The 144,179-nt window shown below is 40.4% G+C and overlaps 10 protein-coding genes across 16 annotated transcripts; 5 read left to right on the top strand and 5 right to left on the bottom strand.

The window, feature by feature from the left end:
* The first annotated feature begins 2,735 nt into the window (after positions 1-2,735).
* Positions 2,736-3,870, top strand: LOC102709616. The gene has a single exon (XM_040529316.1). It carries the CDS (start codon positions 2,852-2,854, stop codon positions 3,362-3,364), a length of 513 nt encoding a protein of 170 aa, XP_040385250.1. The 5' UTR covers positions 2,736-2,851; the 3' UTR covers positions 3,365-3,870.
* A 6,043-nt stretch (positions 3,871-9,913) lies between these two features.
* Positions 9,914-22,047, top strand: LOC102713697. 5 transcript variants are annotated; one of them, XM_015843253.2, is made up of 6 exons: positions 9,914-10,306; positions 10,397-10,759; positions 10,917-11,039; positions 11,130-11,189; positions 11,657-11,727; positions 21,964-22,047. In XM_015843253.2, exons 2-6 carry the CDS (start codon positions 10,591-10,593, stop codon positions 21,988-21,990), a joined length of 450 nt encoding a protein of 149 aa, XP_015698739.1. In that variant the 5' UTR covers positions 9,914-10,306; positions 10,397-10,590; the 3' UTR covers positions 21,991-22,047. The 5 variants fall into 5 exon arrangements, with proteins under 5 accessions (XP_015698739.1, XP_015698740.1, XP_015698741.1 ...); XM_015843254.2 differs by lacking the exon at positions 21,964-22,047 and adding an exon at positions 11,930-12,576; XM_015843255.2 differs by lacking the exon at positions 21,964-22,047 and adding an exon at positions 12,590-13,346 and having other exon boundaries at positions 9,920-10,306.
* Positions 13,478-15,812, bottom strand: LOC102713426 (subtilisin-like protease 3). Its single transcript, XM_006663937.3, has one exon. The coding sequence runs from the start codon at positions 15,766-15,768 to the stop codon at positions 13,558-13,560; it is 2,211 nt and encodes a 736-aa protein (XP_006664000.1). The 5' UTR covers positions 15,769-15,812; the 3' UTR covers positions 13,478-13,557.
* A 2,006-nt stretch (positions 22,048-24,053) lies between the features above and the next one.
* Positions 24,054-28,548, top strand: LOC102709894 (thiosulfate sulfurtransferase 18-like). Its single transcript, XM_006664460.3, has 3 exons — positions 24,054-24,381; positions 24,508-24,561; positions 24,764-28,548. Exons 1-3 carry the CDS (start codon positions 24,106-24,108, stop codon positions 24,842-24,844), a joined length of 411 nt encoding a protein of 136 aa, XP_006664523.1. The 5' UTR covers positions 24,054-24,105; the 3' UTR covers positions 24,845-28,548.
* Positions 28,549-36,621: 8,073 nt separating this feature from the next.
* Positions 36,622-42,617, top strand: LOC102712951 (autophagy-related protein 101-like). 2 transcript variants are annotated; one of them, XM_006663936.3, is made up of 7 exons: positions 36,622-36,829; positions 36,945-36,981; positions 37,697-37,782; positions 41,586-41,681; positions 41,757-41,916; positions 42,004-42,157; positions 42,244-42,617. In XM_006663936.3, the coding sequence occupies exons 1-7, from the start codon at positions 36,797-36,799 to the stop codon at positions 42,245-42,247; spliced, it is 570 nt and encodes a 189-aa protein (XP_006663999.1). In that variant the 5' UTR covers positions 36,622-36,796; the 3' UTR covers positions 42,248-42,617. The 2 variants fall into 2 exon arrangements, with proteins under 2 accessions (XP_006663999.1, XP_006663998.1); XM_006663935.3 differs by having other exon boundaries at positions 42,274-42,617.
* Positions 42,618-50,553: 7,936 nt separating this feature from the next.
* Positions 50,554-65,618, top strand: LOC102712681 (E3 ubiquitin-protein ligase UPL2-like). Its single transcript, XM_006663934.3, has 17 exons — positions 50,554-50,702; positions 50,844-50,985; positions 52,495-52,590; positions 52,681-52,884; positions 52,988-59,465; positions 59,584-60,668; positions 60,749-61,048; positions 61,140-61,347; positions 61,442-61,698; positions 61,787-62,061; positions 62,449-63,556; positions 63,637-63,783; positions 63,893-63,973; positions 64,056-64,281; positions 64,370-64,509; positions 64,746-64,852; positions 65,063-65,618. Exons 2-17 carry the CDS (start codon positions 50,875-50,877, stop codon positions 65,163-65,165), a joined length of 10,926 nt encoding a protein of 3,641 aa, XP_006663997.3. The 5' UTR covers positions 50,554-50,702; positions 50,844-50,874; the 3' UTR covers positions 65,166-65,618.
* Positions 65,619-75,572: 9,954 nt separating this feature from the next.
* Positions 75,573-76,547, bottom strand: LOC102710171 (putative cyclin-dependent kinase F-2). Its single transcript, XM_040529848.1, has one exon. It carries the CDS (start codon positions 76,545-76,547, stop codon positions 75,573-75,575), a length of 975 nt encoding a protein of 324 aa, XP_040385782.1.
* Positions 76,548-91,234: 14,687 nt separating this feature from the next.
* On the bottom strand, positions 91,235-101,289 carry LOC107305365. Its single transcript, XM_040529849.1, has 5 exons — positions 101,140-101,289; positions 93,740-93,834; positions 93,571-93,664; positions 92,667-92,732; positions 91,235-91,458 (listed from the first exon to the last, which is right to left on the bottom strand). The coding sequence occupies exons 1-5, from the start codon at positions 101,287-101,289 to the stop codon at positions 91,300-91,302; spliced, it is 564 nt and encodes a 187-aa protein (XP_040385783.1). The 3' UTR covers positions 91,235-91,299.
* A 1,780-nt stretch (positions 101,290-103,069) lies between these two features.
* On the bottom strand, positions 103,070-110,821 carry LOC102711311 (putative cyclin-dependent kinase F-2). Its single transcript, XM_040529850.1, has 2 exons — positions 110,118-110,821; positions 103,070-103,997 (listed from the first exon to the last, which is right to left on the bottom strand). The coding sequence occupies exons 1-2, from the start codon at positions 110,819-110,821 to the stop codon at positions 103,070-103,072; spliced, it is 1,632 nt and encodes a 543-aa protein (XP_040385784.1).
* An 826-nt stretch (positions 110,822-111,647) lies between these two features.
* Positions 111,648-129,565, bottom strand: LOC102712407 (beta-galactosidase 15). 2 transcript variants are annotated; one of them, XM_006663933.3, is made up of 19 exons: positions 129,235-129,565; positions 128,390-128,485; positions 128,190-128,302; positions 127,402-127,468; positions 127,113-127,205; positions 125,814-125,957; positions 125,636-125,724; positions 124,377-124,482; positions 123,384-123,471; positions 123,119-123,243; positions 120,870-121,067; positions 119,688-119,920; positions 118,728-118,843; positions 117,074-117,171; positions 116,190-116,300; positions 114,813-114,920; positions 113,523-113,731; positions 112,827-113,169; positions 111,648-112,051 (listed from the first exon to the last, which is right to left on the bottom strand). In XM_006663933.3, exons 1-19 carry the CDS (start codon positions 129,511-129,513, stop codon positions 111,908-111,910), a joined length of 2,760 nt encoding a protein of 919 aa, XP_006663996.2. In that variant the 5' UTR covers positions 129,514-129,565; the 3' UTR covers positions 111,648-111,907. The 2 variants fall into 2 exon arrangements, with proteins under 2 accessions (XP_006663996.2, XP_015698667.2); XM_015843181.2 differs by lacking the exon at positions 129,235-129,565 and adding an exon at positions 128,965-129,038.
* Positions 129,566-144,179: the final 14,614 nt, after the last annotated feature.

Here is a 144,179-nt window from a genome sequence, read left to right on the forward strand (position 1 = left end):
CGAAAACCTCTTCCGACATCCGGTCAAACGTTTCATGTGATGTTTTTGCCAAAAAATTTTAGCAACTGAACACCACCTCCGTCCCCGTATGTGCAAAAGATTCTTTAGAGGGGGATTTCAGGTGATTCGTGTCGGACCAGCGCGACTCTTGAAAAATATAAATTCACAACGGTGGTGACTAATCACTCTCATATGCATGAAACACTTTAAAGGTGTCTAGACCATTTTGTGGAGGGGCACGTTAGCTCACGAAAAATACAAGTCCGTAACAAATGGTATCAATTGGTGCATATATGGGCGAATTGATACCATTTTTGTTCGATCTCCAGTAGTGCCTGAACATTTAAGTTCACTTTCATTTGAAAACAGAAGGTTTTGATATCAAATACTAAATATTACATTTTTCTTTCTCATAATATTTTTACAATAATGGGATTTTTTATTTAGTAGGGCAGGTTAACAAAACCTCAATTTACATTCTCAAAATAACCACATGAAAATTGCACGCATGAGCTTTTGAAGTGGCTCTTGCATGTGCGTGCACAACTAATATCTATTACATGTTACAGTGCTTGTGGACTCTTCATACAAGTGAATGCACGCGCACTAGGCCCACCCATCTTTTCTCCATTGTATCTATATGCCTAACTGCTGCATGCGTGAGCTGATCCACCAACACTGGAGATGAAAACGGAACAGAAATGGACGGAAACACCTCTATCGTTTGTATTTTCATATTTTTTTCGGAACCGGAACCGGAAACCCCGATAAAAAAACAGAATCGATACTATCGAAAACGATTACGGAGCGAATACGGATCCAACCGAATACGGTATCGAAAATTTACCGGAATATAAAAATATCTCAAAATGAGTATACAAATATTTTCTAAAACAACATATCAAATTCTCAAATTAACAACATATCATAAATTCTTAAATAACACGGTCACAAAAGATTCATGACCGGAGGTGTCCGGCGATGTCGGCTGGAGGCGGGGCTGGCTGCTGGTGGCGTACGTTGGGGGCGTCGGCTCGAGGCGTTGGGAGCTGGAAGCCTGGAAGCGGGCGGTGAGCCGGCGACGCACGAGCGGCACCGCGGCAGCCGCCTCCGCCTGCACGCACGGACGCACTCCTGCTTGCTGCTGCTGGCCTGCTGCCTGTTCAGAATATTGGGTTGGGCCACTCTGGACCGGCCTAGCAGATTGGGTTGAGCCTATAACCTATTTCATTATTTCATATGACGTTACTGTTTAGAATTCCAAAAATTTTTCCGGAAAGTTTCCGACCGATTCCGGGTTCTGTCGGACAGTATTCTTACCGTATCCGCTTCCATTTCCAAAAAAATTTCCGATTTTGATACCGTTTCCAAAAATTTCCGAAAAAATTCGGACCTTTCCGATTTTGATACCGTCTCCGAAAAAATTCTGACATATTGGTTCCGTTTCCGAAAATAAATCCGGATTCCAGAAAAAGTCGATCCGTTTTCAACCCTAACTGACATGACGCACAAGAAAAATAGGATCATTTCAGTGGAAATGTAATTTACGTTTAATTTTTTAAAAAATACAAGTAGAAATACAATTAACAATAAAAGTGGAATCACATTAGTGCTATATTCTATTTCTACTTTTTGTTTAAGAAACTAAGCAGAAGTTTCGCATGAATAGGACGTGAAATTCACGTCCAAATCAGACTTCAGTTCACCATTCTTGTATTGCACGATGTATATGGCTTGATGTATATGGCTTGCATGGATGGACAAGAAGGGATTGCATGGTAAAAGAAAAGAAAAAATAAAATAAAAATAATGAGAAAGGTAAAAAATTAAAATTAAAAGGTTTTGGTAACCACCATTGTACACTATTTAAAACTGAATATTTGCGTCAAACTAAAAAAATCAAAAAAAGTCCTCTGTCATTCTTCGTTGTCGAAAAACCATCCATCTTATTTAATATGTATACAATGTATAAGCTTCCCTGTGCAACACAAGACCGTAATTTACTATTTCCGACTCGACGCACAATCTATTTTGAAAACTTATTTTCAACTTTACTTTAATTTGCGCAATTAAAATTAACTTAACCATTGCAACGCACGGACATCTTTTTCAATTAATAATAAAACTAAAATCCACCAAAAATTTATTTACAAATATGTACCTTTCCCTACACCACCATGTCAAACATGACAAAAATATTGTAACTTGTTCGGCCATGCCTATCGGTAAAGGTTACATGAGGCCAATTTAACCGGCGTGCATAAATAAAGATGTCCTACTTACTCCTCTCGTGACTACATTATTTTATTTGACCACGCCAAGTCAGGTGGTGTTGCCCATAGGTTTATATATAATAACCTTTGGTGTAGTTTAATTTTAAAAACTAAAAATTAAAAAGTTCCTAAAATTAAAAAAAATCAGGAGCACATTCGGAATTTTCTCTCGTAATGAAAATATCTCTATCTTCTTTCGCTTCTGTCCGTACTTATAAGTCAAATTTAAATTTTTAATTTAATTTTTAAAGTTTTTTCATCAAAGTTTATTTTCAGTAATAACATTTAAATTTTTTAAAATACATATATATATATATAAGTTTTATTTACAAATTATTTTCATTTACGAATATTTCATTTGTTTTTTTTTCCAAACGAATCACGGCCGATGTGTCTCGAAGAGGGAGAAGGGAAAAACAGACTAGCAGTCCACCACAGCCATTCAGACAGACGACTCCTCCTTTCCCCGTTGCTCCGCTCCATTGCTACCCAGAGACACGACAAACCCAATCGAACACGCAAAAACCACAGGAATTACTACCTCCTAGCAAGCAAATCAAGCAGCCCGTGGCCAATCCATGGCGGATCCGGACGCGGCCGAGGAGTGGGGCCTCTCCGCGTGGCCCCCCTGGAGCTCCCTCCTCCTCCGCGTCATGAGCAGGCGCCGCACCTGGGTGGCCCTCTTCCTCGCCGTGTACGCGGGCCTCCTCTGCTCGTCGTGGCGCCTGCTCGAGTCCGTCCGCGCCTGGTACCACTCGGCGGCGGCCGGAGGGGCGGGGGCGGGGGCGGCCGCGGGGGCGCGCGCGTGGCCGGCGGCGCTCTACGCGTCCCTGATGTACGGCGCCGTGTTCGGGCTCCTCTCGATGGGGGCCGCGCTGGCCGTGGCGGCGCCGGCCATGCTCGTGACGTGGATCACCGTCCTCGTCCTCCTCGCGTTCGCCGGGAAGCCGCGGAGGTCCCTGGTCGCGGAGGGGAGGCGCGCCACGGCCGACATCGCGCGGGTCGCGCTCCGCGTCCTGCTGCGCGAGGGCAACGCGGTCGCCGCGCTCTGCGCCGCGGCCAGCTTCGCCGCCCTCCTGGCCGGCCGCTGACGACGACGACCAGCGAAATTGGCCGGTTCCCCCTCCTTTTTTTTCTCCTCCTCCTTCTTCAGTTAATTTTTTCGTTTCAATTCCGTTCCGAAGCAGTAACTCGGTTGGGGTTTCGGTGTTTCTCCCCCCTTTTTTGGGTTAATTTGGTTTATTAGGGGTACATTAGGGAGCACAAACTGTTTAATTACTGTGTAAATTTACTAATTGCAATCCAAGATGAGGTCCTCTTTCCCTTTCGCTTTGCTTTACGAGTAGGCATGGCATCTGTTGTATTGTATGGTTTTACCATTTTTTTTTGTAAAGGATGACCGTCCCATTTCGGACAGCTAGAAAGCTGACGGCGGACGGGGACAGTCGTGAAGAGGAAGGTACTGGGCTTATCCGCGTGTGCGAAACACTGGTCGAGTCCGTATCTCTAATCAGATAATTTGGTGTAGAAGGGCACATATAAATGTACTTAAATTTGGTGACTTATAGAAAATGGAGAGAAAGAGAAAGAAAAAAGTCATGGCTTATATTCAACTCTTAGCATTTATTAAAGAAAATTTTCTTGCTTGCACGAGAGTATATAAAAAGGAAACTAGAATAATAAAAAATATTTTATACAAGCCACATCTGACTCTATCTTTTTACGTATCATTATAAAATAGACTTTTGTTACTGATGTGGCTTGAAATATAGTCTACAATGGGTTCTGCCATTAAACATGCCCTAAATGATGTAACTGTTTAGATGTAGTGACTTTTTTAAGTTCCCAGTTGAACGTTAGTTAGGAATATTAAATATAGACTGATACCAAAACTAATTGCATAAATAAAGACTATTTCATTAGATAATTTTTTAAGCTTAATTAATCCATAATTAGCAAATGTTTACTGTAGCATCATATTCGCTAATCATGGACTAATTAGGATCAATAGATTCGTCTCGCGAAATAGTCTAGAGTATGAGATAAATTTTATTAATAGTCTATATTTAATAATTCTAATTAGTCTCACGGAGACTTAAAAAAGTTAAAATTATAGGAAAACAAACAGGCCAGGTCTATATGGAATAATGTCACCGTAGTAACGAGTAATTACTGTAATCATATAAGCTGAAGCCGCACGTGCTAGGTTAGGTGGACAAGAAACCACATTTAGGCCCCGTTTGGCATGTGGGCATAAGTTAACTTATGTGTAACACGAAAAAACATAGTGATAGATTAGTACATGATCAATTAATTATTAGTTATTAAAAATATAAAATAAATTAATATGATTTTTAGAACAATATTTTTATAGAAAATTTTTATAAAAAATATATTATTTAGCAGTTTGGGGAGCATGCGTACGGAAACGAGAGGGCTTAGTTAACTAAAGGGGCTGCTGAACATGGTCTTAGCCACGCCTCGAACCTTCGCCTCAGACTTGCATTTAGACGGTAGGGTAGAGAGACCGTGGCAGGGGCATGTATTTGTTGGGAGCAATTTTACGATCTTCAAGAAGATATTAGGAGTTATCACTTTATTATATGTAAAATTTAGTACCTTATGGTATTTTAGATACCAAATTTTATATAAAAAAACAGTGATACCTCAAAAAAAATGCTCATTTGTTAGTGCTACACTACGATGATAAGTGGCTCTAACCCTTCACGGCAGCAACTACGCGCCACCTTGGATGGAACCATACCTCTGCAAAGCCACTAATGGGGCACTTGTTCCTCGACATGGTGAGGGCAGAGTCATCGCTAGAGGCGGGGAGATAAGGGAACTTACCAGCGCTGCTCAATTCGCTAGCGGGGTGACGGGCTGTAGGGGATGATGGCGGAGGCAGACGATTCGCCATCGATGTCTGACATCGATCCACCGCCGCCTGGCCTTGATCCATCGCTGCCCGGCATTGATTCACCGCCGCACGGGCTCTGTTGTTACTTGGGCTCAACTGGAAGGGAGGAAAAGGGCATTGCCGGTGCATCGAAGGGAGTGGAACGGGCGTCTCTTCTTCACTACTGTGTTGAGCTCGTCCTGTTGTTGCTGATGTTGCATAATATGTGGGACATGGATTAATATGTAAGTTCTTATATGATTTGAGGAATTCAATGCATATGTTTAGCAATATGATAGAATTTTATGAGCTAAAATATAAACAGTGAATGGCTAACTTAGAATATTTAGGTGGGACCTATTTCAAACCATATGTATTGAAGGAAGAAGGGTCTTATTTTTTACCTACGTGGCATATTAAAGCTATGTCCTCCAAATAGCTTGCATTGTGCATCTCCTTAGTGCCTTATGCGGAAGCTTCCCATGGCTCACTATTTAGGTTTGCTTTGTTAGGTCATGTTTGATTTAGCTTAGGATTATTATAATATAGCTTATTAGAGTAAGCTGAAACAAACAGACAAATTATTATAACAGATTATTATAATTTGATAAGTTCATCCAAAAGTGTTTTTTATATTATTGGGAAACTTTAGGCCCACTACCTTCTATACTTTAAAATAATTACCCACCTGTCATTCGTTTCTACTTTAGATTATAATAATCCAGCTTATTACCGAGTCTCCAGATTATAATAATCTCTAATTAAAACAAACTAGGCCTTAGATGCCTCAGCTATGCAGCACATTCCCTTGATTGAGTTTCACAGTTTGTGCTTATTCTGTGGGATCATTATGCTTTGGTCCCACGTGTTATTATATGGTGGGTTTATTAGTTTATCGAGGGCCCCATTATTTCGTAGTTATAACTACTGAGCCATTAAATTATAAATCTTAATTTTGGACACGATTTAATGCTTTTTTTATTGTGGTTTGTTTTATAACTTTTGCTTTTGAGTCGATATGAACATATATATATAAAAGTTTTATCAATAAATTATTTTTCGTTTGCAAAAATATGTTTTGGTTTTCTTTAAAAAGTGAAAAGATGAGAGCCTAGAATGCGGGCGCATTCGCACATGCAGCTTGGCTGAATTAGCGTGTAAAGATTAATTAAATATTGGCTATTTTATATAAAAAATAGATTAATATGATTATTTAAAGTAATTTTCACATATATTTTTAAGAAAATACATTACTGAGCCATTGGAAGAGCGTGTACACGGAGAAGGGAATGTTTAGCCCCATCGATCTGTTGTGAATGCACCCCGCGTTCCTTTTGGGTTCTACAGTGCTGATTATTTATTGATTATTACGTCATACTTTCTAAATTGCTAAACGTAGTATTTTTTATAAAATGTTTATATAAAAGTTTGTTATTTTGACATCATTTGTAAAGTACTTTGCAGCAGTTTACTCTATTAGTTATAAAAATCTGATAATCTTTCGTGCATAAAAAAGCACAGCCCTGGAATGCTCATCCGAATCATTGTCGGTATATGTATATAGGTTGTGTTCTTTTTCAACTCAAGATGATTGATGAAATATTATCTAATTTTTTATAGTTATTTAAGGATGTAAACGATAAAATTATTTGCTAAAAACTAAAAATATATTTTAGAATGAACTTGTACGTAGAAACACTTTACAAAATATTACCGTTTAATCATTCAAACAACGTGCGCGCATAAACATAAGAAAAATCTCAAAGTAATTAGGGAGAAGAAACCTGCCCAAATGCTCGTTAGAGTATTCTCAACAGCTCATCTAAATTTAACCATCCATATCTTCATTTGAATGATCATCTAAACTAGTTCCATCTTTCATATCTATATGTACTCCACTAGATCATCCATATATGACATCCTCTATATCTATTTGGAGAATGGAGAGATCATCTAAATACGAAGGTTCTCTCCTAATATGGATGACATCTAAAAATAGATGATAAGATAGCCGTTCCTTCTAATCAACCGTGTGCCTCCTCTTTTGCTTATACTCAAAGGCTAAAATTTAAATTTTTAACCTTAAATTTAGTGTTGATTTTGATGTTTTTTCATCTTACTTTATTTTTTAGCTTTGCTTTTAGATCACTAAGAACATACATATAAAATTTTATTCATAAATTATTTTTCATATACAAATATGTAGTGTTTTTTCTTTTAAAATGCCAAAATATGACCCTGCATATGTTTTCTTATGGACCCTGTCCCCTGGGTAAAAATCTTGCTGTACGGATCATGGAGGTTGAGTGTTTTTGCTTATGCTTATCAACTAAAATTTGAACTTTCAATCTTAAAATTATATGATTTTAGATTTTTTATTGTAATTTGTTTTTAGTCTTGGCTAGTAGATCGCTACGAACACGTACATAAAAATTTATTCATAAATTATTTTAAGTTTTGAATATGTCGTTTGTATTTTTATGAAAAAAGCAAATGATTAACCAGTGATTTAATTCATTTTACTCCATGGTTATTATGTACTGCCTCAGTCATATAATTAGTACATCTATGAAATTTGAATTTGTCATACAAAGAGTGTAGAGTGTGCTTGTAGAGTATTAGTTGTAGCATCGATCACCTCATATTCAAATCTCTATCCATTTTACCCGTATCCGTCTCTTAGTACATACCATGTCCTTATTCAACGAGTCATTTAAGTCATTTTTTTCTTATACTATCATATTACACATGTGTTGTAGTGAGATTTTTATTAAAAAAATATCATTTGCAAGTTATTAAAATAGAATTAATAAAAGTAGCTTAATATGTAGGCGAAAGTTATTTTCATACAAGGGAGTTGGTGGTCGGGTTGGTGGCAGATTTATTGTCGCCATCGCTACTCTCTTTTTATAGGTATATAGATAACTAATTTGTCTTATTATACTACAAATATACTTCCCCGTCTCAAAATAAATTCATTTTCAGTTTTTGGATATAATGTTTGACTCTTCGTCTTATCCAAAAACGGTTGCGGGGATGGCTCGGGCCCTCCTTGAGCAGAGAGGGATGTCGGCTGTCTTCTAGGAAGAGGCGGGTGGTGATAGATGTCTACATCTTCAACCGCTCACCTACCAAGGCCCTCGACGGCACGATGTCGTATGAAGCTTGGCATGGGCCCAAGCCAGTGGTCTCCCACCTACGGGTCTTGCGCTGCCTCGCATTCACCAAGGAGCTTGGCCACATCAGTAAGCTCGATGACATGAACCCCCAAGGGTTTTTATCAGCTACACGCAGGGCTCGAAGGCCTACCGCATCCTCGATCTGGGGACAATGTGTGCGCACGACGCGCGGCATAGTGTCCAACGAAGGGTGAGGATGGGATGGGACAAGCCGGTGGATGATGGTTTGACTTCGACATACGACGACATCACTGTCGAGTACGTCCACTTCGAGCGAGCTAGGGGAGTAGGAAACTCTTCTGCATCGAGCATGCCTACCCCAGTCTCTGAGCCTCCATCGACACCGGCACCCGCCAATACAACAGCGCCACACTCTCGAGCCACGGCTTTAGCTATGACGAGTCCTTCACCGACACCACCATAGTCGGAAACACCACGCACTCCAGCACCAACAACGGCCCCTTTGGGCACGTCCACTCCAACGCCAGCTCGTGTCGAGCATAGCCCGGTGGAGTTCACAACTCTGCTCTCCCACGATGAGGAGCACATCGACGCGTACCACGACAGCGAGCCACTGTGGTACCATACGATGGAGGACCTTCTCGTGACCAGTCGGTGTCGGCCCTGGTGCCTCGTGACCTGGAAGCGCAGTTGAACCTTGCGTGCGACGACAATGAGCCTTAGTCTTTCGCAGAGGCCGAGAGACACGTGGCATAGCGTGCCACGATGCAGTCGGAAATGGATGTTGTTGAGGGGAACCGCACCTGGGAGCATGCTGACCTTCCTCGTGGTCACCACACGATCACTCTTAAGTGGATGTTCAAGCTGAAGATGAATGAAGCTGGAGCCATCGTCAAGCACAAAGCTCGCTTGGTGGCACGCGGTTTCGTATAGCAGGAGGGGATCGACTACGACGATGCCTTCGTCCTCGTGGCACGGATGGAATCCGTGCGACTCCTCTTGCGTTGGCTGCTCAAGAAGGTTGGTGCGTTCATCACATGGACGTCAAATCAGCATTCTTGAACGGCGACTTGAAGGAGGAGGTATACATGCACCAACTATCGGGATTTGCGATCCCCGGCAAGGAGGGCAAGGTGCTACGCATGCACAAGGCCCTCTAGTGCTTGCGGCAGGCACCGAGGGCGTGGAATGCCAAGTTGGATTCCACGCTCAAGGGGATGGGCTTCGAGCAAAGCTCGCACGAGGCAGACATTTACCGACGGGGCCATGGAGGAAATGCCTTGTAGGTGGGTATTTACATCGATGACTTGGTGATCGCCGGCACCAAGGATGCGGAGGTATATAGACATGAAGAGGAAGACATGAAGACTACTTTCTAGATAAGTGACTGGGGCCTCTCTCCTTCTACCTGGGGATCGAGGTGCACCCAGACAACTCCAGGATCATGCTTCACCAGACCATGGCGTGATGGGGGGACGGGCTAAGGCGGTGGCGCGGTTGGAGGTTGTCTGCGGCGGTATGTGGCTCTGGCGAGACCGGTGGAGCCCCACGGAGTCGCTGGCGTCCCGACTGCTAGGGGGAGGAAGGGCGGCATGAGACGGAAGGCGTGCGGATACTGTCGGCTGGTCGACGCCACGCCACGAACACAAAGACAGATCTGCGTGCGTGTAATAGGAAAAAAAACGAAGAGAACGGTTAGGGCAGATTTGGAGAAGAAATTTATAAAAAACAAAAAATAATTTTTCAGCCCCCTTAAACAATGAAAATGATAAACTCAGCGAATTATAAAACCAATTGAATGGAATTCCAGCGAAACGAATCCATTTTAGTAATGGTAATATATGCAATTTTCTCGGTTACGGCGGTGGCGAAAGGTGCGAAAAAACGTGGTACGACGACAGGAGGATCACATTCGCTTCGCTCCTTCCGGGGTCGAAGATGGGCGAATCATCGGATTTCACTGCGGCAGCTTGCTCAACGGGCAAATCCAGCAGGTAGTCTCCATTAGACTGTGGCATACCTTCCAATCTTTTCTCCAAGTTTATCATCATCATCATCATCATCATCATATATCTTATTTGCAGTTCATAGGAGCTCTCCGCCTGTATCTGCCATAGGAAGACGATGAACATGAGCTAGATCTGTATGGTGGAGAAGGCTAAGCGGCGCGCGCTTGGCCGAATCGGCCGATTCCTCATCGCATAGTCTAGATCCACATGCCCACTTGGCATCGCCCTACCTACCCCCATTCGTCCTTTCGGAGCCTAGGGTTGGGGACATGGAATGCGCAGGCGCGCCGCCGGGGCACAGCAGCACAGGGTCGCCGGCGGGGCCACACGGAAGGCGGCGTCGATGTACCGCGCGTGGGGGTGCACGGCGGCGTCCTGGTAGGTTGCTCTGCTCAAGTGGTCGCTTGTTCTTCCTAAATCAGCTGATGGCGATGATTAGTGAGTATTCTCTATTTCTCTCCATCCTCTAGGTGGACTCTTGACTCTAATTTATGCTCATTTCTTTTGAACGCGAAATAGGGCCTTGCATTTAATAGTTTATTGATTGATAGATTTGGAATGAAGAAGATAACAATATTGCTTAATTATACTACAGATAATTTATCTGACAGTCGCCAGTCCCCAACAAATGAGAGCACAGATCAACCAAAGAGATTTCGAGTGAAGTTGGATCCTATCATCCTAATGGTTTTTTATGCCATTAGAGAATTTATTGGTGGTATGTACTAACTTAACGGTATGTTGTTTCTTTTGGTTCATCAATGTTTGACATTGATTTGTCACTAATTTTGCTACTTTGTACATATAGGTGGATGTGCACTTGACTTTTGTCTAAGTTCTAAAAGATATGTTTCTGCAGTGAACACAGGTTAGCTACATTTTTCTTTGCTGAATGGTTCAATAATACATAATACATATAATCTTACAACTAGGATTAATAGTCGTGCCCTGTCCTTGGATATTGATTAAAGATTGTTTTTTTTAATTTATTTATGATAAGATCCAAGTTTATGTTTCTATCTGTTGAATGCAGTACTTATTTAAATGCTATGGTGATTCCATGTTTGAATTTTATGGATTTATATATTCATGCAAACTTCTGTTTGCACAGATTTTATATGCACAAAAAATGTGGATAGAGGATTTTTTATTTATTTCCCTACTTTTTATGCATATTTATATTTTTAGTACCAAAAAAAGTTGCTTCTCTTCTTCTGACAGTTAACTAATTTGTTTATGTGTAAATGTTACAGACGGAAGGAACAATCCTTCATTCATGTGTATTGGACTTGCTGTGCTAATTCCTTGATTAAATATGCTACTTTTCGTTTTCAGAATTAAAGAGCTACGTACAGTTGCTGGCAGACGATGTTTCTTGCAAGAAACTTATCATGTTTTTCAGCAAGGTATGGTATCCAAAAGTCTCAAAGCACACTTACATTCTGATGATCATTTTCTAATTACGCCTGCATTTTATTACTAGAAGTTCTTTGCTTCACATTGCTTTATATGAGTTGAGCCATCAAAAAAAACTTCCACTTTTGTTGTTACTTCTTTTGGTACATTACATGCCTGCTGGTGCCCTTAACCCAACTTTTAATTTTTCAGAGGATGATATTAGTCATGATATGAGTCAATTAGCCTGCCTCCTACACTCCCACATTCCTTGTTTTGCAGCTTAACTAGCTTTTCAGTCACTAACAACCAGTCATTTCACAAAAGTATTCCTATAAGATGCAGTGTTCCTTGTTTTCCATATAATGATGCATATCCCAATAAGAATCAAATTATTCTCGTTTTCAACAAGTTATAGATCCAAAGAGTGAGCAAGTGCTTCACATTTCTTTGGTGTCTCAGTAAACCCAAAAGCATATTTAATTATATTCCATACAGAGCAAGCTAGAGGAAACGGACCAAGAGAGGCTTAGTAGTTTTTACATCACCATAAAATTGCCAATTTGTAAAACTTTGTACTACCTCTTTTAATCAAACTAGCAGAGTGCCCTTCTCCAATGCAATGTACTTTTCCTAACAGGACAAAAGAAAAAGAATAATCATGGTGAATATGTGTATTAATTTTTTTAACTATTTTCGACAAAAACCGCACAATGTTGGTACGGGGCCATCCCCTTTACCCATTTGCCCAAACGTGCCTCGTGAGCATGTTGTGACATTTTGCCTCGTAGGCATGTTGTGAAATTTTGCCTCGTGAGCATGTTGTGACATTTTGCCTCGTGAACATGTTGTGACATTCTGTCTTGAAGCCAGAAGGGTTAGGCATGTATGTGCGCATGCATCTCAGAAGTATCTTCGGGCTAGAAGGGTGAGGCATGTATGTGCGCATGCATCTCAGAAGTATCTTCGGGCCAAGGCAGTCAAACCTCTCAAAGGAAGGATTCGAACAAAGATGGAGGAGGCTTTCCGAACAAGGCATGAAGAAGCTTGTCCGAGGGGACTCCCGAGAATATCCTTGCTAGATGCTTGGGGACCACTACTCAAGTGCACTCGAGTACCCGGAACAGCTGGCAGGGTGGTCCCATGAAGCTGGCAGGATAGTCAGACAAGCCACTGAATATTGTGTTAAACTCATTCTAGTTGTCTCTGCGCTCTTTTTCCACACTTCCGTACATTCTCTTCCCACAACATAATTTTATAATAGGTGCTGCTCTAGGCCTCTAGCCACCATCAGTTCTGTCAACAATGGACTAAAACAAAGAGATGGATTTTTCAGGTCAAAGGTATAATGTTGTGTTAATGAATTAAGGTTATTTAAGAAAGTTGGAACATAGTAACCAATTGTAAAGTTTCTTGACCTTGTATCAATGGCCAGCACATGCTTGAATCTCTAGTATTTTTTTTGTTTGCTGGAATTGTTTCATATTCCTTTTGAACCTCCTACATGTCTCTAAAAACACATTTGTTGCCTCTTGGAAACCAAATAATTTCTGTAACAAAAGGAACTATCCACAATGATCTTCTATGAAATAAGACTCCCCATATCTACATAACACGAAAACAGAGTAAGATAAGGTTCTCGTGCTAAACTGCTACTATAAATTCTTAATAAGGCAATTATGTTAGGTTGTGGTTCTTGAATCATGCTTGCAAGGCCCATAGTTATGTCGTGAATCTTTGCAATACCTGCACACAAGAATATAATGGTATTGTCTGCAACTTTCTTATTTCAGACAAACAGTGGCAAACTCATAGGAACACCTTATTTTTATGTAGTTACATTAAAAAATTGCAATTGGACTCCTCACAACATGCTTCTCAGATACCCACTTGAAGCTTCCCTCGGCATGATTAGTTTTTTCAATATCCCAACTTAAGCTTAATGAAAAGATTTTCTTCTCATTCATCTTGGTGAATTCTAGCTTTGTTGGTGACACGCTTGCCTTCACCTCTCTGGGCATATCAATTTCCACAGTGTAGCTTGAATTTGCTTCTCCCACATTAGTGACAGTCCGGTTCACAACAAGCTTGCCGGCACTTGCCCTTACTGCTACTGATGGGTAATTAAGTTCAGCTTCAGTTATTTTGGTTCCATTTTGGCAGGAATCTTTCTGATGTGTAATTATCTCAACTTGAGCATCTGTATAACCCAGGCCACAGAGATATGAGATGTATTGTGCCTCATCAGTGTCATAGATCAGACCTGGGTCAATAGCTTCAAAAGGATTAACATGTCCAGCACCAATTGCAAAATGCCCAGCAGTATTGAATTTTTCATCAAGGATTGGCTTGTTCTGATTATCTACAACATAAGCTGTTGTCATGATCGCAGATTTGATTGCTGCAGGTGACCAGTCTGGGTGTGTTGCCCTGATGAGAGCAGCAATGCCACTGAGGTGAGGAGTTGACATTGATGTTCCAGATAAGCAGTTGAAGGTCCTGTGTTTAGCATCATCAGCTTCCTTCCCTTCCATGAATGGCCAGGCTGCAATGACATTCACTCCAGGACCGATGATGTCAGGTTTTAGAATACCTGGGCTCACAGTGCTTGGACCACGAGATGAGAAAAATGCAACTACAGGAGCTTGAGTATTCCCCAATGAGGTACCATTGTAGATGATCGAGGCAGTCGGATTGTTACTTGAATTAAAGTACTCTCTGATTGCTACTGCATCTGGGGAATCCACATAGGACACTGGTAAGACACTTAGCTCAGCAAATGTTGTGTGGCCACTACCTTCTTGACCAAGTAAAATCAACCCTGATCCACCAGCGTCCTTGACGATGCGTCCAATCAGGGACGCAGAGTGTGTGTGCTCACAGGCAACAATCTTGCCTGCAACATCTTTCACAAAGAGGCAATTTATATGAAAAGGTTCAAATGGTGGGTACACTAGTTGTAAGGAACCAATGTTATAAGGTTGGTACGCAGACTCGCCGACAAACAAGTGACCATCACCAAGCTTGACAATGGCTTCCATTTGCCTATCCATCGTGCTAGCACCAACACTCAGAACCCATGGCTCCTCGTTGCTCAGTGTGCTGGAGAATGGACCAGAATTCCCTGCAGCAAGACTCACAAATATGCCTTTCCTCGTGGCAGAAAAAGATGCAATGGCTATTACATCACTGTAAAATGGTTTTGGGGGACCACCAAGAGACAGGGACATGATGTCAACGCCATCAGCAATGGCTGCCTCCATGCCAGCAAGTATGTCAGATTCAGCACAGCTTTTTCGGCTACACACCTTGTAGATAGCGAGGTGCGCACGAGGAGCCATGCCAGCTGCGGTGCCATTCCCATTGCCGAACACACTTGCACCATCTACAAAACTACCAGCTGCTGTGCTTGCTGTATGTGTTCCATGGCCACTGTCATCCATAGGAGGCAATGATTTATGGCCACCCTTGAATGAGCTAGCCCCAATGAGTTTCTTATTGCATTTCATCTGAGATGACTCGCAGGAGCCGCGCCATTTAGCGGGTGGCTCCTGCATGCCATCATCATCAAATGAGATGTGCCTGGAATCTATCCCTGTGTCAAGGATTCCTATGATGACACCCTCACCCATGCCAGTTTTTTTCCAGGATCCTTCACTGAGACGCAGCCCTAGGAAATCTGGGGTGTGAGTAGTCAAGAGAGGGAGGAGGTTGTCTTTGTATACCTCAAGGACGCCGTTTTTCTTCATAACAAATTCCTTTTCAGCTTCGGTGAGTTTCACCGTGAAGCCGAAAATGGCCGTCTTGTAGGTGTAGATGAATGCCTGCTGAGAATTTGATGAAGCCATCCTTGGTGGCAGAAATGATCTGTACCAACTCTCAAGCTGGATGTTGCTCATGTCAATTGAAAAGTTTGGTGGTGGACGCACACGCACTACATATGTATCTAGCCTAGATGCATCAACATTTCCAGTGGTGGAGCAAATAGTTGTGTGAGCATGAAGGATGGAAACAGAGAGAAAACTCAAGAGAATTCTGGTATGCACACCCATGAGTAAGCTTCAAAGGTTGTACGCAAGGGGAAGCTTTGTGTCTGATGAGCTAGGTTCTCTCTATTTATAGCTGTTTAGATACAGTCATAATTGTCCTCGATAATCAATGGCTATGGTTCTTTGGAATTTATTTCTGAATATTTATGAGTAGAGAGATACACTGATTGTAAGTTGGTTCCTTGTACATAATGGCTTTAAATGTTATGCCTATAGATGTTCTTTGAATCACTTGGGGGAGATGTGAATATTTATGACTATAAATAGATTCATTAAATGGCTTTGAAGCTATTAATGTAAATAGGTTGGATTCTTTCATTAGTTATTCATTTAATTTGAATATCTGGAGATATAAAATAAATTTGGTTCAGTCTGATTATTTATGGCTTTAACAATAATTTGTCTGGACATATATCCAGTTTGGGTATTGCTAAAAAATGCTGTAATTTGTGGGGAACTTTTTTTGACTGGGATAAATTTGGAAACTCATCATTGTAGACGATGTTTTTAATCAAAAGGGTAAGGTTCTGCTTCCTACAAATGGAACAAATATACTCCAATGAAAAAAAAAACTAAAATCAGCTCTTAGGCACTTTGGGTTTGGAATTATTATAATCCAGATTATTGGGAGTAAGTGGAAGAAACAAATAATTTATTGAAGTAGCTTATTATAATCTGGAGTCTAGCTTATTATAATATGATAAACTCATCTAGGTGAGCTTTTGCTGGATTATTGGACGAAAAATTACCCACCGTGCCACCCCATTCCTCTTTAGACTTGCAAATCCAATAATCTGGGCTCTAATAATCTAGGAAAGAAACAACTCATAGATTTGTCACACCTAGAAATTCACACCAATTTCTAAACAATAGCATGTATTCAATCTCGGTCCAAGAATCAGCTCGAGTACACACTATAACAAATTAATACACAATTAATACACAGTTTCACGACTTAAAAACATAAAATAACAATTGTCTATTAAAATGCAGCGGAAAATAAACAAACAAAAACTCCAACTAATTTTTAGCTTGAGCTGACAAACACGGCTCCACACCACTGACATTCTCGATGCTGAACTGAACCTCACTTCAACCTTGGGAACTAGCTCCTTCTGACTCTGGCTCTGGCACTTGCTCTAGTGGGGAAAAATTAAGCAAGGCTGAGTATAAACCACCGTACTCAACAAGTAACACTCAAGAGAGGAGATAAATGAATGCAATAGGGTATCAAGGATAGGCTAAGGTTAATTTGCCGCGGCAGTAATTTAGCAAAACAATAAATAAAATATACTGAATAAAAGTAAAGTAAACATTTAAAATAATCATCCACTGTTCAACGTTACACCACGTTGCAATAGGCCCAAACCACTGTCTAGCGTTACACTACACTACAACAGGGTCAACCCTATGTCCAATATTACACCATGTTGCGGACCCAAACCACTGCTAACGTTACACCACGTTGCGCAGGGTCAAACCAGTTTCAAGATTAATCAGGTTATCAAAGGTTCGACTAATCCCAGCGAATCTGTCAGTTCGCCTCATAATCGCAGGCACGGCTATTCGAATAGTTTTACTCTGATCAGAGGTATATAACTTTACCCACAAGACATGGCTCCCCAGAATGTTATCAGACCATAACGTATCACCACGATACCTCAGTACAAAAACCATGATAAGACCTTTCACCTAACCCTCACTAGACAATCGTACCACACTTCAGGTTTCGCCTCCTTTACACCAAGTCGGGTAGCATAGGCCCTCTTCTACAACGATGCCCATCCATACTCTATCGCACCCACTCTTGTCTAGGTGTGTCAAATTGTTCAAAGCTACACTTCAAATCCCACCTTGCCCATACCGGCTTGTGGTTAGCACTAATTTATTTTCAGGGTTTTCTGGCAACCGGTCTTTAATTGTCATGTGTGTGACTCTCAAAACCGTGCATCCACATCCCACCATTCGCGGTATTTTAGTTGGCATTAACCCTGACCGGGTATTAAGTCATGATCAACAGCTATTCAAGTCTAGCAATTTATTAAAGTGATCCCATGTGCTACTTGTTCTAAGCAAAGCTAAGCATGACCTAGGCCTAACTCTACTTCAATTACCCCTGGTATAACATGAATAAAGTCGGGTAAACAACAACATAAGAATAGGTTGAACCCAGAAAATAAATAGCATAATACTTTAAATAAAACGAAGCAAGTTTGAATAAATAAAGCGGGAATTTAATAACACATAGGAGCAAAATGATCAAGATAAGTGCCACTTGCCTTGCTCTGTCCCTTGGGGCACTTCCGTGATGATCTCTAAATAAATTGGCGCGTCGACGGGCTCCGAATCTAAGCGACAAAGCACAAAAATAAATAAAATAGGCAAAAACTCTACTGATACAGCATAAAGAAACTATTTTTAGTGAATTCTTGTTATTTTCTGGATTTAATGAAATTTGAATGGACTAAAACGAAGACTAGATGACTTAGTTATAAATTTTAAAAGTTTAACTGTGTTTTTAAACTAAATAGGAAAAACTTTAAATGAATTATTGCGCAATTAATGAGGTTGACGACGTCATCCTGGGAGGAGATCGGTGCCAACAGGTGGGTTCGCTTGTCTGAGAGGTGGGCCCTGACCCAAGGAGGGAGAGGGAGGGGTAGTGAGGGACTGCCACGTGGGGCCCATGGGGAGAGAGGGGTGAGGCGCGTGCAGTTGACACGTGGGCCCACCGGGTGAGAGAGGGGATAGCCGGCGGCTGACCGGTGGGTCCATCAGGAGGAAGAGAGAGGAGAGAAAGTGCAGGCCCCGCTAGTTACAGAGAGAACAGAGAGGGGGGAATGGCGACAGCGCTCGATCGGCAGACCGGGCGGCGCCGCGTGGGACGGCCAACAGGCAGTGACGACCAACGACGACGGACGGTGGCGGCGCGGGGAAGACAGATTGTGGCGGCGCCGCAACCGGGAGGAGGCGGTGGCGTCCGTACCTAGGACGACGATGGCGCGCGACGACCGTAGGATGAGGTAGGCATCAGCGGCGATGACGCAACGACGGCAAGGTGATGACGATGGCGCCGGGAGGGAGCGGCGGCCGCGACGGACAGCGTGCACGCGCGGCGACAACTCACGGGCCGGCGACATCGAACAAAGAGGAAAAGGGGGAAGGGACAGGGGTGGAGGTGCTCAGCGACGATGTAGAGGACGGCGAGTCAGCATGGAGGGGGAACGGATGTGACGGCCGGCAGCAAGGGAGATTGGTGGCGGGCGGCGAGATCGGTGGCGAGCGTCAGGGCAGCGACACTCAGGGGTGGTGGAGGAAAACAGTGACAGCGGGCGGAGGAGAGGTTTAAATAGGGGAAAGAGGAGGGCACCAATTAGGAAAGGGCGGGGATAGAGGGTAAGTCCAAGCCGACCGGGAGTCGGCGACCGCGGTCGTGCGGAGCCGACGGCGATGAGGGCAGTGAGGTCGGAGAGGGAGAAGGAGAGCGGCTTGACAGGTGGGCCCTGCTTGTCAGCGGCTCGCGGGAGAAGGGGAGGCGGGGTGGACTTCGTGTGTGGGTGCGGGTAAGTTGGGCCAGCGACCTAGCGGAGGGGATGGGGAGGCGAGCGCGCGGGAGAGGAGGAGGTGGGCCGCGGGCATCGGCTGGGCCAGCCCAAGGGGAGAGGAATGAGAGGGAGAGAGGAAAAAGAGAGGGAGAGGTAACATTTGGGCTGCGGCCCAAACCCGGAAAAAAGGAGAAAGAATAAAGAAAATGAAAAGGGGAGAAAAACCTCATCTAGCCAATTTTTAATTTATTTTTTTGGAGCAAGATTTTATTCTCTGCAATTCAAATTTAAATCTAGTTAATGATTTCTCTGTTCCCGAGCTATTTTAGAATATTCCGGCAAACCTAAATTTAATTGAATTAATTATTTTGATGAATTTTCCTGAGTTAATTAAACCAATTATTATTTAATAATTTCTTTAATGATTTAGGCTTAGGATAGAAACTTGAGGTGTGACAGACAGTCAACAATAGTAATACTCAAATAGTGATCAATTTGACGATTGGTGAATAAGTATCAAATAAATCTTCACCTTGTTTTTGGTATAACTAATAGTACCATCAGGTCTAAACTTTTTCTTGAACATCACTTACATCCAATAGGTTTAGACCCATAAGAACAATAAGTGATCTCCGAAGTTACATTAAAAATACTTTCTATTTTACCGTGGACAACTTCCTTCCTGTTGTCAGTGTCTGAAGATGAAAATGCCTCATTGATAGTACTCGGAATATCATCAAGTATACAATAAAATTATCACCCAAAGACTTTGCAGTCCTTTGTCACTTGCTATTTTAAGCTTTTTTATTGTCTTTCTCCTCGAGAATGTTCTCAAGTGGTTGCTCGGAATGTTTCACAAGAATGATGGATTCATGAGTTACAATAGACCATTGGCTAGAAGTACTAAGCATATCTCTCATCATGGAGTCTCCTTGCCAGTAAATATGTGCATGTATACATCAACTAGGATCTCACCAAAAGCGCTAATCGTAGCTCCTTGAAAGAGGTGCAACCTCGAACGTATTCTCTTCTAGGAGTCATTGTTACTTTAGGTCTACCCATTGCCATGTGAAAAACTTTCATGGCTGTGAACCATAGCAAAACCTTGGTACACCATCTCTTGTAACTCGAACCATCGAATACAGTGGGTTTGAGAGCAGTAGCAAAACTGGTGATAGAAAATTGCATATTATCAGCTTTTTTTATTTTTGGAAATACTAGCAGTTTTCCATAATATTTAATCTAGACCATATAAAATAAATTACTCTTAGATAAACTAAATAAGATAGACTTGCTCTTTCCTTCTATTTTCCAATGGTGCATGTCTATTTAGTTCTTCTCTTTGAGAAAGTTGTTTTATATGCTCTATATCATCATCGTGGTCTATATTGTTTATTTATGGATTAAATCTCAATAAAAACTGCTAATATTTCCAATAAAAATTTGTTTCGTAATAACTTTTTTATGTATCAGCCTGTGGGCTTTTTCAACTTTTTATGCTCTATATCAGCTTTTTTATATATCATTGTCGTGATTTATTTATTTATTTATAGTTTTTTAATTCGTCATTAAAATCAGCCCATGCTAAACTTCATGACATTTTCTAGAAAAATACATCATAAAAATCAGTGATGATTTTTATGGTTGTCATTTAGTTCTCATCACACGATGTCATATTCATCGTAGTTCTGGAATGGATTTCATAGATGTAATATCATTATTTTTAAATGAGAATGAAATGTTTTTGTATGGTTCTTTTTTTTTTTTGCACAAAGTTTTTGTATGGACAAGCATTTACGCTACTCCATCCATTCTAAAATATAGGATTTAACTCTTATTTTAGAATATAAGCATTTAAATCACTGAATATCATTCAATTTTTTTTCTAACTTACATCACGTACCTTTTCAACTATATTTATTCATATATATTTATTGAGAGACACCAAAATATTTTCTTTAAAACCTTAATATCTAGTAAATAACATAGAATTATTTATATTTTAAAACGGGGCATGCATTTTGGTCCAGACTTTGTGGGCATCACTGTACAATTCAGACAAGTGGAAAACGGGGGATGCATTCTGAGATGCATGCGTAGTGTGTCCTTTCTTGTACCTGTGTACACATATCCATCCGGGAAATTAAGAAAAAGAAATGACATATTGTGGATAAGTTGTACTCCTCACTTGCAGCTCAACAGCTTATCTAAATTTAGTTATCTATATGTTCATTTGGATGATCATCTAAAATAGTTTCATCCTTCATATCTCTTTGTACTCCACTAGATCATCTATATATGACATCCTCTATATCTATTTAGAGGACGGAGAGAGATCATCTAAATATGAACATTCTCTCCTAATATGGATGATATCTAAAAATAGATGATAGGATAACCGTTCTGTTAGAGCTTAAGTTGTAGTCTTCATTGGTCGATGCAACCTCTTTTGTTTTTTTATCTCTTCTGTTCCGAAGAAATAAGCAATCCTTTTCACAGCCTCCATGATTGCATACACCAAAATCGATCCTTGGTCGCATTCCATCCACGCGTCCCCAGCTCTAACCTACTACTAGCTAGGAGCTCACACATTGGACAGATCAAATTCTCACGTATCTCTATCACCTTTTCTTGCTTTTTTTTTTCTTTGCAGGAAGAAGAAGAGCATCCTATCAGCTAATCTTGTCATGGTCTCAGGCTCGCATTCATAGGACAATACTCATTCCTACTACCGGTGGTGATATTTATAATAGGAGAGGCATGTTTGATGTTTTTCCTAACACTATAGTAAAATTAAGTTTTACTGAAAAATCTTACTGATTGAAACAAGACCGCAAAATGTGTTATACTGTGTTTAAAAATGCAAAAAGAAATATCTTTCATTTGAAAAAAACATCATACTTAGAAAATTAAGTTACATAGCCACACAAATCTACGTACATCAACTGGTATGACTCATGACTCATAGGACAAATCTAATGATCCAAAATTATCTTCATCAATCAAATAGCCTAGATCAAACTCTACATCCTCCACTGCCATGCACACATAAATTCTTTCTATATATTAGAATCTTCCTATAAAATATAAATATATAATTTTTCATGTATATAGCTCATATAATTATGCTATATATTGTGTGTTTCTATAATTACAAAATGTGATAAAATTGTAGCTTGTTGAGTTTTATAAATTTATAAGATTAATTATTATATAGACAATTAGATTTCTGAATTTTATATGATTAAGATTTATCATTATTTTTTTCTTTTACCTGGCTCGTGATTTGTAGTGGATTTTTTTGTTAAATTGTGATAAAATAACATTGTTCAATGGGATTGTATGAATTTGTTTAAATACTTTATTTTACATGAATTAGAAGAAATGTCTCAATTGCATTATATTAAAGAGTCATACGTATGCATTCATAGCATGGTGGATGATACGCATATGACCATGAAATTCGTTTGGTTGAATATAGCTATGATAGATAAAATTATGCAATGTCCAAAACATAAACTTTATTCTAGTTAATTGATTTTTATTATTAAATTTCACCATTCATTGGCACATGTATGTTTGATATATGACTTGTATCAAATTAAAGTGCAATTAAAAAAATAATTTGACTAACATGAGATTAAATAGTGTATATAATATTATGATACCGTAGCGTTAGCACGGATATATTACTAATATAAATAATCCATTTAACATCGATGGTGATGGTTACATACTCACCGATTATAACTTACAAGTTTATATACTTGTAGAAGATACTAGAAATAAAACGGTCAAATATATATTAAAAATTGATAAAAATAAAGGGAGCATCGATATTCTAAGTGTGATGGGATGTGTCGCCGCGTCATCGTGCCTATCTGATCCATCGATGTTAAGTGGACAGAGGGAGGGGCTATCTGAAACTGGCGTGGCACCAACTGTGTTCAGGTAAACATATTGCTGATAAGCAGTAAAAAAAGGATCTAGGTAGGGCCATGGTGCATATGTCCTGATCAGAAAACGATGGCAGACAGCATCGCGTTCGCTTGGCCCTACCTCGCTCGATCGCCGGATGTCTGGATGCGGCTAATCGGTGAGTGCCAACAACTCCTCCATCTAATCAATTAGTCCCAAAAGGAAAAATCTTACCTTGCCTACTAAAGAATAAAATTAAGCAATGTGTACACCTTCCGAATTATGGTTTTATGGTGAGCATGTTTTCGAAATTGTTATATAATTTTCCTATACATGTCTTTCATGAGTATTTCTTGAAATGTTTTTAAATCAACCTACCGATGTACTCTCTCTGATTTTTTTAATTTTTTAATTGACGCCGTTGACTTGGATTTACGTTTGACCCTCCATCCTATACAAAATTATAATAAATCAAATTATAATAAAATAATCAATAATTATATAATTTTTTTATAAGATGAAGAGTTAAGCGTAGATATAACAGTTAACTGGGAGGAAGTACACTCTAATTATTATTTGGTGAGCAATTTAATCTTGCTTGAGAAGATACCAGGAGGCACATCTTGATATCTTAGGTACTAGCAGATATTAAATTTTATACTAAAAATTTTAGTACCTCTCAGTATCTATTTAAGTACGATAAAATTGCTGATATTTAGTTTATTCGTACCGATGAATTATTGTCAAATAAACTCAGTTTTATCCTTTACTTATCGAGAGAGCGGTACCGATACATGCACTTGGCTTGCCTATAAAAAAGACGTGCCTCGCGGCCGGCGGTCCGTGGAGCGAGTATACTGCAGCTAGCTTAGCATCGATGGGCTCGCTGAGAGGCGGCGGCAGCGGTGTGCAGGAGGCGGCGGCGGAGAGAGAGGCGAGGAGCGTGGATGCGGAGGAGGCGTGCGCGCTGCTGAGCGCGGGGCGGCACCGGTACCTGGACGTGAGGATGTGGGAGGACTTCGACAAGGGGCACGTCGCCGGCGCCCGGAACGTGCCCTACTACCTCTCCGTCACGCCGCGCGCCAGGGAGAAGAACCCCCACTTCGTCGACCAGGTCGCCGCCCTCTACGCCACCCACGACCCCATCATCGTCGTGAGTTGACATTGCTATCCTGTACTGATCGATTGACATCGAATTTCGACTAGAACGATTAGTTAGTGATAGAAATTGAATCAAGATGGTGGTGATAAATATGACAATGAATTGATCATGGTGCAGGGTTGCCGGTCCGGTGTCCGGTCCAAGCTCGCCACGGCGGATCTTGTGGCCGCGGTATGTAGGCAAATTTTACAGTGTTTGACTAAGTTATATATATGTCAAGATACCAAAATTTGTAGTGTAAAATATCGTCACCGGAGATGTCCTTTTAAGGACGATAAAACTCTGCTCATTTATGTATATATGTACCGTCGATTGATCGAGTTTAATTTTCAGCTGGGCAGTGAAGTAATCTCTGTAGCATATTCGAACGCAGGGATTCAAGAACGTGAGGAACCTGGAAGGCGGTTACCTCTCCTTGCTCCGCGCTGCAAATCAGGAACCACCCGAGACTTGATTGTTCTTTAGGTACTACTGCTCGGGCGCTGCAGATTATTCATATGTAGCAGCAGCTTGATTGCTCTTGCTCCGGAGGAAGACGAAGATCGAAGGGGAATTAATATAAGATTGTTTATATGCGAATATGTACATGTTCGACGATCGATATATGTAAATAAGACAACCTTAATTGATTCACAGAATTGATGGAGCACTACGTATGGATTGTTAGTATTTTCAACGATCCATACTAGCTGATTGGTTATAAGTTTTTGCCAGCTGCACTTCATCTTCGATCTTGAACTGGGAGATGACTGTCATGAGCAGACGCTACCACAAAAAAAAGGCTGGGACTGCGGGGCATAGCGCGGTTCCCAAATTTAGAGCATCTCCAACATTTTTGCAAATTCGGTTTCCAAAGTCCTATGTTTTAGCAAGTTTGTAAACAATATGATAAAGGAAGATACGTTGATGTTCATGTGTTAACTGTTCCTTCTGCTGCTCTTGGAGGTCTGCATGCTTCCCTGCACGACAATTCAGATGAGGTAACCAACGTTGCCCAATTTTTCCTTTCGATTTCTCCATTCACCACGCAGTTGATATTTTGCAATCATACGACCACCTCTACAAGTATCAAACAAAGTGTATGTACTGTGTAATAATCTGTTTTGTTACGGATGCTAAATCAAATCGCTTTCTACATACAAATAACTTCGCTTCGACTAAAAACAAAATTGTGCGCCGTTTTTTTATTTCCATTATCTTACTCCGTTTATATTATTACAGTTTATTAAAGAGTTATTCATATATGATGAACACCAAGTATTGGAATTCCCTGACATGCTACTTAGTGCTTTAAGTGTTAAATCCTTTTGCTAATCATAGAAGCCCTTTTAAACTGATGAAGTTTACCTTCAGGCCTCCAAAATCACAGCAAAGAAACTATGTTTGGGCCCTTCAGGAGGCTCGCCCCAATATCAAGTGTTATTCATCCGCTTTTCTGTGTTACACCGCAGTTGTCTGATTGTCAGCGTCCCGCCAGGGTCTCAATCTTTATTGCGTTCACTATATTATCTTCTGCCTTCATGGAGCACATGTTGTTTCTTACATCTCGTGATCGGTAGGAGAACAGAATGGAATATCTGTTGATTTTGCATACAAAGATTAACAAAATGAAATATATACTAATTTGTGTTACTCCGTAACATTGTGCAGCTCCTATTGAGCACAAGTGCTGTTTTCCTGTTTACAATGCAAACTATTACTTCTGTTTTTTGATGCACTGAATGTTGGCAGTAAAAAGAAAGGGTTAGTTTCTGCTGTCTAACTCATGTAGATGACATTGTTTGACCAGACGTATTATATCACTTATTTGAACTTATCTATGTTATCAGTCCATTTAAATATTTCCATTAACCGTACAGTTATGCTGGAAAGTCCGTTGTCAGTTCTGCTACAAGCACAGGGAAAATCCGTTGTCAGTTCTACTACAAGCACATGGAAGAAAGAAAGATAAGAACCACCCCCTGCTGCTGCTCCAAAAAAGATCTATATAGAGTGTTGTTGTATTGGTAGTAATTACAAAGCCACATGCATAAAATGATATCACAACTTGTATATGCAAAAACCATCTAATTTCTTATGTGCTTTACATATTTTGGTACAGATGTAGCAATGATGTTGTAAGACTTATGTTTTTATGACACATCCGCAGCATAAGAAATTAAACGTTCAGTTAGTTTCTAACATTTTTATTTAATACAAAACAAGAAACAAGGCAAAAAATATAGTAGTAAATGTAAATTGATTTAATATGGAAAGTGGCATGATTTAATGTAAATTTGATTTGAAAATGAAATATAACATATAAATTGGTCCAAATATACATATACCAAATATAAGTATTTAAAGAATAAATATCATAGTCACAGCTCTCAATTTCAAATGAGATCAAAATAGGTGTGGTCAATTGTAATTGTACTTTAGGGAAGAAATTTTGACCCTGGGAATTATCCTAGTCTTGCAGGTGAGCAGTAGAAGACACTATAGAGTCACCGACCGGCATCTTGGTGAGGAAAGCAGACAGGCAGGCACTAACAAGCTTCGGAATAAGGCCTGAAGAGTAACAGTACGGTAATTTTGAAATTGAAAGCCCCACTCTGAACCAGGGTGCTTAATTGTATATTCGGCTTGTTTCTTGTAGAATCATTGAGTTGCAACAAACCCGAGTAATGAATTGTTTGTCAAGACAAATCATCATTAGCCTTATAAACAATCCATGAATTGGTTGTCAGCCAATCTGCACCAACACAATTAAACCAGTCACAACCCAAACAATTGTTGTGGTTTCATCGAGTTTGAAGCTCCACAGCAAACGAAGCAACAAATGAAACATGTGCATGAATTATGAATAGTACAGCTAAGCAAATTCAGATCAAGTGAACCTACCAAAAGAGAATTAAAAGAGTTGTTAGGTAAAGTACAATTGAAGTGGGTATTTAACTGATTGTAATCCTTCCAACATTTTGATTCATACTACATAGTATTTTTGTATGACAGATGTTTATTAACCTAAAGTTGGCTCAATGATGAATAGCTAGAATCTATGTTTATTTATTTATACCCTCTAGTTGGGTAAGTACGTAATAGACAATATAAGATGTATATGTGAATCAGAGAGTCAGAAGTATGTTGTTAGTTTATTTTAAAATTCCCTAAAAAAATAAATCTTTCCTTGATGATACCACTGACATGATTTAAACACATAGGTTTTCCCCCATACTTATATATGCTTCATCAACACATACTTCAAATATTAGAATCACATGCTTTTCTAACATCAGCTTCTAATATGAGTTCCAAGCCACAAAAAAGGTAAGCAAGTATAGGTTGGGAAAAAACAATGAAATCATATTCTGAATTTGGAGTTGACTTTTTACTAAATTTTGAATCAAATGCAGTACATTGGCTATGTTGTACATAGGTGCGCATAATTTTTTTTAGAACAACTCAAATAAACTACATATATTATTTACTAATATATTACTAAATAACCCCTGCTAGTGTGATTTTTTTAGGCTCTTCAGTGCTCAGCTTTAGATAAAAAGGTGTTCCCAAGTTTTAAATTTTACAAAGAAAGTGGCATCATTGTGATGATCGTGTTTGTAGGTCTTCCTGAACATCACGTGCTCTATTTTCTAATTTATCAAGAAAAAGGGTTTAATCCATATATCTTTGGCATTATAGAAGTATTGATATCAACTTGTATTTGATTTGGCACTATAATCGAGTATTTAATTATTGAGCCTAAACGGATGGCTACCTAAAAGAACCAATTGCTTGAGTAGGCCAAAAAAAAGAAGCAACTAAATTTGATAACATTAGAAACAAGGTTATGGTTTGATGTGGTAACTAATTTACCGGCTTTTAGCAACAGATCCTACTAAATCAAACCATTTTAATTAAATTAAGTATAAACCATTTTAATTAAACTAAGTATCATCTTGCAATAAAAGCCTAGCCAACATAGAGTAATATGCAAATGAGATTCATGTAGATGTCGAGTGCAAAAGTTATCAGAAATGATTTAGCAGATCATCATCCATTGTTTACTATAAGAGCATGGACAATATAAAGAAGAGCCAAAAAAATGTAGAAACACCGCAAAAATAATATGTCTAATGAAGGGAATAGTTTGATTCACCAGGTAACCATTTAAAAAGCTAGAACAGACAATAGCTACAACTTATAAATTATCTAGGCTGGTCATGTTCTTCCTCTTCTTCTGACAAAGTTTTGATTTACCATGCTATTAAGATTGAAAAAGAAAATAGTATTAAATAGACTATTCATAAAATGGGGTAAGGATACATTCAATTTAGATAATAAGTTTTCGTCAAAATAACTTTTTTTCTAAATGAAAGGAGGTGCAATGACAAAGTTTGACTATCTCTAAATGCAAACTTTAGAATCAAATCATTACTTTATCTTTAAAAACAATTTCTATTTGCACATTCCTATAAACTGCTCAGTAGAATGCTCTACAAGGCCAAAATTTATCTATTTTAGTGTTATTAGAAACAACTAATTCATTTTTGTTAAATGAATAACAAGTTGTTGTCTTTGCAGTTTTCTTGTTCTCTCGACATAGGGTCCTTGTTTTTCTTTATCTCATTTCTTATAAAATGATCAAACATTCCAAATTTTAGTTGCTCACAAAGCATCATTGTTGCTGCTAAAACCTTTAATCTTACTTTTTCCTAGGTTTATTTTGTTTTCTGAATTTTTCTAAGATTCTTTTTGTTGTCTGAATTTTATTTTTCTAGAACTATTGGGCAAGGAGGCAATATTACTGATTACTAAGCTAATTGCATTGTTGCATGATAATATAGGGTTTTAGTTCTTTCTTTTAGGGGAAAATGGAAGTTGAATCTTGCAGTTGTACGAGGGGAGAAAAGGAAGTTTATTCTTTCAAACAAATAGAGAGACGGCGGTGGCTAACTAGGGTGTGGAAGAAGAGGCGGCAGACCTTGCATAGAGGAGGAGGCAGCGATGCACATGGCATATGGCGGCGGCGACTGACCAGGGGAAAATGCAGCTATACCTCCTTATGTTGTTTCACTATGCAAATGTGATGTTCTCCAGCCAAAATGTTTGCCAATCTGCAACCAAATTATCCTAGAGCTGAACTGATTGACATGCGGAATTAGATTGACAACTTGTGGTTTCAGAACTTCAAACATATTACAAAATTGCTTTTATTCGCAGTTATTATTATTTCACATTTCTATATATGTACTAATATCTTTATTTATGAAGTGAAAAGCTCTCTAGCCTTGAGTACAAGTTGTGGCTTCCCAGGACATAGAGGAGGTGGCAAACAGGGAATGGAGGCATCTGATCCGGTGGTGAAGAGAGGGCGGCGCAGAGGGTGGCGGGGCGTGGTAGGGCGGCGGCAAACCGTGAACCTGGTGAAGTAGGTGGCGACAAGTCCGAGCCGCAGATGTGTGATGGCGACGACGATGGCAGTTAGGGTTCAGGGATGGGCATCAGACATGTGATGGCGACGACAGCGTCTTGGGTTTGTGGATGGGCAAATGAGGTGGGGAGGCAACCATAGAGAGGGGAGTCAGATCGACCGTTTAATCCGGTATATATTGATTTAGGCCGTTGGATACGTCACATCATGATGATGATGATAAGTAAATCATGTTTGTGCACTATGGGGTAGATTGACCTTTCAATCCAACCATTGAGCACCATCTTCGTAGTTTACTCAGAGGCGTGAATCTTGCTGAACAAAAGAGGAAGGGGCTATTACATAACTGACCCTATTTTAAAAGCTAACTACGCATTTTACTCTGCTTTTTTACTTTGCATTTTTGACCCTTTTTTAAAAAATGAATCGGCCGTTTGACCCTACTGCTAGGGTACCATGAGTTAGAAGTGAAAAAATAAAAAACAGACACGTGAAAAGACCAATATGCCCTCCCTAACCCTATCTCTCCCTCACTCCCTCACAGTACACAGGTGAGAGGAAAAGGGGGCGGCGGCGGCTCGCGGCGGTGGTGGCAGTGGGAGGCAGCAGCAGCGACAACAGTTCGCATTTCTATCGTTGTTATTGTTCTCCTAATTTTCTAAGTTCAAATTGAAGAATATGAAGAATTAGAGCCAAGCCATTGACTGTGGATTGGTGCTCTGTCTACGCAAAGTTTCCCTGACGTTGATTTTGGTTGATTCATAAGTTCATTTAATTCGAATTTTATATTTCAGTTTGTGGAGACAATTTTATAAGTAACAAATAAACTGCATGATTTAAAGTTACTTTCTTTTTTTCAAACCAAATATATCATTCACAAACCACAATAGATAGAAAGTTTTCCATGACAAACTTGTTTGCGTGCAAAGAAGTTGTTTAAATTAATTCAGATTTGAGTTGAATTTAGTTCAAATTTTATTACATTTGTCAATTTAATCAAACTTCACTGAAATATCAAACAAATTTGTCTCAAATATTAAACATAAATAAATCAAATATTATAATTAAATTATTTGTTATAGTGGATAGATGTACAAAATTGGACCAAATGTGCAATAAGCATTTACAAAGTAGGATCAAATATGCAATGTAAAAACTTTTTGGGGGGCGCTACCGTACGGTAGCCCATTGTATTAACGGGATTGACACCCGAGTCTGCCATATACTGTTGACGTCAAAATGTGAACGTTAACGTGTCACACACGAAGGCCTAGGAATCGATCTTAGACAGCTCCAGTGTAGGACCTAATTCTTAGAAAATGCGCGAGCGTGCCAGTCAGTTTGATCCTGCAACTGACAAGATGAACAGTAAAACAAGTCGATCGGCTATCAAGCCGATAGGTGAATAAATATCTAGTCGATCAGATGTTGATGCTGCAATAGTTAGTCGATAGCATAAACGATCGGTTGTAAAAAGCTTGGATCGGCTAGAAACTCGATAGAAATAGAGTTAAATTAAATATTAGACCAATGTAATCCGTCAAGTTACTTATTAATCCTAGTCGATCAGACGAGCTCCTATAACCAGATCGAACTAGACGTACAGAGATTGGACTTAACCAAGACAGTATGCAGTCGAGCACAATATGATTATAGGAAACATAAAGATCGATAAGACTAATAAATAAACCGATAAATTACTTGGAATAAACAATGAATCATGTGTTGCGATCGGCTCAAACCAATTTGCATGTAATTTATAAGCCGATGCAACGTAAATAACTGCCGATCTAACTAAATCAAGCCGATTGGTATAGAAATAATGTAGGGAAGCAATCGGCTATTCTATTGATGTAAATATGATGAGTATGTAGATCGGCAAAAATCATCGGCTATAGACGGTGGACAAACAACTAAGATCTATAAAATACCTAGCCTAGATTGTTAAGAATAATCATAGAAGATCAGACCCAACCGAGACAGTTTAAGATTAAAACTACAGATCTAGATTTCTATCAAGCCAATGAGCCGATAACTGGTAACTTATCGGCTAGTACTTCGATAAAACAATGAACAAAATACATCGATCTGCTATAAACTATCTGACAAACGCAACCTACTAGATCGGATCTAACCGAGACAATACAAGATTGAATATGTCAAACAGCAAATATCAAACCCACGTAGATCGCCTAAAGTGGTCGACCAGATCAACTCAAAACACGAGAGTGATCTAAAATGAAATTGATACGATAACTAGCAATCACACAACTAGATTAGAAGATCAGACCGAACCGAGACAGTTCTAATCTAGCTGAACGATTACCATGGCCTGGTGGAATGATAGACTTACCTCTTCGCCGGAGATCGAAGCAATGCAGCCCCGCATCAGGTGCCAAGTTCCACCATAGTTGAAACCTCGGAAAAAGGTGGCGATGCATCGAAAGTAGTTGATCTAAATTATGATGTAGATGATTTACAAGAACCCTGGTATACATATTTATACCCTCGGGTAGATGCTAGGTCGTGTTGGACACGACATACAACTCCTAGTAGATAAAAAGAAATAACAAACTCTTATTTAGATTCTATCTCTAACAAACAAGTCCTGATTGGACTCTAACTCTCTTAGAGATAAAGAAAAATTCAAACTAACTCTAGCTAATGGATAAAATTAAATTACACGGACTCTGATTATTCCCGAATCTATCTGTAACATTCTAGGCCCAATCAAACTCTATTTCTTATCTGATCCAGACTTCATCGGCTGAATCCGAGTCGTATTCCTCCTGGTCTTCTACCCGATTGCTTTGTTTCCTGTTCGATTCGGTCTTTAATCACGGCTTAATTTCTAGCAGCAATAATCCAAATTCTGGCGTTAATACATGCCCCCCAGTTTTGAAGCATGAGAACTCATGCTTCAAAATTATCTTCTCTGCTCCAGCTTTGATAACTCGAAAACTTTTCTTCCTCTGCCTCCTGCCGCAATCGGCTTTCATGAACCAATACTGCTTCAATGAGATGGGTCAAACTTGCAAACTCATGGCAAAGGAATTTGTCTTTGATTGGTTCTAGTAGCCCTAGGAATGTAAGCTCCGCCAATTGTTTATCATTTAAGCTCAAAATATAGCATCGGCTGCAAACATTACGAAACCTTTGTATGTATCCCATAGCCGATTCTCCTTCCTGCTGCTTAACTAGAATTAAATCTATAAATCTCATCTCATCCGTCCCAGCAAAGAAGTATCTGTGAAACTATTTCTCCAGATCGGCCTAGCTTCTAATAGAATTTGGAGGTAACGATGCAAACCATGTGAATGCCGATCCAGAAAGTGACAACGGGAACAACCTAACTTTCAGAGCGTCATGAGCCGATGCTTCTCCACATTGTGCCAGGAATCGGCTAACATGTTCAATCGTGGAAGTATCACCTTGCCCTAAAAATGAGAATTCTGGGATCCTATATCGGCGTGGCAATGGAACCCTATTGAACCACTCAGGATACGGTCGTCAATACAGATCTATTTACTTTTTTGGTCTAATTCCAAATTGTTCCCTCATTACCTCAACAACTTTATCGGCCAACTCATCTTCCCTTGCATTGTATTCATTGTGCCAATACCAATGAGTTTCCTCTGGCCGATACTGCCCCCAGAGTCGAATTCCTTGAGCAGTGTGTTCATTGTGTGTTGTCTTGATCAAATCTTGCAACGTGCTCATCACAACTCCAGATTGATCAAACAAGGCACGACAAACTGATTCATCAACTGTATCTTGAAGTGTCTTGACCATCGGCTTGGGGAGTTGAATCTTCTGAATTGACCCTTCTGGTGTCATGACGAAAGATTGAACGCAACGTTTCTCAAAATCTGCCACATGTTGCTTCACCTGTTCCCTTTGTTCTTCCGTTAAGTCCTCCATCGTGATTGAGTTCTTGACATCTATTTCTTCGGAAGACATATCCGACTTGTGACCAGACAATCGTTTGCGAGTAAAAATAGCACACGGGTCCCACTGGGCGTGCTAAAAATGTGTAGACGTCAAAATGTGAACGTTGACGTGTCACACACAAAGGCCTGGGAGTCAATCTTAGACAGCTCCAGTGCAGGACCTAAATTCATAGAATGATGCGTGCGTATGCCAGTCAGTTTGATCCTGCAATTGACAAGATAAACAGTAAAACAGACCGATTGGCTATCAAGTCGATAGGTGAATAAATATCCAGCTGCTCAGATGTTGATGCTGCAACAGTTAGCCGATAGAGTAAATGATCAGCTGTAAAAAAACTTGGATCGGCTAGAAACTCGATAGAAATAGAGTTAAATTAAATATTAGACCAACGTAATCCGCCAAGTTACTTATTAATCCTAGTCAATCAGACGAGCTCTTATAACCAGATCGAACTAGACGCACAGAGATTAGACTTAACCAAGACAACATGCAGTTGAGCACGATATGATTATAGGAAACATGAAGATTGATAAAGGTAATAAATAAACCGACGAATTACTTGGAATAAACAATGAATCATGTGTTGCGATCGGCTCAAACCAATTTGCATGCAATTCATAAGCCGATGCAACATAAATAACTGTCGATCTGACTAAATCAAGCCGATTGATATAAAAATAATGCATGAAAGAAATCGACTTTTCTATTGATGTAAATATGATGAGTATGTAGATCGGTAAAAATCATCGGCTATAGATGGCAGACAAACAAGCAAGATCTATAAAATACCTAGCCCAGATTGCTAGAAATAATAATAGAAGATTGGACTCAACCGAAATAGTTCAAGATTAAACCTAGCAATGTTAGGATAGATACTAAATAGATCTAGATTGCCATCAAGCCAATGAGCCGATGACTAGTAACTTATCGGCTGGTACTCCGATAAAACAATGAACAAAATACATCGATCTGATATAAACCATCTAACAAACGTAATCTACTAGATCGGACCTAACCGAGACAGTACTAGATTGAATATGTCAAATAGCAAATATCAAACCATGTAGATCGCCAAAGTGGTCGACCAGATCAACTCAAAACACGAAAGTGACCTAAGTTGAAACTGATACGATAACTAGCAATCGCACAACTAGATTAGAAGATCAGACCGAACCGAGACAGTTCTAATCTAGCCGAACGATTACCGTGGTCCGGCGGAACGATGGACTTACCCCTTCGCTGGAGATCTAAGCGATCCAGCCCCGTGTTAGGTGTCAAGTTCCGCCGGAGTTGAAACCTCGGAAGAGGATGGCGATACGCCGAAAGTAGTTGATCTAAATTATGATGTAGATGATTTACAAGGACCCTGGGCATACATATTTATACCCTCGGGTAGATTTTAGGCCGTGTTGGACACGACATACAACTCCTAGTAGATAAAAAGAAATAACAAACTCCTATTTAGATTCTATCTCTAACACACAAGTCCCGATCGGACTCTAACTCTCTTAGAGATAAAGGAAAATCCAAACTAACTCTAGCTAATAGAAAATTAAATTACACGGACTCTGATTATTGCCGAATCTATCTGTAACATTCTAGGCATCAGACTCTATTTCTTATCCAACCCAGACTCCATCAGCTAAATCTGGGTCGTATTCCGCTTGGTCTTCTACTCGATTGCTCTGTTTCCTGTTTGATTCGGTCTTTAATCACAGCTTAATTTACTGCAGCAATAATCCAAATTCTGGCGTTAACATGTACACATGGCTAATTAAGTTTTCGTATGCAAGACAATTTGTGGATGCAGCAACGCATGCAAGATCATTCGTACGTGATCATGCAAATTAATTTCACGTGCATATCTAGGTAAAAATTAAGACAACGGGATGGTTAACTTGTCTAAGTAATATGGTACTTTCTAGGTAACATAGTACCTCAAATGTATCAGGCATGACACCATGTTCAAGTAACATGGTACCTCACATATATCATGTATGATACTTCAAGATAGCATGCTCAGATAACATGGTACCTTCAAATAACATGATATCTCACATGTACCATGTACGATACTTGGATAGTATCATATCTGGTACTAGTGGTATCGTGAACAATATCATATCACAGATAATGAATCCTCGTTGGCGTCGCCACCGTCATCATCGTCGTCATCACCGTCGCCGTCGCAGCCACCGTAGTCGTTGCCGACGCTGCAGCTGCTGTCGACTGTAGCTAGCTGTTCCCGGCCACCGCCACCGTCGTTGTTGTCGCAGTCATCGTCGTCGTCGTCGCTGTTGTTGCTGCAGTCGTCGCCATCGCCTTCGCCACAGTCGTCGTCGTCGCCCGCGCCAGGGTGTTCGACGGAGAGGCTGCGGAGATAGCGAAGCCTCGGTTGCCCAAGGTATCCTGCCTCAGCGGTGTCCGGTCGCAGGTGTAGCAGCAGCCATCGTGTCGTCCCACCGACGCAGCAGCAACAGGAGGGAGGCGTCACTGGTGGCCACGGCGCGCGCGCTGAAGCTCAAGGGGAGGGAGCAATCACTAGTTGGATCCCGTTTCAACGGGATCCCGTAGTATAGTTTTTCCCAAACTTTTATTCACGTCTCATTTAACATCGTTATGCTAACTTAACAGACTAGGGTTAGGCGGCCGCTTTAATTTTAAAAACCGAGGTCAAATTTGTAAAGTGAAAAAGAATAGAATCAAATTTACAATTAGCTTTCAAATAGGCTCATAACGCAATAGTCTCAAAGAGGAAACGCCTACTGGGCTTATCTGCTAACTTCAGCAAGTGGGCTGGGCCTGCCATTAGGAATTAGTTATCCATTTCATCCACCGTCTTCTTCCCGAAATCGCTTCCGTTTGCAAGCAACCCACCTCTCCTCTCCGTCTTCTCCCACGAGCTAGGGTTCAATTCATCTCCGTCCTTCTCGAGTCTCGAGCTCGACACATCCATCCATCCATCCAGTCCGAGCTGGCCCAGACACGTCCACCTCGCCGTCCTCGTTAAGCCCCTCGAGTCCAGTCCGCGGGGCCGCGGAGATGAACTGCGAGACCTGTCAGCTGAAGGAGCTGGTCAGATCCAATTTCCAGCCCCCCTTCTTTAGGGTTCCTTTCGGTTTCTTTCTCTCGTTACTTCTGTCTTACTGTTTTTTTTTCCTTTTTATTTGCTACTTTCTTTGGATTGCAGGAGCTGGAGCCTCGGGAGATCAAGGATGTGCTGCGATGTGAGCCTTAAATATCTTCCTTTCTCTCTCCTTACTTTTTTTTTGGGGGGGGGGGGGTGCAAAAGGAATGAACCTTTGATTGAATATGCGGTCCCATGAAACCTTTGTTTTGTGTTGAATTGTTTTGTGGACTCAAGTTATTTCTGTAAAGTTGGAAATTTTGGATCATGAATGGCATGTAGAGTAAGTGGTCTCAGAACACTTTTTCATGAATGATGCCCGAGCTAACTGAAGAAAGAATTGGATATATGCTACTGGCATGCTTAGTTTTGAAAGAAATTTGTTGTTTATTGTTGTATGACAGTACCGAATTCTTTACAGTCTTTTTGCTCTTATAATTATGGATTCTTGGAACTCTGAGATAATGTTTGGTCCAGCTATTCTACGGTGAAATTAACACTGTGATCTGATTTCATTCGATAGTGTTTGGTGGGTTGTAATCAGTTACACTGTAAAACAGATCAGAGCTTAGTAAAATATCTTTATGTCCCAATTTGAGTGGCATGGAATCCTGTTATGTTGCTACCAGCCGTGGAATGACCAGATGATCTCAGTGATACCCTGCCCATTTCGATTATGTTTCATTATCATTATTTGAATCAGACACCACCTTAGTTTATGTTTGTTAAGTAGACTGAGAAGTTGAGAGATGTTTATCCTTCCTAGCATCATGAAATCTTTGCTGATAAATATGCTGCTTTTGGCTGTGCTGCAGGCATTTTACACACCATATTCTTCCACAGAACCTTGAGTCTTGTTCGGCCCAAAGATGTTGATTGTGATTTCTTTGAGATCACCTATGTGAGTATATGCCCTGTATAAAGGTCTTGAACTGTTTAATTTAGTGAATCTATTTGTGCTCTCTATCTAATGCTTGCTGGCACCGGCAAATAAAGTATGAAATTATTAGGGAAAATTAGTTCTATGACATTGAAAGAACACAAGTTTAGAAGTATACCACTGAACATCACCGGTTCTCTTTAATACCACTGAAAGTTTACTCTGTTCTCCTTTATACTACTGCTGTGAACCTACATTGTATCCTATTCAAAAATCTGAGGGAGCTGTTCGTGCAAGTCGACAAAGCTAACCGAGCAGCTGTAGGATCAAGATGTCGACTAGAGAGGGGGTGAATAGGCGATTTAAAATAAAACGCACCTAATCAAAACTAATCGATGTTGCTAGGCTTGGTAAGGGATAAACTTAACTAAGCAACTAATTTCTGTTTTGCAATCGTAGGGTTATATGGGCTCAATTATGTCTCTATAAAAGTAAATTGCACAAAAGAAAATGCAATAAATAATAAGACAGGGGACAAGGAAATTTTCACCTGAGGTTTGAAAACTCGCCGGTTTCCTAATCCCTATTGAGGCGAGCCCCACTTCACCGCTCAAAATCACGAAGCCACCGCAAGTCCCCTTCGCCAAGGGACGGGCAAGGTGGGAGTCGGCCCACGAAGTGGACTGCCCAAGCCTTGATTAGTAGGGGTAGTTCTTCCTTCACTTCGAGGTGGTAAACTTCAAACCACTCACAACCGACGCCGGGCCTTCTCCACAACCTCCTTGGAGAGGTCACCGGGCAACACCTCCACGAGCCGTCTAGGAGGCGGCAACCTCCAAGAGTAACAAGTTGTGACCCGGCTTGGAGATGATCAAGTGCTACTCTAGTTCTATAATGAAGCAATGCACTTGACTCTTGGCTAATCAACCCTCACTCGCATTTAATGGATGAACACAAGCACTAGAGAGTGTGAGAGTTGTTGCAAGGAGTGAATGCAAGTGAAGTAAATGTCAAGAGAGCTTCCTTGCTGCTAGTGGGGGAGTATTTATACCCCCAACCACAAAAAATATCCATTGGGGGTTGAAATCCCCAACTCAGTGCACTGTAGTGCACTGTCGGTTAGACAGCCAAAGGGTGGCTGGTCAGGCCGGCCTGCATTGCAACAGCTAGGAGACTAGTCGTTGCAGTGCATTAACTGCACTGACACACGGGGGCCGGTCAGACTGTCGTGGTGTGGCCGGTCAGATCAACCAGGGCTCGGTCAGATCGCTATCAACTCGGTTTGATCACTTGCGGCTCAGGTTTTCAATCCCAGAGACCGACCACATGCACTTGGCTAGCCGGTCAGAGAGGAGTAGACTCAGCAGTCAGACCAACCGCACAAGCCGGTCAGAATGACTTGGGTCCTCGGTCAGACCGCCCTTGGTTAGAGAAGCAAATCAATTTTGAAGAGGAAACCAAGTCTCAATGCAAATGACCTAATGTGGCATCTCAATCATCTCTTTCTTTAGGTCATCACCCCTCTAAATAGTACATCAAAGTTATAAGAAGAACCAGCAAATTTTGATCACCCAACTCCTCGATTAATTAAAAGGAAAAACATCTAGTTTTACCATCTTCGTTCCTTTGCTTTGCGCCATCGAATTTTATCCCTGGTAATCATCCATGCATACACATCACGTGGTCCTAACTCAAAAACATAACTCGATAGAATAGTTAGTCCACAATTAGCGTTTGTCATTAATTACCAAAATCAACGATGGGGTCCTAGATGCTTCAGCGCCGTAAGTCTTCTTCCCCTCGTCGCCGATCCAACACCGCTGCCGAAGACTGTCGTGGCAAGACTTTGACCACTTCTTCCTCTTCGCCAATCGAGTCCGACTGCTGAAGTCCATCGCCGTACAGTCATGCGAGCCTTGATGAGTTGCCATCTCCAAATTATTATCTTGCAATTGTCTCATATTTGTAGGAGTGACATATAGCTTAGCAATTCGGATGTTTTATATACTCTATGCTTGCTGGTGTTTTCGCCTTAATTATTGCCGGTTGTCCACCCTGAACTGTGTTAGTCTTACTGTTGTTAACAGTGCAGAATTATCAGAATAGGTCCAACTGATATGTCTCTGATGCGTTAGCAGAGCAAAAGGGCCATAGAAAAGGTCCAACAAAGATAATACAATACTAATCCTAACCAGTATAATGGTTCATCCTAAATATATTTGACATAGTCATGTCCTTTTTATGGGTTTAATGCCTTTTATTCCCAATTCTTTATACAAGATGAGCTTCAGATGAGTGGCATGGCACTTGTCTATGAGTTGAGGCATGAGGATAGCTTGTGACAAGCTGTATCACTGCATGACCATTATAAACTTACCATGTGTATTGACAAATCACTTTTCAGTTAACTCACTGAAGAACTCTGCGGAATCTTTAGAAACATTTTTTTCTATTGTTAGATTCATTAATGAAATTTTGCCAGATACACAAATGAAACCTAACCGTATATGTCTCCCAATTACATCTTCTAAATCTTTGTGGTTTGATTAAAATATGCCAAATTTCATCAAATATACAAATGAAACCTAACCATACATGTCTCCCAAATATATCTTCTAAATCATCCACACTGACAATCCAACGTCTTGTATTCCTGGCCAATCATATCATGCAGGTTACTCTATTAACTGATCCACACATGTTATTGTGCAGTGAGCTTATTCTGCTACTATTTAATAAAATAAAACATGTGACATGGCTTATGCGTGCTGTGCAACTCCAAATTTTAAATGTAGTTAAATGCCATTTGTTCCAAAATCTTAAAACTCACCGTTCCCATCTCAACAGCTCAATTTCCATTGTGTGTTTTATCTTAGACAGAAAATCATTCAAGCAACCTCAACAGCCCATCAATACAGCAGCCGGTACCAGTGCATGGATTTGAATTCTGAATTCATAACGGTAACCTACTAGGAATCTGGCCAGCAGCATGCTTCTTGGTCAACTTGAGAACTCATAAAAACTGACTGAGTCATTGTATTTTGTATGGTGTTAAATCATTGTCCCTTGTATAAAACCATTTCGAGTGTCACTAATAATGAAGTTTTTATCCAAAGCCTAACTATCTATGTAAAAGATAGGTGCTGCTTTCTGCATTTCGGTTTCACTTACACTCACAGAAATTGATGCAAGGTTTTTTCTGTTTCTATGTTTCAGCATATTGTGAACAGTGTTGCATGGTGCATCGTCAAAGGTTTATGTTTATATGCTACTACCTTATGTGTGTCTTCTGTGGCGTACCAACTGTAAAAGTTGCAAGTAAAGTGATTACAATTCATTAAAGAATCATAATCTTATTTCATGTTGAAGGTATCTAACAGATACTATTGGTCTCACGGATAGATTAGCAGCCTTCCATTTTCTTTTTACCGTGGTTTTATAAGTCTCTGGCAGTGAACGTATGGGATATGTGCGTGAGATAGCTGAGCGAGGCTTGGGGGGATTAGATCCAGAACTTGCTTGCTTTATTCATCTGAAACAATGCCATTTATATGGCTTACATGTCTGAACTGAATGCTAAACAAAAGGAACCCAAATGCTAACTCAAAGGGATAAGAACTGCGATACTAACAACATAAGCATTGTAACTCAGCATCAACCAATCACGCTGCTTCTGTGATCTGCACAGCGTCTGTTCCTGCGGTACACAAGTCCGAACATGACATGTCGATAGACTGTTTTGCACTGAACCCTCCTGGGTTCACATAATTATGTGCTTCACTATGCTATGGAGTTACATAGATTTGTTTCTATATTTTTTGTAGGTACAATGTGGACTCCCTGAATTAGAAAAGGAAGTTGATGAAAAGATTGACCAGTTTGTCGCTTGGATAGAGAAACATCCAAATCGAAGCAGTCAGGTTGCAATTGTCATCTCTTTGCTCTGCAATTACTACGTCTGGAGTGCTAAATTTGTATCATCCGCTATATGACAGGTTTGCCTCTCCTTTTTCGATGAGAAAAGCAAACATCCTAGTTGGTTTAGCAACAAGACAGAGCGTATTTATTGGGAACAGTGGTTCATCAATTTGCATGTAATAAGCCCAAAAAGGCATGGCAAATCACATAGCTCTAAAGCATTAACAAATATTGGAGGTAATTTTATTAAATACATTTTCACCATCTTCACAATTATATCCAGTGTCTCACACTATAGTCATATGTGATGCACAATTACCTCAGGGCAGGCATTGGAAGAGAGTAGCTCAAGGCGCGCTGCCTTGGAATCATCAATTCATGAAGTACTATTCCAGATCATAAACTTTGCCAATGAGAAAAAGGACCACATTCCTGCAATCCCTGATAGAATATTCAATCATGAGATCTCCATCCCAAGGTGTGCCCTATACCCTCTCATTATAAGAGCTATTCATATTGGTCCTTTTTTTTGTTGAGATTCTTTACATATATCTGGATCCCCAGGTGACACGTTTTCCTTGGACGTGTTGACAGCTCGCCGGATTCTATGTTTGGATGGAACACAGATGTTCTTAGGAGGGTATTGAATAGTGGGCACCCATACTCACTCTAGCTCAAGATGGCTAATGCTGCCATAAGGTGCAGTAGATGGTTTATTGCCAGTCACCGTCACCATTGTGCTCTCAAGGGACAAAAGTTGTGTACAGAATCAATGCATGCTGCCCTAACAGCGTGCTCATCTGACTTTGTAAATATTTGGGCTAATTTGATTTTTAGTTTGACCAATATCACACATCGGATGGCTCACTTTAGGGGTGTTACCTGTTACTGTCAATGGAATTTTTATCCTTGTAGTGGACTACCAATTAATCTTTCCATATTTCTATTGCCTCCTAATCTATCATCTCAGTTGGAAACAGGCTTGTAAATGTTATGCTGCAGTTACTCTACACACATATACACGCCTTTGGACCTAGAAACAAAAGCCAGGATTGCTTGTTGTTGACTATTGCTGTGGTTTTAGTTACTCTATCGCATATCCCAATTCTGCTTTTCTTCCCCTTTTTCTCCCTCAAAAAATGGTTATGTAACCTGTTATTCGCTTGAGAAAAAAAAAAGGATGTAGATCTTTATTTTCTAGTTTCCATGTTGTCACTTGCTGCATACTTTTTTCGCTTATGCTTATAAGCCAAATTTTGAATTTTAAAACTTAAATTTGGAATTGATTTTGAGGTTTTTCATGGTAGTTTATTTTTAGCCTTTACTTTAAGATCACTAAGAACCTGTGCATAAAAGTTTTACCCACTAATTATTTTTTTAATTATTAATAAACCGTTTTGTTTAAGCTTAATATAAGCTAAAATATGTGAGGCTCTTGGCTTCAGGGCAAAAGGCAAAGGCATATGCTTATCACAGTTTCTATGAAGGTAGAATATTCCAGTGTTACTGACGAGGATGTACTAACAACTACTACGTGGGTGTTGACACTTGGCAGCCAAAACGTATAAGGGCCTCTAGAATTGGTCCCGGTAGAAGAACTCCATTCATTTTTTATTTTAGTCCTATTTAGGTTTATATACCGATTAATGAATATGTTATATTATATATATATGTATATATATATATTAACATATGGATATAGGATACTATTTTATAACGTGAAATGAAGATAATAGCTTGGATTGATCAGCCAGCGGAGAATGGTTAATTATACCCCTACCGATTTTCGCCTTCGGATCAATCCTCTATCATGTGAAGACGCAAGTTTATGCTACCAAATTTCAAATTTGGATCGATCCTCTACCATGTTAACAGCTTGACACAAGTAGTATCCTTATCTAGAATTGGTTGAGACTTACAACTACATCTTTTCGCTTTTATTTATATTTATAAGTCAAAATTTAATTTTTAACCTTAAATGTAGAGTTGGAGTCTTCTATCGTATTTTATTTTTTAGTATTTGCTTTTGGATTACTAGGAACATGTATAAAAAGTTTTATTTGTAAACTATTTTTTATTTATAAATATGTCATTTGGTTTTTTCCTAAAAAGTCCAAACAATCACCTCCTTAGACTGTATTGGGGGAAAGGTTAGAAACTTCACCCCTAGCATGGAAAACGAAATGGTGGGTTAACACATGATTAACTAGTTACAAAAAGCTTGAAAATATATTAACATGTTTTCTAAAGTAACTTTCCATGATTTTTTTTTTGCAAAAGGTGAACTGCAGAAAATGGAGAAGTTGAAGTTGGAAAATGGGAGGGAAGAACAGACTTGGAAAGTGTCTGAACTGGGTTAGTTCATAACTCTCTGTTATTCGGCATCACCCATGTGGCAACAGGTGCAAACTAAAGTAGGGGTGTTCGACTACGGGTTTGAAAAAACCATTTAATATGGAAAAGAATGTAAATATTTATGTGGTGCTATCTGGATTTGTAAAAAAATTGGAATATGGTACTCCCTCCGGTTTTTCTATTTGACATAATTAATCTTTGGATCTGCATTTGATCGTTCGTCTAATTTAAAACTTATGTGCAAATATACAAAATTATAAATCATGCTTAAAGTTTCTTTAGTAATAAATCAAATGACAACAAAATGATTAATAATTATGTAATTTGAATTAGACTAATGGTCAAACGTAAACTTAAAAGTCAAATAAAAATAGAAGGGTAATTGGCTTCTGTCCATAAGTATTTGAATGCCATGTCTAGATAATAATATTTTACTTTAGCCTGATGCATTTAATTGTGATGAAAATGCACTCATATTTGGAAATATTATTGCGGTGAAGAAAATTCATCAGAAGGGTTTTTTTACCCCCCCCCCCCCACCCCCAATATTAATGAGGACATAGGGGATGATCCTAACATTTGTCACAATGTGTCAGTGGTGATGAAAAATTTAATTGAAGTGATATTTATTTTCATCACTTTAGAAGCATAACCCCTAGTAGTATGATGTAGGCATATTTTGCTACAGGACGTCATAACTTGATGGTTTTAAATGTAGGACACTACAGTAAACGGCTTTTAGGGGAATACACTCCACAAACATAAAAAGTAGCTTGTGGACACCCTGCTCATCAGAATATTCATCTTTTGTTTAACAGAGCAGAGAAATCACATCAAAGTTCTGAGATACCGCTAGGGCCGCTAGGCCCACATGTCAAGTCTTCCATATATCCATATCTATTTCACTCTTTCATGCATGGGGTCCACATGTAAGCCTTGAAATTTAAAAATATCATCGTCGGTCATCGAGACATTCTCGCACTCCAGGTTTCGCACCTTCGTCAACGCTAGTATTCTCTCATTGCTCCATCACACCGCATGGGAGATCTGACGTATGGGCCCAGGGTATTTCAGAACTTTCATATAGTTTCTTTCTTCTATCAAGCCATAAATGAATAGTCTAATGGTTTGGGTGTCCACGAGCTAATTTCAATGTTTACACAGTGTATTCCTCCAAAAGTCACTTTGTGCGGTGTCCTATAACTAAAACCGTGAAGTCATGATGTCTCGTAGAAAAATTTACCTATAATATAATATTTATGTGCATAGAAATTATGCAAGAACATATATCTGAAGGAAATGTTCAATTTATGCAGGAACCAAAACGATCACATTTCCACACTGGCATAAATGATCAGGCACAATTCATGCTCTTGGTGTGTTCTCTATGTTGTCTCATTAGCTTCATGAGAATGTGTAAAGAACAATCAAAAGAAGACAACAATCTCTTATACAAATAAGAAACGATAGAAATGTATTAGAAATCAAAATGCTACCGATGAACAAGATATAAAAGTAAGGAAAAAGTGACATCAAAATGCCTATAAAATACACATTAAGTGAAATTCTATCTAATTTTATGATGTTGAGTTTATTTTCTAATGAATATGGAGCTGACTCTAATATAACAGGAATCTCATCATGCAAAAGAGATGGTTTTGAACCAGCTCTAACTATGGGTTCTGTGATGGTGTGTAATTAGGATATTCATTTTCATCTCTTCACTTGCCCAAGAGGCACACTAACATGAACTTCATCTTACCCTCTTAAGACTTTGACAGAGCCTGCTTGGAGCTTCTAATCACCAAAAATTCATTTGTTACTAGGAAAGAGAATGTAGGAAGCCTCTGTATGTATGAAGGGAAGTAGGATAAGTAATGGGTCATTATTTTTTTAATCTTCTACAAAATGAAAGCAACCACAATTTTCTATAGTTTTGGACAGTAAAATTATAAAGTCCTATCATTTTGCTTATACTTATGTTTATTCGTATGACTTATTAGCAAATAATAACAATTTATGGGACAATTTTTATGTTAGCACATAGCGACTCAAAAACAAATACTACAAAATGAACTACAGTGAACAGTCTTAAAATTAAAATTTGAAATTTGGCTTATAAGCATAAGCAAAACAATAGGGCCGATTATTCTTAGGAATTTAGAGAGTCTAATATGTCTAACAGGTCCCACCCTTGCTGTCCAGTGTGAGTGGGGGTGGACATTCGATTATTTCAGTTCGATCAGTTCTATCACAGGAAAAGTTGTCATTACCAAAATTAGTTTAGAAAAATACAGGACCAAGCAACTTGGTTTCGGTCATGACCGAAATTTGACAGAATGAGGGTGCAACAAATGATAGTATTTTTTTAAAAAAAAATAACAATACCTCCCCTATTTTCTTTTTTTATAGTTCAATAACCGAAGATGATACCAAATCACAAATATATCTCAAATCATAACATCATAGTTGCATAATTTGATAGGCTCGTTGAGCTACTAGGCATTTTTAATGTTGTTTATATTTTTATTTTTTGGTTATTTTGGTTACTATAACTGAATTAACCGAATTATTTTCGGCCAGTTCCAACCGGTGATTAGTTGCAAAAATTTGGTTTCGATTAGTTCGATTTTGGTTCTGGTTAATTCGGTTTGGTTTATCGGTTTTGGTTTTTTCTGCCCACCCCCTAAATGTGACTTAAAATCAATAACCATTTTCTAGATTTTTATTGAACACAAGTAATTTTCAAGAAATTTGGTAGCAAAGTCGTATTTCGGTTAGTTTTTTTAATAATAATATTATTAATAGTTTTTAGTTTTATAACAGGAAACACATACAGCTAGGGGTGAAAACGGGTCGGGTTCGGTCGGATTTCACCTTTCTCATATCCTAACCCACATTTTGCAATTGGGTTCGGATCTAATACGAATATTATCGAATACGGATACAATCACGGATAACACAGGACGCTAGCGTTGCATGTGCATGTAAGGTACAAATGGAAAACATTGGATTACACAAGATCTAATGAAAGCTGGGATTAACCGCTTTCACTGATATTCAATGTGTGCGCAGGTATGGATTAACTTAAGCTAAGGTGGTGTTTAGATTGAGAAAATTTTTGGAAGAAGTGTCACGTCAAATGTTTGACCGGATGTCGGAAGGAGTTTTCGGATACGAATGAAAAAACGAATTTCACGGCTAGCCTAGAAACAGCGATACAAATCTTTTGAGCCTAATTAATCCGTCATTAGCACATGTTGTTTACTGTAGCACTTATGGCTAATCATAGTCTAATTAGGCTCAAAAGATTCATCTCAAGATTTCTTCCATAACTGTGCAATTAGTTTTTTGGTTCATCTATGTTTAATGCTTTATTTAGGTGTCCAAAAATTCGATGTGATGTTTTTGGAAAAAAAAATGGGAACTAAACAAGGCCTAAGCTTAGGGCTCCTTTAGAACATAGGAATTTTACAAAATGTTCACAAAAATATGGTTTAATTCCTCAAAACCGAATATGCTCTTGTACATGGGATTCAATCTTGGAGTTGGACTTAAGCTTCACTCAAGGTCTCCAAAACACAAACACAACTTATATTTAAGAACACAATGAAATGCAATATGTTACAAACTTGTCAAGGAAAATGTATTTTGGACATATGACATATCGATCTTATTTGTCATATATATATATATATATATATATATATATATATATATATATATGTCATATCTAAATATTTCATAGTAGCCAAATTCTATAACAATTGACTATACAGTGAGTTATGACTTAACTTATTTCTAAAGAGAATACATATGTGTTTTTGCCTGAACAATGATTGCATTTGGTGTACATTGATCAAAGTTGGCTATGGCAACATATAGGATCCACTATGTGCTTATATGTGCTCATCTGGTTGAATTTATGCACGGTGCGGCTGAGGATGCACCTCGTTGCCTGACGGGGGTCATGGTACACTATGATGATGCTTATTTTATAGCCAAAATATTGTGCATATGAATAATGTTGGGATGAAAACATACTCTTGCCATCATACCGTGTTTATTTAAAGTTGCTTTAGTGATTATTATTGACTTACCGGTGTCTTTTGAAATTAACGCGGTTGTATTAACTTTCCTCTAGATGTAACCTTTTATTGTTCCTATCAACTAAATTAACTTCAGTGTACAAAATATTAGTTTTTCTTAAGGCTGAGCACATCACCGGATTACTCTCGTAACAACAACAGCAGCAACAACAAAAAATGCAGTAATTAATGCATCAAAATTATAATATGTTCCCCCATAATCCAATCTCTGGCCTCATATTATCTTTTGCTATGACATTCCTTGTCATAGAGCTATTAATTTAGAAAATATTTTTTCATAAACAATAATTGACCAGTACCAGTTTTTGTACGAGAAAAACATGTCTTACAAGGAAAAACACGACCAAATCTTATCACAAAATTAATTAGGAAAAACAATATGGAAACCAAAATCACAACCAGTTAACCTAAACTACCACAATTGCAAAAGTTGGACAACCAAACTCAACTTGTAACTCCATTGCCCACATTCACATGGTGGCATTGTATGTGTAACTTCGTGACCACCAACTTGAGAGACATGTAACTTGGATAAATAAAATCACTGATTCTGCCTCCACAGTGGCCACCATCATGGGCTCATGCCACTGCCTCCCATGCAATAGCTTGTCTCTAAATATTCCCAAGAAATCAAAATGATCGCTAATGCTTTATTTCAAGAAAATCTTTGAAAAAGGAGTAAAGAGTTTCTACATTTATTTGAAACAGAGTTGGTCTAGTCTATGAGGGAATACAATGTCTCAAAACCTTAATAAAACCCAATAAAAACCAAAGCAAATGATATGACATGCTTAGTACAACACAACAATAAAGACTAATAGGCGACAAGATTAAAGTGACCCTTTGTAAGTCATCGTTACAAGGTCATCACTAGAACGATCAACAACACTAACTTCCTACGATGATCTTTAACCTCATATGCAAACATCGCCCATAAAAAGGATGTCAACCACCAGCCACTCATGACGCAATTCAGCAGAGGCTTCTAGCAGAATATCCGAATATAAAAGCGTCAAAAACATTGTCGATGTTTCTCTACAGTACTGTAATTAGATTTTCACTTCAATGGAAGAGAGAAACGCCACGACGTGTCTCCAAAGTTCACGGAGTGATACTCATCATATATCCCCTTCTAGCTATTTGCGTTCTCATTGTATTGTTTGAGTCATATTTTAGTTGCTAAAAATAAAATCACTAACCATTCATTATGGAGGGTCGTTCTAGCTAGACTAATTAACACATGCAAAACGAGAAAAACCATTAGCTCATAATTGACTAAGTATTAACTATTATAAATTTAAAAGGTAAATTAATACAACTTTCTTATATTTTTTACTAGAATGGGTTTCTCCAACCTCAACTCCTATAGATAGAAGAGAGAAGGGTCATGAAGCCTTCTCTGTTTGTGCCCAAAACGGGAAGCCGACAAGGTACGATGGGCACGCGTATTAACTGCCCATACTCATACTCATCAGACAAATTTATGCCCGTGAGTATACCTGTTACTATGTCACGAGTATAAATCTATCTATATCCATTGCCCACGGGCGCCGCATACCTGCGGGCATACCCGTTTACCCGCCAAAACACATATATTGCAGTCATCACATATAGGCACGCATATGAGAAAACTCGGCAATCCGATATGCACTAGCATTACTTGATTTGTAGGTAATAATAATATAATTTTAAAGACTACCATTAATAATTCAAGCTCCAAATGAATCACAATAAAACTAAAGTTCTACAGTTTATAGTCTTAGATGGTCTTACAAATGCAAAAAGAAAAATAACACAACTGTAACCTAAGTCATCTTTCTCAGATCTGGGACAGGGATGACGTCGACGTCGGAGCCTCGCGAGGGGGAGGTGGGGGGCCACGACGGATCCTCGACATCGTCGACGTCGAGGGGTGGCGTAGTTGGGAGGCGGCGGCGTGGGGGGAGGGGATCGGCAGGGGGTAGGAAGTGATGGTGGCCGCTGGGTGAAGAGATTTGGAGCTAGTGGTTGGGGAGGAAACACTAAAGTTTTCTATATATGGATCTCAGGTCCCACCTGTCAGCCTCATATAAACATGTAAACGAGTGAAGCGGATATGAGTAGTGACTACCCTAACCGTTTACCTATCGGGTATTAATTTTAATATAATAAAATACTCACGTGTATTATAGAACATACCCAATCCTATTAGAATTTTATCTCCGAGTAAACGGGTATATTGCCCTTGCCTTACATGAAAGCAACAACCAACCCAAACCGACCCGAGCCCGTCACGCGCTGCGCCCGTGAGGCCGTGACCTACCGTGCCCAGTGCGCCGCCTCACCACCCCCGTCTTCTTTCCTTTTTTTTTTTTTCTCCTCCTCCCCCCAGCTCCGTCTCCTTCACAAAAGCAGCGACCCCCCCCTCTTCTTCCTCACGCCGCAACCCTTCCTCTCTCTCTCTCTTCTCGACTCATCTCCTCTCCTCTGCCCTCCGCTCCGCCGCCTTCGAATCCCGCCGCGCTGCGCGCCCGCCCCACGCGGCCGATGTGTCTGCCGCGCCGGCGCGAAACCCTAGAGGTAACCACCAGGCCGCCCCGCGCCGCGATCGGGCCCTAGGGTTTTCGGGGGACTTTTGGTGGTGGATTGGTTTTCTGTTTGGGGGATGGGGGCGGGGCTTTTGATGGTCTAACCTCGTGTTTGTTTTTTTCGAGTGCGCAGGTGAGGTGCAGTTGAGGGGCCCCGATCGGAGATGGCGGCGGCGGCCATGGCGGCGCACAGGGCCAGCTTCCCGCTCCGGCTGCAGCAGATCCTGTCCGGGAGCCGCGCCGTGTCGCCGTCGATCAAGGTGGAGTCCGAGCCGGTGAGTCCTCGCGCCGCCCCCTGTTTCGTAGTTCTAGGGTTTTGATCGGGGTGGGGGTTGTAGATGTGGGCTTGAGATGGTATGGTTTCATCTAGGGTATGGTTCTTAGAATCCTTCCTAGGAGCTTAATCTAGGGTTTTGATCGGCCGGTTCTGTTGATGTTGTTTGCTTTCTTGAATTCTGGGTGATGAGATGGTTGCCTTGTTTATGATCGGTGTTGAGCACGGGGACTACTGGTGTGGCGGGCAGGGTAGTTGCTACTGTTTTACGCCATCATAAGTTTGGGTTTCCATGGTCCCGGTAGAAGCGCCACCGGTTTGAAGGTTTTCTGGTTATCAAGCTTGTGCTGTTGAGATGATGTTGTTGTAGTTCTACATGCTCCCATGGTATTGTGTTAGCTTATTGTTTAAGTATGCTACCTCTGTGCTTAGTTGCTCCCCCGGCTGTAATCCTGTTGTTTTTAGTATCCCGATTACATTTGTAGTATCTCTCAGATGATCAGGATTTCTTACTCTAATTCCTGCTGCAAAACATACGAGTCACTACAGAATATGCCACATCATGCAACTTTCTGCATATCCTGCATTTTCTTTGTTACTGTGTTATCCTTATGCGCCCATGGTCAATTCTTGTGGATAAACCAGCCATTTGATAATGGTAATTCTTCATTCTGTTCTTGCTAACTCTTGCTGCTATAGTTTTTTTTCAACCCTTTTCTGGTATTTTTATTATTTCACTTTATTGCATTTATGTTGATCATTCCTGTATCATGTTTTGGATTATGGTTTACTTTGTAAATACTTGATGTTGGGTAGTAGCCTCCAGATCAGCATTGATTTAGTTCACTAGATTTTGCATCTCAGAGTTAGGTGATGTGGTTTTGTGGATGTTATACTTCTGGTTTTTACAGTTCTATGAATTATTTAAATTTGGTTCTTAGAATACTGGCTGAATATCAGAACATGTCTCAACGTTTCACCTGGTCTGTGGCCTAGTCTAAATATTCACATTGAATTTGCGACTTTCGAATTTTAATCTCTTACTAACAGTATTTGCCTTTGAAATGATTTCATGAAAGATAGAGAAGTGTTAGGACCTTGCACGAGGTAGAATAGAATATGAAGTGAATTTGTATGCCTTGATCTTTGATAACTTGGATAAGTATTTTAACAAACTGTTCTCCTTTTTAAGGAGATAAGCATACTGCAACTAACCATGCTTCTTGCATTATCAATTTGTGGATATAGTCACTATTCAGTAGACATCATATTCTTTGAATAAATAGGTGTATCACTGGCTTATAACCACTGCATTTTCAAGATAAAGCAGTTAGATGTTACATAAGGGCATTCATTGTGTACACCATTATGCTTGCTGTTCTCTGAAAGTTTATTCTGTTTCGTGTGGCATTCTTCCTGATTATGATGTGTGATATTCATGGCTTTTGATACATCTTTACTTACATTCATACCAGCCAACATGATTGATTAATCATATTTGTGTTTGCAGCCAGCAAAAGTTAAAGCATTTATTGATCGTGTAATCAGTATTCCACTACATGACATTGCTATACCACTTTCAGGCTTCCGCTGGGAGTTTAATAAGGTAACTTCTTCATTAGAAAAGTTCCTCTTACATGATATTTTTGACATTCTTATTTTCCTCCTGTTTCTCACTTCTGGTATGTGGCTACAGGGAAATTTCCACCATTGGAAGCCTCTTTTTATGCATTTTGATACATATTTCAAGACGCACATTTCTTCAAGGAAGGATCTTCTTTTATCTGATGATATGGCTGAGGGTGATCCTTTGCCTAAAAATACGATCCTACAAATTCTGAGAGTAATGCAGATTGTTTTGGAAAATTGCCAGAACAAAACATCATTCTCTGGTCTTGAGGTGATCTGCTTTTTATTTTTATTCTTTAACTTGATTGTCCATATATTAGATGCAAGATTCACATGCTATTTTATTATTTTAACTCGCTATCTTCTTCTATCAGCATTTTAGGCTTCTGCTGGCATCATCAGACCCTGAGATAGTAGTGGCTGCGTTAGAAACACTTGCTGCATTGGTTAAAATAAACCCTTCGAAGTTGCATATGAATGGGAAGTTGATAAATTGTGGAGCTATAAACAACCATCTTCTATCATTGGCCCAAGGATGGGGTAGCAAGGAGGAAGGTCTGGGCTTATATTCTTGTGTTGTGGCAAATGAGAGAAACCAGCAGGAGGGTTTGTGCTTATTCCCAGCAGACATGGAGAACAAATATGATGGAACACAGCACCGTCTCGGCTCAACTCTTCATTTTGAATATAATTTAGCACCTGTCCAAGATCCTGATCAATCCAGTGACAAGACTAAACCATCTAATCTGTGTGTGATACATATCCCAGATTTGCACCTTCAGAAGGAAGATGATTTGAGCATATTGAAGCAATGCATTGATAAGTTTAATGTGCCTTTAGAGCACAGATTTTCCTTGTTTACAAGGATAAGATATGCCCATGCCTTTAACTCGCCAAGGACATGTAGGTTATATAGCCGCATAAGTCTTCTTGCTTTCATTGTTCTTGTGCAATCCAGCGATGCCCATGATGAACTCACATCTTTTTTTACAAATGAGCCAGAGTACATAAATGAGTTAATCAGGCTTGTCCGCTCAGAGGAATTTGTTCCTGGACCCATACGAGCACTGGCTATGCTTGCACTGGGAGCACAGTTAGCAGCTTATGCATCATCCCATGAGCGAGCTCGGATACTTAGTGGCTCAAGTATCATATCTGCTGGTGGAAATCGGATGGTCTTGCTCAGTGTTCTGCAAAAAGCTATATCATCACTAAGTAGCCCTAATGATACATCATCTCCGTTAATTGTTGATGCCCTTCTGCAGTTCTTTCTGCTCCATGTGCTATCTTCTTCGAGTTCTGGGACCACTGTTCGGGGTTCAGGGATGGTTCCGCCACTCTTGCCCCTTTTGCAAGATAATGATCCTTCCCACATGCATCTTGTCTGTTTGGCAGTGAAGACACTTCAAAAGTTGATGGAGTACAGCAGCCCTGCTGTTTCTCTATTTAAAGATTTGGGTGGTGTAGAACTTTTGTCCCAGAGGTTACACGTGGAGGTGCAGCGTGTTATTGGTGTTGACAGTCATAATTCAATGGTTGTTGGTGATGCATTGAAATCAGAAGAGGATCATCTCTACTCTCAGAAGAGATTGATTAAGGCTTTGCTCAAGGCATTGGGGTCTGCTACATATTCTCCTGCAAATCCTTCTCGTTCTCAAAGCTCCAATGACAATTCTTTGCCCATCTCACTTTCCCTTATATTTCAGAATGTTGAAAAGTTTGGTGGTGACATTTATTTTTCAGCAGTTACTGTTATGAGTGAGATAATTCACAAGGATCCTACATGCTTTCCTTCTTTGAAGGAACTTGGTCTTCCAGATGCTTTTCTGTCGTCAGTGAGTGCTGGGGTAATACCGTCTTGTAAAGCTCTTATTTGTGTTCCTAATGGTCTGGGTGCTATATGCCTTAATAACCAAGGACTTGAGGCTGTCAGGGAAACCTCTGCTCTGCGTTTTCTTGTTGACACATTCACCAGCAGGAAGTACTTGATACCAATGAATGAAGGTGTTGTCCTTTTAGCTAATGCAGTAGAAGAGCTTCTTCGTCATGTGCAGTCCCTAAGAAGTACTGGTGTTGACATCATTATTGAAATAATTAACAAACTTTCTGCACCTCGTGAAGACAAGGGCAATGAACTAGCCAGTTCTGATGAAAGAACAGAAATGGAGACTGATGCGGAAGGACGTGATTTGGTAAGTGCTATGGATTCCTGTGTGGATGGCACTAATGATGAGCAATTTTCTCATCTGAGCATTTTCCATGTGATGGTTTTGGTGCATCGGACAATGGAGAACTCCGAAACCTGCCGGTTATTTGTGGAGAAAGGAGGCCTGCAAGCACTTTTGACACTCCTGTTGCGACCTAGCATTACCCAGTCATCAGGAGGAATGCCTATTGCTTTGCATAGCACCATGGTGTTTAAGGGCTTTACTCAGCATCACTCTACTCCACTTGCACGTGCATTTTGCTCTTCCTTAAAGGAGCATTTAAAGAATGCCTTGCAGGAACTTGATACAGTTGCAAACTCAAGTGAAGTGGCAAAATTAGGAAAAGGAGCAATTCCATCTCTTTTTGTTGTTGAGTTCCTACTCTTCCTGGCGGCATCCAAAGATAATCGCTGGATGAATGCTCTACTCACAGAATTTGGAGATGGAAGTAGGGATGTCCTAGAAGATATTGGACGAGTACACCGGGAAGTGCTTTGGCAAATTTCACTTTTTGAAGAAAAGAAAGTTGAGCCTGAAGCTAGTTCTCCTTTAGCAACTGACTCCCAGCAAGACACTGCTTTGGGGGATGTTGATGATAATAGATACACATCCTTCAGGCAATATCTTGATCCTCTTTTAAGGCGAAGGGGCTCTGGTTGGAATATTGAATCACAGGTGTCTGACCTCATTAATATCTACCGTGATATTGGTCGTGCAGCTGGTGACTCTCAGAGATATCCTAGTGCAGGGTTGCCCTCAAGTTCTTCTCAAGACCAGCCTACCAGTTCATCTGATGCAAGTTCTAGCACAAAATCAGAAGAGGACAAGAAAAAGTCTGAGCATTCATCCTGCTGTGACATGATGAGGTCACTCTCTTACCACATCAACCATCTTTTCATGGAGCTTGGGAAAGCAATGCTTCTTACATCTCGTCGGGAGAACAGTCCTGTAAATTTATCTGCATCAGTTGTATCTGTTGCTAGCAGTGTTGCATCTATTGTGTTGGAGCACCTCAATTTTGAGGGGCACACAATTAGTTCTGAAAGAGAGATTATTGTTTCCACAAAGTGCCGATACCTTGGGAAGGTGGTTGAATTCATTGATGGTATATTGTTAGACAGGCCAGAATCATGCAACCCAATCATGCTGAACTCATTTTATTGCCGTGGTGTTATTCAGGCTATTTTAACCACATTTGAAGCTACCAGTGAGTTGCTCTTTTCTATGAACAGGCTGCCATCATCGCCTATGGAGACGGACAGTAAGAGTGTGAAGGAAGAGAAAGAGACAGATTCGTCATGGATATATGGTCCACTCTCCAGCTATGGTGCAATTCTGGACCATCTAGTGACATCATCATTTATTCTCTCTTCCTCAACAAGACAATTACTGGAGCAGCCTATTTTTAGTGGAAATACCAGGTTTCCCCAAGATGCAGAAAAGTTCATGAAGCTGCTTCAGTCAAAAGTTCTGAAGACTGTTCTTCCCATCTGGGCCCATCCTCAATTTCCAGAATGTAATGTTGAGTTAATTAGTTCAGTCACATCTATCATGAGGCATGTTTACTCTGGGGTTGAAGTGAAAAACACTGTTATCAATACTGGTGCCCGTTTGGCTGGTCCACCCCCTGATGAGAATGCAATTTCTCTGATTGTAGAGATGGGCTTTTCTCGTGCCAGAGCTGAGGAAGCACTCAGACAAGTTGGAACGAACAGTGTTGAAATTGCAACTGATTGGTTATTCTCACACCCAGAGGAACCACAAGAGGATGATGAACTTGCTCGAGCTCTTGCAATGTCTTTAGGAAATTCTGATACATCTGCACAGGAGGAAGATGGCAAATCGAATGATCTAGAACTTGAAGAAGAAACTGTTCAGCTGCCTCCCATAGATGAAGTATTATCTTCATGTCTTAGGCTTCTGCAGTCAAAGGAAACATTAGCTTTCCCTGTTCGGGACATGCTTTTGACTATGAGCTCACAGAATGATGGCCAAAATCGAGTAAAGGTCCTTACATATTTGATTGATCACCTGAAAAACTGTCTGATGTCATCTGATCCTTTAAAGAGCACTGCGTTGTCTGCTCTTTTTCATGTCCTTGCTTTGATTCTCCATGGAGACACTGCAGCCCGGGAAGTTGCTTCAAAGGCTGGTCTTGTCAAGGTTGCTTTGAACCTGCTGTGCAGCTGGGAGTTGGAGCCAAGGCAAGGTGAGATAAGTGATGTTCCAAATTGGGTTACTTCATGCTTTCTTTCTATTGATAGAATGCTCCAGTTGGATCCGAAGTTGCCAGATGTTACTGAACTTGATGTACTTAGAAAGGACAATTCAAACACACAAACATCAGTAGTGATTGATGACAGCAAGAAAAGGGAATCAGAAACTTCATCAAGTACAGGGTTATTGGACTTGGAGGACCAGAAGCAACTCTTGAAGATTTGCTGTAAATGCATTCAGAAGCAGTTGCCTTCTGCTACCATGCATGCCATTCTTCAGTTGTGTGCCACGTTAACTAAACTTCATGCTGCTGCAATAAGTTTTCTTGAGTCTGGTGGCCTGCATGCATTGCTAAGTTTGCCCACAAGTAGCTTGTTTTCTGGATTCAACAGTGTGGCTTCTACAATCATTCGTCATATTTTGGAAGATCCTCATACTCTTCAGCAAGCAATGGAGTTAGAGATACGCCACAGTCTTGTCACAGCTGCTAATCGTCATGCGAATCCGAGGGTTACACCACGCAATTTTGTCCAGAATTTGGCGTTTGTTGTATATAGAGACCCTGTTATATTTATGAAAGCTGCACAAGCTGTGTGCCAGATTGAGATGGTGGGCGATAGACCATATGTTGTTTTGTTGAAGGACCGTGAAAAAGAAAAAAACAAGGAAAAAGAGAAGGACAAGCCTGCTGATAAGGATAAAGCAGCAGGTGCAGCCACAAAGATGACTTCAGGAGACATGGCTTTAGGATCTCCTGTAAGTTCTCAAGGGAAACAGACTGATCTGAATGCAAAGAATGTGAAATCTAATCGCAAACCTCCACAAAGTTTTGTCACTGTTATTGAGTATCTGCTAGATCTGGTTATGTCCTTCATTCCTCCACCTAGAGCAGAGGATCGACCTGATGGTGAATCTGGTACTGCATCATCTGCAGACATGGATATTGATAGTAGCTCAGTAAAAGGCAAAGGTAAAGCTGTTGCTGTCACAACTGAAGAGTCCAAGCATGCAGTCCAAGAGGCTACTGCATCTCTCGCTAAAACTGCATTTGTTCTGAAGCTATTAACAGATGTTCTTCTGACCTATGCATCATCCATTCAAGTTGTTCTTCGCCATGATGCTGATTTGAGCAACACCCGTGGTCTTAACCGGACTGGCATAAGCAGTGGTGGGGTTTTCAATCATATCTTGCAGCATTTCCTTCCACATTCTGCAAAGCAAAAGAAAGAGAGGAAAGCTGATGGTGATTGGAGGTATAAATTGGCAACGAGAGCTAATCAATTCTTGGTGGCTTCATCTATTCGGTCTGCAGAAGGTAGAAAAAGGATCTTTTCTGAAATCTGCAGCATATTTGTTGATTTCACGGACTCCCCTACTGGTTGCAAACCCCCAATATTAAGGATGAATGCATATGTTGATTTGCTTAATGATATTCTGTCAGCCCGCTCACCAACTGGCTCATCCTTGTCATCGGAATCTGCAGTTACTTTTGTTGAAGTTGGTCTTGTTCAGTATTTATCAAAAACACTTGAAGTTATAGATTTGGATCACCCTGATTCAGCAAAGATTGTAACTTCTATTGTTAAGGCCCTTGAGGTCGTTACAAAGGAGCATGTTCATTCGGCAGATTTGAATTCCAAAGGGGAGAACTCATCAAAGGTTGTGTCTGACCAGGGCAATCTAGATCCATCGTCAAATAGGTTCCAAGCTCTTGACACACCCCAGCCTACTGAAATGGTTACTGATCATAGGGAAGCTTTCAATGCTGTTCAAACTTCACAAAGTTCAGACTCAGTGGCTGATGAGATGGACCATGACCGTGATCTGGATGGAGGATTTGCTCGTGATGGTGAAGATGACTTTATGCATGAGATTGCTGAAGATGGAACTCCAAATGAGTCCACAATGGAAATCAGATTTGAAATTCCACGAAATAGAGAGGATGATATGGCTGATGATGATGATGACAGTGATGAGGATATGTCAGCTGATGATGGTGAGGAGGTTGATGAAGATGAGGATGAAGATGAAGAGAACAACAACTTGGAGGAGGACGATGCCCATCAGATGTCTCATCCTGACACAGATCAGGATGACCGTGAGATGGATGAAGAGGAGTTTGATGAAGATCTGCTAGAAGAAGATGATGATGAGGATGAGGATGAGGAAGGAGTCATCCTTCGCCTAGAGGAGGGTATTAACGGAATTAATGTGTTTGACCATATTGAGGTTTTTGGGGGTGGAAGCAACAATTTGTCTGGGGATACACTACGTGTGATGCCGTTAGACATTTTTGGAACAAGACGGCAAGGTCGTAGTACATCCATATACAACCTTCTTGGGAGAGCAGGTGATCATGGTGTTTTTGACCACCCACTCTTGGAGGAGCCCTCTTCAGTATTACATCTTCCACAACAGAGACAACAAGGCACGTCGTCTTCTTTTTTCTTGTTAATGCTGATTCTTTTTTACTTTCTAACATGTTACTGGTACCTAGTTGGTATCAATTGTGGCATATATCACTAACGCAAATTACCTTTATTCAGAAAACTTAGTTGAGATGGCCTTCTCTGATCGGAATCATGAGAATAGTTCTTCCCGTCTGGATGCAATTTTCCGGAGCCTGCGAAGTAGCCGGAGTGGGCACCGTTTTAATATGTGGCTAGATGATGGTCCCCAGCGCACTGGATCAGCCGCTCCTGCAGTACCTGAAGGCATTGAAGAGCTGCTGGTCTCTCAGTTGAGGCGGCCTACTCCTGAACAACCTGACGACCAGCCTGCTGGTGGCATTCAAGAAAATGATCAATCCAATCAGCAACATTTGAATGGGTCGGAAACTGAGGCAAGAGAAGAAGCACCAACAGAACAAAATGAAAACAATGAAAATGCAGTTACTCTGGCTACAAGGCCTGAGTTAGATGGTTCTGAAAGTACTGGTCCTGAACCTCACAGTGATGCACTTCAAAGAGAGGTGTCTGGTGCAAGTGAGCATGTCACAGAGATGCAATATGAACGTAGTGATGCTGTAGTACGTGATGTAGAAGCTGTCAGCCAGGCAAGCAGTGGTAGCGGTGCTACTTTAGGGGAAAGCCTTAGAAGTTTAGAGGTGGAGATAGGAAGTGTTGAAGGGCATGATGATGGCGATCGGCATGGGGCTTCAGACAGGCTACCTTTGGGTGATTCACAGGCAGCTTCCCGATCAAGGAGGCCATCTGGAAGCATTGTTCCAGGTAGCAGCAGAGATATATCTCTGGAGAGTGTCAGCGAGGTTCCTCAAAATCAAAACCAAGAAGCTGATCAGAACACTGATGAGGGGGATCAGGAGCCTAACAGAGCTACTGACACTGACTCAATTGATCCTACATTTTTGGAGGCTCTTCCAGAGGATTTACGGGCTGAAGTTCTTTCTTCGCGTCAAAATCAAGTGACCCAGACTTCTAATGAACAACCTCAGAATGATGGGGATATTGATCCTGAGTTCCTTGCTGCACTTCCTCCTGATATACGAGAAGAAGTTCTAGCCCAACAACGTGCACAAAGGTTGCAACAGTCACAAGAATTAGAAGGACAGCCCGTTGAAATGGATGCTGTTTCAATTATCGCAACATTCCCTTCAGAAATTCGGGAGGAGGTATAGTTTATCTTGTATCAATCCCATTTTTCATTTCTTTGTCATAACAATATCTCATGGTTAATTTATGCATGTTCCAGGTGCTTTTAACATCTCCAGATACCTTGCTGGCTACACTGACACCTGCACTAGTTGCTGAAGCCAATATGTTACGGGAGAGATTTGCTCATCGGTATCATAGTGGCTCCCTTTTTGGTATGAACTCCAGGGGCAGGAGAGGTGAGTCCTCTCGACGTGGTGACATAATCGGCTCAAGCCTTGATAGAAATGCTGGTGATTCCTCTCGACAACCAAGTAGCAAGCCAATTGAAACGGAAGGATCTCCTCTTGTTGACAAGGATGCTCTTAAAGCTCTTATTAGGCTGCTTCGAGTTGTTCAGGTAATATTTCATTGACTTCTGTGGGTTCAATGGCGTTTTGGTGCTCTGGAAGACAATATCTTTTACTAATAACTTTACACATTGTTTGCAGCCTCTATACAAAGGTCAATTGCAGAGGCTTCTCTTGAACCTTTGTGCTCATAGGGAAAGCAGGAAGTCCTTGGTTCAAATTCTAGTGGACATGCTTATGCTTGATCTGCAGGGCTCTTCGAAGAAATCAATTGATGCAACTGAGCCACCATTTAGGCTATATGGGTGCCATGCAAACATCACGTATTCACGCCCTCAATCCACGGATGGTAACAAAAATACCATTGCTTCTGTGTTTTTAGTTACTTGAATGGTGCTTTTCATTTCAGTTGATGTTAATTGATTCTTTATTGTGGTTAATAGGCGTGCCTCCATTAGTTTCTCGTCGTGTTCTTGAAACTCTTACATACTTGGCAAGAAATCATCCGAACGTGGCTAAACTCTTGCTATTTCTTGAGTTCCCTTGCCCACCAACTTGCCATGCTGAAACACCCGATCAGAGACGCGGCAAGGCTGTTCTTATGGAAGGTGACAGTGAACAGAATGCGTTTGCACTTGTCCTACTTTTAACTTTATTGAATCAGCCACTCTATATGAGGAGTGTAGCTCATCTTGAACAGGTACGCATTCTCTCTTCATCTTTTTTTTTGTTCTCTCTATGTTTAAATTTCTCAGTCATGTTTCTCTTTATATTTGGAACTTGTGTAGTTACTAAACCTTCTCGAAGTTGTCATGCTCAATGCTGAGAATGAAATTACACAAGCTAAGCTGGAAGCGGCATCTGAAAAACCACCTGGACCTGAGAATGCAATGCAAGATGCCCAAGAGGGCGCAAATGCTGCTGGATCATCTGGATCCAAGTCCAATACTGAGGATAGTAGCAAATCCCCTCCAGTTGACAGCGAAAGTAGCCTGCAAAAGGTTCTGCATAGTCTTCCCCAGGGAGAGCTTAGACTACTATGTTCACTGCTTGCACATGATGGGTACGGACTTCTCTGGTTTTGGTGAATTGCACAAGTGTTTCACATAATTCAATTTTCTCCTATTGACTTCTATTACTTCTTTCTGCATTATAAGCCAATTTTCTTGGGATCTATACATTCATAGTGGAAGCACAGTGAGCAAATCATAAATGAGCTATTTGCAACATTACTTCTCTTGGCAGTACTTGTACATATGGTGGATTTCAACTTTGTTTAGGCCTTCATATTGATGAAAAGAACTATTATGCTAGTTGCATTAGTATTTTCTGTACTTGGTTTAATTTGTTTGTGACCTGCTTTTTCTTTTTTAAAAGCACGCATATCATAACATTAAATTCTTTTTACATCCGGTCTGTTATTAAGAAATGGTGATCCTTGTCTTTTCAGGTTGTCAGACAATGCATATCTCCTTGTAGCAGAAGTTCTGAAAAAGATTGTAGCTCTGGCTCCATTCTTCTGTTGCCATTTCATAAATGAACTTGCACACTCAATGCAAAATTTGACGCTTTGTGCAATGAAGGAGCTTCACTTGTACGAGGACTCTGAAAAAGCTCTTCTTAGCACATCATCAGCAAATGGGACTGCAATTCTTAGAGTTGTGCAGGCTTTGAGTTCTCTTGTGACCACTCTGCAAGAGAGAAAGGATTCGGATCATCCTGCTGAAAAGGATCATTCTGATGCATTATCCCAGATTTCTGAAATTAACACGGCATTGGATGCATTATGGTTGGAGCTGAGTAATTGCATAAGCAAAATAGAGAGCTCTTCGGAATACGCATCGAATCTGAGTCCTGCTTCTGCAAATACAGCTACATTGACCACAGGTGTAGCACCTCCGTTGCCAGCTGGAACTCAGAATATATTACCATACATTGAATCATTTTTCGTGACATGTGAGAAGTTACGCCCTGGGCAACCTGACGCTGTTCAAGAAGCTTCAACATCTGACATGGAGGATGCATCAACTTCTAGTGGTGGGCAGAAATCATCTGGAAGCCATGCCAATCTTGATGAGAAGCACAATGCTTTCGTTAAATTCTCGGAAAAACACAGAAGATTGTTGAACGCATTTATCCGTCAGAATCCTGGGCTACTGGAGAAGTCATTCTCTCTAATGTTGAAAATCCCTCGGTTGATTGAATTTGACAACAAACGTGCATATTTCCGGTCTAAAATTAAGCACCAGCATGATCATCATCATAGCCCTGTTAGAATTTCTGTGCGACGGGCATACATTCTGGAGGACTCATATAACCAGCTTAGGATGCGCTCACCACTGGATTTGAAGGGTAGACTGACTGTTCATTTCCAAGGTGAAGAAGGCATTGATGCGGGTGGACTAACAAGAGAATGGTATCAGCTGCTATCACGAGTTATTTTTGATAAGGGCGCCCTTCTATTTACGACTGTTGGAAATGATTTGACATTTCAACCAAACCCTAACTCCGTTTATCAGACTGAACATCTCTCATATTTCAAATTTGTTGGGCGAGTGGTGAGTGATAATCCCTCCTATTTATTTGTGTTTTTAGTTTTGTGCAATTGTTGTTGGTTCTAAAAGTCCTGTTCCTCCAGGTTGGTAAAGCTCTATTCGATGGCCAACTTTTGGATGTCCATTTTACGAGATCTTTCTACAAGCACATATTAGGTGTCAAGGTTACTTACCATGACATTGAAGCAATTGATCCTGCGTATTTCAAAAATTTGAAATGGATGCTTGAGGTAAGCATCCTTTTTGCCCTACAATTTTTAATATAGTCTCTTAACTATCAGTGTTAATTTTCAGTTGGCCTTTTTTAGATGCTTAATGTACTCTCATTTCTGTGTACAGAATGACATAAGTGATGTTTTGGATCTCTCCTTCAGCATGGATGCAGATGAAGAGAAGCGGATATTATATGAGAAAGCAGAGGTAGAGCCCATTTCTCTGTGCTTATCTTTTCCTTGTGGCTGGTCTTTGCTTGAAACTCAGTCTCCAACCCATCTATATGCAGGTGACTGATTATGAGTTGATTCCTGGAGGCCGAAACATTAAGGTGACAGAGGAGAACAAGCATGAATATGTGAACCGGGTTGCAGAACACCGTTTAACCACTGCTATTAGACCTCAAATCAATGCTTTTATGGAGGGATTTAATGAGCTTATCCCTGAGGAGCTGATATCAATCTTTAACGACAAAGAGCTTGAACTGCTAATCAGTGGACTCCCAGACATTGACTGTGAGTATCACATGATATGATTTAGGACTGTTGTATTATCTATTTTTGATCTTACATGATTAACTTGTTTTGTACCTTGAGCTTTCAGTGGACGATCTAAAAGCAAATACAGAATATTCTGGCTACAGTATAGCTTCTCCAGTCATTCAGTGGTTCTGGGAGATTGTCCAAGGGTTCAGCAAGGAGGACAAAGCCCGATTCCTTCAATTTGTTACTGGCACATCAAAGGTACTGCTGACAATGCCTTGTGAAGTTGGGAGGTCATCTGTTTCTTAATACTCCGTCCCAAAATACCTTCATGGGACAAAGTATTTTTTTTTTAGTTAGAAGTGTTACAGTGCCCACATGATTATTTCTGATTATTCTTATTCATCATGTGATTTGAATCCTTACCTCAGCATGTATTCTATTTTTTACTTTCTGTATATCATGTTTGGTTTCTTATTCTTTGAGTTAAACTGTAGGTACCTCTGGAAGGTTTTAGTGCACTCCAAGGAATATCTGGACCGCAACGATTCCAGATACACAAGGCCTACGGAAGCACCAACCATCTGCCTTCAGCTCATACCTGGTAAATCCATCTTGTGTTTCTATACTTCATTAAAAAGTTGACTCCTAAGGATCAAAATCCAGCTGGTAACCAGCCCAGTTATTGGTTCTACTGAGGGGTACCGGTATTTTTCATGGAACCGGCATTCAAAACCTTACTTCGGATTTAAGTTTATCTTGCACTTGAGATCGGTCCTCTGATATAATACTCTTCTGCCCTTGCTCCCTGCAGCTTTAACCAACTAGACCTGCCTGAGTACACATCGAAAGAGCAGCTCCAGGAGAGATTGCTATTAGCTATTCATGAGGCAAATGAAGGTTTTGGATTCGGTTAACAGGTCTCTCCCGCACTTGTGTGCGAGAAATCTCCGAGTTTGTACAGATACTGTCAGAGCTGCAATAGGCGAGCAGAATGTGCACGGGCCTGTTCCTTAACCTGCTACTACTAGAGATTCCACTGATGTCCAGCATCAACCATTTGGCGCTGGTCCCTGGAGATCCGTTAGAAAAGTGCCGTCTGCCCACGCGCGAACTGGTTGCTGCAAAGAGAATGTGCAGGGAGGTGTAGCGGGGAGTGCTAGAAGACAACAACTATTTGGTGTTCATAATATTTTTTTTCCCTTTTGGGTCTTTTTTGGCCATTTGCCCCGTTAATAGATTTCACCTTCTCTATACATTCGACCTGTATGGAAAATTTTCTTTTGCCTTTCTATTTGAGTTTGTTTTGGGGGGCCATAGACCGGTGGAATGCAAGCAACATTAAGTCGAATGCAAGTTTTCCATCGCTATTGCATATTCAATGCACGTTGAGTCCGATATTCGCCATGGCATATTTGTATGTCGTTCCACGGGCTGCTGCCAAGCAAGAGGGGAAAAAAAGAAAATCTGAGATGATGTGTGTTCGTCCGTGATTGTTCGTACGATTGTATGTTTGGTGTTTGGATCGCTTCCGTCGGCATCATCGAAATGAATGTTTTTGTGAACAGATGGTAAATTATATAGTATTCTTAAAAAAATTAGTCAAGATAAGCACATCATCCACAGAAAAAAATGGTGGTACGGGTAGGCAATTATATTTATCGAGATCAATACAACCAGACAAAATTTTATTTTAGCTGGGTAATGTATAATTGTGATGTACAGGATCCATGCAGGCATAACAATAAGGTGCATTTGTAGGAAGGAAAGGAGAAATTGCACTTCATCAAGATCGTAGTGTTTCTTCTCAGAAGTAATCACTCCATGTCAATCATTAGTGCTAGTATGCTAAGAGCGTAAGAGTAGGTATAATAGCAGGCTATAAGAAGAGAGTTGATCTATTAATTTATAGCCAGCAGCTGCACGGGCTTTAAGATAAAATACGTGTATGATATGTGAGACCATGTATTGATGTTTTGTAGGTAAGTATTGTATGAATTGACTATTAGATTGACTATAGATGAATTGGATGAATTGGAGCTAGTAGTTAGCTATACTATTAAACTTGCTCTAATGTTAGCATTTCTCTAAGCAATCTGCCTCTTCTTAACACACATCATGCAAAAGTGCTAATGTTAAAAGAGTGATAGTATGAAATAGTAGTGCCAAAATATATTGTCATAAAAAAAATCTATTGGATGGTACAACCATACATGCACTGGTATGCTTGATCGTGTTAACATATTCTCCCTTGAACCTTAACATATTCTCCGAAGAACCAACTATTCATTAGCACTTCATATTTGGTCATACAACACTTTGTTCCAGTGATAATACCAAGAGGAGGACGTAGCCACGAGAAAAAGCTGAGTACGTCGATGTCAGTGAAGAACATATGTAAGAACGAGTGCTAGAGCCATCAAGATGTATCCAATCCCCTGGTCGATCGCCTTGCCGTCTGGCCGGCCGGAGCTCGGGCGGCGGCGGCGTGCGCTGGCCGCGTGTACTTCCTGATCCGCTACCTCCCTGAGTGCTGCCGGCGAGAGAGCGGCGGCGAACATGAACAGAAGAAGCACCACCGAAGCAAGCGATGCTGTAGATGCCATGTGTATTGATCGAGATTATGATGATGATGCGAAGAGAGAAGATTAAGAGAGCTAATAGACTTGAAAATAATTGGGATGGATCATGGTTTGTGATCCTGAAGACGATTTATATACATTATGCAGAATGTAGTACTAGTAATTAATAAAGCCGTTCATCATTGGCCAATTCAGTCATTGGCGGCTCTCCTGCTCGTACGTCTGATCTTTCTCTGTGTTTTCTTTTTACCAAAGAATGTATGATTTGTTTTTAACATTTTTTTTTACTGATAGGAGAAGAACATGTCAATTCTATCGGCCACATAAGGGGAGACGTCACTGTCTGAATCAACGTGACGAAGTTATCCCTCGCAGTCGTTTGTATCAGCATTTGGACTATTGGGAATTTATCCAACTAAATTTGATCTTAGCTTAACCATGATCAGCTCTGCCTATGGGAAATTTAATTGATCTGCTTATTTGCTTGAGAAGCCACTGAAATCGAATTAACCTTCTGCTGTTGCTCTTCATCTTCTCTTCTTTGTGTTCCTTGTGCCGTAGGAGATGTATGTAGTAGCATAATTAAGCTTTTGTCTACGTGTCGATAACCTCGTCTCCACGGCTGAGATGACCACATGACCCCTTCTAGGGCTTCTCATTGATCGGAGCATTAGGTTTTAGGATTTGGGCATCCCCTCTCCCTCAGTTCCTCTCCATTTATATCGTTGGTGGGGATTGGGGATATATCTCGTTAGATAGATAGTTTTGATTCTACTGATTACACAAGCTATTTCTTCTTTTATATTTTCTTATTTCCATATTATCTTATTTCTTGTTAGAGAAGGACATGTAAACATATGGTGGAATTCTATCCCTCCACAGTTTGCTGTACTGTCAAACCGACAATATGAACCAGCGTGGACAAAATGTCTCGTCATTTTGCTTTTACTAAGCATCATAGTAAAAAAAATAAAAACGGATCGGAGGTCCACCTACTCTGACCGTCGGTTCATCAGTTATAACGCTGGGTCACCGGTCAAGGTTTTTTATTTATTAATATTTAATTTAATTTATATTACAACCCTCATAAATTAGTAAAATATGTATAAATAAACCAATATATATTATTACATGGTCACAATGTGAACACCCCAAGTATTATAACATCCAGCGTTCAACATGACCACCATGTCCACTATTAGAGAAGTAGGATCTATACACGCATAAATAGCCACTCATCCTCAATGTGTCCGTGATCACGGTTGACACCTTCTGCTATAATTACTGGAATACCGAGCAGTGAGTGCGAGAGATAACCATAAGATAGCTTGCCAGTCCACTCCGTCATATGCCCGTCAACCACATGAACGCGGCGACCAGAAAACGAGACATACCCCGGTGGCTCGAATCAAAGTGCTATCATATCCCCAATTATCTTATACGATCAAAACTCGTTACTCATGCTTGGCTAGTCCCTAGGAATGCGACTAGTTTACACTTTCATAGCAAGTAATTGGAACATCATCACAAGTACGTAAGTATGGGTAATATACAACAAGGTACAAAATACATAATAGGGTCTGAGGTCCCTGCCTACAACACATAAGATAGTAACAGAAGTTTCAAATAAGATACAAAAGCATAAAGAAAAAACCAGTGGCGCCATAACCCCACTAGGGCAAATCGACTGAGCAAGAGCCAAGTTGCAAGAGAGAGGTCACTCAATGCTCTCGCCACCCATGGTAGAGCAGTGATCACACAGAAAACAAAACTCAACGCCAGAATTCTCTCCTAAAAAGCAAACATCCGGTTAAGTACAAGATTGTACTAACAAGACTTACCCAATAATATATAAGAAAATACATTATGTACCATTGACTTTAGCCCAATTCAACAATTTGCCACTGAGTTTGTTTAGTTATACAATATGTCATCGGTTTTTGCTTAACTTCTATGATTTACCATCACTGTCCAGTTATCCTCTGTTAGCACTGTTTGTTTTTATTATAATGATCAAAATACCCTTGGGTCAAAAACTTATAAAATTAGGAGAAAATACAAAATATTAAATTCTAACTTTTCAGTTAAATTTTAGATGTTTTACAATATAGTCTTTATAATATGAAATTTTAGAATATTTGGAAAATTTTTGAAAGTTTTTGTCCTAGGGGTATTTTAGTCATTAAAACAAAAATAAACAGTACTAATTGAGGCTAACTGGACGGCGATGGAAAATTGTATATCTAAGCAAAAGACAATGGTATATTATAGAACTGGACAAAATCATCTGGAACAAAGTCAATGGTAGAGAGTAGATTCTCACTCTATATATACACAAGGGAGAGAGAAGTATGAAAGCTTTTACCATCACCTAAGCCATCTAGTTTCATGAATTACATAAAGCCAATTTTATTGAGCAAATACTAAGTAAAATAATTAAAGACAAGTGGGACTAGCTTCATTTTAACATCTGAACAGCAAGCCTAATAATCTGAAATGAACTTACAAATGAGCCCATACGACACTCACAACGCCAACAATGGACCACCAAAATCCATACTAACATGGCACAACATGCCAACATCACCATCAAACATAAACCCATCCAAATTAACCCAAGATGGATGCTAACATAACTGTGATACACATCAAGTATCATCCGTAACTGTGGACACGACTATTCGAATAGATTTATACTCTGATCAGAGGTGTACAACTGGACCCACACATAATAAAAAAAGTATCAAGTGTTATCCACCACACAGGTGCGGTCCGCCAAGTGATTCAAGCTCATCACATGTCCTTTCTTAGCCCAATCCCAACCACCTATACCACGCCAGGGTTCTCGACGACTCAACCACATGCGTGTGGTGTGACCAAGGCGGGGGCGTGACGCAGGAGGCACCCCCAGCCAACATAGGCACCTGGGGCCCTCCAAATGACCACCTGCTCTCACGACTCTCCAACATGGTATAAATGATCGTAGTACAACCAGTACTAGGACAAGCCGGTTTCCATATACGGCATGTGGTAAGTACATAGGGTGCTTGAATAGATGTCAAAATGTTCGGCCTTTAATGACCAAGACGGGGCTACTTGCATCAGGGGAAAACAACCTCCCATCATCGCCCTATCACCAATCTAGGTCCAACATATTTCATCAATCATTATTTAGAGTAAGTGCTCAAGTTTTATACCTATTAATACAAGTTGTCTACATAACATAGTTATTAGCTTTGTCCATCCATATAGTTCGATTAATGAATACAATAAGGTATAACAAAACAACCCCAATACTCCTATACAGTGGCAACAAGGTATAATGTCAGCAATATAACAGGGAATAAATCCATAAATAGGATCTACCCATTCACCCAAAACCGATGTTTTAACATCTAGACAACACATGCATATATATAGGTATAGTTTTGCAACCAAAATATTTATAGAGAAATCATAGGTTCTATATGCTTAGGTACTTGCCTTGCTGCTTCACTTGTTCACTTTCAACCACTGGATACGACTCGTTACTCTTCGGATTCTCCGAATCTATCGAAAAAAAGTAATATGTGAACAAGAGCCAAATAAATATACATATACAAAATGGTCAATAATTCGAAACAAATATACAGTGGGTTCTACGAATCCTAACTTGAATTTAGGTGAAAGAATCATCACAATATCATTTATGGTTTAGGAGCTAAAATAAATAAATCCTATAAGCTGAAAAGTGCAGTTTTAAGTAATTAAGCTGAAAGGAGATTTTTTAGATGATAGTAAACTACTCATTGGTCCTAAGAAAAATTATTTCACTGCTATATGTGTTGTCATTATTTATTTAAGGATTTTACAAGTTAAAATCACAGGAATGCTAAATAAACTCCTAAACATGATTTAAGAGGTTGTATTGTCAAAATCATTTTCACAACTGCAAAGAGCACTAAAATATAAGCTCAATAAAAATAGTTTCACAATTTTAGATTTTACCAATAATTTCTTACGAATTTATTAAGAGCTAGGCCACACAAGGGAGGCATATAGCTATTTATATTTTTATAGGGAAATCCAGTACAAAAGTTGGTCATTTTTATTTTACAATATTGAAGAGATATATTTTATTAATCTATAGAAATTTGGTTCACTGAATTTGGAGTTCATATGAATTAGTTATGGATTTTTAAAATTCATACCTCTTTCAACTCAATAGTTATTTCAGAAATCGATTTCTATTTTCACCTCCGTTTTCTTCAACTTCCACCAGACTTGGCTCACATGGCAGCAAGCTGGAAGTAGGTAGCCTCGGGCTGAAGGCAAGAGGTGGTGCAAGGCCTCGGGTTGACGGCAAGAAACATTGCTTAGGGCTGATTCAACTGAAATCAAAATAGATGAAATCAGGGTGAGTTGCAGCTACCTTCTAGCTGCAGCAACGGAGTGGATTGCTATAGATATTCAACATGGAGGGAATTCAAAAGAGGCACCATCGATGAAAAAGAAGTTCACCAAATGGAGGAAAACAAAATGCTGCTGCAGCAGCGCTGCAGGCTGAAACCACCACACTCTTATTCCTTCTCAATCTCTCTCAACTCTCCATGCATGTGCAAGATGTTGAGATGGATGGAAAGCTTGGATGATGTGGATTGTTGTGATCTAACATGTAGGGATTGATCTTGGGCTATTGGATGGGATTTGGAGAGGAGAAGTGAGATCGGAGCTCAGCTTGAGGAAGAAAAGAAAGAAGAAGCATGGAAAATGAAAGGGGAGGAAGAAGAAGTTGTTTTCTTTGCCCCCTTAAGTCCTGAGGTGGGAGCACGGCCAAGGGTGTGTTTTGAGGCTAAAGAGGCACCCAATGTCAGTGACAAGTGGGCCCAAGTCGTGAAGGTCTATCAGGGTGAGAGAGGTGGGTGAAAACTGAGTATAGATTAGTTCATAATTTTTAGGATTTATTTTCTTTCCCTCTCTTGGTAAATTCAATTTGACTAGGCAAAACTTGCTCAAAAATTCTGAATTTTGGTGTGTTGGTGTTGACGTCGAAAATGGGATCCGACGACGTGTCACACACGAAGGCCTGGGAGTCAATCTTAGACAACTCTAGTGCATGACCTAAATTCTCAGATTGCGCGGGCGTGCCAGTCAGTTTGATCCTGCAACTAACAAGATAAATGGTAAAACAAGCCGATCGGCTATCGAGCCAATAGGAAACTAAATATCCAGCCGATCAGATGTTAATGCTGCAACGGTTTGCCGATATGATGAACGATCGGTGGTAAAAAACTTGGATCGGCTAAAAACTTGATATAAATAGACTGGAATTAAATATCAACCAATGTAATCCTCCTAGCTACTTATCAATCTTAGTCGATCGGACGAGCCCTTATAACCAGATCGAACCAGCCTACATAGATCGGACTTAACAAAGACAATATGTAGTCTAGCACGATATAGTTATAGGAAACATGAAGATCGATAAGATTAAAAAATAAACTGATGAATTACTTGGAATAAACAATGAATCATGTGTTACGATCGGCTAAAACCAATTAGCATGCAATCCTCATAAGCCGATGCAACATAAATAACTACCGATCTAACAGAATCAAACTGATTGGTATAAAGACAATGCAGTAAGGCAATCAACTACTTTATTGATGTAAATATAATAAACATGTAGATCGGCAGAAATCATCGGCTATATATGGCGGACGAATAACCAAGATCTATAAAATATCTAGCCCAGATTGCTAAGAGTAATCACAGAAGATCGGACCCAACCGAGACGGTTCAAGATTACTCCTAGCAATATCAGGATAGATACTAAACAGATCTAGATTGCTATCAAGCTGATCAACCGATGACTGATAGCTTATAGGCTGGTACTCCGATGAAACGATAAGCGAAATACATCTATCTGATATAAACCATATGATAAATGCAATCTACTAGATCGGACCGAACCGAGACAGTACTAGATTGAATATGTCAAATAGCGAATATCAAACCAATGTAGATCGCCCAAAGTGGTCGACTAGATCAACTCAAGATACAAAAGTAACTCAAGCTGAAAGTGATACGATAACTAGCAATCGCACAACTAGATTAGAAGATCAGACCGAACCAAAACTGTCCTAATCTAGTGACGTGATTACCATGGCCCGGCGGAACGTAGGACTTACCCCTTCGCCGGAGATCGAGACGATGTAGCCCTGCGTCAGGTGCCATGTTCCGTCGGAGTTGAAAACCTCAGACAAGAGGGTGGCGATGCGCCAAAAGTAATTGATCTAAATTAAGATGTAGATAGTTTACAACGACTCCGGGCATACATATTTGTACCCTTGGGTGGAGGCTAGGTCGTGTTGGATACGGCATACAACTCCTAATAGAAAAAAGAAATAGCAAACTCTATCTCTAATACGACACATGTTTCCTAATAAATAAAAGAAAACAAACAAATCTCGATCGGACCCTAATCTCTTAGAGATAAAATAAAAATCCTAACTAACTCTAATTAATAGATAAATTTATGCCACCAAGCCTTGGTCTTCACGATTCCTTCTCGAATTCGGTCTATCCTGGATAAGATTTTCATCTGCTAATTGCGCCTTTTCTTAACTGAATCCACCAAGAAAATTTACTAAATTTTGGTGTTAATAGTTGGTGAGGGTTAGTTTCTAGCTTTTATTTTTCAAAGTTTCACACAAAAATTTCAAGTATTTTAAATTTGGTGAAAAGATAAAATTGATTAGGCTGAAAGTTATATTGAAATTTCACGAGGTCAAAACGGAGAGCGAAAATTCCACAAAATTTATATTTAGTGATGATAAATAAACTAATATTTGAACAAAATATTAAACATGTTTACTTCTATTCAAGTTATTGTTCAAGTAGAAGTGGTTTCAGTTTTATCGATTAGAGTTAATTTTGTTATAGCGTATGATTAAATTGCAATTAGTAAATATGCAACCTAAATGACAACAAATATAGTTCTAAACGCCTGTTTATGAGCCTAGGGCTGTTACACACAATATCAAAAAATAATTATAGGACCGAAGTACGGTAACCTAATAAATTCATAATGCAATACTGCCATATGACAAATTTAAAAATCGGTTCAATTCTAAAGAACAGGCCAATTCACCGGCTTTTTATCGATTCAATTTCAAGGGTGGTATATGAACAGAACCGAATCGCCAAGATTACTGGTTCTGGATTTCCTGTTCAACCACCAGTTCGGTCCCCTTTTTTTGTTACGCTAAGCGTAAGCAAAATCACTTATCAACAATAAAAAGATAATTTATGGATAAAAAAATTATACATGTGTTATTAGCAATAAAAAAATAAAGGTTGAAAAATAAACTATGATGAGAAAAGACCCAAAATCAATCCGAAATTTAGCTTTTAAATTGAAAATGTCACTATCCTGTGGTTTATCTCAATTTATTTTTACTTTTTATGTAATTTCATGAAATTTAAGTTATTATAGCTCAAATGGCATAAAATCAGGTGTTTTGGCGAAGTGACACAGACCGTAGTATTACGGTACCATCATTTCACAAAACAAATGAAACAAATCTACGTAGAGGTTGATGTGGGTGTTCTAAACATGTATTATGTCTAGGAGGATATGTTTAGTGCGAGCTCTACCGAAATAGACGATGAGCAAAATTTCCAAAAAAACATCCCTATACTGCCTCAATCATGACCACACACCTCTGCCAGGGGCAAGATCGACAAATCATCAGTTTCGTCGTCTGCCATTCCTCACAAGCTGTCGGAAGACCTGTTGCAAACTCGAAACACAATTATCTTCGTTTACCATCTAGTTTAGAGCAAGAATCAATGTCCCTTGACCTAGTGAGGGTAGTTGATCAGGTTGTTGTTACCTGCAGAAATTTAGTGAATTTTTGGACAATTTGATGTACAATGAAGTATGTGAGTAGATTGCTAAATCCGATTATTCTCCGATTGCCTCGTGAAGTTGTTGCATCAACCAAGTTCAATTGTTAGTGGTTTCACTTTGAAAGAATCCAAATGCAACTGAAAAAAAAATCCAATTTTGTCTATCTATGGATTTAGAAGAAGCTAGCTGGCCATTTCAATTCCCATTAATGATTGTGGAATTTATACTCAAGTATAACCGACATCCATTTATGAAACTATCAATTAAAGGTTACATCCCTCATCAACTTTTTTGCATCCATATTTGGGTTCTTTTTTAGAAAAAGAATTGCATTCTTTGGCACCCACTTATAACTTGCCATTTTCGTTTTTACTCTCCCAGTTGATGTATAAGTATGGAGAAATTTGTTAAAGGTAATCTACAACATAAAAAAGGTAACACCATGAGACAACTCATACAAACAAACCAATATTTGAAATATGAACTTATTTACTAAATAATCACAAAGGACCGTCCTGCCTTCGGACCGACCCAACATGACCCGAATGTTGTGGGGCCGTGCCTAGGCGTTCGGTGTAGCCCGTGGGCTAGCACTACATGGTTCAGTGTGTTGATTGGGCCGTTTCTGCTTGACAGAATTCGGCATGGGCCCGGCCATCTATAGTAATAATGCGAGTAGTTTTATAGGGTGAATGAGATTAATTGATTTGTTTGAACTTTGAAGATAATATATTGCATATACATACATGTATACAACAAAAGCGTACAACAAAGTAGTACATGACAATGCACTCTGAACACTCATCGATTGTTCAGGTCTGCACACAATTGATGGATATATTTGTCTCCTACGGGCGATGTCGCAGGCTGGCACTGTCCGGCTCCTTGAACCACCGGTGCCGGAGCGCTTGCTCCACCGTCATCCTCCTCTCCGGGTTGCACGTCAGAAGCCCGCTCAACACCTCGAAGCCGGCCTCCGACAGCGCCGGCCGGCCGAGCATCCTGGCCTCCGCCGGACATGGGAAGAAGCATCGGAGGAAGCTGTTCGGCCCGCAGCCTCCGGGCAGCCGCTGCCCCTTGTAGCCTCGCCACTGCTTAATGTCGTTGACGCCAAGGACGTCGAGGATCTCGCCGAGCTGCTCCCTGTCTGAGCTCCCGCGGAAGAGTGGCTTCCGGGTGAGCAGCTCGGCCATGATGCAGCCGAGCGACCACGAGTCGACGCGGTCGTCGTAGTCCGTCGAGCCGAGGAGGATCTCCGGCGCGCAGTACCACCGTGTGCCGATCGGGTTGGAGTACGGCGGCGGCGCGGCGGTGCTCTGGGACAGCCCGAGGTCGCAGATCTTGAGGTTCCCGCGGCTGTCGACGAGCACGTTGTCCGGCTTGAGGTCGCGGTGCATGAGGCCGGCGTCGTGGATCCTCTTGGCGCCGGACAGGAGCTGCCGCATGGCGAGGCGGACCTCGAGCTCCGACCGGCCTGCCCTCCCGCCGCGCTCGCGCCTCAGGACGTGCCGCAGCGTCGGCCCCACGAACTCCATGACGAGCACGGCCTCGCCGTCGTCGCCGCCGCCGCGGCCGTGCGCGCGCGGCTGCACGACGTACGGGTGGCCCCTGCAGGCCTCCATGGCGGCGACCTCGCGGCCGAGGTCGGAGCGGTCGACGAGCTCCCCGTCGTCGCCCCGGTACGCGCGGATGCACTTCATGGCGACGGTCTCGCCGGAGCGGCGGTCGCGCGCGCGGTACACGACGCCGCAGCCGCCCGAGGCGATGACGTCGAGCTTGACGAAGCGGCTCATCACGACAGAGGAGGAGGTCGCCGTCGCCATGTGAACCGATCGATCGATCGAGCTCGCTAGGTTACAAAGAACAATCGATCTGGTTCTTCGGTGGGACGCAATGGATACGATCGATGTGAAGAATGTGATGTGCACGGGCAGCAATATATCGACGCGCGCGGGAACGATCGACTCCGTTGCGGTCTTGGAGGCCTGGCGCCAACGACGACTCCGATGCGAACTCGCGCTCTCGCGCATGCGTGCTTGTAAGCCCATTCTGTTTAAATGCGAGTGGCGTATGTGCAAATCTGCGGCGTGCATGCATGGGCCCGTCCCCTGTGCACCCAAAATCGCGTCGGATTTCCCTTTTTTTAAAATTCATTTTAATATATGCTGTAGAAAAAAAGGTCCATTTTACTCGCTCTAACGGTTTGATTGGAGCACTTTGCCCACTAAATTATTTTCTAATCATTTTATGACCATACCTACTTTGGGAAATTTAACTATTTGCCACTCTTAAAAGTGGTGAATCTTCAAATATCATTCTTACATTTGGTCTTATATTTTTGCCACCGGAGAGAGGAGATTGCTTAATATTTCTGTCATTTTCGCCTACATGGCATGGCATGAGACATCACATTGCCAACGTGGACATGATACCTAAAAAATCCATTTTGCCCATGGTCCAACATATATATGATGTTTGATCTCCCTCTCTCTCCTCGGTGGCATATCCAGGATTTTTATTTGGATTATTCAACTTATATAATTTTTTAATTATCACAAATATAACATAGAATATATAATTTTGTTATAAAATTGATCAAAAATTTATTTTACATACTGTTAAGGTCAGATTTTAGGAAATTACCGTTATGGATTAATGCACGATTAGAGACCGAATCGAACAGGAAAAGGAGGATCGGCTGAAAGGATAAGTTGGAGGTGATATAGATTCAGCCGATAGAATTTGAATCGGACAAGGATGGGAGTCCGATTGTGTCACGCCAGGAGTTTTTGACCTAAGCCTAATTTGTAAAAGAAATTGGTAATCGATAATTGGCTTAATTAACTCAGGAAAAACCCCTCTAGAGGAATTAATTTAATTAAATCGATATCCAAAAATCATTAACTGAATTTAAATTCAAATTTCAGAGTATAAAATTTCGCTCTAAAAAGGTAACTTAAAATCCACAGACTCGCCACCGTCCTCCACGCCGCTAGTGAGCATCCCCCCTTCTCTCTCCCTCCCTCCTTTGCCCTTTGACCGCTGTCGCCGGCCCGCGTGCCGCCGCCGTGCGCGCGCACCATTGGATGCCGCCAACACGCTGTCCTGGCGCCATCCCCCTCGTCTCGGCGTCGTCGATGTGACCCCGTCGCCACCGGGTCCGCCACGTTGTCGCTGTCGCCTCCCTGAGCCGACGCCGCCATCCTCTGTTCACGCTTGCCGGTCCGCGCCACCGCCGCTGTCCGCCGACGCCGCTCGGCCGAACGTCGCCGCCCTCCTCTGCTTGGTCGGTGCCGTCACCCCCCTCTGCTTTGTGCCTCTGCCGAGCGGGGCCCACCCGTCGGTCTCTCACCCCTCCTTCCCTCTCTCTCCTCCCCTTGGGTCCGTCGGTCAGTCCCTCCTTCCTCCCTTACCCGTCGATAGGTGGTCCCCACTTATCAGCTGCCACCTCCTCTCTCCTAGCTGACACCTCCTCTCCCCTCGCTGACGTAAGTGCCTCCTTTTTGCGTAATAAATGCTATTTAGGACTTCCTGTTTAGCCTAAAAACCTAGAAAACTTCTAAAATTTATAACTAATTCGTCCGGTCTCCGTTTAAGCTCATTCAAATTTCATTAAATTTATAAAATTGCCAAGAATCTATCAAAAATACTTTCTTGTGTTGTTTCAGTTGAGTTTGTGCCTGTTTTATTTATTTTTGTGCTTTGTCGCTTAGATTCGGAGCCTTTCGACGTGCTGATTTACTTCAAAATCATCGCCAAGGTACCCAGTGACCGGAACAAGGCAAGTGGCATTTATCTTTGCTCATGTTGAACCCATTATTGCAAAATCCATGCTTTAGTTTATTCAAACATGCATTGTTTCAACTAAAGTATTTATTGTATTTATTTTTCAGGATACCTATGATTATGCCGTTGTTTATCCATCTTTATTCATGTTATGAGTAGAGATTATGATTTAATACCCGGTTCAAGTTAATGCCAACTAAAATATTGATAATGCTGGGTTGTGGGTGTATGGTTTTGAGAGTCGCATCGCACCCGTGACAATTAAGGACTGATTCACAGGAAATCCTGGAAGTTATTTCCGTGCTAACCAAAAGCCAGAATAGGCAACGGTGGGATTTGAAGTGTAATTGCAAACTATTCGACGTACCTAGGCTAGGGTGAGCGTGATGGAGTATGGATGGGAGTTGTGGTGTAACGATGGCCTATGCTGCTTCCATATTTGCCTAGGCACAAGAGGGGGCTGCCCGCCTTGGTATAAAGGGGGAGCAAAACCTAAAGTGGGGTACGATTGAATAGGGAGGGTTATGCGACGGGTCTCGTCATAGTTTTCTATCTGGTATGCCATGGTGGTATGTCGGCGTACGTTCAAGTGTAGTGGGACTATGTCTGTTGGGCACAGTAGTACACCTGTGATCAGAGTAAACGTATTCGAATAGCAGTGTCCACGGTTAAGGGCGAGGTGCCAGATTGACTGTGAGTAGTCGAACCTTCAATGACTTGAGTAAACTGACTTTCACTTGGGACTACTACAACATGGTGTAGCATTGAGTAGTGATTGAGCCTATTGCAACGTGATGTAACGTTGGACAGTGATGTTGGTACTTTACAAACGTTATTTTATTTATTTACTTATTTACTACTTATCTGTTTAATCTCCATTATTTATTTAAATGCTGCTGTGTTGCAACTAACCTTACCCAATTCCTTGTGATCCTTTGCATCATTTAGTACTTCTATTCCCTGCTACTTGTTGAGTACGGTGGTTTGTACTCAGCCTTGCGTAACATTCTCCCTTCAGAGCTAGATGTTGAATCCGATGGAGGTGACTCTTAGGAGTAAACTGTCTACCGTCGAAGTGTTGCTTTTGGACTGGAGCGGTGCTTCGCTGGAGTTAGTCTGCGCTATCTTTCCGCTGCATTTTTGTTAGTTTAAATGTTATTTTTCAGTTCTTTCTAAGAACGATGGTTATTTAATCAACCTTGTATTTTTGTGTACCCTAGCTGGTCCTAGACAGGGATTTTTAATACACAATTAACTTCAGAAATTCATGTGAGGAATTTCTGGGCGTGACAAGTTGAAATCAAAGCCACCTTTGACCGTAGGATCAGAGCAATGGAAACTCTAAGAACCCTCTGCTTTTCATGTTTGTGCATCTGTTTTAAAAGTTAGAGTGGTTTTGTAAATAGGAGTGTGCATTTTAAAAGGGTTAGTTGTTCAAAACTCAAAGCTATTTGGTTGAAAGAGCACAGTTTCTAGCCAATCTCATCCTTCTAGAATCTAAAGACCTAGATGTCATCTTGGGAATGGACTGTCTTACCAAACACCAAGGAGTGATTGATTGTGCCAATCAGACCATTGAAAGAGTATATCAAGGCCTAGGGGGGGTGAATAGGCGATTTAAAAAATTAAACCTAAAAAGCAGAAGCTGAGACTTTCGGAAGTTTTGGTCAGTGGCTTCGGAACTTTCGGCCTTTGAAAGTTCTGTTGATCTTCGGAACTTCCGACAACACCAGATCTAAAACGAGAAAGGAGTAGATCTAGCCAACCAAACCTCAAATAAGCAAACCACCTCCAAGCTTTGCACAAACGGCAACTAGAGTACGCGCGGCAACCAAAAGCAAAGCTTAAATCACAAGTTAGAGAGATTTCACCACAAGTGTAGACGGAGACTTTTTACTGAAGTTCCAATCCTTGAGGGGATTGTACTCTCCGTTGAGGAGCTCAAACTATAGCCGGGTTTCACAACCCTTTCCTCAGGGTTGCACTCGTGCACTCTCCCTCACTCGAGGTATCTCTTCCCTTTCGGAGGTGAGATCCAACCTTCACAAACCTTTTCCCGGCGCACCACAAGAGCTTTGGTGGCTCGAGAAACGACGCCTAGCCGTCTAGGTGTGCTCAACCACCAAGAGTAACAAGCTAGCAAAGAGATCTTGGGGATGAATCTTGTGCTCACAAAATTTCTCACGAAGTCAACACCAAGCACTCAAACCAACCAACTCTCACACACACAAAATCCAAATCACTTAGATCCGTGTAGAGGAGGAAGTGAGAAAGCAAGGTTCAAAGTGAATCTCAAGAAATGCAAGCCAAGGGCATAGAGATGAACAAGTGAAGCAGCAACCCTAGCTTGAGGGGTTCAGGGGGTATTTATAACCCCCTCTCAATTTCTGCCCGTTGGGGGCAAAAAATTCCTTCTTCGGAACTTCCGGAGGTCTCTTTCGGAACTTCCGGTCAGTTCAAAATAGCAGCCCCCAACACTTAGAAAATTCAAAGTCAAATGTGAAAAGTCAAGTCAACGGAAATTTCGGTCAAGACCTTCGGAACTTCCGTGAATCTTACAGAACCGATTCTGGCTCCTTCGGAACTTTCGATGGTCTCCTTCGGAACTTCCGTCAAACATACAGAACCGATTCTGACCCCTTCGGAACTTCTGAAGGTCTCCTTCGGAACTTCCGTCAAACATACAGAACTGATTCTGACCCCTTTGGAAGTTCCGACAGTACCTTCGGAACATCCGTAAATTGCAGCACAACTTCAAAAAGATAGCAAAAGATGCACTTCAATAATATTTTCGAGCATCGGATTCATTCCTAGATTTTATTTACACACCCCTCTTTATAGTACGACATTCCTAGTTGACTCAAATTCAAAGTAAATACACACGCCAACACGAATATACCGACTTTACTTCTCTTTTCACGTGGGCGGCGCAACAACAACTTTTTCATGAGGACTATTTATACCTTCACATTCTCACACACGTCATTAGTCCTCATCATTTGATTGTCATTAATCTCCAAAACAAATTAGGGGCCTAGATGCACTTTCAATCTTCCCCTTTTTGGTGATTGATGACAACCATTTGATTCACAAGAGATATTTGAATAAATTTGACGAAATTTTGACACAAGTTAAAGATTGAGCTCCCACTTAAGGTATGCATTATAAGCATGGAGTAACTCCCCCTTACACCTTGCATCTCACAGTAAGCACAAATGTGAACAAGCATAGATATAGCAATAGAAATAGCAAGCTCACAAATGATATTACATCACATCACATAGTCTTAAACGAATATAAACTAGCAAGTGTTCCACTATGTAGACAATGCAAGTTAAAAATGTGATGCAGATAGTTCGATGAATGCTATGCAATGCAAATAGTTCAAGTGTTCCAACCAACTCGACACTAAGGAAGATAGAAGATAGACTACTTCTTCCCCTTTGGCATCAAGACACCAAAAAAAGAAGAAGTGAAGGAACATGGTGAGAACTCAGTTGTGGGGTGCATGTGTGTCGGAATCAAGCTCCTCTTCAGACTCCCACTGCCACACCTCTGGCTCACTCACTTAGCCTTCAGATCCAGTGTCAGAATGTGGCAAGTTGAGATGCTTCTGGATCTCCTTCAACCTCTGAGAGTTCTTCTTTCTTGCATTCCTTTCTTTGATAAGAATGCTGTGGTTGGAGGAACAAATGTTGAAAATGTTCTTTAAGAACTTGGTTGGGGAGGAGGACTTTTGCTGACTCGAAGTAGGAATGTCACGCTGTCGGGATCCGCCAGCCTGGCTAGAACCACCAGCCTGACTGGTGCCTCCTTGCTCCCCCTCTCCTCTAGACTCATAGATTGGCTGATCCAAGCGAAGACCAAGTTTGGTGTGCTTGACTTCCTTGACAAAGGTGGTTTCGATGACAGTCTCAATTATAAGCATGATGTAAGGATAGTAGCCCAGACCCTTTCTGTGAGAGACAGAGGTATTGCATATTTCATCCCAAATGAACCTAGGCACATTGAAGGGATCTCGGAGCCTCATCCTGCGAAGAATGTTGCGAGTGTAGGAGTTGATGTGGCTAGCATCACCATCCTTGGGAGTAAGGGACTTTCTCAACATCCTGTTGAGATAGACAAAGGTAGGCTTGAGTTCTTTTACTGCCCCCAAGTCTGGACTGCCTACAGGAATATACATGCGGGACAACATCCCATCAGCAAGAACATCTTTGCTGTGCACTTTGTTATAGATATCGACAGGGTACTTATCAAAGCCGAAAAGGACCACAAAGTCATTGTAGGTGATATTGTACCACCTTCCCTATGTCATCCAAAGTACACTGTGGCATAGAACTGAGCTATTGTTTCCTCACACCAATCATGCTCAAGTTCTATGATCTCTAAGAGGTAAATACGCCTGCAGATGCTGATGATCTCATTGACCACGGGAACATCCAGCCGACGTAGACCATCCCAGTCTATCCACTGCATGGGGATAGTCTTGTGCTGCTTTGCCATGATCACTGTCTCATAGAAGTCCTGCTGAAACTTGGTCCAGAAGCGACTATCTGAGGCAGACCTTGTCGCATCTGGCCCACTCTGAGATCTGGCCCTCACAAGATCTTCCACCTTCTTGTTCCAGTTGGTCACACTGCCTCTGTTGACAACTGGCCTGTGAATGTACAGGGGACCAACCACGTCCACAGTACGAAAACCCTGTCTGGTTGGATCAAAGCACCCTGCTGGCACCTTGGCTGCGGCCCTTCTTTCTGGCAACCTTCCTCCAAGATTCACCCTCTCTGTTTGAGGGACGTGCTCATGGTCGCTGGGAGACCAATCACTGTCAGTGGCATTCTCTGAGGAGGAGGTGGGAGTGCGAACCATCTTTCCCTTTTGCCTGCTGGAAAACTTTTTTGTTGGAGCCATGATCCTTTTACACAAACAAGAACAAGAAAATAAGGATTGGAGGACTCTAGGAATGCAAAGCATGGGATGGTGCTCGGGGTTGAATCCTTTCGAAACTTCCGAAGCAGCCGTCAGAACTTCCGGTCAGCCCTTCGGAACTTCTGAAGGAGTTCAAACCCGAACCCCAAAACCCAAGATTTGCATGATTCAACCGTGGAAATTGTGAATAAACTCTAGGAAAGTACTCTATAACCACAGATCTATGGCTCTACCAAGCGGAATCCAAAGGCATTGTCCCAAGGCATGTAGATCTGAGGAAGAACCAGAGAGAAACCGAAGAAAATACCTTCAGACGATGAACTTGTGAAGATTTTGATGGGGATCGTCTCTTGAAGGCCTCAAATCCGCCTCCACACCACATGGAGTGAAGGAAGCCTCGAAAGAACTTGGATCTAGTCCTAGTTTTTGGTGAAGGGGAAGAACTAGGGTTAGAACTGTGGGGTAGAGGTAAAAAGTGAAAAAGTTTTACCCTCCCCACAGCCTCCCCCTTTATATACTTGGAGGCCCCCTCGGAAGTTCCGGTCCCCTTCACCGGAACTTCCGTCAAAGGTACAGAATCAAATTTTGAGGATTCGGAACTTCCGGTCAGGCTGACCGGAACTTTCGATGAAGTGGAATTCCGTTCTATAAGATCTCCGGAACTTTCGGTGATCGTGACCGGAACTTCCAAAGATTCCAGGAGGAGTCTAAAAACTTTTTTTTCAAAGGGAAGACTCGGCCAAAGACATTTTGATGACTTGGATGAGTAAGATTGAAACACATTGATACATTATGAGAATGCAACTAGCTAAACCACAAACATTCATATCAAGTTGCAATTTATCATATTGAAGCATGAGGTAAAATATGCACATGCATATTACCCTTCCTAGGAAGGGCATGTATGAATCCATATGAATTGTGCTAGAACCAACATTTACACAAAATGAAGCTCCAAAAGCACATAGATTCAATTTATGCATACAAGAGTGACAGATCATTCATGAATTGAATACACAATTTGTCACAATGTGCTATGCATGCATGCAACATATCAAGCCACATTTCGAGAATCCAAGATATTTAGCTCACTCCTTAAGGCACAAAACCTATTTTCATCTAAGGGCTTGGTAAAAATATCCGCCAATTGTTTTTCGATTCCCACATGAGAAATTTCTATGTCACCCTTGGTAGAGTGATCTCTTAGTAAGTGGTGGCAGATATCTATGTGTTTTGTGCGAGAGTGTTGGACGAGATTGTTGGCAATTTTGATGGCACTCTCATTGTCACATAGAAGGGGCACTTTGCTCACATTTAGGCCATAGTCTTACAAAGTTTGCTTTATCCAAAGTAATTGAGCACAACAACTCCCCGCCGAAACATATTCCGCCTCAGCGGTGGACAAGGCGACGGAGTTTTACTTCTTGGAAGACCAAGAAACAAGGGACCTACCCAAGAATTGGCAAGTCCCCGATGTGCTCTTCCTATCCACCTTGCACCCAGCATAATCCGCATCGGAATAACCAATGAGATTAAAACGTGCGCCCTTAGGATACCAAAGACCAAGATTAGGTGTATGAACTATATACCTAAGGATTCTCTTAACGGCCACAAGGTGACATTCCTTGGGAGCGGCTTGAAATCTTGCACACGTACATACGCTAAGCATAATGTCCGGCCTAGATGCACAAAGATAAAGCAAGGATCCAATGATGGAACGGTATATCTTTTGATCGACGTCTTTACCTTGCTCGTTGAGGTCAAGATGCCCATTTGAAGGCATGGGTGTACGGGCCGGTTTGGAATTCTCCATGTCAAACTTCTTGAGCATGTCCTTAGCATATTTGGTTTGGCAAATGCATGTCCTGAGCATGTCAAACTGCTTGATTTAAAGACCGAGGAAGAACTTCAATTCGCCCATCATGGACATCTCAAAACGCTTAGTCATCATCCTACTAAACTCATCACTAAAAGCTTGGTTAGTAGAACCAAATATAATGTCATCGACATATATTTGGCACACAAATAAATCTTTCCCATGTCTTTTAGTAAAGAGAGTAGTGTCGGCTTTGCCTATTTTAAAGCCATTTTTCACAAGAAAATCACGAAGGCATTCATAGCATGCTCTAGGAGCTTGCTTAAGCCCATAGAGCGCCTTATGAAGCTTGTACACGTGATTTGGATACTCGGGGTCTTCAAAGCCCGGCGGTTGTTCTACATATACCAACTCATTAATAGGCCCATTAAGAAAAGCACTCTTCACATCCATTTGGTATAGCTTGAAGTCATGGTTAGTTGCATAAGCAAGTAATATATGAATTGACTCAAGTCTAGCAACCGGCGCGAAAGTTTCACCAAAATTGAGTCCCTCGATTTGTGCGAAACCTTGCGCCACTAACCTTGCCTTGTTTCGTATAACAACGCCGTTTTCATCTTGTTTGTTGAGGAAGACCCATTTTGTACCAATCACGTTTTGTTGTGGTCGTTCAACTAGCGACCACACTTGATTGCGCGTGAAGTTGTGGAGTTCTTCTTGCATGGCCATCACCCAATCGGCGTCTTCAAGTACATCTTCCACCCTAAGTGGCTCAATAGAGGAAACAAACGAGTAATGTTCACTAAAATTTGTGACACGAGATCGAGTTGTTACCCCTTTATTTATATCACCAAGGATGTTGTTGGTGGGTGGTCACGATGGATGCTTTGATGAACTCTTGGATGTGGTACTTGTGGTACATCTTCACGGCTCTTTTCATCTTGCTCATGGATTGTTGATGACGGTGGTTCTTGCACTTGTGATGTAATGGCTCAACATGTGTTGATGAAGAAGGGTCATCTCTATTTGACACTTGAGGACGTACATCCCTAATAGCCATCCTCCGTATAGCTTTGTAGGGTATTTCTTCTTCATCTAGCACATGAGAATCAACTTGCTTCTTTTGGGAGCCGTTAGTTTCGTCAAACGTCACATCACGCGCGATCTCAACAACACCGGAGGTCTTGTTGAAAACACGGTATGCACACGAATTTGACGCGTAGCCAAGCAAGAACTCCTCATCCACTTTAGGCGTAAATTTGGATGCTCTTGCCTTCTTGTTAAGAATAAAACACTTACTACTGAAAACTCGAAAGTATGAGATGTTCGGTTTGTTACCGGTAAGAAGCTCATAGGAAGTCTTCTTTAGAAGGTGATGGAGATACAACCGGTACATGGCGTGACATGCGGTGTTGATGGCTTCGGCCCAAAACCGATCCGACGTCTTGTACTCATCTAGCATGGTCCTCGCCATCTCTATAAGTGTTCTATTCTTCCGCTCTACTAGACCATTTTGTTGTGGGGAGTAGGGAGCGGAGAACTCATGCTTGATGTCTTCATGATCAAGATATTCACAAATGTTGGTGTTTTTAAATTCACCACCATTGTCACTTTGGATTTGCTTGATCTTGACATCAAACTCATTTTGGGCTCTTCTTGCAAACTTCTTGAATATTTCTTGTGTCTCACTCTTGTCATGTAAAAAGAAAACCTAAGTGTAACGTGAAAAATCATCTACCACTACAAGACCATATTTGTTACCTCCGATGCTTTTGTAAGCAATCGGCCCGAAGAAGTCCATGTGTAGAAGCTCCAAAGGTCTTGTGGTGGTCATCACATTCTTGACGGGGTGTCACGCTCCAACTTGTTTCCTGGCTTGACATGCATTTCACACCCTATCTTTCTCAAAATGTACATTTGTTAGTCCTTCAATGTGATTCCCTTTTAGAAGTTTGTGAAGATTCCTCATTCCAACGTGGGCTAGTCTCCGATGCCATAACCACCCCATGTTAGACTTGGCCACTAGGCATGTCTCAAGGTTCGCTTCTTTCGAAGAGAAGTCAACAAGATAAAGCTTGCCCTTGAGAAAACCTCTAAAAGCCACGGAGGAATCATTCCTTCTAAAAACGGTCACATCCACATCGGTAAATAGGCAATTATATCCAAGCTTGCATAATTGAGAAACGGAAAGAAGATTGTAATTTAGAGATTTTACTAAAAGAACGTTTGAGATAGAGAGGTCATTGGAGATTGCAATCTTACCCAATCCAACGATCTTTCCCTTACCATTGTCTCCAAAGACGATGTTCTCTTGAGAGGATCCATTTTCATCAAGAGATGAGAACATCAACTTTTCTCTGGTCATGTGGTTGGTGCAACCGCTATCGATCACCCAACTCCTTCCATCGGAGACATATTCCTACAAGAGTTTAACTTCTTGCTTTAGGTACCCACACTTGCATGGGTCCTTTCGTGTTAGTGACAAGTGCTTTTGGCACCCAAATAACTCTCTTGATAGAAATATGTTTGCCCCGAGGACCAACATAGCGAGCCACAACACGACCATTAGCATTCCTCCTAAGAACATAAGATGTGTCAAATGAACAATGAGACATATGAGTAATAGGGAGGATACTTTTGGCCTTGGCAAAGTTGTCAAGCACTTTGATCTTCTTGATCATCACACTCCTATCAACTCTTCCCTTAGGTGGAAGAATGTATCCAAGGCCTTCACGGTTGTGGTTGTCACGTTGGTACCCGAGGTACTCCTTTAGTGCCTTACTACCCATGTGGCACTTGAGAAGCCCATTGTTGAGTATCCCCATAAGCTTCTCATTTTAAGCGGTCAAGGCTTTCACGGCCTTGGTGTTTGAGGTGCAAGCATCAAGGTCATGGTCCTTGCATTTAACACATGGCTCATTGCTTAACTCCTTTGAGTTTTTAGATATCTCACTAAGAGAGGGAGAGCACTTGTTGAGTGTGTCAAGCTTATCCTCTAGAGAGTGGTATGCCTTTTCCAAGCTTTCCACCTTCTCTAGAAGCTTCGCATTTGACTCCTCAAGTAGTGAGCATCAGTCCTTGGTGTCTTTGTAAAGACGCAAAAGTGTCTCATATCTCTTTCTCTCCTTAGTGAGTTCACTCTCGAGTTCAAGGTTGCGCTCTTTCTCACGAATGAGCATATCCTCTTGCTTCTCGAGAAGGGACTCTTGACCCTCAATAGTGTCAAGCAATTTGCACATGGTTGGCAAGGACTCCTTGCTTAGCTCATCGACCAACTCATCGTCAACCTTATCATTATCACTCCCACAAACTTCATCAATCATGTCATGACTAAATAATTTTGAGGATGGTGATACCTTGCGCTCTTTTGCCATAAGACAAAGAGGAGTGTCATTGTCGCTATCATAGTTGAAGAGGATTGGTGGCGGTGGTGGTGAAGACTTGATGGCGACGGTTGCTATTCCATCTTCATCACTTGAGTTTCAGTTGCTCTCGGAGTCAGAGGTCCACTCATCCCATGCTTGCCCTTGTTCTTCTTGAAGTGCCTCTCCTTCTTCTTCTTCTTCTTGTCGTCATCGAGCTTAGGGCACTCGGCGATGAAATGCCCGGTTTCACCACACTCGAAACACTTGCGTGATGAGTGCCTTCCCCTTGACTTGCCGAAGCTTGACTTGGAGGCGCCTCCCTTGAAGAAGCCGCTTCTCCTCATGTACTTCCCAAGCCGCCGGACGAACAATGCCATGTCATCCTCGGCTTGAGAAGTACACTCTTCATCAACCTCGGCCTACTTGACGGCTTTCAAGGCTATGTCTTGTTTCTTCGGTGTTGAGCCTTGAGAGATGAAGTTGCAAGCATCCTTGGATTCTTGCTCCATCAAGTCATGAGTGAGAATTCGCCCAAGCACGTCATGAGGTGTCAAGTAGTTGAAGTCAGCACGCTCACGTATGAGAGTTACCAAGGTTGAGTTCCTTGGTGTGATGGCCCAAAGCATCTTCTTCACAACATAACTATCCATCATGTCCTTGCACCCAAGTCCCTTGATCCCGTTGACGATCTTGCTCAACCGGTCATACATCTCACTTGGGGTCTCCTCCGGTTTCAGCACGAACCTCTCCAATTGTCCCTTCAGGATTTTTACCTTGGATTCACGCACCCCGTCGGTGCCTTCATGGACATTGCGGAGGGTGTCCCAAATTTTCTTGGCGCTCTTGATCCCATCAACCCGGTTGAACTCACTTGAACTCAATGCACTAAGCAATGCATTGGTGGCTTGAGCATTCTTATGCTCATTCTTGTCATCTTCTTCGGCGGGCGTGGTTGGATTCTGCAACATAGACATTTTTGACTATCCTCCAAATAGATGGGTTAATAGACTTTAAGTGCACATCATCTTATGCTTTCAAGCGGCATACTCCGTACCATTGAAGTACGGTGCTCTACCGCTATAAGAGGAATAAGATGTAGATGTAGAGTATTAATGCCGACGGCGGAGTAATCATCACTTCGGCCATGAGGAATAATCGCATCATCACCCTTCCTCTCTCCCGACATGATCTCTCCAAGCGGTTAAGCCTAATAAGGAGATTAGGCTCTGATACCAATTGAAAGAGTATATCAAGACCTAGAGGGGGGTGAATAGGCGATTTAAAAAATTAAACCTAAAAAGCGGAAGCTGAGACTTTCGGAAGTTCCGGTCAGTGGCTTCGGAACCTCCGGCCTTCGGAAGTTCCGTTGATCTTCGGAACTTCCGACAGCACCAGATCTAGAAAGAGAAAGGAGTAGATCTAGCCAACCAAACCTCAAATAAGCAAACCACCTCCAAGCTTTGCACAAACAGCAACTAGAGTACGCGCGGCAACCAAAAGCAAAGCTTAAATGACAAGTTAGAGAGATTTCACCACAAGTGTAGACGGAGACTTTTTACCGAAGTTTCAATCCTTGAGCGGATTGTACTCTCCATTGAGGAGCTCAAACTTGAGCCGGGTTCCAGAACCTTTTCCTCGTGGTTGCACTCGTGCACTCCCCCTCATTCGAGGTATCTCTTCCTTTTCGGAGGTGAGATCCAACGTTCACAAACCTTTTCCCGGCGCACCACAAGAGCTTTAGTGACTCGAGGAACGATGCCTAGCCGTCTAGGTGTCCACAACCACCAAGAGTAACAAGCTAGCAAAGAGATCTTGGGGATGAATCTAGTGCTCACAAAATTTCTCACGAAGTCAACACCAAGCACTCATACCAACCAACTCTAACACACACAAAATCCAAATCACATAGATCTGTGGAGAGGAGGAAGTGAGAAAGGAAGGCTCAAAGTAAATCTCAAGAAATGCAAGCCAAGGGCATAGAGATGAACAAGTGAAGCAGCAACCCTAGCTTGTGGGGTTGGGGGTATTTATACCCCCTCTCAATTTCTGCCCGTTGGGGGCAAAAGATTTCTTCTTAGGAACTTTCGGAGGGCTCCGTCGGAACTTCCGATCAGTTCAAAATAGCAGCCCCAACACTTAGAAAATTCAAAGTCAAATGCGAAAAGTCAAGTCAACAGAAATTTCGGTCAAGACCTTCGGAATGTGGACACCCCAAGTATTATAACATCCAATGTCCAACGTGACCATCACATACTATTGGAGGAGTGAGATCCACACACGCATAAATAGCCACTCGTCCTCAATGTGTCCATGATCACGGTTGACAACCTTCTGTTATAATAATCGGAATGCCGAGTAGTGAGCGCAAGACATAACCGTAAGATAGTTTGCCAGTCTACTCCGTCATATGCCCATCAACCACTCGAAGGTAGCGACTAAAAGCATACCCCAGTGACTCGATCCAAACCGCTATCTCCGATTATCTCAAGCGATCAAAACCTGTTACTCATGCTTAGCTAGTCCCCAGGAATGCGACTAGCCTCACATTTTCATCGTAAGCAATTAATAGTCATAACAGTACCATATCATGGATAATAAGTGGCAAGGAACATGATACAACATAGGGTCCAAGGTCCCAACATACACAGAAGGAGTAGCAGCGGAAGACTCAAATAAAGCTCATAAGCATAAAACGAAAGCCGGCGGTGCCATAACCCCACAAGGGCAAACCAACCGGGCAAGAGCCAAGCTGCAAGAGAAGGGATCACTCACTGCACTCGCCACCCCCGGCAGAGCAGTGACCACACAAGAAGCACAACTCATACCCGGAATCCTCACCTGAAATTGCAGACACCGGATTAAGTACAAGATTGTACTCGCAAGTCTTACCCAAAACTATATATAAAAGGAGAGAGGAGTATGCAAGGTTTACCTTAACCTAAGCCATCTAGGTTGCATAAAGCCAATTTTATTGAGCAAATAACAGTAAAAGTGGTTAAGTAATAGTAAATATAACATCATTTTAACTTATTGACAGCAAGTATACAATTCTGAAATGCATAAGCAAAAGAGTCCAAACGGCGCTCTCACCAACAACAAGGGACTACCCAAGTCCACACCATCATGGCACAGCATGCCAACACCACCATCAAACACAAACTCATCCATATTAATCCACACTTGATGCTAACATAACTGACTAACACATCAAGCAATGTCCATAACCGAGGACGCGGCTATTCGAATAGATTATACTCTGATCAGAGGTGTACAACTGTACCCACATGAAATGAACAAGGATCAAAAGCTACACACCCCGTCGAGTGCGGTACGCGAGTGATACAAGCTCATTACATGTCTTTCCTAATCCCACCCCAACCACCTATACCACGCCGGGGTTCCCGACGACTTAGTCACGTGCCTGTGTGGTGTGACCAAGGCGGGCGCACCACGCGGGAGGCACCCCCGGCCAACATAGGCACCCGAGGCCCTCCAAAGGGCTACCTGCCCTCACGTCTCTCCAACGTGGTATAAATAATCACAGTAGAGCTAGTAAAGAACAAGCCGGTCCCAAATAAGGCATGTGGTAAGTATGAAGGGTGCTTGAATAGATGTCAAAATGTTCGGTCCTTAACGACCCAGACGGGGCTACTTGCATCAGGGGAAACCAACCTTCCTTCATCGCCCTACCACCCGTCCAAGTCCAACATATTTCATCAACCATAATTTAGTGTAAGTGCTCAAGTTTTATGCCCATTAGTACAAGTTGTCTATACACCACAAATGATAGTACTGTCAATCCTTATACTTCTATTAGCATTAAGCATGGCTAAGCATGAATGAAGTAAACAAGCCTAACACTCCTATACGGTGGTGACAAGGGATAAGGTCAGCAATATAACAGGGAACAAATGCATAATTAGGATCTACCAATTCACCCAAAACATACGTTTTAACATGTAGGAAACACATGCATATATAGGTATAGTTTTGCAACCAAAGATATTTATAGAGAAAGCATAGGTTCTATATGCTTAGGTGCTTGCCTTCCTGCTGAGGGTAGTCACTATCCTCCTCTGGATATGGCTCGGTACTCTCCGGATTCTCCAAATCTACCGAAAAGAAGCAATATGCGAATAAGAGCCAAATAAACATGCACATGCGAAATGATCAATAAATCATGAAATAAATACAGTGAGTAGAGCACATGTTAACTTGAATTTAGGTGAAAGAATCACTAGATTATCACTTATTGTTTAGGAGATATGAAAATGACAAGCCTTCAGGTCAGATAATGACAGCTCCAAAAATAATTAAGTCTACTTTAGAGCATTACAAGTAACTTGCAACTCAAACCAAGTTTTTACATGTATAATTATTTTTAGTGGGCAGTACATCATTCACAGGTGCTAAGAAAAATTATTCCACAGCTTTATGTATTGTCATTATTTATTTATGGATCTTAGAAGTTAAAATCATGGGAATGCTAAATACACTCCTAAACATGATTTAAGGGGAGTATTGTCAAGCTTATTTTCACAACAGCAAAGAGTAACAAAATATAAGCTCAACAAAAATGGTTTCACAATTTTAGCTTTTACCAATAATTTCTTACGAATCTATGAAGAGCTAGACCACACAAGGGAGACATATAGCTATTTATATTCCTACAGAGAAAAACAGTAAAAAGTTGGTCATTTTTATTTTACAACAATGAAGAGATCTGTTTTATGAAGCAATAAGAATTTGTTTCACTGAAATCGGAGTTCATATGAATTAGTTATGGATTTTCAAAGTTCACTCATTTTTCAACCAAAACAGCACGTGTGGATGGCTCGATCTAGTGCATGAATGCCAAGAGCATCACATGCAAGAAAACATACATTAAGGACTTGATTCTACTGCTAAGAAGACACTTTTCAGCTTGAGTTGAAGAAGCTGAAAACTCACCAAAACAGGGAAGCAAAGACACCGAGCTGTTGTCACCGAAGAAGAGAAAACAGCTTGCAGCCTGCTACTAGCCTTCAAATCTTGAACCGGTGACCTATGGAGGAGACTAGGAATGCTCAGCATGATGGGGAACCTAAGAGAGTAGCTATGGATGGGGAAGAAAGCTCACCAAGAGGAGGAAAACAACTGCTGCTGCTGCTCTGCACCAAGCAGCAAGCTCCTCTTTTCTTCTCGATCTCCCTCAGCAACCGATGCATGTGCAGGCTATTTGGATGGATGGAAAGCTTACAACCTTGGGGATCTTGTGGTGTGACATGCAGGGTTGGATCCTTGCATTTTTGTGAAGATTTGGGGAGGAGGAAAATGAGGAGGGAGCTTAGCTCATGGAAGAACAGAACAACAACAAGAATAGAATGGGAGGGAGATGAAGGGGTTTTTTCTGCCCCTCCCCCTTAAATCCTGAGGTGGGAGCACGCCCAAGAGGATGTTGTGGGGGCTAAAGAGACACCCAAGGTCAACGACAAGTGGGCCCAAGTCATGGCTGTTTAGGAGGGTGAGAGAGGTGGGTGAAAAATTGAGTACAGATTCACTCTTGCAGTTTTCAGGATTTATTTTATTTCTCTCTCGTGGTAAATTCAATTTGATTAAGCTATAAGAGTGTGAAAAATGTGTGTTTTGGTGTTGAGATAGATTGAGTCACCTAGTTTCCATTTTTGAAAGTTTCACACATATATCCCAAGTATTTTAAATCTGGTGAAAAGATGAATTGGGTTAGGCTGAAACTTGGTTTGAATTTTTAGGAGACCTAAATAGAGAGTTAAAATTCAACAAAATTTATATTTAGTGATGATAAGTAAACTAATATTTGAATAAAATATTAAATATGTATACTTCTGTTCAGGTTATTGCTCAAATAGAAGTGGTTTCAATTTTACCGATTAGAGTTAATTTTGTTATTGCATATGATCAAATTGCAATATAGTAAATATGCAATCTAAAGGACAACAAATGAATTTATAAATACCTGGTTATGAACCTAGGGCTCTTACACGGAACTTTCGTGAATCTTACAGAACCGATTATTTCTCCTTTGGAACTTCCGAAGGTCTCCTTCGGAACTTCCGTCAAACATACAGAACCGATTCTGACCCCTTCGGAACTTCCGAAGGTCTCCTTCGGAACTTCCGTTAAACATACAGAACCGATTCTAACCCCCTTCGAAACTTCCGTCAAACAAACAGAACCGATTCTGACCCCTTCGGAAGTTCCGACAGTACCTTCAGAACTTCCGTAAATTCCAGCACAACTTCAAAAAGATTGCAAAAGATGCACTTCAAAAATATTTCTGAGCACCGGATTCATTCCTAGATTTCATTTGCACACCCCTCTTTATAGTACGGCATTCCTTGTTGACTCAAATTCAAAATAAATAAACACGCTAACACGAATATACTGACTTTATTTCTCTTTTCACATGGGCGGCACAACAACAACTTTTTCATGAGGACTATTTATAACTTCATATTCTCACACACGTCATTAGTCCTCATCATTTGATTATCATTAATCACCAATACAAATTAGGGGCCTAGATGCACTTTCAACCATCACTTTGACTAGGGAGAAAGGTGAAGTCGTGACTTATCAGTCACCAGAGTCTATAAAAGTGGGAACAAGTTTGAATCAGATGGAAGCAGAAGAGTAACCGTCAAAAGCAGTCGAAGATCTGAAAAGGTTGAAAGACATACTAGTGTTTTGTGAGTATCCGGAGGTTTTTCCAGATGATCTCATAACGATGCCACCGGAAAGAGAGATTGAGTTCCGTATCGACTTGGTACCTAGAACAGCGCCGATCTATAAGAGACCCTACAGGATGACAGCCAACGAGATGGTAGAAGTGAAGAATCAAGTGGATGAACAACTTCAAAAGAGTTACATTCAACCGAGTACTTCGCCTTGGGATGCTCCGGTTATTTTTGTTGAGAAGAAGGACAAAACCAAGAGGATGTGTGTGGACTATCATGTTTTAAACAATGTCACCATCAAGAATAAGTACCCTCTGCCAATGATCGATGATTTGTTTGATCAGTTAAAGGATGCTAAAGTTTTCCCAAGATTGATTTGAGATTAGGATATCACCAGTTGAGAATTCGGGAAGAAGATATCCCAAGACTGCATTCACTACTCGTTATGGCTTGTATGAATCTATGGTAATGTCGTTTGGACTTACCAATGCCCCGGCATTCTTCATGAATCTCATGAATAAGGTGTTCATGCATGGAATACCTAGATAAGTTTGTGGTTGTCTTTATTGATGACATTCTTCTCTACTCTAAGTCAGGAGAAGAGCACGAGCAGCATTTGCAGATAGTGCTAGAGAAGTTAAGAGAACATGTGATTTCTGGCTTAGTGAAGTAAAGTTCTTAGGTCATATGATCAATGCTCAGGGAGTAGCAGTGGACCCCAGCAATGTGGAGTCAGTGACGAAGTGGACACCGCCTAAGACAGTCTCTCAAATCATAAGTTTCTTAGGACTTGCAGGCTATTACCACCGGTTCATAGAGAATTTCTCGAAGATTGCTAAGCCAATGACACAGCTCTTGAAGAAAGAAGAGAAGTTCAAGTGGTATGCCGAGTGCACCAAGAGTTTTGAAGAGCTCAAGCAGAAATTGGTGTCAGCACCAGTGTTGATTTTGCCTGATCAGGCAAAAGATTTTCAGGTTTACTATGATGCATCTAGATCGGGGCTTGGATGTGTGCTAATGCAAGAAGAAAGAGTGGTTGCTTATGCCTCTCGCCAGTTGAGACCGATGAGGACAACTACCCCACTCATGATTTAGAGTTTGTAGCTGTAATGCATGCTTTGAAAATCTAGAGACACTACCTAATCGATAATAAGTGTGAAGTGTATACGGATCATAAGAGCTTAAAGTATATCTTTACATAGCTAGATTTGAATCTCCGCCAGCGAAAATGGTTGGAACTGATCATGGATTATGATTTAAGTATTCATTACCATCCGGGTAAAGAAAATGTAGTCGCAGATGCTCTAAGCCGGAAGAACTACTGCAGTGCCTCTCTGTCAACTAATGTCTGTGAACAGTTGCAGCAGGAGTTTGAACGTCTAAATCTGGGTTTACTGGAAGAAGGTTTTGTGGCAGCCCTAGAAGCCCAGCCCACATTGGTGGATCAAGTTCATCAAGTCCAAGCAAATGATCTAGAAATAGCAGAACTGAAGAATAATATGCGAGTTGGTAAAGCTTGAGACGTCTCAGAAGACGAGCATGGAACAATATAGATAGGGGATAGATAGTGTGTGCCAGATAACAAGGAGCTAAAGGAGTTGATACTTCAAGAAGCTCATCAAACTTAGTATTCTATTCATCCCGGGAGTACAAAGATGTACCAAGACTTGAAGGAAATGTTCTGGTGGGTCAGCATGAAGAGAGATTGCCGAATATGTCGCCTTGTGCGATGTTTATTAACGAGTTAAAGTAGAACACCAAAGGCCAGTAGGACTATTACAGCCTCTTCAGATTCCAGAATGGAAGTGGGAAGAAATCAGGATGGATTTCATCACCACTGGTTTGCCGAAGACCTCTGCTGGTCACGAATCAATTTGGGTAATCGTGGGTCGTTTGACAAAGGTGGCTCATTTTATACCAGTTCACACCACATATTGAGGGAAGAGACTAGCTGAGATTTACTTGGCCAGGATCATGTGTCTACATAGAGTACCTAAAAAGATTATTCTGATCGAAGGAGTCAGTCGATATCGAAGTTTTGGCAGAAGCTGCAGGAAGAACTAGGAACTCGTCTGAACTTTTGTACAACCTGTCATCCACAGACAAATGGCCCCTTTATAGCGCGTGGTCTCACAAAAACCTAAATTCAGTCATTCTTTTATATGTGTGTTAATATCAAAATTTGGTAAAATTTCTTATTGGATTCAAATAAAGAAAGGTGCAATCACATATGGAAATTTTATCCGAAGGAGTTCGAATCCAACAGGGAATCATGAAGACCAAGGTATGGCGGCATAATTATCTATTAATTAGAGTTGGTTTAGGATTTTTTCTTTATTTCTAGGAGAGTTAGAGTCCGATCGGGACATGTTTGTTTTCTTTTTATCTATTAGGAAACTGTGTTGTATTCAATAAGAACTAGAGATAGAGTCCAAATAGAGTTTGCTATTTCTTTTTATCTATTAGGAGTTATGTATCATGTTCGGCATGGACTACTATCCACCTGTGGGTATAAATATGTATGCCCGGAGTCATTGTAAATCATCTACTTCTCAATAATATAGATCAATTACTCTCGGCGCATCGTCATCCTCTTCACCAAGGTTTCAACACCAAAGAAACTTGGCACCTGACGCAGGGCTGCACCGTCTCGATCTCCAGCGGAGGGGTCAGTCCTACGTTTCGCCGGCCATGGTAATCGTATCGACTAGATTAGAACTGTCTTGGTTCAATCCGATCTTCTAATTTGGTTGCGCAATTGCTAGTTATCGTATCAGTTTCAGCTTGAGTTACTCCTGTGTATTGATTTGATCTGGTCGACCACTTTGGACGATCTATGTTGGTTTGATATTTGTTAATTGAAGTGTTCAATCTAATACTTTCTCGGTTCGATCCGATCTATTAGATTGCGTTTATCAAATAGTTTATATCAGATTAGTTCATCTTGTTCATTGTTTTATCGGAGTACCCAATCATTGGTTCATCGGCTTGTTAGCAATCTAGATCTCTTTAGTACCTATCTGCTAGGCGTAATCTTGAACTGTCTCGGTTTGGTCCGATCTTCTATGATTATTCTTAGTAATCTAGGCTAGATATTTTATAGATCTTGGTCGTTTGTCCATCGTTTATAACTGATGATCTTTGGCGATATACATGCTTATCATATTTACATCAATAGAGTAGTCGATTGCCTCACTACATTATTTTTTACCTATCGGCTTGATTTATTTAGATTGATAATTATTTTGTGTTGCATCAGCTTACGAGGATCACATGCTAGTTGGTTTTAGTCGATTGTAGCAAATGATTTATTGTTTATTCAGACTATTTGAGTTTACATGTATCGGATTCTCAGCCGATCCAAGCTTTCGACAGTCGATCGATCAACCTATCGTCTAAGTACTATTACATCAACATCTGACCGGTTGGTTTCTCAATTACATATCAGCTCGATAGCAGGTCAGCTTGTTTTACTATTTATCTTGTCCGTTGCAGGATCAAACTAACTAGCACGCTCACGCACCTTCCAAGAATTTAGGTCCTTCACTGGAGCAGTCTTAGAGTGACTCCTAGGCCTTCGTGTGTGACACGTCATCGGGTCAACTTTTGATGTCAACAATGAGCTTCCAACTTCCATCAGAGAATCATCCTGTTATAGAAAATTTTAGATTCACTAGGTATTACATCGTTAACAACAATATTTGTCTTAGTAAAGTTCAAATTCTCTTCAGTATCCCTTTGCCTCTTAGTCTTATTAAGGTTCAAATTCTCTTCAGTATCCCTTTGCTGCTTAGCTTCAATCCTAGCTTGGTCAGCCTCTCATCCTCATCTCCATGTCCGACACATGTATACATTTCATCTTTCTCCATCAAAGGCATAAAAGAACCAAGTTGATGTTGTGTAATTGTTTCTATCTCAGATGCATCCCAATCAACAGCATGCTGAGGAACTTGGTTATGTGGAATTGGAGCTATCTGTAGACTATCCCAATTAATACAAGTACTACATTCTTCAGCATCACCTTGCTTGCCCTGTCACAACTTCACATTGCTATCTCATTGACCTCTGAAATTGTTGGGTTAATCATCAACTGAATAGGGTTGTCCTCCACATCAACAAACAAAATCAACTTTCTATCACTCTTCCTAACAAACAATGCATGGACTATATCCATATTATTGTTAAACATGTTTTCTCACCGGTGCTCATGTCACAGCCGTTGATCACATGTTGGCAGCTACCCCATCTTACCCTTGCTGCAAGGTCGTTTCTAAGCTCTTCAATGTGCACTGATGATAGTCCACAACCAATTCAAGCCATTTACGTAGGACCTCAAAATAAGAACTATTATCAAATTTAGCTGTAAACTTAACCAACTGAACACATACACTAAACTCTTTATCATGGTCACTCCTATTGCATACAAACAAGAAAAACGGGAGTAAAACTCAGTCGTTTGCCCGCTAACAAATTCTGTCCTAGGTTCTGCTTCTCAGTACATTAGAGCAAATAATTGAGATATGGAGGTCTATAGCCTTACCTAGAAGGGAGCTCACTTGGAATCGAGGAGCATGGAACCTGCTCCATGATCTCCTCTACAGCAGAACCATCACCCCTTCTTCCCTCCCTTCAAACCATAGGAACGGGAAACTGGCTAGTGGAGGGGGGTGGCTGGACGATGAGCAAAGAGGGCAGGACGCTGGCCGGCGGAGGCGGGTGGCAGTGTCGGCGACGGGCGTCGCTGAGACGGTGCGGCATGGCGACAGGAACCATAGGCACGGTGACGGGACAGACAAGCGCCAGACCTACTGTAAAACCGTCCCTCCACCTCTCTCCTACCCGACAGATGGGGCTAGGGGTAAAATAGTATAAAACAGAGGCTAAAACAGAAAAAGAAAAAAAATGCCGAGCAAGACAAAAAGTGGTATGAAATCAAAAAATTAGGAGGCTAAAAATTAGCTCATAATAATTTTGGATTGGTATCATCTTAAAAATTATTTGATCCAAAAATCACCCTTCTCTCCAACAGTGGCCCTATAATTGGTTCCCAAAATTTTTGAAATGAGCCACATTAATCTTTCGTCTCAATTAAAATTATTGGTATTCTACTTCACAGTAAAATGATGGACATAATCATTCCGCTTGTGTGTATAAAAACTTTATAAGCTAGTATATATTTGTCACAATATTTCAGTGTGCCCATCAATATATTTTCTAGGTTTGCAATTCACGCTAAGCTACATCATAGAACCTCTATTCAGGCGCATCAACTAGAAAAATCTATCAACCAGCCATACAGCCGCCCTGGAGGGAGACGGGGGTGCAGTCGGCCGGGATCGTTCCAAGGACGGCGAATTGTTGTATTGGGAGCCCTACTAGAAGGCTAAAAAATTTGGCTCAAAAAGTATATGTTGTTGGGGATGCTAAAAAGTTTGGGAGTGTTTTTATACATTTGTTGGAGTTTGTTTTTAGTCTTTAATGAGAAAATTTAATTTTAGGACTCATATTTATCTTGTGTTGGAGATGCTCTAATGGTTAGAGAAGGCATGTAGATTGGATGGCAAGTTTGCGAAGCCACGTGAATGGTGGCTTATTTTTGTCAAATATCTCTCTATGAAAAGGTCCTCCTTGCAGTTGCGCTGATCGATACGCATCTCGCCAGATCGGTTCACGTAATGACGAAACTACCGCCGTCACCCGCCGACGGCGAACACATCCAGCGCATCCTCCACTTTGTCCCGGCTAGGAAGGGCACGTCCACCGGTGTGCTCTCGACGCGCGCGCGCGGTGACGCTCGCTCTGGCGCTTCACCAGTGCCGTCAACCTCTTTGTCCGCATCCTCGGCTTCCCCTACTGCCGTGACATGTTCTTCGATCCCCTCACTGCAGGAGGCGCTCGTCTCCACCGCCCAAGTCGGGAGCTGCCCCGTCACGAGGTTCATGTACTTCATCTTGCGCGTGGAGCCGTCGCGCATGACGACATGCATCCGCGTGTTCCTAGCGGACCGGCCTGTCCATGGAAAGAGGTAACAGGGTGCTCGACGATGTGGTCGGCGGCGCGCCTCATGGAGGAGCTCCGCGTAGCCGCTGTGGAAGACTTGAATCGTTTGCCGTCGTCCGTGTACGGAGTGGTCGGGGTGTTCCGTGAACGAGAGGAGGTGTGTGGCCACATCAACCACTGGGTTGACAGGCGGATTACCAGTTCGTCAGCAAAGCCAACCAATGGGATACGACACGATGTCGTCGAAAGGTTAGAGGAATTTTGCCTGTAAGAGGAGCTGAGGAGGTGTGCACGTACCACGCTTTAAATTATTACCGCATTACCGCTTGAGCGACGGTAAAAGTGGGAAAGTTTACACTTATATTATCGGAGCTGAGTTAGCTACATCTATCTGCTTGAATTAAAGGAATCTCATTGGCTCACCTCGCCCTATCTTGTCACACGAGTGCATCGGTCGTGTGTTCTAATATTCGTGATGCTGCTTCCGGCCATAGTTTCGGCCCACACCTGTCACCGGATGATGCCCGTACATATATGAGAAGCTTCGTAATAACTAATAACATTTCTTTTCTTGTTGAGCACTGATGTTCTTTTTCTCAGGCTATCTTCTTTTATATCTGGTTTGTGCATGTCCTTTACTTATTTAAGAGCAAATACCAGCATATGTAGAGCCCTCTTAAGTCAGATCACGTGTCAGCTACGTGTTACGCGTCAATAACCTCACATAAACTATGTACGCCTGTAAACTTATAACAAGAAAACCACGTCGGGGAATGGGCCAAAGCCCGGGTCCTTTCACAACCCTAAATAATCTTTAAAATGTTTTACCTCAAAAATCTATTTCAACTACTTAGGCTAATTACCACCTTAGGAACATGTAGAGGGGAGCATACAAGTCATTCCAATACAATTATATTAATAAATGCAATGATGAATAGTCACAGTGTAACAAAAAGTCAACAGTGTCATCTAACAAAATAGAGATGATCTAATAAGTATAGATGGCCATAAGGCCCAAAGGCCGGCAGCCCGGCCCAAGCACAGCACATTTTGGGCCTATGCTCTCACCCGACATGACCTGGTTCAATTAGTAGGGATGAAAATACTACTAAAGGACCTAAAATAGACTTATTTAAGCTATATAAGGCTTAGCACAAAATGTGAAATAAATTTATTCTAGCTATATAAGACACAACCCAATGAAGAAGAAGGAAAAATAGACTTATTCACATAACCCAAAAAGGTGAGAGATGGAATATAAACTTATTTACTAAATAATCACAAAGGACCATCATGTCTTCGGGCCGACCCGACACAGCCCGAATGTTATGGGGCCATGCCTGGGGCATTCGGTGTAGACCATGGGCCAGCACTACTTGATTCGGTGTGTTGATTGGACCGTTTCTGCTTGACAGAAGGGCCCGGCCATCTATAGTAATAAGTACCAAATTTCAATGAGTGCAAATCTTTTTATAGGGGAATGACATTAATTGATTTGTTTTAGAGTAATTTTACAGTTTTTGAGAAGATACTGAGAGGTATCAAAATTTTAGTATAAAATTTGGTACCTTCTAACCTCTCAGTATCTACTCAAGAACTATAAAATTGCTCTTTGTTTGAACTTTGAAGATAATATATGCATATACATACATGTATACAACAAAAGCATACAACAAAGGTAGTACATGACAATGCACTCTGAAGAACACTCATTGATTGTTCAGGTCTGCACAATTGATGGATATATTTCTCTGCTACGGGCGATGTCGCAGGCTGGCACTGTCCAGCTCCTTAAACCACCGGTGCCGGAGCGCTTGCTCCACCGTCATCCTCCTCTCCGGGTTGCACGTCAGAAGCCCGCTCAACACCTCGAAGCCGGCCTCCGACAGCGCCGGCCGGCCGAGCATCCTGGCCTCCGCCGGACATGGGAAGAAACATCGGAGGAAGCTGTCCGGCCCGCAGCCTCCGGGCAGCCGCTGCCCCTTGTAGCCTCGCCACTGCTTAATGTCGTTGACGCCAAGGACGTCGAGGATCTCGCCGAGCTGCTCCCTGTCTGAGCTCCCGCGGAAGAGTGGCTTCCGGGTGAGCAGCTCGGCCATGATGCAGCCGAGTGACCACGAGTCGACGCGGTCGTCGTAGTCCGTCGAGCCGAGGATCTCCGGCGCGCAGTACCACCGTGTGCCGATCGGGTTGGAGTACGGCGGCGGCGCGGCGGTGCTCTGGGACAGCCCGAGGTCGCAGATCTTGAGGTTCCCGCGGCTGTCGACGAGCACGTTGTCCGGCTTGAGGTCGCGGTGCATGAGGCCGGCGTCGTGGATCCTCTTGGCGCCGGACAGGAGCTGCCGCATGGCGAGGCGGACCTCGAGCTCCGACCGGCCTGCCCTCCCGCCGCGCTCGCGCCTCAGGACGTGCCGCAAAGTCGGCCCCACGAACTGCATGACGAGCACGGCCTCGCCGTCGTCGCCGCCGCCGCGGCCGTGCGCGCGCGGCTGCACGACGTACGGGTGGCCCCTGCAGGCCTCCATGGCGGCGACCTCGCGGCCGAGGTCGGAGCGGTCGACGAGCTCCCCGCCGTCGCCCCGGTACGCGCGGATGCACTTCATGGCGACGGTCTCGCCGGAGCGGCGGTCGCGCGCGCGGTACACGACGCCGCAGCCGCCCGAGGCGATGACGTACGTCGAGCTTGACGAAGCGGCTCATCACGACGGAGGAGGAGGTCGCCGTCGCCATGTGAACCGATCGATAGATCGAGCTCGCTAGCTTACAAAGAGCAATCGATCTGCTTCTTCGGTGTAGGACGCAATGGATACGATCGATGTGAAGAATGTGATGTGCACGGGCAGCAATATATATATTGACGCGCGCCGGAACGATCGACTCCGATGCGGTCTTGGAGGCGTGGCGCCAACAACGAGTCCGATGCGAACTCGCGCTCGCGCATGCGTGTAATCATATTGGGTAGAAATGCGTAAGGTGTACGTGCAAATCTGAGGCGCGCGTGCATGCATGGGCCCGTCCCGCATGCACCCAAAAACGTCGGATTTCTTTTTTTTTTTCCGTGTTCATTCTAATATATCCTTTAGAGAAAAGGTCCATTTTACTCGCTCTAACTATTTGATTGGAGCACTTAGCTCACTAAATTATTTTCTAATCATTTTATAACCATACTTCTTCGTTTTTCTCTGTATGTTAGTACATTCGCACTGGAATTTTGTTAGGATGATATATTTATTATAAATTAAGTCTCACCAAATTTTAGAATCCTTCAAACTATTTACATAGGTTGGAAAAACCTTAGATCAATTTAAACATTATTATTTTAAAGTTTGAACAAACAGTCAAAAAAACTGAAAATGCTTTTGAATTATGATAATGGTGTTATTTATGGCTCTAAAAAGTTTGGCCTAGAATACTACTTGTATTAATTATAGAAATAAAGAGATGTTGTGAAGCATAATATTTTCAATACTTTATAGCGTAAAATTAGTCAAGATAGTTTAAGGGGCGAAGTGGTCCAGTTAATTAGTATGGGGAGAAAATTATTTTTTCTAATATATATGCATAACGTTTTATATAAAATTGGTTTGTAAACTCCCTCTGTTTTTTTAGTTTCAAGCTGTTAACTTTTCGATCAACGTTTCGCTATTTATCTCATTCAAAATTATGTGTGTAAACATACAAAATTATAAGTTATACTTAAAATATACTTCATGATAAAATATATTATAATAAATAATAATAATATATTTTTTAATAATTTGAATGGTGAAATATATATCTAAAAATTCATGTTATTAAATTTGAAACGTAGGTGGTACAAGAGAATGAGATGGCCCCAGAAAATTACAGACCATAGAATTTCCCTATTTCAATTCAAGGCACTACGTTTTTTGAGATCACTGGCTTTGTGGTTGATCATTGAATGATTCAAGGAAAAAACCAAAGCATATATTTAGAAATAAAAAATAATTTGTGAATATTTTTTATGTACATGTTCTTAGCGATCTAAAAGCCAAGATTAAAAGATAAAAAGAACCTGAAAGGAACTTCAAATTTAAAGTTAAAAATTTAAAATTTGACCTATAAGTATCGACAAAAGCGAAAAGACGAGGCAATAAATTAAGTCATCCTCCCTCTTGATATATTGATTTTTGCTTATTTCTTTAGTTACAGTAGGTGTTCGACAATAACTATGGTGACCTTAGGCCATTCTTAGTGCATTCTTTTATTTGTTTTATTGTATTGTTTCTAATATTGTCATGTCATCAAAATATATACGATTGGATGAATGAAACATGTGCTCTTAAGGGCATGTATAACGATATAGACAACTGGTTTCTATTGAGATATATAAACAAGTTGTACAATCGGTTATTTATTTAGTTGTTTGTATAATATTTAATACATCATCTTTTATGTTTTATATTTATTACATGCAACTAATGCATGAAGTTTTTTCTCTAGAAAGGATTGCATGCAGTTTGGGAGCACATGCCCAATGCCCAAACAGTACACGAACGAAGAGACATCATCCAAGTTTTTTCTTGAGTTAATGATGTCGCATAGGATGATTAATCTGATATAGATGCATATAGACGGCGATTGTCTTACTGTTATATATGCCCCAATATAAAATTTCACTCAACGGTTTCATAGGCTAACATATCACTTAAATGTTATACCATGTGACCAATAAGAGTCGATTAAATGTATGGAGATTTTAATACATTTTGATAGTTTAGGTAACTTTGACCACTAAGTTTCATCCCCTTGAAACTCAACACATCTCTCTCATCATAAATTTGATACCACATCAATTTTTTTCCTGTGGCATATCGTTTTAATGAGATTGAAACCCACACAGATATTGCCTTTATAGATTCTGACGATGTTGAAGTTGACACATTTACTATGGAATAAAGATTCACCTTTTTAGCAACAAGTCTAATTTTTCACTTATGTTTATCATTGTAAGCTAAAATTTAAATTTTTAACATCGTATATAACTATATAAAAATTTTATTTATAAATTATTTTTGTTTGTAAATATATTGGTTTGCCATTTTGCTTCAAGAACCAAACTATCACTGGTATTTTTCAGCCTCATCTTTTAGTCTGGGAAATCAAACCTCTCCATGGACAGTCTCCTTGTCAACCGTGCTGCCCTGCATTCAGTTCTATGTTGCTCCTGCACAACAAATATATAAGGGCACTCACGATACAGACCAAGGGGTAATTTCTATCTATATTTATTGTTATGCCACGTAAGCAATATGGTGATGTTGTAGATTATTTATTAAAAAGATAGAGGTAAAAATGAAGCAACTAGTTCTAGATTAAAAACTAGTGTCTTCACATAAAACAAGACTGATTGTGAGAGATGAGTGTGCCATGTAATAACAAGATACAAAAATTATATTGTGAAAGATAGTTTCTTGACACGATGTCCTACAACATAGAAACCATGTTAGTTTCTAACATTACGAGGCCATCTCCAACCCTCCATGTCATTTAGTTTCCATAGCATTAAATACATTGCCACAGAAGCAAAAATCTTATGTGGCAAGGGAGTTTATGAGGAGAGAGGAAAATTAATGAAGAAACCATCTCTATACAAGAACCAAGAACAAAAACAAAGTAATAGGTGGATAAAAGGAGAGAGAAGAGAGATGATTGAATAAGAATTTAATTTGAAGACACCATGCATTCAATACATAGTTTGTACACATAGTGTCTATATGACATGACAAAGTATGAAAACTACTTGATAGTTTCTGAGTTCGGAATGACGTGAGTGCCCTAAGTGAACATATAACACAATTCGGACTGACGCAGTAAAGAACCATACCGAAAAAGCTGAGTACTTGTAATTTTAAATGATCCATGCAGCAGGCAGGAAGCAAAGGAAAGAAAGCAGAGTTTGCATACCACGAGATGACGGCGAAGGGAATAGTGCCCACTCAAGAATCTCTAGAAGAGCGTTGAAACCATCGTGCACACCAGGTCAGGGTAGGATGACAATTTTGCTCACAGATCGAGATGTCTACGGATACCCTGCCCCATCGTAGGGGAATAGGCTTAATTTTTGGATCTGGATCCTCTACGGTACTGCACTGCTCACTGACATATGGGCCCTACTAGGATCTCAATTGTTTATTTTTCACCCATGTAGATGTTTGTAATGTTTTGAATAGTTCACTTTATTGGTTAGCTCTATAATTTTTGTTGATAAATTTAATTTGTGGATAGACTCATGCATGTTTTTCAGATTTACATTTAATGTTGTGACAACTTAGTTTAACTTTTATAATATGTGCAAGAACTAACCTAATGAAATCTAGAAGTATTTTACATATATTATAAAAGTGATTTTACAATCATATATAAAAATACAGTCATGTAAGATCTTACAGTAAAAATTCAATTAGAACGAATATAACGGTGTAATTAGATCGTATTTTAAGAGAAAATTTTATTTAACACTTACATGATAGAAATATTTTTCTTACTTGGCTGATGGACTACATTATTTTAGTTGAGAATATTAGATTTGGGAACTGTTAGAAATATATTTTTTAGCTAACCTAATTCTTAAAATTCAGTTTTTGGAAGCCACTTAGACACTCGTACCATATACTACTCCTATGCTCTAATCAAGCTTAAATACGGTGCTTGCACATTTCCCAATACTATGGACCTATAATGGACCTATAATAGTACGGACATATCATCTACGTTAGTAGGCCCGCATAACAATACAAACTGATAAAACTATTGTCTATATATGTTGTCCATGACAATGTTTCAACTTTGCAGTTACGAATTATGATCAAGCTCCAATGATATATATAACATCATATATAAATGTACAAGTAGGCGATATGAGTAGTGAGACAAATAATTAATGTATTATGCACATTTGTATTTCTAGTATTGTGGTTTTGGCATCCGAGTGAAGTGGTATATTCTTATAGATATCGTGACACGTCTTCTTTCATGAAACTACATTGAGCATCTTTTTTTATTCGTGTAGTTTGCTAGAAGGATATGCCAATTGTGCTTTGGTTAGAATTCTTGGAAATGAAATAAAAACGGTAGAGCTGTTCACAAATGGTAATGCATTTTTTGTGACTCTTTGGTTAGAATTCCATATTGGGCTGGTAAGTTTTGGAAAGCTGACAAAAACCACTAGTTTGCCCAAGTTGCACAGGCACAATCACACAACCTATCTAATTCACTAACCCTAAACAACCCCTCATCTCCCGTCCTATTGAATTGATATGATGTCAGTATGAAGTAGTATTGTCATGTACTTATTCTTATGCTGAAAATGTAATACTATATATCGTTGTTTTTGATATATATATATTTTTGCCTACCAACCGATATCAATATATTTCTGTTCCGGTGGTTCCGTTTTTGGAATTCTGACAATGCTGATATTTTTGCCCTTTTTTGCCTCTACTGTTTTGTTTCCATTTCCAAATAAGAAATATGAGAATGAAAATGGTAGAGACCATTTTCTAACTCTTTCTGACCATTTTCATCCCTGTATATACACACACACGGAGAGAGAGAGACAACCTAGTGTATCCGAAGAGCATCACTTGTCATGTTTTTAGTCTTTGTGCTAGAAGCTTAATGTTTCGGAAAAGTTTGAATCATATTGATCGGAGATACATATTCTGAAACCAAGTGCTGCAATTGTTGCCGTTTGTTGTATTTCGTTCCAGTGCGTGCTTATTCCTTCCAATCTTAATCTTAACGGCAACTTTTGCCGAATAACTTACGCGATAAATGGCTACGAGCAAAGCTTTGATCCGGACATCAGAAAACCAAAACGGATGTGCCCGGCCGTGGTAAAACGGAAAATCTTCTCGTGGTTATTACAGGACATATTTGTAGAACTTCACAAGAACAATTCAGTACCAAATCAAGTTGAACATATGTTGATAAAAGTTTCATAAGTATTGATACGGTGAACACAACGTCACATAACTCTAGCAACTACGTGTGTGACATGATGAATATATATACACGTGGACACGTGACATAAAGAATCTGGTGTTCTGTTCCACAATTTAATCTGCACTACAATTTACATCTCTTCAGAATAATTACTCCTTTTTCCTCGTATGCTCTTCATGAGAGAGCATGCGTGACCTCTTCCACCATCCTCGCTAGTTCTTCGTCGTCCTCATCTTCGTCATCGCTGGGCATCTTCTTTTTGCTGTAGTGAGTGCTCATGATTTCAGCAGCTCGTCGCCGTCTGCGGGCGCAACGAATCCCTCCATTGGGTTGCTGCTCTCCTCCTCTTGTGTCTCGGGAGCGAGAATGGCGTCCACTAGTGATTCCTCGAGGAGCTCCGCCTCTGGCTCGTCGTGCACAAATCGAACGAACTCGTCGAGGCGAATGCTACAGTTGTCAGACCCGTCCATTGGGTTATCGGGAACAAGCCCGTGCTCTGCCGTCGTCATCGGAGGTGCAGGCGACGGTCGAGGCGCGTGGTGCCCGCCGGTCACCGAGGCAGCTAGCGGCGGCGGCAGCTCCCGTTGTGGTGAGCATGGCGGTCGTGATGGAGGCAGTACGGGGCGTGGAAGCACATGCGGCGGGGGTGGTTGACTCTGGCGCGCCTGCGCCATCGAGCTCGACGGCGGCGGCAGCGGCGGCGGCGGCAGCGGCGGCGGCGGCCGTTGTTGTGAGCATGGCGGTCGTTGTGGCACCACGACGCTCGGTGATGGGGGCAGTGCGGGGCGTTGAAGCACGCGCGGCGGTGGTGGCTGACTCTGGTACGGCGCCGACCTCAACGGAATAGCACCTCTCATCTTCTTGGAGCACTGCGGCTGGGCGACCGGCGGGGCCCTCTTCAGGAGGGACGGCGGCGGCGGCGGCGGCTGCGTGGTCAGATGCTCTCGTCGCGGAGGCGCCGATCGCACCGGCGTAGGGCCCAGCGGCTGCGCGTGTTCCGGCGGTTGATAAGCGGCCGATTCTCGGCGCGCCGGCGAGTGCAGGGGCGCCCTCGGGGAGACGTAGATCCGGCAGACGACGGGCTCGACATCGCCGGCTTCCTCGCCGCCGGGGTGGCAGTGGTACTCCTCCATCAGCCAGTCGCTGTAGTCGTCGCGGCCCCTCTCCTTCTTGAACTTGAAGGTCTTGAGCTCGCCGATCTTGACCTTCTCCTCGTTCTTGACGTCCGTGGTCGACTGCGCCACCCAGGTGCCGCGTCCGGCGATGCGCGAGACCCTCCTCTTGACCCGCCTGCACGCCGTGAAGAAGAACCGGTCGCTACTGGTGCTCCGGGCCACGGGCGCGAACCGCCCGGCGAGGCGCCCCGGCTCGACGTCCATATCGGCGCCGTAGACGTCGGCGTGGTGGATGCAGTCCCTGGTGTCCTCGGGCTGCTCGCCGGCGATGAGCAGCGGCAGGTAGTAGGAGACGATCTCCTGCGGCGACGGGTTGAAGCGAAACCCTATCGCGAGGAGAAAATCGAGGCTGAGGCTCGCCATGTTTGATCGAGAAGGGTGGCGGGGCAGACAAACTTGAGGAAGAAGAGAAGGGCTTCTCTCCTTTTAAAGGCGGTGGCGGGAGGAGGGTTGTAGACTAGACTTGTAGCTCGTTCGGAATCGGATGCGGGGGTCTGAAATCCGAATCGACTTCGGCCCATCCAACACAAGGTTTTGACGGATCGGTCCGACTGTAATCCTACAACCGAAAACCGAATCCGAATGGTGTTACGAGTGAATCGAAGGCCAAGGACAAAACAGACGGCTGTTGTCTATTTGACATATACAAATAGCTAAATAGACCTATAATAACTTATCTATTTATTGGCTGCAAAATATTTAATTTATCCCTTAACACATAAATCAAGGTAATCAATAGTACTAGTGAATAGACGAGACGCAACGTACAACAGTGCTAGCGGGTGTTGGTTTGGCCCTAGAACACGCACCCCTGCCGTCTCTTTGCAAAGAGACGTTGCGGTTGTCTGTTAGATGGAGAGGGATTTTTTTGCAAATTTCATAACAAACAAACGGTTTAAAGACAGACGTTATCCAAACAGTAAAGTGGATACAGGGGTAAATGTCAAGCTATGGTGAGAGAACACCTTGAGAAGAGCTATTTTATTTTAAAATATTTTTAATAAATAAATTTACTACTAAACATCTCACCTAAATATTTTTACCGTCTAAACATATTTTTTGCCATGTCACTCTCACAGTCTCACCCCTCCTAGCCAGGCATGATAGTGTTATTTTGTCATGCCGGTTATTTGTTAAGAGCTTTTAAACAAAATAAGTTAAATTTATCTCAAACTACAGTCACACACTGTTTGATATCCGAAACCACTATAAACATATGACATGGGCGAAAGGTTACAAGTGTATCATGTGCCTGTCACTTCTGAACCATGACAAGAGGAATTACAGTCAAACAATGCAGAACATCAGTTGCAACAGATATAACCAGTTCAAGGAAATCGGCTTTCATTCTCATTTATTTTCGTTCAGTTTTTTAGATCATTTCTACATGGATGTACAGGGACAAACCGGGTAGCAATGCTCTGTGCCAACAGTTATATCATGATGGGATCACATCTCATCACGAGGCTCTTTGATGACTGATGGTGGGGAGCACTTAGCCTCAACCGCTAAATCCTTGAGGACTCCTCGGCACGGATCACCAAAGACATCGTTGGAAACACTAATAGCACATTTGTTATTGCCAACGCATGCCTGTAAATGCAGGGAATGGAAAATATTAATTATGGCATCTTCCTTTTAGTGCATATATGCAATAGAACTTTATAAATTTTATTGAACTAAAACTAGTTTCATGCATTTGTTTCAAACCTGAATGTCTGAATAAATTTATAGGGTAGACCCTTCTAACTATGCCCAAACTCATCTTGCGAAAACTTCGACCAAATAAAATCACGTTGAGAGAATATCGTTAAGACAGAAACTTGTCAACCAACAAAATTTTTGTAGAAAATAGAGTACATTTTTGTGTTGTTTCGCAATGAATTTGATAATGCATTTAATTCACCTTTTTGGTTAGAAGTAACCAATCATTAGATTAATGATGCGTGAGTACAAAAACCTAATAAGTGTTTTGATACCAGAAGCATGCTATTTAGCCTGCAATTTTAACATTTTAGTCTTTTTTTGAAAACTTATTTTACAAATAGACCCTTAAAAAATTTATTATACGAACAGACCTTTGTGACCGCACCAACATCACTGTTGCCGTCATTGTATAGGATGACGCCAATGATATTAGTGCTGCCCTCCGGCTACATTAGCATAACATAATGACTTGGAGGACGACGCTAATATCATTGACGCCATCCTATACAACGACAACGTCAATAACGTTTGCGTGGTTAAAAATGTCTATTTGTGCAATAAGTCTTTTTAGAGGTTTATTTATAAAATAAGTTTTTTAAAAGAACCAAAATATCAAAATTCCAGCTATTTAGCTGATTCAGCAGTTGATGCATGTCCTTACCTCTATGACCAAGTCCAGAGTGCTCGATGCATGGCAATTCCCTTTGGAGAAGTTTAGGCAGCCACCTGAAGGAGTTCCATAGCTCGCAAATGTAATCTCCGAGATAACATGCCCATCGTCACACTGCAAGTGCACTTCTGGAGTTGCTGTATTCACTGAGGCACGGCCACTGGAAAGGTGTGACCAGGCAGAAAGTGGAGGATAATAATTTTCTGATATTCTTGAACAAACTGTTTTGGCATAATGAGCCTCCAGTGATATCTGTGAGGGATCACCTCCTGTTTCCTCAAACAGAACCAGTAGATTGTCTGACTCTTGTAACCATTCTCTTGGTATGTGGTACCTAATTGGGAAATAATATGCTTGTTATGCAATTCTCCACCATAATTCTCAACAGAAGATATATCAAATAGCACCGGGTATGACAAAGTTCCAATTAAATCATTATATTTGTTATGTTTGTTCTCTATCCATCAGGAGTATGATATTTTGGTCACATTCTCTATCCATCAGGAGTATGATATTTTGGTCATCACTGTGATTTCTGTCAACAAATTTTCCAACAGAAGGGTACAAATGGGTGGTAGTAAATATAATAAATATGAAGATTTTTATGCATTTAAATATGAATGACAAAACTAGAAAATGAATGCCAAACAACAATAGAGATTTGCAGAAGTAATTTGTTCTCAATACCAGTTTTGGGTAGGCATTCCACAGTTTGATTGGCACTTGCTCTCACTGTAGGCTCCTGGGTAGTAGCATGAAGAGGAGCACCCAGATTTTGGTGCTACTAGTGACCAGTAGCGACCAATTAGATGTCCATTCACCCAAGCCTGCCCCTTCCCCATGCTCCCAAGATCAATTGCGACAGGGTCAGCACCTTTAGGAGCATTAAACATAGTCTGCAAATACAAAACAGTTGTGAATATAATAATATGGCATAGTTGAGTTATGACAGTAGTGAAAACATGGTAAATATGCAAAAAGTTCTGTCAGATTTTCTAAGCTAAGGAGAATTCATATGAAAAATCTAGTCATGCTACCTCCAATAGTGTAACGCTAACTGTTAAGGGACATTTAGGAACATATGGTCAGCTCCCTGAGAAGAAATTGCTAGGCTGGATCCCAGGGACATGTTTCGTTCATTTCCTGAGCCACAATGGTTTGCCTGGCCTGAGCTACTCAGTCCGCATCATTAGCGAGGGCTATGAGTAGTTGTACGGCCAGATGATATTGGAGCCTGCCCTTGGCAATGGACGGGAGGTATTATGGGTTTATAAAATTTTATTTTACAAGATAACTAACATACATGAACTTAATAGTTTCTCGTAGACACTGATTATACATGCATGAAATGGTACGTGATTGTCACTACGTACCATTTCGTATGCATGTCACTTTGTTTACATTTGTATTAAGGTATGTTGGGAGGAGGAAGGACAGGACAGGCAAATGCCATCTTGTGGACAGGCTAGCTGTAAGTAGGATATATGTAAACGGCATCCAATCATTTTTCTTCTCGATTTTGCGCATTGAACCATCCCAAGATAGATTAATTACTATAGTGAATAGTGATGCAAAATGAAGGTGCTAGCATCACCAATGTAAAGTTGTTAATTACTGTGCTTGTGCATTGTGCTCCAGGCAGCTCACTGTAGTATGGCCCCAGCACAACAACCAGAAGCACATCCTTTTCTAGGCCCAGGAGGCCATGATTCTAATAAGTTCTCCATACAGCTCAAGCCACAATCAACAAGAATCCCATTTTATCTTGTGTCAGTCATGGACATCAACTAACAAGTTGTTCTCAGGCATGCCTGGTCAGGCACATTTCATCGAAATCTGAGATAGATCTAAGGCATACAATTGCATACAATTTTCTCAGACGAGTTGCTCAGGTCACCAACCGAACAGAGGCCAAAATACCATGATACTATCAACAAGATACACAAGCATATATATTCAGATGAAATGCCAACTTACCTTGTACCAAGTGAAAGGCTGCACAGTGTCATTCTGCATGTGCCTCCATGCAGCACATCCCTGCTTCTCAGGAGCATAAATCATAGAAAACTCACCTTTCAAGCCAACCTGTATTTTAGACATATAAGTTACATGCACTTGGTGCACTTGACACTACAACGAATAAATAGTTCATGTACACAGCACAGAAACCTGGTGAGGATTGTTTTTTGTAACGTATCAATATGGTAGAGCCATATCTGTTTGAAAACAGTGCTAGGCTAGATATATTCTGTATCATGTATGCAACCTTTGCTAGTGCAGAAAAGCAAGGTGTGAAAAAATGAAATATTTACAGTGTCAGCTAGGTCATTTCCAAACTTTGTTGGTGTCATGGGCATGGCTAGAGGGAGCACAACCATAAAGCCATTATTAGTTGGATGAGTCAGTTAACCAATATTAGATGACTATTTGTTAAACAACTCTCATTTAGTGCACAATTCACCTAGCACCTCCTATATAAAGAGGCTTCTGTGGTGTGTCTTGGCAAGTGTTAGTCTCCATCCCTGGCCCTAGTAGTGGTGGGGACATCAGAATACCAGTGATTTTGGATTTTTCACTCACAAAATTTTATTTTTTCCAGATGATAGGCATCTGGGTGGTTACCAGCTGGTGAGGTGGCCAAAGAAAAGTGCATATTCTTATGGATGGTAACCATTCCTTAACTAGTCCCAGCTCCGGACCAGTTATTGCCATTTTTTTAGATCAGAGTGTTGCCACCGTTCTCAGGCATGGTCATGTTGAGTCCAGGACAACTAATCTATGCATGTTACAGTTTGTTATATTCTTTAGCAGTAAGGCGATGCAAATTTTGATATGGCTTCCGCAATTTGACAGCTTAGTGCACTTACCATTAGAACTATAGCATCTTTATCCTTCTAGTGTAAAATTTCTATAGCTGCACAACAGTTTCAACCATGCAACCCCTACATATATATCCTTCTAAACTAAAATCTCTTTGGCAGGATGGCAATGTTAATGGAAGAAAACAAAACCAGACAAATTGCAGGAAAGAAGTGAAAATAAAGATGATTAAAAATTCAGACAAGGCCTGCGTTGTTACTAGGGTGATGCATTTTTATACTGGTACTGAAAAACAGTACTATACTGTGCCATTATTTGGTATTATGTATGATTCTTGCATTCTTGGTCCCTGCCAGTCAACCTTGTTAGGTATGGTATTTGCCTACAACATAATAGAATAATTTGCTACCAATCCAGAACCATATTTTCAGAAAACAGTATATTTAGCGAACTAATAATACCATATTTATAATATTATTGTATGCACAACCCTGGTTGTTACACCAATAGTATATAACTATGAATTGTTTTTACCTGATATGTCCAAAGGGAATTAGTCAGGTCAATGTCCCCATCTGACAAGCCAGTGAGTTTTACTTGACCTCTAAATCCAGCTCCATCTTTCTCCAAGAAAGCACCATAGTTCTTTGCATTGGTCGAAGAGGTCATGATAAAACAATGTATTATGTTTTGTACATGATAATCATGTATGCAGATATAACAGAAGCAGATATAAAACCAAATAACATGATATGTCACAGGCGCAGGGTATTCTATAGATGGAAGTACTTCGCTCAGTATACTTTGATAAGTTTACAGGATTGGGAATAAGAAAATTCCCATACAAAACATGTTTCACCCTGGGTAAAACTTGCAACAGTTGTGTCTCTGTGGATTGGAATAATTAAAACTGCATCAATAAAGGGCAACCTACAGAGGATATGATTTTTTTGCCATGTTTTAACTCTTGTCCCTTGACATCTCATATTAATTAACTATTTATTATAACAGAAAGGAATGCTCGTGGCCTCACACTGCAAATGCTAAGCTTAAATGGAACATGCCAAAAAGGAATGAGTGCATTCTTGAGCTTTGTAAGAATTCCACTTAATCTATTGAATTACAAAAAAACTGGATATTTAATGCCTTGAACCGAATTAGTGCATTTCTGCCATTTGCTGGTGGGTCATAAAGGAAAATTGAGGCAAAATATGCTTGCAAGACCTCATCAGATGGATCACCATCAACAAAGTCATTACAATTAGACCATGCCAACAAAATAACTTCGCAAATATAATTGACCTTGGTTTTCCATGTTTAAGGAGTTGAAAGATAGGTTGTATAAATTTGTTAAACGGACTTTTTGCAAAGCTGAGAGAGGTAGAATTGACTTATTCCGAAAAGAAAATTTCGAATACCTGCAAGCCAACAATCTCCGAAAGCAATGTCAACTCATTAATCCCTTCAACCAGTTGAATTGATTGTTTCAGTGAAACCCAGTGACCAACTTGACTGCCTTCATATTGAAAGAAACCTTAGTAAACAACTGAACCCTTCTATCAATGTGCTAAATCAAGAAATGTAACACCAGACCATGCAAGACTACATTTTCAACTGTTATACCAGAGACCAGACCATTTAATTGCCAATACTTCCCGATACCTCTAGGACAAAACCTTTCCTTGGATGCACATGAAAACCAGTTCAAGTCTAGCAACTAGACAACAATCATAGCAACTATACAACCCGATCTCTTCCTTTACTGCATATCTAACTTCTATATTTTTAAAATTATTATAAATATACACATGGTTGATGTATCAGTTTTACAGGGCAAACGGACTATCAAAGTATGTCAAGGGTGTCAAACCCTCGGGTAGCTGGACCCTGGCTACGGAATTCGTAGCCACGATCCGTCTTCTCCGGTGAGGTTTTGCCCCTCTACTGTAGGCTTAGTGGAGAACGGGAAAAAGGAGATTAGATTGATAATTCTCCGTTGCCTCAAACCAGCGTACGGTACAGAATATATATAGTCTTAGGCCTCACACAAACTTTCCTAATTTTGGGAATAGAAACTAAATATATAAAATAGAAACTAACTATCTCCTTCCTAAATATATAAAAGAAACTAAGTATCTCCTTCCTGTTTTAGCAACTTGCGCCTTCCTCCTCCCGCGCCTGCCTGCGGCACACGTCACGGGCCCGGTGGCGCCTAGTATACATGCGCCCCCACATGACACAGTATCACCTACCATGTACCCCTATCAGTTCATCAAATTGGTCTTTGGTTCCTAGCTTGTATCAGTTGTAATCAAATGCTCTACAGAAAAATCCTACATACAGGAAGCTTAAAATATGTGGGAAATACTTTCCATTATCCAAGAATTAATGTTGATCTTCACTCCAACTGATTTTACAGTTATATAATGGGGCAAATCAAAATTACAAGAATTTAATAGAAAATCTCCAAATTAAATGCAGCCAATAAGTGGTCCATTACAAACAAAAAAAATAGGACATGAAAGAATTTATTGCCTCTGGTTTTTTAATAATTTATTGCCTCTGGTTTTTTATATTCTAAGGCATTGACTTTTAGATCTACACTTGATCATTCGTCTTATAAAATTATGTAATTATCATTTATTTGTGGTGATTTTATTAATATTAAAGGTACTTAATGCATGACTTAAAATTTTGAATATTTGCAAAAAAAAATTGAATAAGACAAATGGTCAAGCATATAACCAAAAGTCAACAATGTTAAACATAAAAAACTGGAGAAAGTACTATTTAGTGCCCAGGGTGTTACTAGCACCCCCACACTTCTACAGTCATAAGAAACACATTTTAGTACATCAGAAATCATATACACAGTCATGGGAACTTGTTTACAATCAAAGGATGCATTTATTACTTAGCAGAAACATGCTTATAGTTGGAGGAGGTCTATCGAATGGGGGTGCTACTAGCGCCTGCTGCCCTGGGCCCTAGTTAACCCGTTCGACATTATAAATATAGACAGATTAGATGCAAAGCAGTTTCCTTATAAAGATTAAGAATTTGAATCAATACCTGCAAGCTTGCCATTTACAAACACTCGAGCTACATCGCGAACTTTATCTATTGTTAGTGAAGGAAGAATCCCTTTCGAACTCCAGAATGCAACATCTGCATCAGAAATGTTTACCCTGTTGAATTGAGAAAATGTGTATGGTAATTAGACTCTTGATTGAAAACAATGAGAATTGTCAAAAGACAATGAAGTACATGCCATTAAAAGCGCATGCTGGTACAGAACAATGAACATGGCCTCATTTTTAAGCTATTGTATATGCAGTACACTCTGGGTTTTAATTTGAAATTCTAAGTAGTGGAAAAATAGTCAATATATAATGCACAGTTGATATTTCATTGAAAAACGAAAATTGAATGGAGAACTCAGTCTGCTTTTCGTGTTTCCATGCAGACAGTGCTAAACATTACTCCCTCTAGTTTGATAATTCTTGTCGCTTTGGACAACGATACAATATTCTAAATGACCCTGTTTTTTTAAAATATATATAGTAAATAAATAAATGTTTACTTTTATCAAAGTACACTTTATGGCTCATCTATACATGTTATCCAAGTAATTTCAAACTATATACTTTAAAAGTTATTAATAGTCAAAGTTTTAAAATTTTGACCACACCCTTGTACAAAACAACGAGAATTACGGAACTGGAGTCAAAAGGTGAGCTTGAGACACTGGGCAGTGGTACTACAATATTGTACTCTCTTTTTTGTTATTTGAGGAATCAAATTTGCCCCGTGCATAAATCATATCACTAGAGATAATACTCCTCTTGGTGCTGATGACTATCACCAATAGCATTTTGGACATAACTGTAAAGCATAAGACTCTTCTAGTTTCTTCTATACACTTGCACACAAAAAAAATTATTAGATGCATGGTTCAAAATGTCAGGTCAACCAACATGGACTAAATACAAGAAATGATATATTCTCCAACAGCATATAATCAACATTCACCTGGTAGTATACCACAAGTAGTCAGATATGTCCTTCGTTACATTCAAGTGCTCTAATATTCCCTGAACAGCAAAGTTGTTTCCACCCCATGTACCAATAGTTTCCTTAGAAGTCCACCAAGTACTCGAGAGATAGGGACCTCCAGCTGTAAGTGAGAAGGTACTAGGCTTATGTCTACTTGAACGACTGGGAGACCCAGATTCTACAGTAAAAACTGAAGTCTGTGCACCAATCTGAAAAGGGTAGAAGTAAACATTAAGAGAATGATCATACATTTAAACACCAATATTCATCTTTTTTAGATAATGGATTATATTAAGCTGGCCTCTACACCTCGTGAGGGTGTACACAGCCCAAATGATAAGAATCTGAGTATATGAGACTCTCCCCAAATCATGGGTAAAAAACAGTTTAACTTTTGAGATACACTAGCATCCAGGAAAACTTGTAGGGGAGCAATTCAGCCACTATAATATCTTGGGCCACATAAGTTAATGACAAAATTTAAGAGGGTGTAATGCAAACATTTGCCTGCTACTCTGCCCCATCGAAGAGTTGCACATATAGCGGATTTTAGAACTGGTGTGTACTGTGGTGAATAAATTAGCAATTTTAGTACTGTTAATTATTTCTGTGATGTTTTAAATTTGGTAGATGTGCTGCTACCATATTTTAGGATGGATTAATATGGAGAATTAACTTAATAGTAGTAGAATTCTGGAAACAGTTTTGGATTGGGATGGTACAACCACACTGCACAATTCAAATTCCACTTTGATCTGAGAAGTCAACAACCTGGGTAATGAGACCAGGCAATCACAAAAAACACCACAGAGGCAGTTCCAACAGATTTTCGGTCAGTTTCTGGAAAAATTTCAAGTATTCATTTCTTCAAGGTTAATTTTAGGATATAATAACAATTCGTATACTCATTCCCAGGTAAAAAAACATTTGTTAAGGGTGTATGAAGGGGCTGAACAGAACAACTTTCACCCAAAAATATGGTGTGGTAGTATGACCACAAACCACTGGAGGTCTGGAACCACCAGAAGGGAGGTTCCAGAATGTCTGCCCTCAGTCTGTATATTGCAACCTAATCTCAATTAAGTTTTGCATAAGCATGTAACTTACTCAACACTTATAGCTTCATAGGAATATCGCACGCAATTAGTGACTACATACCCGTGCAGTATTGAAGGCCACATTTTCACAATCTGGTAGTATGCTCACAGACCACGGTGGTAGACTATAGGATTTACCAAAGATCCAGACTGATGCATATTTTTGTTCATCAATATTTGCAAGAAAGGCAGAGCAAATCTGTGCATTTCCTGCCATGCTTCCATTTGTATGAACTTCTCCCGTGGAATATACATGTGCCTGAATCAACAAGCAGAGCATTAGTGCTCACAAAGTAAAAAGTAAGCAAAGTCACTCATTCACAATGTATATGAGCAAAGTAAGTTAATCTCCAGTGCCAAATATTCTAACTGTAAAACATAAGCCATGTGACTATCATGTTAACCAATAGGTGCTAAAGAAAATGAAGAGTTGAACTTCCATAATATTGACCACCAATATATGAAAAGGTATTTAGAACTTATCATATGAAAAAATGAAATCACTTGATCCATCCAAAAATATAGCAAGTTCTCCACCTACTTCCTCATCTCAACCAATCACAACCATACCCCCATTTAATTCCACCTACTTACTTAATACTCATGCAGAACTCTAAAACTGCATAATTTTTGGATGGAAGGTGTAATAATTTTGGTGGTGTTTTTGAATAGAGAGTATTTCAAATATATGCTTTATCGCCAATCAATATGCATTAGTCCACAAGGCAAATTATTCAGATATTTCTTCCATCCCAAAAAAGTGACTACTTTAGCCAATTCCTGACAAATTAGTACTCAAGTAAAATAACCTCCATGCCCCTATCTATTTACCCTTTTGGTGATGAAAGATGTGCAATAATTGTGCATATATTTAATCTGGCTTTTTCCCTTCTAAGTCCCAAAGTAGTCACTTATTCTGTGATAAAGTTTTTGTCCCAAATGATCACTTACTTTTGGATGGAGGGAGTAACATTATTCATTGACCAACTATATCACATACAAAAGCTGCTTTGCCTTTTTATAACCTCAGCAAATCAACCATGCAGCACTGACTGGTGATACCACCTAAACGAGAACACATTCAACAAATACAGTTTATTTGGAATGGAAAATCGGACAAGTTTCCCTTTATGAAGAGTCAATTAACCCCAAACACCATGCTGTTTAGTTGTTTGTATTTTAATGAAATGGGCCAAAGACTTAGTCAACAAAACAAATTCTGAAAAATACATGCATTCACAAGAAAGATATGTGTGATACTTCCCTAGAAAAAAGATCAAGAAAGGGGTCAGCAAGGTCAGCTACCAGGATGAAAAAGGTTTGCTTATGTCATTTTATTGGAATTATAGTACTTCCCTTAGGACCCTGGATGCCAAGTGTGGAGATCAACACTGAACAGAAGGCCCCGATGCCATGCCCATAAAGACTGGTTAACCCATAATACAAATAGTAAATTAATTGATTTAGGGTATCTTTGTTTTGATGTGGTAGCAGTTGTATCTAAAATGCAAAACGTTACTTGGAAATGTCTAAGGTATTCAGAAAACAACTTCTAGGAAATTCAGCTTTTACCCATACACAAATAATAAGCAGCTAGTTTCTGCCTGCCAGAGGGCATCTGTAGCCATATTTTCTCAGCTAAGATATAATTGAGCAGTAAATTACTCAGAAGACAAGACATACTAATATCAAAATTAAATATGTAAAAGTGAGCTTCAATAAAAATTGCGAGATCGACGATTTTTGTCCCTAAACTTTTCATTCAGCCTCATTCTGACCTCTTCTCTTTTATTTAAATAAAAGGCCAATCCCTTTGTTTTTTTTTTCTCTTGCATGGATACCATTTTATCCAGCAATATTCATCCCAAAGGACCTAAGTTGGCTGCTCACTAGGTGGAACCATGGAGCTGGCACGTGTAAATAGATTTAAGTTTAAAACCCAGAAAAAATGTGAGCACATAGAGCAAAGTTTAGGGCCAATATTTGAGATAGAGGTTCCCATGGGGCATAAAATAGGACTGTAGCTATGCAGCCGTGATAACAGGCAATAGACAATTCTTTTTAGTTCTTCCATGATCTTGGTGACCTGCACAACTCCACCAGTTGCTGCAAGCAGTAACCGCATCCAGGTCACCTCATACATCCATCGATCCTTCCATAGCTTTCATATATTAGTCTCCCACTATTTTTTTAGAATAGAAAAATAAACATTGAAGTACTGGAACAAATGGTGCCATTTTCCCTAAATAACACGTAATAGAACAGCCCAGAAATGTGTAAAAAAACGAAAGAAAGAAGAAGGCAACCAACCTCTTGCATTGATCCTAACTTTATATATTGAGGTGAGCCATCAACTGCAATAAGAGCTGGCTCACAAAGTTTGATAGCAGCATGTAGATCTTTCAGATGCCCCCACTTAGGCTGCCTTAATATACCTGAAATAACAATTCATGGATCTCAGCTAGCACGTCTTTACAATTTACATAAACCAAAAGACACAAATATAACTTTTAAACAGAATGAGATAAGGTCCTAATCCTAAAACACACCAGAATTGTTTAGAACTTCCACATACCATACTCATCAATTGGAGCATCATAATCATAGCTTGTTATCTGAAGTGGACCACCAGCTGTTCGTGCAAAATTTGTTCCACCGAAGTACTGCAAAAATGAAAATGAACTATTAGATTTAATTAAATATTAAAAAAATAATCATTGTTCAGAAAATATACAAAATCACTACAGTAAAGCCTGAGGGGGAAATTTACTTCATGAAGGAAATAAAATATCGTCAATGGTTGAAGGCTAAAAACATACGTAAGTTAGCATGAAAAGTGCCCATACTTCTCCATTACAATGTCATACTCCCTCCATTCCAAAATATAAAGTTTTTTATAAATTCAAATTTGCAAGAAAACTAGCATATTTCTCACGTTGCAATGGGAGTTTAATTAAAGAAAAATTATCATTAACTCATTACCACCATTTTCTGCATATATTATCTCTCAATTGCTACATATATTTTTTACTAACATGTGGGCCCTTTAGTCCCTTATTGTCCTTTTTTCTTCTTACAATATAAATAGTTGGTATGTGTGATTGACATGTGGGCCCACACTGTCCTTTTAACTTTTCAAAAAAAAAGGGAGTGAGAAAAAAAAAGTCACCAGAACACAAAAAAAGTTATTTTTCAACAAGAGACAGTATCCAGAACACTTGTTTGATCACCCATTTTTTCAATTATGTATTGTCAATATATATAATCGAGTCTGCTATCTTTGTGGCTATTATTGTACAAGTTTGTGAACAGGTCTGGACGAGTAGAATGAAGTAAAGTATTTTTTTTTCGTGCCAAAAAAATACATCTTTATGTGACAAAACTAAATACTTTCATGTATGCTAGTGGTCGAAGTTTTATAATGTTGATTGTATGTGTTCTATGAAAAGTAGAAAAAGGATTATTGATGTATGGAAACCAAAATGAAAAATGTTAGCAAAGGAATTAACCAATGGGACATGAAAGGAAAAGAAAATATGGCTTTCAGTCTCATCAAGAAAAATCTTACCATGTAATAATTCTGTAAGCTTCCACCTCTCTGGTAGAAACGAGCAACAGCAAAAGCACTGTCTTCGGCTGGCCTGTGAGGCAATGCTCCACCCCAGTCAGCATACCTATCACCATTGGCACACTATGTTATGCTTAAAACAAAAAATTGTAGAGTATGAGTGTAATTTGAGAGCTATATATTATTAAGCAATACAGCAAAATAAAATATACACAAAATAGTAGAGTAAAGGCTTTGAGAATAGCAATATTTATCAGGTAATACAGAAAAACAAAAACTGAATGAAGCATAACCTAATGGTAAAAATTTTTTAAACAATCTAATGGTAATTCGTACCTCCCTAAATTAGACAAACATGAGGAAGTGTGTATCCACGAGTGAATACTGTCACTATAATTAGCTTATCATATTATCCAGCATATGGTAGGTCTAGGGATGGAATGCAGAGCTTTTTTAATCATCAATCATTAGTATGTAACTCAAACTGTTTCAAAATATAATACCAGAAAATTACAATTTTTCTCCAGCAGGACTTTTTTTCTTGAACATGTAGGAGAGCTGTGTAGTGTGTACTATTTCATTAAGCAAGAGAGAGAAACACACAGCAAGGGGAGCAGAAAACCACCACCCTACACATACAAGTCTTGCAATTTCAAAAGACTCAAAACGACCTAGTTACTCAGTAATGGTTAGCAACTCATCGAGCTTTGAAACTCCAGCCAAGAACCAAAGGGCACTTTCATTTGCCACTGTTTGGATTACAGCCATCGGATTAGCACTTATGCCATTAAACATGAAATTGTTCCTACATTTCCAAATTTCCAAGCCACGAGTACAATAAGCAAGTTGACCCTCTTTTAATCCCCTTCAATGCCTTTCATTTCACTGCCTTGGCTTTGTGATATAGGTCATGTCTTGGCTTCGTGATATAGGTCAGACCCAACCTTTGAAGGATTAATGTTGGCCAGCAGATTTTCTTATGACAAAGCCCGAAACTAATTCTCTTATTCAGATCTTTTGCATATCGATTATGTAGACACATATTGTAGTATCTTTTGGTAAGTACTAATATTAGAGTAATATTTTCTGAACTCTGAATTTGATGTGTCGTAAGGTTTAAATTCATGGAGGCCAAAATTTGCTATGTTATATCCCAATTTATAGAGAATAAAACACCTTATCATCCCCAGTTCCAAAATTTTCATAGTAGCAGATGGAGTAAAACTAGATCTGATGGAATCCAGGAAGGAACCACATACCATCCATCCCAATCTTCAGTCCATATTGTTGGCTTATTGTAAGAATTTGGCTTGAAACCATCGCAATAAAATGCATTGCACGTATCGATCTGCCAAAAAAGATGAATAACTACTGACCTACTTCTTATGATTAGCAATACAATATTAACAAGAATCAAAAGATTATGAGGTCACCTACAATTTCTTCTGGAGCATCAGTCTGCCTGCACATTACCCAAGGAATGCCAGTGTCAAGCCCAATTGCCATCTGAGCAGCCCATAGCATATATCTCTTCCCTGCTTGACCAAAGTTTCCTTGAATATTCCCATATTCGTTTTCAATCTGTCAAACATTATCCACAGAAATGGACAAGAAGATAAGTCATATGCCCATTTTCATTTTGACATTTGGACATATATGGGTACTATTATCTAGAAGCGTAAATTATTATCAGTAGTTATATAAGAATGTCACACATATACTCATCTTTTGGTTTTGGAATGCACAAATCAGGTGGTGGTTGGATAAATGACAAGGTAACATATGGTTAAAGGGGAGAAAAACAGGGTGCATATGGTATTGTGGTTCTGTTATTGACCAATTTGGTCATGATGATACATATACACTGGCTGCTAATCCCAGTTTTCTTGCATCAACTCATCTACGAATCCCCCAGGCAAACCCCACATCAGATGATACAAGACCTTTCATGTAGAACTACATGACAGATGGTTTGTAGCCAACAATTGTCCCTCTAAAAACTCACTACATAAAGACAACTTGTGTGCCTTCAACAATGTAGGTCACAGTTTTCCCTTCATAAGAATGGAATTAAGTAGTCAAATCATGCATATCACGTAATTATCGTAATTATACTACACATCCAATATCCTCCGACATTGCAGTTTTGCAATACATATATACGAAACAGTAACTGAGCAAATATTGTGTAGCATCCTGCAACACCAGTTGGTGTTGGAGATAACAATATAGCTTCTAACTACATAACATACCTAAAAGATTATGCTTTCCTTATTCCTTAGAATTCTATGATTATTAACCAAACAGTCTAATTACACATTTATATGAGAATTGCTGCATGTCAAGGCTAGGTCTAGAGATATTTCATTGAGGAGCACCAAACTAGTAATTTAATATCAATGTGGAAATAGCATGACTGAAGTATCAAATTATGCAGATAGATCACAAGACTACATTGTTTCCATTACCAACGCATACAAATCACTGCACCATCCAGTGTAATAGATTAATTAGGTCATGAGTACTTAAGTTGTCAGTTTGCTATCTGAATTCCAGATAAAATAATATTTATTATAATCTCAAGGATTTGTCTCTTGAGAAGGTATCACCTATATTTAGCTATGCAATATAGAGCATATTCTCTGGAAAAGTCAAAAGTAGACAAGTTTCATATCCTTGGAAAAATGTTCAACAACTGACTAACTAAGAAATAACATCTGAGAATGGTTTAAAGACCTGCTGTAATATAATGGGACCACCTTGCCAAGAATAAAGTTTCTCCTCTTTCATCAAAGTGACAATTTTTGTCACGAAAGTCTGCATTTCAGCCTGTAAACATTTAGAAGACTTAGTGGTTAGAATATGGTGTTTGCGCATGCCCCTTTGAAAAAACATTATGCGTTGTATTTCTGTATGGAGTTCTTTTTTTCCTGTCAGCTGTTAAAATCTTGAAGAGTTTGCATAACATAATTTATTATCAGATGAAAGTAATATGATCTATAGAGGACATGTGTCATTGTTTTACCTTGAATGGCTCATTGTCAGTTCGGAATTCTATGCCAGGGATGTCACGTAACCACACAGGGAAACCACTGCAGAAGAGGGCGACAAAACAAAAATAGGTACAAGAGAACCATGACTAGTTAGGACTGTAATTTTAAATTTAGAGCAAAATACAATGCAAATAAACATCAAAGTTGAATTGCACAAAGAGAAAACACATGTCTGAAGTAATAGCGAACAGCCTAGAGTACATAATCGGAGAAACATGTGACACTCAAAGTTTTTGGACTAGCTTTATTCATGAGAATAATTGTGAAGCTGGTATTTTTATGCTGGCCGATATGAGAACAAATTAATAGAGTATATTAGTCATAGGCTCTTAGAATTAACCTCCTTTTCTTGAGCAGCATTATATTACAGGAAAAAAATTATTAAAACATAAAATGGCCAATGAAATGTGCACAACAATATTACAGCATCCCCTATCAAAGGTTTTGAAAAAACAAAAATAGAAACGAAAGAAAGAAACATCATCATAGGGAATAATGGAGCTACACCCACAAAATAAAGGTTCATGTCAATGGCCAACCATTACTGATTCAAGTAAGCAGTAGTTACGGTGAAGATATGTTCAAGCTAAAAAGGCGATATTGTTATATTCTCTTTAGTTAATCCAGTGAGTACGTGCACAAGCTAAAAAGAATTATCCTTGTTGAACAAGGATTGCAAGCTTCTAATATGTGTGCATGCAAGTCCACACAAATTTAAGGTAGAACTGACGTGGAGTAAAATTCCAAGATATGAACAGACCCGAAATTCCATTCTGCACAAGCATATGGGCCGATACGAAGAAAAAGAAATAGACCTTCGGCGGCAACCAACTTCGCAAATTTCACAAGATCAAATCTTTCTTCAAAGTAATACTGGGAAACATGTACAGGAACAAACATAAGTTAACACTCAAGGACCAAATGAGCCAATAGAAATAAATAACTGAATAACTATATTACCTGACCTTTAGCTGGCTCATGCCCATTCCAAAAGACATAGGTCTCAATTACATCTGCGCCACCCTCCTTGCACTTTGCAATTAATCTAGGCCACATCTGAAATAATTGACATGTCAATTAAATGATTCCTAAAACAAGGAATAGGATGCAGGAAATCACCAACTTATGACTAAATCTTGTAGTGAGTAAAAAGGGGGGAAAAAGGAGGAGCAGATGCTTGAAAAAAAAAACTACTGTAATAAAAATATTTTTTAAAAAAAGTCAGGCCAATAGATATTCACTTAATGATAAATCCATATGCTCAAGCCCAAACAACTAGCAAACAACGTATTGGAAAAACACGAGTAGTTTAATCAACATAGCAGGTGAAAGCAACAGAGATTTAATAAGATGACAGGATTAAGAATGTGAAGGATGCCTCGAAACTGCAGCATCCCGAAATCCCGAGGTTTCCACACCTAAAATACGGGCGCACAAGACGACCAACTAAAAATCTAAAATACACATTGAAAGGAGAAATTATCAACAATTCGCACCAACAGAAGGCCTACAATTCCAAGAAGAACAAAAATTACCCCAGTTCCTCCAACAAGGACCATTTCAATTTCCATGATCCACCGAGCGGCTACCAACCGCAGAATCCCAGTAGTCCCACAGTCCAGGAGCACACGCAGGAGGCACTCGCATCCACCTCCACTCCACCCAACCCCAGGGTCGATCGCCGCCGACCACACGCACCCCCCCACCCCACCCAACCACCGATTCCGGTGCCCAATGCCCAAACCAACAACCAACCACAGCAGAGGCAAGAGGAGAAGAGGGGGCGTGGCATGGACGGCCCTCACCTCGGGCGTGGCGCGCGGGTAGTGCAGCCCAGCGGAGACGAGCATCCTCCGCTTCCCCCCGATGAGCACCGCGCGGTGGTCGTACGTCACGTTGAACGGCTCGAAGAAGTTCCCACCGCCGTCGCCGCCGACACTCCTCCCCGCGACCACCTGCCTCAGCACCCCCTCCCCCGCCGCGGCGGCGGAGCAGCAGGAGGAGGAGCCGAGAAGGAACAGGACGACCAGAAGCATCTCCGTGGCCCGGGACCCCAGTAGCGGCCGCCCCCGCGAGGCGGCCATCGATGGATGGATGCAGCGAGAGCGGTGGCGGAGCAGGGGAGAGAGGAGGAGGAGGAGGAGCAACGGGAGGCGACTCGCAACGGCGGAGAAATATAAGGAACAGTGGGTTTTTTTTTTTTTTCTTTTACTTTATTAACTCGTTTTCTTTTTGGTATTTCTCCTTTTTTGTTTGTTTATTTATTGTTTTTATTAAACACAGTACTCACCGCTTATCTTTATCAACACGTATCACCAAAAATCAAAAAGGTTATACTTTAGGATTTGGATCATATAAAGAGAATCATTATTCCTATCAATACCATAGTAAAATTAGTGCAATGCAGACTGCCCATTTAATATACACTCCTATTTTTTCGCTTCCTCTTATATTTATAAGACAATAAAATTTTTTATCTTAAATTTAGAGTTGATTTTAGGGTTTTCGCCGAAGTTTGTTTACATATCTTAGTTTTGAGATCGTTAAGAATGTGTATATAAAGATTTTATTCACAAATTTTTTTAAATAACGATCACCCTATAGTTACAACAATATAACTACTATGTTACACATTATTATTTACTGTAGCAGGGTTGTTGTATGGAATTTGATTAAATGGCCACTAAAGCCCCCTTATGTACGACATTGTTCATTCTCTACACTACTATATCTACTGTGCAGAATATCGATCATATATTTTAAGATTGACGAAGTCATGATGAACATCATATTTCTATCTCTATTAGCATCTTTGGAAACCAGACCAGTCATATGTTGAGATTAAAAAAGTCTGCAAACACCACACCATGTCACTTTGTTTGGCCCCATGTCACTTGTTTGGCAACTTTTAGTAGTGAGACTCAGAGTTTAGATAAGGGAGTTGATGAACGGATTAGTTATGAGAGTTCCATTTTTATTCCCATCGTTTGTTTGAGAGTAGAGGAGAACAATGAGGAGTTACGTTGAGAATTGGAATTTTAGTGATAATCTATGGCTTAGATGTATTTGCTGGTATTTAGAGCGAGTATTCCCTCCCAATTATCACCCCTTCCCACATATTGAAAATGTGAAAAATTGCTCCCAACTCCCCCTCCAATCCCTCGAAAACTCTCACATCCACTGTCCAACTAACAGAATTAACCCACACATACCCCTCAGACATTTATTCCTTCCTAACCATTCCCCAAATCAAATACACCGTATGAGCATTATGTACAACTAGACACAGCATATTTAAAGATTCACAAAGTTATGTTAGATATAAGTGCCTCGCTATTGGTTTGTATTTCTTGTATAAAAGAATAATTAGATATAGGGTTGATTATTTGGGTTTTTCATGGAAAAAGTCAAACTGCATATTTGTAAATGAAAAATAATTTCTGAATAAAACTTTTATATAAGTATTCTTAGCGATCTAAACGCCAAGACTAGAAATAAACTTTGATGAAAAACACCATAATTAACTTCAAATTTAATATTGAAAATTTAAATATTGGCTTATAAGCATAGGCAAAAGCGAAAAGAATGGTGATAAATGTGATCGTCCGTGTAAAATATTTATCCGATTTGCTGTTTGCTTTTTATTTGACCGTTGGGAGGATAAGGAGGGGATGAGATTTGAGATGGTGACGGGTTGTGCGCTTCAGCGCTTGTATCATACTGATGTTGTGGGCACAATTTTTTGAGGTTTTTTTTTCTCGTTATCAAATTTTTTGAGGTTGGGAGGAAGAGTGCACGCTACCTCACGCAAACACAAGCGTAATGATTGCAATCTGTGGCTTAACGAAGTGGAAATGGTACTTATCAGTGGGTACAGATTACGTCATTTTCTGTTTATAATTTCAATCGTGTCCTGTATTCGTAGGAATGATACCAATCGACCTTTTCCCATAATCAACCTGCAGTACATAAGGCGACAACGACAAATGTATTACTACTGTCCCACTTCCTTAGGTGGAACAATTCTTATCGTTTTAGACAACAACACAACATTCTAAATCTATCTCTAAGTTTGATTTTCTATTAAATATATAAAATAAATAAAAATTTGTTGGTCCACTGTTTTTGAATTAAACATTTTAAAAATTATTAATAGTCAAAGTTTTAAAAGTTTGACCATAATCATATTCAAACAGATAAGAATTATGGAACGGAGGGAGTATTACTTAACACATGCAAGAACTAATGAATATATATATATATTAAATAGATTAAATATATTTTATTATGATGCGTATGGTTTTTAAGCTATTAAAGGTATAAATGAATTCTTTAACTACTATAAAGTTAAAACATTTTCATATAAAAATCGAATGAGAATCTTTCGTAAGAAAATTTTCATGTGAAATACACCATTTAGGGCTCCAATCAATCCAAATCCTAACGATTGGAGAAATGTAAGAAAGTTTCAGAAATAATAGTTTGGATTGAGCATAGATAAAATGCAGGAATTAGAAGTGAGATCGATACATAAATTTTGTAAAAGGTTGGTCCTCATGTTAAAAGTTCTCCAAAATTTCAATGTATCATGGATTACTAAGGAAACCCATATGAACTAGGTTGTACCCCATGGCTTTTGCCGTGGAAACCGTGATCAGTGTAGGGCGGAGGACAGTGTTAACGTGAGTTCGCATAAAGCAAGAAAGGGATTAGGATTTGGGAATAAAACCTACTTAGCGTCTCATTCCTCCTTATGGCCAAAACAGCAGCAGGATTATTAAATGGGGAAAAAGACGAACAGTGCAACAGTGTCAGGCTACGTGGCAAGGAATGGAATCTTTTTTTTTTCTTATTTTGTCTCGATTAATGTGAGATTTCTAGCCATGAGAGCGAACATTGTGACTCTTTTTCCTATTTCCTATTAGTTTATATACATCTAAATATATATAATATATATATTTATATATATATTAGATTGTAGCAAGTACATCCTCGAACAAAGTTGCTTTTATTTTATCGATTCCCAAAAAAAAAATTAAAAATCACGTTTTTTCTCCTAAATAAACTCCTTGTCCGATCCAAATTAAAAAAATCTATCCAATCCGATACAGATTCAAAAAATCGACGTTCTTTTTATCCAAAAAACGCGTTCTTTTTTATCAAAAGATCACGGTTTTTTCTCCTTGTTCAATCCAGTTTAAAAAAATCCACGTTCTTTTTTTATCCCAAAAATCACATTCTGTTTTATCAAAAAATTACGTTTTTCTCTCTAAAAAAACTCCTTGTCCAATCCAGATTAAAAAATCCAATCCGATCTAGATTTTTTTTAAAAAAAAACCCACGTTCTTCAAGTTCTTTTGTCCGATGCACATTAAAAAAAGCCAATGCTTAAAAAAAATCCACGTTCTTTCTTATCAAAAAAACACGTACTTTTTTAATAAAAAAAAAATCATGTTTTTCATTTTTTTTCTCCTTTTCTGATCCACATTAAAAAAAATCAATCCTTCCAAAAAATCCACATACTTTTTTATCCAAAAAATCACTTTCTTTTTTAATCCAAAAAATCATGTTCTTCAAATTTTTCTTCTCCTTGTCCGATCCACATTAAAAAAAATCCAATCCTCCAAAAAAAAAATCCACGTTCTGTTTTTTTATCAAAAAAATCATATTTTTTACTCCTAGTCCGATCCACGTTCAAAAAAAATCCAATCGTTTCAAAAAAAATCCATTTTTTATCCAAAAAATCCAATCCTTATTTTTTTTCTTATTTTCTCTCAATTAATGTGGGATTTTGCATCCCGTGAGAGTGAAGGTGGTGACTTCTTTTTCTATTACCTTTTATATATAAAAAATCCAATCCTTCCAAAAAATCCATGTTCTTTTTTTATTAAAAAAAATCAAATCCATCTCTTTTTTCTTATATTCTCTCTATTAATATGGGATTTTTTGGCTCGTGAGAGTGAACGTAGTGTCTCATTTTACTATTAGTTTATATATATAATAAATTATAGCAAGTACATCCCCAAACCAAAGGCTGACATAGCTATGCAAAACTAATTATTGTAAACTAGGAATACTTTAATTAGTGGGCGACATAAAATGACCGTGGAATACCACGCCGTGGCCAAAACCAGAGCCCGAAAAAACCAGCTTCAGGTGCGAGCTAATGCACACAGATGAACAGTATAACATACGTGGCTACTTGGAGCAACGTGACAGCAATCCGTACTACTTCACCAAAAACGTTAGTTGACTGCTAATGTGTCATATACGAAAACCCAAGAGTCACTTCTTAGAACGTTTCAGTACATCTAGGAGTCACTTCCTAGAATGATTCTTAGAAACCAGACGTGTTAATCAGTTGGATTCTGTAACTAACAAGATATGAAAAAAAATGGAAAACCTATTAAACCTAAAGACTATCGGCTAGATAGCCGATATCGCTTCAGGACCCTAGCCGATAAGTTAAAACAATCAGCTTTACAGGAATTTCATGATATAACGTAAAAGTATACCTTATCGGTTGAATTATGAGTAGGATAATAACTAAATAATCCATCAACCAATTTCCCTTGAAAGATCGGATTTAACTGATACAGTTTCATGATTAATTGGCCGATCAGACAAATTTAGGATTTTTTGCATATGCAATCAGCGGCTGATAGGGTGCAAAGTGAATTAAACATGGTAAAATTGGATTACTAGACTAATCATCAGCATAAAACAATAATAAACAACTGCATGCATACTCATGTTAAACCTAGAAGGTCGAACTAAAGCAAGACAGTTCAGATTTGAGCACAAACAAGCATGAAATCAATATAATATTTGCGGCATACTGAGAATCAACTATTAGACCAGCGTAATTTATCAACTCATCTATTAAACTTAGTAAATCGGACAGGCTCTAGAGGCAGATCAAACCACATTGACATAGATCGGACCAAATCGAGACAGTATGCATTCTAGCATGATTTAACTATAGAAAACTTGAAGATCCATAAGCTTAATAAACAAGCTGATAAACTACTTAAGATAACGCTGGCTAGAACTCTGGCAGTAAGATTATGCGAACACTCGATCTAATCTACAAACTTGAATCTAGCTAACCCAATTGATCGGATTAAACTGGGACAGAATTAAGTTAGCAGAATTCAAATGAGCAGATTCAATAAAGCACTCGTACAACCTTGATCAAGAATCTATCACTACTTCAAGCCAAGAACATATTGAAATAACAAGCCTTAGATATATCGTTGAACAAACTGGATAGGAGATCGAACTAGAACAATACAGTCTTATCATGCCAATCGACAAGTTGACAATTACGAACTATAATTCGAAGCTAACAAACCTTGCGCCAAGAGCTCGCTCTTATCGAAAGTTTGACGATGCGCCGAAGATGTATTGATCATAAGATTGTTGATGTCCTTTATTACAAACCATGGGGTGCTATATTTATACCCCGAAAAGTAACTAACTTTAGATACGGAATCGTATCTATTACCTAACTTATTGCACACCGACTCTCTTTAAAGATATTACCTAAAGCAAACTCTACTATTTACATATAACAATTTACACGGACTCTATCTACTCCCGAATCTATCTGCATGCTTCTCAAGCTCAATCGGACTCCTGTTTCAATCTGACTCAAACTCTGTCGGTTGTATCTACGTCGTTTTCCACTTTATTCAGTCCGATCACCCTCCTTTCCCATCGTATTCGGCTACTGTTCCTGATTTTTCCTCCAATGGTTATTTCTAAATTCGGGCGTTAACACCCCCACATCTTATGTTTTTTATCAATCATTTGGCTTTCTATTTTATGCAAGGCATCACAATAGTTTAAAAATCACAAATCATAAGCTCCAGTTCAATGTAACAGCACTGCAATTAATTAATATAATTTTAGTTTTCAACACAGCAACCTCAAATAACAATAGTTTACATGTGCTCCAACAAAACGTGGTTACAAGAGACATGTTGGATAGAAGACAATGCACCCCTCCGAATGCTGATTAACCTGTGTATTATGTTCCGGGAGTCAGAGGGAAACCAAGTTTCATTTGTCTTTTGACTGCCCTTTTAGCAAAAGATGTTGGAGAAAACTTGGTATATATTGGAACACCTCTCCGGATTTCTTTCAGATCATAGTTCTTGCGAGACTCAGATTCAGAAGAAAGGGCTTTCTAGAAATTGTCTTCATTGCTTGATGGCATATTTGGAAGCAAAGAAATGGAAAAATCTTTAAAAGTTTAGTCCCTTCGTTTGAAGATTGGTGGTCTTTGTTCAGGGTAGAGATTCTTCATGAGATCCCCAAAAAAAAAAATTCTGATTGGTTACAAACACCGTAATTTTTGCTTGGGGGCTTTAGCCTCTTGTATTCTTCTTTTCGTTAAATTTATAAAATATACTGTTGGGCTCTTAGCCCGGTAGTCTTCCACTCAAAAAAAAAAAAACAAAACGTGGTTACACATGGCATAAATTAAATAATTTGTTCCACAAGCAACATTGAGAAGCTGCAACCAAGCTGCTGCGTGGAGTTGTTGCTGGGAGAGATTAAACGGGGAGAAACGAAGAGAACCGAACAGATCGATCTTGTTTGAATGAAAATTGAACAAGGGTATTTTGGTCTTTTGATGTAGCCTAGAAGTGTTAAAATAACTAGATGATACCCCGTGATTTGTTGCGGGATATATGGATGAATGCATGTTAAATATGTTAAAATAATACATGAATATAATAATACATGATATATGGATAAATGTAGGTTAAATAAGTTGAAATAATAGAGGAATATACGTTTAAGTATTATGAAAAAATATTATGAAAATAGTAAAAAGGATGATGATTTGATATTGTTGCATATTAATCTTGAGAATCTAATATGTAGTATGATTACATGAACTTTAAATATAATAGTTGCTAATAGGTTATGACATGCTAGGTTTATATGTTGAGCTTATATGGAATGCTTGTAAGAGCTTTAAATATAAAGTTGCTAGTGGGTAATGACATGGCATATGTGCATGTTGAGGTTATATACCATACTTACATGAGCTTTAAATATAATAATTGCTAGTGGGTAATACATGGCATGTGTGCACGTTGAGCTTTATAGCTAGTGGGTAAGAACTATATAGGAAGAATAGATTAAATCGCAAAAAAAAAAAACTATGGCAAAGGAGCGAATATAGAGTAATTATGATGGCATTTTAGCGTGTTCCATGTTGACGATAGTATTTTGGTAAAACCAGTTGTTGGCAGTGGTATAATCGCAAATTCCTCGGAGTCCAATCTAACTCTCGTCATTTCCACCTATTGTAGTTTTGTTGGAGATTTAATAACCATTTCATTGTTATTTGTCGGCTCCCTCCGTGAGAATTACGATATTTTTGCCACTTATATTCGATTTTGACATCCCTGACCTCCAAAAAACAGTTTTTTAAAACCACATAATTAAACTTAATTTATGCATAGACAACCAAGCAAAATAATACTCCCTCCGTTCCAAAATATAAATATCCCTAGAATTCATGTTCTGTACCATTCCGTTGCATATTATAAGATTATATGGCATTTGACACAAAAAAATATACAATGTTACATAGATTAACCTAGAAAAGGTTAGAAAGTTCAAAAAGTTTTATAATATGAAACCGAGAAAGTATCATAATATAAGCAGTTATGTGTTGATTACATTATTTTCATTACATCAACGAATTCCACAACTAATTAAAATCTTAGAAAGCTCATCTAAACCATTCAAAATTTAAAGATTAAGTACAAAATTGACTAAGGATATATTCACTTTGAAGGAAAAATAAAGAATCGAATTCCTAACGCTTGGATTCCTATGCAAACTTTCGATATTATGGGAACCAACGTCCCACACCAATGACTTATGGCGCATGGGGACATGGCTCACCTCCTTTAGGAGGGGTTGAGCCACCTGCCCTGATCCCTTTCCTATGAGCAGATGAGTTTACGCTTATGGGTACCTCAGGTCCCAATAGAGAAGGATCCTCTCAGAGGGTGTTAAGAGACCCCGATCTTGTGTGGACGAGCAGACCCAACCCTCTAAAGGGTATGATTACATCAGGCAACCCTACGCTCACTTTCCCCTCAGAGGGGTAGGCACCCTGAGCTCGACGTCGTTGGGGCACGCCCAAGCCTGATCATGCCCATGTGAGACGGCTCGAGGGGAGCCTTTTGAACCCCTGACGTGCCCCGCCTACGGAGTTAATATTGCACATACCATGTTCATGACACACATTCAATATGTTAGACACACATTGTGCTTGACACATCTTCTTTTCCATACATTGAAAACAATGGGCCATCCCTAACCAATCCCATCATGCCCTACACTTTTTATCGTGCTGTGAAGTTAATTGGGTATTATTGTCTAGAAGACTTTTTACTCACTTCATTAAGAACCACAGTAGACGTCCCCTCCTTGACAATACTAAAGGATCACCATGCCAAGTAGAGAGAGGTCTCACACGAAAAAAATGAGTAGAGCACCCCGGGAAGCACCCAAACCCCAAAAAATGGTCAAGCTCGAGAGAAGGGGAGCTCGAGCTACCTCCCACCTATATTCCCCCAAAAATCATACAAACACCACAAGAGTAGAGTATTACACCCTAGTGTGGCCCAAACATGTATACATTATATTGTTTATAGGATTTGTTTCATGCATTCTTCTTCTCCCCCAATCTCTCTAACACTACGTCTGCAGCCCGTAGCTTCCCCTGTGCTCCCTGGGCCGAACACAAAAAGGGTGCTTGTCATGATCACCTGCTCGATGAGGTTTTCTTTGACAACTAGCAAGCTATAGGGGTGAAAACAGGTCGGGTTCGGTCGGATCTCACACTTCCCGTATCCTAACCCACATTTTGCAATCGGAATTGGATCGAATACGGATATAATTATGGATAATATCGGATACAAATATGATACAGATACCTACCAAGACGGAGACGAACACTCCCGGGTACGAATATTTATATGAATGTTAAGTCAAAGCAACAACTAGATATACCACATAAACCATAGCTATTGAACATTTGTACATACCTAAAAATGAGACTATATTAGGAGCTGGGAGACGGAGGATGGCCTAGTGGTGGCGGACGCGCGGTGGAGGCTGGTTGTTACCTCGACGGCGGAGGCCAGAGGCCAGGCGATAACGGGTTGTGTGCCTATGTGTCTGTGCGTGTTGGTGCTAGTTAGTGCGGTGGTTGATCGATGGTGCAGCGTGAGGGACAGACTCCATAATATTACAGCTTGCTAGGCTTGCCGGCTTAGGCTTGGAAAGCTGAAAAGGCTACTAGTAAACCGGATAATAATCTGGATACATATCCAGGTAATATCCATATTATATTCCAGATAATCCGTATCCGTCGGGTATAGTCCTTCCGAACCCGATCTCATATCCGTGAGAAAAGACTCGAATTGGGCTCCGTATCCATGTAAATTCCCGGGTACCCCAATATGTGACCTGAATTTGTCCCAAATTAATATAGGCAGGCAGGTGGTCGGGAAATACCTATCCTGTTTTCACCCCTAGAAAGCTAGGTAGGGGGGGCGTTCAAGCGGTTGTGGGCTTCATAGATTTTTGGCGTCATCGTCGTTTCTACTCCTACTAGGTACCTAACCTCAAGAACTATTACCTATATGTTGCCCAACCCTCATTTCGTTGCATATTTCATATCTTCTATCATGATAAGCATCCAATCCCTCATTGTTATCATGAACAATTGGGGCTTATGCTAAAACAAAAGGTTTAGGGACAACATAGCCACTACACCGAGGGATAGTATGTGGTCATGAGCATTGCCATGGGTGCTGTCGATACTTGGGAGGCTCGAGCCCGCTTCAAAGCCAGACATAGGTTAGCCTAGCAGGTATCGTCAAGCATATACTTGAGGTCTTTGTGCCATGAGCCTACATAACATCTCAGAAAATAAAATATAATAACCCTCCTAAGGGTCGGTAAGAGGTTGAGAGGTTCAAACCATTTCACGTCATCCTATATAAAATTGGAGCCCTTTTAGAGTGCTCCATCTTACCTCCCTAGAGGTAAGAGCTACCAATCAATCTGAACTCACTGAATCATGAATCACAGTAAGGAAAGGAGCATTAAAGACCATAATTACTCTTTATAAATTCCAATCACACATGCATGGCAGGTGTAAATGAAATATGCTTTACAAAAGAAAATAAAATTATAGATTTCAGATGTGAGAAATAAAATTCAAAAATTTCCAAATTTCAAATATTGAATTAATCATAAGAACTTAAGTTAATATGGAATGAAATGATACTACTATATATTAATAATTGAATCACACTGATTTAAAACCAACTTTTAAAATTATCATTCATGATTTAGATGCATTTGATTGTGAAGATTTAAAATAATCTTCTTTCTAGTAATACTAATTTGTAAAAAAAAACAAGCATCTTATTCTTAAATTATATTTAATTCAAGTGTTTTTAGTTAAACCTTCTATAAACCAATCATTTTACAAATTATAATTTGGATACTGAAATTCAATTCAATATTTAACATGATTTTTATTATATGTTTTTATGAATTTAATATCAAAATAAGGAAATATTGGTGCATTCTATATTAGACTCCAATAATTACCTTTAATAGAGTTCAAATAACAATAAATGGTGTCTTACCACCTATGAGGTATAAGAGCAACACTAGCCATTGGATCAAAAGATAATGGATGGTTGATAATAACTTGCTGTACCTTAAAAAATTCCATAAAATTGCAAATATCTTTCTTGTATACTTAAGAATGGATGCAGGGAATAGTTAGTCAAAGTAGGAGCCTAAACCTTTGTGCCAAAGGATAGCATGCTGCCACAAATAGTTCCTAGGGTGCTGCTGGTATCCTGGGGCTCGAGCCCACCTCACAACCAGGCATAGCTTAGCCCTTGGCAGTGGGTCGTGGCGACTTCGAAAACAATGGGAGATCCTCGGTCGATCAGATTCTGCTCCAATTACTGCTAGCGTACGGTTAAACTAAAGCAAACGATAACACTGGAAAATAGCTGATTGAAGAGCTACATGCATCCATCCAGATCTTATCACTGCTATTAGTCATCTATCCAAATCTTATTGCCTCTATTACCATTGAGTCCAATCCATATTGGCACTTTTGTCGAAGAGCTTGCTCCTCTAGCAGGTGACCGAAGGCCCCCTCTTTGTGAGTTCGGTCAGAGGACTACGTAAGAAATATGTGGATCCTCTTAGGTATAGGCAAGCAAAAATTGACACAAGTGTTTATACATGTTTGTGCCGCAAGAAGCGAAATATCCTCCTTATGTTGTATGTCGTTTATGACTTAGGCTCCAAAGTCCTTCCCTCCTCCCACAACCGGTCCCTCCTTTTATAGCTCTAAGGGCACACAACGCCTAGGAAGTAGGCACAAAACTTATCAGTAGTATCTCAATCTTGAGTGTCCTCGATGAAGTTGTAATGGAGCATTCCATCGATGAGATGTTGATGTGATTGAAAGCCTTTTGGCCGGTGCAGGAAACCATGGCGACATCGTGCTGTACACCCCACATGTCACCCCTGCAACCTAGCTGGCATGGTGTTGTGGGTCTTGCATGTCATGAAAGTCGGTGCTTGCTAGTTGTTAGAGGTTGAAGTGGCATCGTGGACCCTACAAGTTGAGTATGTCAGTACATATGATGGAGCTTCCACTTAGTGGGGAGCTCGTAGAACTCCTTACCCTTGTATTGATGAAATTAGGTACACGTCTTATGCACCTTTATAGTACATGACTCTTCTGGCTCTGCTGAGTAGGGGTCGGGACAACCCAACCTTCCACAAGAGGGACGAGTCGTATCCTGTTGAAGGGTGCACTTGCGCTTGTCACAGGGGGTTGGGCAGCTTGACCCCTCCTATTGGAGATGTGCCACTTCTTGGAGGAGCACGTGTCTACGCGTGTGATAGGGGGTCGAGGCAGCTAGACCCTCCTACTAGGACATACCACTTCCTCGGACCACTCAGCCGACCTATTTCACCCATCAGTTAACATGCTGAAAGGAGTAACCTGGGCCAATGGAGTGAACAACCATTACCCGAGCTAATGATTAGCCCTAACTAAGTGCCACCTGACCTTGGAGGTAGCATGGGTTATCAATGTCGGTAACCTAGTTCCTATAAACACTGACAACCGCCACAGGCATCTCCAATCGTGACACCTTCAAGAAGGTACATTTTAAATGTCATTGTCACTGTGCTTTCATCTTGAGACAAGGGGTTTCACAATATTGCCTTCAAGAATATGTATGATGCGCACAAGCGTCACCAATATCAACTAACTTTTCCTTCTAAAATAGTAAAGGTGTCTCTAGATTCTTTCTCGTGGGTAGTAGTGGTGACCAAGAAACTATGAGAGAGCAGTTACAACCGCTTGGTCCAAAAGTTGAAATTGGGCAACTTTACCGGACCAATCTCGGCTTGTACTGGTCCTCCACCACCCTGACGAAGGTCACCACCTTGTCGTCAACAGGAACGACACTAGGAACCTCTTTCGCGCCTTCCCCCATGCCAGCCTCAGCCTCCCGTTGTTGCATGCACTATCGCCATCGTGCATGCCATCTCCAGTCAGATCCGGTCATAAGGCAGCAGATCTGGTCAGGGCAATGTTGGATTGTCCTCGCGTGCCAGTGGAAAATGTTGACACAAATGTGATGCGATTGGGCTAGTGGCAGACTGGCAGCTGGGAAGTAGGATAGGGGATCACTTGTCTAGAGAGCATATGGAAGGCGGAGCAGCGACATGATTCTGAGAGCGTAGCAAAAGGCGGTGCATTGGCCTGATGCGGAGATATAGGGCTGTCACCCGCGAAGACATGCCTCCAATTAGGGGTGTAAGTGGGCTAACCCGCGAGCCTGCTTCTAGGCTAATTAAGTGGTAACCCACCGGATAACCCACTTAATTGGTCTATGCGAGTTGGCCCACTTACACCCTCACCTCCAATCATGCTGGCTCACTAGTGCCTCTTCGTTTATCCCTACCATGGCATCCTTGCTCGACACATGGTCTTCGGCCAACGAGCTCAAGCGACTTTAAGATGGGGAAGGATGGAGGAGAGGCGGCGGTGGCTAGGGCTAGCGATCATTGCCCATGCTAACGACGCGGGGGCCATTTCCCTCGACACCTTCTTTGATTGATCAGTGTTTACATCGTCTAAAAAAGATCGATATGCAAAAGGCACAAAGCTTTTGCGTGTTCGTCGAATCCTGCCTCCTGCACGCATCAAATTTGTCACTTTTTGCAGCGAAGAGCTCGTCGGAAGTAGCGGTCCTGTGGCTAGTGCTAGCTATAGCTGAAATGATCGGCCTCAATATATATTAGTGTTGGAGCAAATATGGCTATCCGCACAGAATATACAGTTGAACGCGTGGCCAGTACGTTTGCCTCTTTGGACGTTTGGTTACCTCTTTCGCGTCCAAACATACCCGTATGCTTATGCTTATTTGCAAAGCTTATTGGGAAATAAAAAATAATTTATGAATATATTTTTATATGAGTGTTCGTAGTGATTTAGAAATAAATGGTGGAAAATATAGTACTCATTCCGTTTCATATTATAAAACTTTTTAAGCTTGCCTAGATTTATCGAGGTATCGATATACGTTTTTTCTAGGGCTGCGTTCGTTGCCCCCTGTTAGATAACTTATCCTCCTCATTTTCCACGCGCACGCTTCCCAAAGTGCTAAACGGTGTATTTTTTGCAAAAAATTCTATAGAAAAGTTTTTTAAAAAATCATATTAATCTATTTTATATTTTTTAATAATTAATAATTATTTAATCATGTACTAATCTATTACTATGTTTTCCGTGCTAGGGTAAGTTAACTTATCTCCTATCCAATGAACAAGGCCTATATGTGTTTAGATTTATTAGCACACAAAAACCAAAAAAATCTTATAATATGTGGAACGTAGGAAATAAGTCAATAAACCACAAAATAAACTATAAAAATTAAGTTTTAGGTTTATAAATATATAAATGAAAGCGAAATGACGAGAACTGTTTGCCATGATCTGAAGCTAGCTGATGGATGACTGCTGGTCCATATGCATATACGAGTGTTGTACTTGTGTTTATAAGTTAAAAGTTAAATTTTTAACTTATACTCAGAGTTAGTTTTAAGATTTTCTTTATTGAGTTTATTTTCTAGTTTTGGCTTTTAGAGCCTAAGAACATGTAAATAAAAGTTTTATTTCTAAATTATAACTAAATTATTTTTCGTTTGTAAGTATGTTGTTTAGCTTTTCGCTAAAAAAGTCAAACCATCACCTAGGGTTTCTATCTATAATATTGCTTCCGTTTCAAGCTATAATTTTTTTCTCCACATATTTTCATTAATACTAATAAATCTAGACACATATACAAATATATACATTAATATATGAATAAATCTATATATGATCAAAATATTTTATGATATGAAATAAAGAAAGTATTTATTGTTCCAACGTATTCTTGGCCATTTAGGTTCACTATTAACAGCTCTCCACCAATATTGTAGTGAAGGGTCTTTCTATTTTGTTTGCATCGCTCTGTGTTCATCGTTTTTATCCATCAGGTCTTCTTGGTGTTGTAATTTTACATGAATAAGTGACATGCTTCCAACATACTTAAACAAGTTAAATAAAGTAATTCTGAACATAATAATGCTACTACTCAGATTCAAGCCATATT

This window comes from Oryza brachyantha, chromosome 12, assembly GCF_000231095.2.
Source record: "Oryza brachyantha chromosome 12, ObraRS2, whole genome shotgun sequence".
NCBI lineage: Eukaryota > Viridiplantae > Streptophyta > Magnoliopsida > Poales > Poaceae > Oryza > Oryza brachyantha.

Bases quoted from the DNA above. Each gene is read 5' to 3' on its own strand.
- LOC102712681 (XM_006663934.3), top strand. From the start codon at position 50,875: ATGGCGGCGGCGGCCATGGCGGCGCACAGGGCCAGCTTCCCGCTCCGG. The intron at 52,885-52,987 runs GTGATCTGCTTT...TTCTTCTATCAG, and splicing joins CATCATTCTCTGGTCTTGAG to CATTTTAGGCTTCTGCTGGC. The intron at 63,974-64,055 runs GTAGAGCCCATT...ATCTATATGCAG, and splicing joins TATTATATGAGAAAGCAGAG to GTGACTGATTATGAGTTGAT.
- LOC102713697 (XM_006663939.3), top strand. From the start codon at position 10,591: ATGGAATGCGCAGGCGCGCCGCCGGGGCACAGCAGCACAGGGTCGCCG. The intron at 11,040-11,129 runs GTATGTACTAAC...TTGTACATATAG, and splicing joins CATTAGAGAATTTATTGGTG to GTGGATGTGCACTTGACTTT. The intron at 11,190-11,656 runs GTTAGCTACATT...TTTCGTTTTCAG, and splicing joins TGTTTCTGCAGTGAACACAG to AATTAAAGAGCTACGTACAG.
- LOC102712407 (XM_006663933.3), bottom strand. From the start codon at position 129,513: ATGGCCGCCTCGCGGGGGCGGCCGCTACTGGGGTCCCGGGCCACGGAG. The intron at 128,486-129,234 runs GTGAGGGCCGTC...CAATTATTTCAG, and splicing joins ACCCGCGCGCCACGCCCGAG to ATGTGGCCTAGATTAATTGC. The intron at 121,068-123,118 runs GTTGGTTGCCTT...TTGTTGATTCAG, and splicing joins AGTTAGGATCAATGCAAGAG to GCACATGTATATTCCACGGG.
- LOC102711311 (XM_040529850.1), bottom strand. From the start codon at position 110,821: ATGGCGAGCCTCAGCCTCGATTTTCTCCTCGCGATAGGGTTTCGCTTC. The intron at 103,998-110,117 runs GTCGGCGCCGTA...CGCTTCGTCAAG, and splicing joins AGAGGTGCTATTCCGTTGAG to CTCGACGTACGTCATCGCCT.
- LOC102710171 (XM_040529848.1), bottom strand. From the start codon at position 76,547: ATGGCGACGGCGACCTCCTCCTCTGTCGTGATGAGCCGCTTCGTCAAG.
- LOC102712951 (XM_006663935.3), top strand. From the start codon at position 36,797: ATGAACTGCGAGACCTGTCAGCTGAAGGAGCTG. The intron at 36,982-37,696 runs GTGAGCCTTAAA...GCTGTGCTGCAG, and splicing joins GATCAAGGATGTGCTGCGAT to GCATTTTACACACCATATTC. The intron at 42,158-42,273 runs GTGTGCCCTATA...ACGTGTTGACAG, and splicing joins CATGAGATCTCCATCCCAAG to CTCGCCGGATTCTATGTTTG.
- LOC107305365 (XM_040529849.1), bottom strand. From the start codon at position 101,289: ATGCGCGACGGCTCCACGCGCAAGATGAAGTACATGAACCTCGTGACG. The intron at 93,835-101,139 runs GTTGACGGCACT...CCATCCAAATAG, and splicing joins CCGAGGATGCGGACAAAGAG to CCTGCACATGCATCGGTTGC. The intron at 91,459-92,666 runs GCAAGCACCTAA...CTGCAATTTCAG, and splicing joins TGACTACCCTCAGCAGGAAG to GTGAGGATTCCGGGTATGAG.
- LOC102709616 (XM_040529316.1), top strand. From the start codon at position 2,852: ATGGCGGATCCGGACGCGGCCGAGGAGTGGGGCCTCTCCGCGTGGCCC.
- LOC102713426 (XM_006663937.3), bottom strand. From the start codon at position 15,768: ATGGGTGTGCATACCAGAATTCTCTTGAGTTTTCTCTCTGTTTCCATC.
- LOC102709894 (XM_006664460.3), top strand. From the start codon at position 24,106: ATGGGCTCGCTGAGAGGCGGCGGCAGCGGTGTGCAGGAGGCGGCGGCG. The intron at 24,382-24,507 runs GTGAGTTGACAT...ATCATGGTGCAG, and splicing joins CCCACGACCCCATCATCGTC to GGTTGCCGGTCCGGTGTCCG. The intron at 24,562-24,763 runs GTATGTAGGCAA...ATTCGAACGCAG, and splicing joins CGGCGGATCTTGTGGCCGCG to GGATTCAAGAACGTGAGGAA.